Source organism: Mixophyes fleayi, chromosome 4 (assembly GCF_038048845.1).
Source record: "Mixophyes fleayi isolate aMixFle1 chromosome 4, aMixFle1.hap1, whole genome shotgun sequence".
NCBI classification, from domain to species: Eukaryota; Metazoa; Chordata; class Amphibia; order Anura; family Limnodynastidae; genus Mixophyes; species Mixophyes fleayi.
The window spans coordinates 60,266,724-60,410,902 of NC_134405.1; the positions used below are offsets into that span (position 1 = coordinate 60,266,724).

Sequence of the window (144,179 nt, forward strand, 5' to 3'; positions counted from 1 at the left end):
ATAGGTTCTTGCAGTTTATTTAGTATGTATGTGTGACAGGATGGACCGCCTATGCCACCCTGTCTGTTGTTGCTGAGAACCGGCTGGGCTTACTTTGCCACCGATCCCTTTCGTTATCCCAAATGCGCCCTCTTACTGCAGTAGGAGGGGCTTACAATGCTGCCACCACTGAGCTCCTTCTATGGCACTCAGAACCACGTTCCTTCTGGGTAACTGACGCTGCTAGCGTACCTCGTTGCTGGTGTACCCTGGCTGGTAACTCCGGACCTCTTACTATGGATCCGGGTTGCTGTGAATGGATCCCCCCTGGCCTATCACATTGACCAGGGCTGCCGGGTAGCAGACAGAGCGGTGGTACTGGAAACGCTTGGGTCCAAATCTCAGAGACAGCCGGAGAACGGATTAGATTTAGGGTCTAATCTGTAGATCACAGGAATACAGCAATATTGAAGATGATTCCAAGCAGGTCTTTGAAGCAAGATGGTTTATTTGCTCTCACTGGTTAAAGGTCCCAGTGATCAGTATACACTAAGCAAATTCACACAATTTACACTACAGAAACAGGCCTACATTCATCTCTGCACCAGGCCAAATATTCCCAAATGTTGGCATTAAATGTGACTTGAATTTTAGTCACTTTTGGTTTTAAGATTACTTTTGTTCATTTGTCGGATGTAAAGTTCATACATAGGACAGGTGAGAGGGTAACATCAACTTTAATAGAAATAAAGACAGTTTCACCATCGTCACAGGAAAGGTTCAAACTAAGTCAGACTATGGGTTCCTCCATGATGATAATGGCAATACATTAGCTGGATTTAAGTAGATTGATTGCTTCTTACAATAAATTGTATCAATAATAGCAATGATTATTAGAATGCATTTTTTGTGGAAGTAATCCTATTGCTATTTATTGACAACACTGATAACATATAAAATTAGGTTGACCTTGAGGGACTTTTTCCAACCTTGCTAATTCTATAACAGTATGTGAGTATGATTGCAATAGTCTTTAAAATGATTTTAGACATTTGTGCATATGGAGTGTTTCCAATGAAAGTGATACTTGCAAGACGCTTTTTACCTAACTACATTGTTGTGACCTCTGCTCATTGTATTGTACTTGTCCAACATTAGATCATAAACAAAAGTCATCTGAATTTCACAATTTTCTTATTATATAAACAAGTTGTAACCAGTATATTCACATTACATTGTATAACAATATTTAATCTAATGTCATTGATTAATTATGTATTTTCCCACTGTTGTCACATAATGGATGTACATGTGGGGTAATGCTGTGGTTTATCTATGTAATATAAAAAACACAAGTTCTCATTTTCAGTAGACCGTGTGCACATTAGAACAATAGAATGTGTTCAAGTTGGGAGGACAATGCAAGTTTTATAAGGAAGTTGGTAAAAAAGAAATACTAGTCAGACACTGAAATATCTCATGATATACGTGTCATGGTAGAGAAATTCTGTAAGCTTTAGTTTTAGGACAAATATGAATTTATACCATAAGCAAATTGCAATGTAATAAGAACAGCTCAGAACGTGTTTTCCACTTACATTAAATAAGTATTGATATGGATTAAACCATCTTGCAAATTGTGTCATGTGACATCAGATTTCCTAAGAAGTGATCTGAAAGGAATTATGTACCTGAGGTTAATAGAAGCATTTGTCAGTGCTCCAGGGTTCTACATGTCATTGCTTAACAACCATCAGCACCAATCAGATCTTCAAAGGTAAACTTATTCAACATTCACTTTACACCAACAGACAATGGGAAAATAACTTTTACAACAGAAGTACCACTATCATACTATTATCTGTGACCAAGTTTCAGCAGCTCAACGTACATATTTTCAGGGAGTTCTCAAACCCCACCTAGTTAAAAGGTAGTAGACCTGACCTAGAAAGAAACCTTACTCAAGCTTTTACACTACCCAATCTTCTCTGGGTACCTAAATCATGGCACCCATCATCCACTGATCTTCCCAGAATCACGAAAGATGCTCTCACGGTTTGGGATAAGACTCTTAGGGTGACGGGGTGACGGATGACTTGACCCTTCCTACAACCAATCTGTTGCTCTCTGCTCTGACCAAACTTATTCCTGACCTCCATATCTCTTTCTGGATTAGCAAAGGCATTACCTCACTCAAGGCCCTCTCCTCCAACCAGACTCTCTTATCTTTTACAAAACTGAGAGAGCGCTTTGACATCCCTAAGAATTACTTTTTTAAGTATCTACAAGTTCGGCATTGGCTCCTCTCTCTTCGTTCCTAACATCTTTCATTACAACATCTCAACTGGGAATTAATTTAAAAAAAGTCCTTTTCAGCTTCTGTGGGAGGGAGACATCGGACAAGAGCTTGATCCAAACCAATGGGAGTATGTTTTCTGCACCGTATGTCTCGCTGCTTAACCCATAAGGAGGTGATGTATAAACTACTACATAGGCTTTACTTCACGCTGATCAAACTCCATAAGATTCCAACTTCTGTTAGCGTCATTGTGGGGAGCCTGCTGACATTTTCCACATCTTTTGGAAGTGACCTGCGAGTGGTCCTCCGTGGACCTTAGTGTTTGCGTTGATAACACCTTTTACAACACTCACTATCTGTCCTAGCCCAGACATTGTCTTCCCACACCCCCCCCCCCCCCTCCGACCTCTCTGGGAGACCCTTACCTCATTGGCCACATACTCATTTTTACCCATGCCATGATTGCCCAGGCCTGGAAGATGCCATTAATCCTCTCATCTCCAAAATTATCTCTAAAGTCCAACTGAGTTGTGAAACCATAGGGGTCTCGTACTCCTTCTCTGCCTCATCCCCTCACATGAAGTGGTTTGCTTGGAGGGAATATATTTCGGCTCACCCTATCCATCATGGCTCCCAATCCACACAAGGAGCCCTCTCACACTATAATTTATGTACCTCTTCAATATTATGTTCATGCCTATTTGGCTGCTCTGGGCATATTTCTCATTTTGGATTGGATTATATACTCACGCTGCATTGTTATCTCCGGCTAACTCCCCCTACCTCACATCCATTTTCTTTTTACTTTATACACCCTTATCAATTAAACTCTCAATAAAAATCATTGTTGAAAGACAAAAAAGGTATTAAACCAACTATTAGACATAAATAAAGACTGTCACAATGGCTGTGAATCTAGTGGTGGAACAGAGGTGAGAGCTTTTTTTAAACCTATGCTGGTGAATCAAGTAATGGTTACACACCTGCCTACTGTACAATAAAACAGCTCTGCTTTGTTGCTCTCTTCATACAGGTGATACACTGATTTATACAACTGGAAGCCAAATCTTGCAATACTGAGGATAAATGGTAGTATAAATATTTCTGGCACCTATATCAGATAGATATAAACATAAATAATGGGTCCATGGTCAGTTATCGTGTTGGGAAGTTTTCGGATGTGAAGTGGTGGCAGTCTTAAATGTAGCCATTATCCATTTTTCCAAGGATTTCATTAACCTCTAATTTGTTCATATGTTCAATTTCCATTACTCTTATATTTGAAATTGTGTCTTCAAAACGTTTCAACCATGTTTTCCATTAGTCAAACTTCCACTTTTACACCAATTTCAGTCAGTCTCTACTGGGAATTACTATGGCAGACACCAGCTCCCAGCACAGTGCCTGAACTTTATTTTTTTACTATACCTAAGAAAATTATAGATTTTTACAGGACAAATGAATACAAGTGGAAATTCACTTTTTCATGAGCCTTCGCTTACCTACTTGCCGAAAATGAACTGAACCCACAACATATATCCCTAATTTTATTCCGCAACGTCTAACACTTCCATGGACACCAACTATGTTACCTTTATTGGAGGATTGTTCTATGAGATTGCTTCCCCCAAATGTACAGTAAGAAAGCCGGGGTCCAGTAGGAAACACAATTGCTTGCTACATATGAATTGGGTGTCTCCCAGTGGCGGATCCAGGAAGGGGCGATCGGGGCAATTGCCCCCCCTAGCAGGGGCTTGCTGCCGGCGGCTGCACACTATGTGCAGGTCCGCTCAGCAGTGACAATTTGCTGCCCGGCTGCTCTGATTGTGTTTTAAACACAATCAGAGCAGCCAGGCAGCACATTGTCACTGCTGAGCGGACCTGCACATACTGTGCAGCCGCCGGCAGCCTTAAAAGGCAGAAAGGGGGCGAGGCCTAAATCGCCCCATCCCCCCTAAATCGCCCGGGGTAGAAAATCTTTCTAGATCCGCCCCTGATGTCTCCTCATGAGAATCACACAAATCTTCAAACACACAACAGTGACGTTTAATAAAAACATCTTCAGTCTTGATTTAATCCATAAAGCAGACCTCCCAACGGTCCTGATTTTAGGCGGGACAGTCCCGATTTGAGGACTCTTTCCCACACTGCAGATTGGGACAGCTTTGTCCCAATTGGACCAGAATAGTGGGAGGAATGTAGAAATCCATTTACTTACATCCAGCAGTGAACGGGTGTTGTATGAGCTCAACAATTGTATGGTCAAGCAAGGGGCAGCCAAGTGACTGAGAAGCACAATAGACACCTGCAGGGGTGTGGCCCCCCGAAAATGATACCATGCCCCTGTTGTTACATGACCACGCCCCATCACCCTCTCCGAACAGCCACAATGTTGGGAGGTATGTTAGAGGGGTCTAAGCTGAGAAATATACTCTGAGAAAATGAAAATGAATGAAAGGAGTCATTGAGCCTTTACATGACACTTACACTTTTGCACAGTGCACCTCTTCAGATTTTTCTGCCTCCCCGCACTGGCATTGTGGGGAGACATCTCCAGAGAGAGGACAGTATGCACTCATCTCCATGTGCTATATGTGGACCATTCAGGTGCAAAACCAATGAGTCCTGTGCACAGTGTAAGGTCCACTGTGTGCAGACAAATACACATTAAGACTACAGCAGGCCCTTGTCATTCCTTATCCTGTTTAAACCACAAGAATGGAACATGATGTATGTTTATGTTTAGGGTGTGGGGGGGACATTTGTTTACAAAGTGAACAATAGCGCAGAGCCAATGTAAATATGTCGTACATAATATGTTATTGTAGTTGAAAAAGTAACACAGGTAATTGTGTTAATAATTCTCTCATTAAACAATTAAGCATGGTGTACACCTCAATTCGATGCAATTAAAAATTATTAATTTCATGGTCTACGGCAATACATCTGATCTTTTGGGTGTGGGGATCCCACATCTTATGCCAGGACACTTGATCTGTTGCGTGGGAGTGTTGTGAATTTCTCACCTCATCAGGCTATGTTTGGCATGACGCTGCTTGTTGTGAAGATTCAGATCTATGCCTACAAAAAAGAAGCTTATCCAGTTTGTAGTCACGTGTATAAGGACATGTTGTATTTTCTATGTTTATTGGACACATCAACTCTGTAATCTCCAGAACACCGTATTTCATTCCCATCATGCGCTGTTTAATTGATACGCTAATAATTTGCAGATTATTGACTTAATAACCTGTTAGATGACTGCAGAACATTGCTATTATTGAATATGCCCATCATCAGTTACAGAAACTTAGACTTTAGGAATAGACTCAAGACTGGGTTTATTTTGGACCCATTCTTCTCAAACATTTGTAACTCTTAAAATCCATAACTGCAAATCATTTTAATGCAGAAGCTAATGCTTAATGTTAAATTATGACACAGAGTCAACCCAAGTTCATATATTCATTGCAATTGTTATATTTAGCTGCTTGTTTAGACTAGGGATGAGCGCGCTCGGATTTCTGAAATCCGAGCCCACCCGAACGTTGCGGATCCGAGTCGGATCCGAGACAGATCCGGGTATTGGCGCCAAATTCAAAAGTGAAACTGAGGCTCTGACTCATAATCCCGTTGTCGGATCTCGCGATACTCGGATCCTATAAATTCCCCGCTAGTCGCCGCCATCTTCACTCGGGCATTGATCAGGGTAGAGGGAGGGTGTGTTAGGTGGTCCTCTGTGCTGTTTAGTTCTGTGCTGTTTAGTTCTGTGCTGTTTAGTTCTGTGCTGTTTAGTGCTGTGCTGTGCTGTGCTGTGCTGTGCTGTGCTGTGCTGTGTTCTGCAGTATCAGTCCAGTGGTGCTGTGTGCTGTGCTCTGTCCTTCTGAGGTCAGTGGTGCTGCTGGGTCCTGTGCTGTGTCCTGTTCAGTCCAGTGGTGCTGTGTCCTGTGCTCTGTGCTTCTAAGGGCATAGTTATTTCCCCAATATTCCCCTGTGTTTAAAAAAATAAAAAAAAGTTTTTTTTATAAAATACCAAAAACTACTTTAATATTTTTTAATTACCACAAAATTTTCACAACCAATCCTGCAGTATAAGCCCATTGGTACTGCAATATTACCAAGTTCACACATTCAGCAGTAAAAGTCCAGTGGTACTGCAATATTACAAAGTTTACACATTCTGCAGTATCAGTCCAGTGGTGCTGTGTCCTGTGCTCTGTCCTGCTGAGTTCCGTAGTGCTGCTGGGTCCTGTGCCGTGTCCTGTTCAGTCCAGTGGTGCTGTGTCCTGTGCTCTGTGCTTCTAAGGGCATAGTTATTTCCCCATTATTCCCAAGTTTGTAAAAAATAAAAAAAAAGTAAAAAAAAATAAAAAAATTAAAAAAAAAAAAAAATATATAATAATTATAACCAAATTTGCAAAACCAATCCAGCATTATAAGTCCATTGGTACTGCAATATTACCAAGTTCACACATTCAGCAGTAAAAGTCCAGTGGTACTGCAATATTACAAAGTTTACACATTCTGCAGTATCAGTCCAGTGGTGCTGTGTCCTGTGCTCTGTCCTGCTGAGTTCCGTAGTGCTGCTGGGTCCTGTGCCGTGTCCTGTTCAGTCCAGTGGTGCTGTGTCCTGTGCTCTGTGCTTCTAAGGGCATAGTTATTTCCCCATTATTCCCAAGTTTGTAAAAAATAAAAAAAAAGTAAAAAAAAATAAAAAATTAAAAAAAAAAAAAATATATATAATAATTATAACCAAATTTGCAAAACCAATCCAGCATTATAAGTCCATTGGTACTGCAATATTACCAAGTTCACACATTCAGCAGTAAAAGTCCAGTGGTACTGCAATATTACAAAGTTTACACATTCTGCAGTATCAGTCCAGTGGTGCTGTGTCCTGTGCTCTGTCCTGCTGAGTTCCGTAGTGCTGCTGGGTCCTGTGCCGTGTCCTGTTCAGTCCAGTGGTGCTGTGTCCTGTGCTCTGTGCTTCTAAGGGCATAGTTATTTCCCCATTATTCCCAAGTTTGTAAAAAATAAAAAAAAAGTAAAAAAAAATAAAAAATTTAAAAAAAAAAAAATATATATAATAATTATAACCAAATTTGCAAAACCAATCCAGCATTATAAGTCCATTGGTACTGCAATATTACCAAGTTCACACATTCTGCAGTATCTTGTGCTACATATAATGGAGACCAAAAATTTGGAGGATAAAGTAGGGAAAGATCAAGACCCACTTCCTCCTAATGCTGAAGCTGCTGCCACTAGTCATGACATAGACGATGAAATGCCATCAACGTCGTCTTCCAAGCCCGATGCCCAATCTCGTAGTACCGGGCATGTAAAATCCAAAAAGCCCAAGTTAAGAAAAAGTAGCAAAAAGAGAAACTTAAAATCATCTGAGGAGAAACGTAAAGTTGCCAATATGCCATTTACGACACGGAGTGGCAAGGAACGGCTTAGGCCCTGGCCCGTGTTCATGACTAGTGGTTCAGCTTCACCCACGGATCTTAGCCCTCCTCCTCCTCCCCCCCCCTACAAAAAATTGAAGAGAGTTATGCTGTCAGCAACAAAACAGCAAACAACTCTGCCTTCTAAAGAGAAATTATCACAAATCCCCAAGGCGAGTCCAAGCGTGTTGGTGGTTGTCAAGCCTGACCTTCCCATCACTGTACGGGAAGAGGTGGCTCGGGAGGAGGCTATTGATGATGTAGCTGGCGCTGTGGAGGAACTTGATGATGAGGATGGTGATGTGGTTATTGTAAATGAGGCACCAGGGGGGGAAACAGCTGATGTCCATGGGATGAAAAAGCCCATCGTCATGCCTGGTCAGAAGACCAAAAAATGCACCTCTTCGGTCTGGAGTTATTTTTATCCAAATCCAGACAACCAATGTATGGCAATATGTAGCTTATGTAAAGCTCAAATAAGCAGGGGTAAGGATCTTGCCCACCTAGGAACATCCTCCCTTATACGTCACCTGAATAACCTTCATAGTTCAGTGGTTAGTTCAGGAACTGGGGCTAGGACCCTCATCGGTACAGGGACACCTAAATCCCGTGGTCCAGTTGGATACACACCAGCAACACCCTCCTCGTCAACTTCCTCCACAATCTCCATCAGATTCAGTCCTGCAGCCCAAGTCACCAGCCAGACTGAGTCCTCCTCAATACGGGATTCATCCGAGGAATCCTGCAGCGGTACGCCTACTACTGCCACTGCTGCTGTTGCTGCTGTTAGTCGGTCATCTTCCCAGAGGGGAAGTCGTAAGACCGCTAAGTCTTTCACCAAACAATTGACCGTCCAACAGTCGTTTGCCATGACCACCAAATACGATAGTAGTCACCCTATTGCAAAGCGTATAACTGCGGCTGTAACTGCAATGTTGGTGTTAGACGTGCGCCCGGTGTCCGCCATCAGTGGAGTGGGATTTAGAGGGTTGATGGAGGTATTGTGTCCCCGGTACCAAATCCCCTCGAGATTCCACTTCACTAGGCAGGCGATACCAAAAATGTACAGAGAAGTACGATCAAGTGTCCTCAGTGCTCTTAAAAATGCGGTTGTACCCACTGTCCACTTAACCACGGACATGTGGACAAGTGGTTCTGGGCAAACGAAGGACTATATGACTGTGACAGCCCACTGGGTAGATGCATCCCCTTCCGCAGCAACAGCAACAGCTGCATCAGTAGCAGCATCTACAAAATGGCTGCTCATGCAAAGGCAGGCAACATTGTGCATTACAGGCTTTAATAAGAGGCACAACGCTGCCAACATATTAGAGAAAATGAGGGAAATTATCTCCCAGTGGCTTACCCCACTTAGACTCTCATGGGGATTTGTGGTGTCAGACAATGCCAGTAACATTGTGCGGGCATTAAATATGGGCAATTTCCAGCACGTCCCATGTTTTGCCCACACCATTAATTTGGTGGTGCAGCATTACCTCAAGAGTGACAGGGGTGTGCAGGAGATGCTTGCGGTGGCCCGCAAAATTGCTGGACACTTTCGGCATTCAGCCAGTGCCTACCGCAGACTAGAGGCACATCAGAAAAGCTTGAACCTGCCCTGCCATCACCTCAAACAAGAGGTTGTGACGCGCTGGAACTCCACCCTCTATATGCTGCAGAGGATGGAGGAGCAGCAAAAGGCCATTCAGGCCTACACAGCCACCTACGACATAGGCAAAGGAGTGGGGATGCGCCTGAGTCAAGCGCAGTGGAGACTGATTTCCGTGTTGTGCAAGGTTCTGCAGCCATTTGAACTTGCCACACGAGAAGTCAGTTCCGACACTGCCAGCTTGAGTCAGGTCATTCCCCTGATCAGGCTGTTGCAGAAGCAGCTGGAGAAAGTGAGGGAGGAGCTGGTAAGCCATTGCGATTACAGCAAGCATGTAGCTCTTGTGGATGTAGCCCTTCGTACGCTTTGCCAGGATCCGAGGGTGGTCACTCTTTTAAAGTCAGAGGAATACATTCTGGCCACCGTGCTCGATCCTCGGTTTAAAGCGTATGTTGTGTCTCTGTTTCCGGCGGACACAAATCTACAGCGGTGCAAAGACCTGCTGGTCAGGAGATTGTCCTCTGAAGAGGACCGTGACATGCCAACAGCTCCACCCTCATTTTCTTCCACATCTATGGCTGCGAGGAAAAAGCTCAGTTTTCCCAAAAGAGGCACTGGCGGGGATGCTGATAACATCTGGTCCGGACTGAAGGACCTGCCAACCATTGCAGACATGTCTACTCTCGCTGCATTGGATGCTGTCACAATAGAAAAAATTGTGGATGATTACTTTGCTGACACCATCCAAGTAGACATGTCAGACAGTCCATATTGTTACTGGCAGGAAAAAAAGGCAGTTTGGAAGCCCCTGTACAAACTGGCTCTATTTTACCTGAGTTGTCCCCCCTCCAGTGTGTACTCGGAAAGAGTTTTTAGTGCAGCGGGGAACCTGGTCAGTGAGCGGCGAAGGAGGTTGCTTCCTCACAACGTTGAAAAAATGATGTTTATAAAAATGAATAATCAATTCCTCAATGAAGTACAGCACTGCCCTCCAGATACTACAGAGGGACCTGTGGTTGTGGAGTCCAGCGGGGACGAATTGATAATGTGTGATGAGGAGGAAGTAGACACTGTAGGGGGAGAGGAATCAGAGGTTGAGGATGAGGACGACATCTTGCCTCAGTAGAGCCTGTTTAGTCTGTACAGGGAGAGATGAATAGCTTTTTTGGTGTGGGGGCCCAAACAAACCAATCATTTCAGTCAAAGTTGTTTGGTAGGCCCTGTCGCTGAAATGATTGGTTTGTTAAAGTGTGCATGTCCTATTTCAACAGCAGACCTCTCAACTGCAGCTCATCCCTCCTCTGCGGGGATAATGTCTCCTGTGCTCTGACACGTCACTCTGTGTACTCTCAGCCTCAGGATCTGACACTACAGCTACCATGCCTCTTGTAGCAGCCCTCACTCCAGGGCCTCTTCCATGTGCAGTGTCCCCCTCTCTCTTGGGTTCACTATAGTGGCATGGAGTTCTCCCCCTCATCCAGGGCACACATTCCTTGCCCTGGCTCAGTCACCACGCTCAGACTTCCAGGCAATGCTGGGGGAGCCTGGGAGCTTCCACCCCAGGTCCCCAGCTACAACTCTCCTCTCCTGTGTCTTCTCTCTCTTTCTGACACTTGAAAGATCGTGCCTTTAAATGAAAAAGTCAGTCTTGATTGCACGACTATGTGCAAGTGCAACAGGGACATTTTTTTGGGTTTACAAAGTCAAACAGTAACACTACGACCCTGTCTGTCTGGGGTCTGTCAATGACGAATTGTCTGGAGCATGTTTTGAGGAGGTATTGTGGCCCCGGTATCAAATTGGGTACCGGGGCCACCCCACTACGCAGTCCAGATACTTGTTTGGTGGAATTCTGACACGTGGAGGGTGTATTTATTTTATTGTGGCCCCGGTATCAAGTTGGGTACCGGGGCCACCCCACTACGCAGTCCAGATACTTGTTTGGTGGAATTCTGACACGTGGAGGGTGTATTTATTTTATTGTGGCCCCGGTACCAAATTGTGTACCGGGGCCACCACACTACGCAGTCAAGATAGATAGATGCGTATCATAGATAAAGTACATTCAGTGGTGTGGGGCAAATTGAAAAATATTCAAAATGCACTGACATTATCAAAAACAAGAGGTTGTCACATGCTAAAACTCCAACATGTATATGATGGAGAGGATGGAGGAGCAGCCGTATGTGTAGTGTAATGCAGACCTGTTGAAGGTTTTTTATATATTTTATTGTGGTGCCCAGTGCCCACTCCTCTACGCAGTCCAGGTACATTTATTGGTGCGAATCAAACAAGTTGATGGTTTTCTTATTATATATATTGTGGTGACCCACTCCTCTACGCAGTCCAGGTACATTTATTGGTGCGAATCAAACAAGTTGATGGTTTTCTTATTATATATATTGTGGTGACCCACTCCTCTACGCAGTCCAGGTACATTTATTGGTGCGATTCATAAAAGTTCAGGGTTTTTAAGATATTGTGGTGACCCACTCCTCTACGCAGTCCAGGTACATTTATTGGTGCGATTCATAAAAGTTCAGGGTTTTTAATATATTGTGGTGACCCACTCCTCTACGCAGTCCAGGTACATTTATTGGTGCGAATCAAACAAGTTGATGGTTTTCTTATTATATATATTGTGGTGACCCACTCCTCTACGCAGTCCAGGTACATTTATTGGTGCGATTCATAAAAGTTCAGGGTTTTTAATATATTGTGGTGACCCACTCCTCTACGCAGTCCAGGTACATTTATTGGTGCGAATCAAACCAGTTGATGGTTTTCTTATTATATATATTGTGGTGACCCACTCCTCTACGCAGTCCAGGTACATTTATTGGTGCGATTCATAAAAGTTCAGGGTTTTTAATATATTGTGGTGACCCACTCCTCTACGCAGTCCAGGTACAATTATTGGTGCGAATCATAAAAGTTCAGGGTTTTTAATATATATTGTGGTGACCCACTCCTCTACGCAGTCCAGAAAGATACCTTGTTGCAACGTTTTGGACTAATAACTATATTGTGAGGTGTTCAGAATACACTGTAAATTAGTGGAAATGCTTGTTATTGAATGTTATTGAGGTTAATAATAGCCTAGGAGTGAAAATAAGCCCAAAAACTTGATTTTTAAACTTTTTATGTTTTTTTCAAAAAAAATCCGAATCCAATACCTTAAATCCGAACCGAGACCTTTCGTCAAGTGTTTTGCGAGACAAATCCGAACCTCAAAAATAACGAAAATCCGGATCCAAAACACAAAACACGAGACCTCAAAAGTCGCCGGTGCACATCCCTAGTTTAGACTGAGGTTTCATCACTTATACAGACATCATTGCACAAACTCACATGATGTTGTTATATTGCCTGTAAAAAGTAATATTCTGGCCAAGAATTCAGAAGCAGGGAAATAGTGCAAGACGCTTTAGTGACATATTTACACACTGTAATCCCCAATGTGTGTCTGGCATCAGAATACAATAAAGTAGCTACAGAGGTTGTCACTGCTCAGCAATGTATAAATAAAGCATTTTATTTTTCCCTCCTGGCCATACTTATTAATATTGTGCAGAGATGTGCCCGATATTGTGGCGTTTCAGAGATTTGAGCCCTACCTGGGCACAACAGGTGATCTCTAAGTACATTTAATGTCCACTTAAAACTGTCCCTTGTTACATACCATGTGGCCCTTTGGTGGGGGTCAGGTTCAAACCGTCACATCTGACAGTGTTGTGTTCTCTGCTGTCTTACACAGGAGGTTCCTACTGTGAGTAAATGACCAAAGGCGCCATCTTTCCTTCATGTAGCCTGTGGCTATTTCACTAAAAGCAGGACTGTGGCATTGAGTTAACCATTTGAACAAAACATTTAGGAGACCAGAGCAGTCCACTGATACTCAGGCACACAAGCAAATGATTGCCAGTCAGAATCTCATATACCCATATACAACATTAGTGTTCAGTCCTCAGTAGCTGAATCCCAGTGATCTTGGCTCTGATGACATGTGACCTGATGTAGTGACATCATTATTTAGTCTCAAAGTGACACGCCAGCAAAGCTGCAGCCTTCATCATGTCTCCAATAACAAAGGTGACAGTTTGGTTATCTTTTGTAAAGATCATGAGGTTTGTCATGTGGGATATTTGCCAGGACTCGGATTTCAAGGTGTGGAGACTTGAGTGCCTGTAGACTTTAGTGTAACCATCATCTATGTACATGGAGGCAGCTTCATGCCTCATTGGTGACATTGAATCTGTGGCGAGAGCATGGTGTCTGGCTATTGAAAATAAAGGTTAAGCCTGCTTGGCATCAGCTCTCACAATATGTCTATGTATGACGTTTATGTGTGATCAAGTTACTGCTTGCACTGTTCTTAAATGTTGCCGTGTGGGTTTATCGGACACCATAGACACCTCTGTATGCTGTACCAAGCCCCTTAACAGAGCTACTGGCACATTGGGGTTCCCAATATATGCACTAGCGTTTGGCCATATTTCACCGGAAGCACCGGTTGGTTTCAAGAATGATTTTGCCCAACCAAATTGTAAGGGGTTAAACCAGGTGTCTCCATATGATCCTATATCAGAGTGACCATGCTCCCATGTATGCGCAACTGGAACCCTATTGTTTACCATTATGTCCAACCACAGGTTCTGGAGCCAAACACTGCAGGGGGGGGGTGCTGCCTATGCGGGGGAGAAAGAGAGTCAGTGCCAGCCTCTTCAATAAGCAGGTACCAATCCTACCATGGGTAGTTATCTATCGTCTCCCCATTACAGGCCCCACCACCGTGGAAATCTGACCAACCAATAAATAGCGCCTCTTCCCGGTCTCAAGAGGCTATTACTTGGACATTACTGACTAAGGATTATGGCTCCTGTTGGTCTGGTCAGAATCAAAAGTGAGGATACATGGAAGAAGACTAAATTCTCTGTGGACTTTTCTCTTTGAGTGCCTACCAAAGGCAGGGTGACTTTGGGCTTGGTTGGTGCCTTGCTAGCAGAGTGGAAACCCAGAGGATTGGCTCAGCTGGATTACAGTTCTTCCCAAAAGAGGGTTGTGGGTGTCTGTATGGTCACTAAGGTTACTAAGGAGTATTTGGAACTTGTTACCAGTAGGCACAGCAATAGCGATAAAAATAAACCCAGAATCCTTATAGTAACCTGTGCCCAGCTCTGTACATTGGGTCCTCTATTGTGGGTACCACTGTGTCCCCTGCAGAAGGAGGTAGTGAATGGGCAGAGCGCCCCACTGTACAGATGCATTGAGGTAGGTTATTCATGTTTCAAAGTACTTCAAAAAGTAAAAATATCTTTTAAGCTTGACCTGTTGATTAAAATGAAGGTCTGCTCATTGTGCAGTAATTACTTATCAGCGTGAGCGTACTTTTAGCTTTATTATCATTGGATAACCATTTTCTGGCCCATTTCATTCATTTTATTTGCTGCTAAGAGTAATATAGAGAGGCTGTGTTTGCAACTGTCTGTATATTTTTTGTATATATAGAGGGAATTTCTGTAACATCATCATGCTACAGGCTATTACAAAACTTTGTCTTTAGAGATTTATATCAGTGGTTTGTAATAAATAACCAATTATAATAAGCTTATTTTATATATTAACATTAAGGATTGATCCAATTGCATATATGTATTCTTCTGTGACTATTTTTTAATAAACACTTTGTTAATGAGTTTTATATGAGTTGTTAATTATCAACATCCTCAATGCCGTGTTAACATATTGAGAGTTTAGAGACTTAGGGGTATATTTACTAAATTGCGGGTTTAAAAAAGTGGAGAAGTTGCCTATAGCAACCAATTCGATTCTAGCTGTCATTTTGTAGAATGTACTAAATGAATGATAACTAGAATCTGATTGGTTGCTATAAGAACATCTTCACTTTTTCAAACCCGCAGTTTAGTAAATATAACTCTTCATTTTCTGGTTTGAGCGCTTGTCCTTTTAAATATAGATAAACATGTATGTAAATGGGATTCATCACCCTGACCCAGAAGTGAAATCCAGGAAACGGTTTATGTAGGTGTGTCTACCATGTAGGGAAGGTTTCCCGGTAAGAACACTTGCCTGGCAGTTGTATATAATTTTAGCACTCTTAGTGCAACGTGAGTCACCGATCCATATAGGTAATGTACACATCTGATGGGGGTAAGAGGTGCAGAAGTACTTTTCATTCCTCTATTTTCCCTTCAGCTAAAACAATAAAATGATATAGCCACTGCATTTACATGTATGATATTTAAAATGAAAACAATATTCACAAGAAATTGCCAGCTGGCAGTTTGCCCAATATGTGTAACTAAATATAAATTATAAGTACAACCTGTTTTCTGAGATTACTGACAGGATAACACTGTTACTTGATCCAGCGTTCTATAATGTCCTTCTGGAATGTCATAGGGTAAAAAGTTATCATGCTGAGAAAAAAATGGAATTACTCTGGACCACACTTGCATATTATTATTATTATTATTATTATTATTATTATTATTTATAAAGTAGCAGCATATTACACAGTGCTGCACATTGGGGTTGGGTACTGTTTTACGGTGCGGATAATTCTGACAACAAACAGTACTACAGCTAAATTCCGAATGTTTTAAAAAACGGAGTGTATAATAATTAGACTTACCTGCATGGCGACACTGTAGATGTCTGATTGTATTAGGATGTTGACTTGAAGTAAGTCCGACTATTGTCATGTCAGTCAGTAGATTTTAACGTCAGCGCGACCTGTCTGACTTGTAATTTAAAGCGGCAATGTCAGGTTAAGTGTATAAACACTTAACCTGTGGGCTCCTGACATTGCCGCTTTAAATTACAAGTCAGACAGGTTGCGCTGACGTTAAAATCTACTGACTGACATGACAATAGTCGGACTTACTTCAGGTCAACAACCTAATGCAATCAGACATCTACAGTGTCGCCATGCAGGTAAGTCTGATTATTATACACTCCGTTTTTTAAGACATTCAAAATTTAGTTGTAGTACTGTTTAGTGTCGGAATGGTGGTACATTGAGGGGCTTTACACATACAATGACAAGAAACAGAAGGTAAAGTCAGTCATCAAGTTGATGATGATGACTGACGTTTATATATTTTGTAAAAATAGTTAAAAAGCATCCCCTCCCTCCCCAAAAATGAACTATTTCTACATTTGTTACCCCAGACCCACCATGGTTGTGGGAAGAGCCCAGGTGCTTACAGCATGGGCTGTTTTTCCTTGGGGTTGGGCAATGCATTTTTTTGGTGGTCCTGATCCCCCTATGGCATTCAGCTTTGTGCTGAATGGACTGGGGTTGGTTGCCATTAAGGCTGAGGGACCCAATGGGTTTACCAGCTATTGTGGCACCAGCCCTCCCTGTTATGGTATTAGCTTTTTTCATGGGGACCTCACTCTGTTTGTCCCTCTGCTTTTGCTGATACCAACCTAGTCTATGAGCACTAGTGCCGTTTGATCTTTGGGGGGGGGGGGGGGGAGGGTGAACATGTTTTTTAAAATCTCTTTAACTATTTTTCTTACAAACTAGCAAGGTTTGTGCTGATGGTCGTCAGCACGGATCTGGCACCAGGGTAGTGCAGTTGCAGCAAGCTGCATGAAACGCCTTTACTGTACTTCCCTGACATCTACATGCCTCTTCCCTCCCCCGTTCCGCCTAAGCATAGGGAGTAGTGAGATATACGTCTCATTCTACATACGGACTTGTGCTTACACATTTTTCGGAATGTGTATTTCACGAAACTAAAATACACATATGTCTCTGCATCAGGCCCATGATACGCCAACTGCTCTGATATAGATCTTTATACTATGCATGTGTTATCCAGAGTGATTATTATATCATTATCACCATTTATTTATATAGCGCCACTAATTCCGCAGCACTGTACAGAGAACTCATTTACATCAGTCCCTGCCCCATTGGGGCTTACAGTCTACATTCTCTAACATACACACACACACACAGACAGAGACTAGGGTCAATTTGATAGCAGCCAATTAACCTACTAGTATGTTTTTGGACTGTGGGTGGAAACCGGAGCACCTGGAGGAAACCCACGCAAACATGGGGAGAATATACAAACTCCACACAGATAAGGCCATGGTAGGGAATTGAACTCATGACCCCAGCGCTGTGAGGCAGAAGTGCTAATCACTAAGTCACCGTGCTGCCCTATATCTGCATAACATTTTATTCTATAAATGTTTTTTCTGCTTTTTTCTCCTTCCTTAGATTTTACATACAAAAGTGATTTTTCCCTTTAAGATTTTCTACACTTTGCATAGCTGTTCTACACTGAACATTGGATTTCTCAAACAATTTGCTGGTCTTTGTATTTGGTAGCACGGAGTTGTGTTGTTTTTTGCAATACCAGTCTAATCCTTTGATGAGCAACATAAACTTCAGCCAAGAGCCTCACTAGCAACAAGTGTTTACTTGCATTTATACATTATGTACTATGGAGAAAACAGGAAAAAAAATCACACACAGAATTTTTCCCCAGATTTGGACAGTTCCTATCTATCTATCTATCTATCTATCTATCTATCTATCTATCTATCTATCTATCTATCTATCTATCGCTGCTTCTCACCCTTTTAAATACACACACAAAACACACAAATTTGGTAAAATGTTTATAAATGTCTCTTTTATTTACTTGACTATTACTACTGACTAGATTTTCCTCACTTCTTGGGCTTATTTTGTTTTGTTTTTTTAGGTTTTTTTGTGTGGCAGTTACCATTTATAACGACCTTGGCTATTCCAAAATTGTCTGCTGTGGGAGTAACTGCATAGCAAGTAGATGAAGGGGGCAGCGCAGGATAAAGTCCCGACGACAAACTATGACTGATGACCAAAGAGAACGCATACGTGATCGTTATTGCCATGTAAATATGACTCATCAGAGGTAATATCACGCCAATGCTTACAAAGTCAGCGAACAAGATGCCACGCCATTCTTGATGTCGGTAACCTTGAAACACATATAACGATTCATACCTGTGGTCCGATGAATATTATTTGAGAATTTTGCCACGCTAAGCATTTTGCGGCTGAGCAGCCATCTGACAAACTATTCAATCAATGCCATAAGGGTAAAGTCAGATTGGGTGCAATAAGGTCTGCCCGTTATTGACCACTGAATGGAAGGAATTTAACCGTTACCAAAAAAAGGTCCAACATGACCTTACTCTTTTTTTTTCCTGTCATTTTGACGGGCTTTTAACTAGTAAAACATAAATGAGAAGTAAATATGAGGTACATTTTCTAAATTATTCTGTAGAATACAATGACTCCGTTCCCAGTACTACCCTGACCATAGGCAAACCGAGGGTTTTTTTTTTAGTGCCTGGAAACCCCCCTCCAAGCCTGGGGCATTGTATAATTGAGGTGGCTGGACCATGCTCCAGCTTCACACAGCTCTGCTTGAAAAGGGAGAGCTGCGTGCACCTAACAGTAGTGCACACAGCATTGCCCATGTATATTATAGGGATAGGAAGAGTTGGAGAGCAGCCAAGCACTGTCTAATATTATAGCCACGCCCCCATTCATGATTGTCACTCCCACTGGCGGCATGGTGTGGAAACCCCCTCTCTACAAATCCTGCGTTTGCCCCTGCTTGACCGCACCACACAACAGAATGAACTGACCATCATCACAGTTCTAGCCGTGGTGGGTAACAGACAGGAACCAGGGGCCGCATGCGGCATTCTGAGCCTCCACCTGTGGCCACCAGCTCCTTCCTCCATCATTGTCATATTTGTTTGTTATAGCTTGTAAGACTTTGTAAAATGCCTGCTGATGTGTTATTACAGTTAGGTGTCTCTTTGCGTAAATGTAATGTTTTAACTTACTGAGATTAAGGGTAATGTGTGGCCACTTTGAAGGATAGGGCAGCCCATTCGGCTCCTGAAGTGTTTCAGGTTGCCTATCCCTAGTCTATGGGCATGATGCTGATTTGGCCACAAAATGAGAGTAAGTTATGCTACAAAAAAGCCACCTGAACAAATAGCATATTTATGTCCATAAGCAGAGTTCTAGGCATCTCAAGATGCCAGGCATATGTCAGCCAGGTCATAAGCATAAGAAAAGTTTGGTAACATTTGATTTGATAGTTGAAAACACATTCGGTATTAGGCTTGATATAATGCATCAGATCTAATACTCCAAGGGGTAAATGTATCATAGTCTGTTTTTTTCATCCCGCGCGAGATCGTCGAGTTGACAGCTAAAATTTAAAGCGGCGCTGGCTTATAAAGGCAAGTTTGCCTTTACAAGCCAGCGCCGCTTTAAATTTTAGCTGTCAACTCGCCGATCTCGCGCGGGATGAAAAAAACAGACTATGATACAGTTACCCCTAAGTCTATGAATGAAAGTATTACAAAAAAAATATTTTTAATATATACTGCAAAATCCTATAATATATGCACGACCAATGCAGAAAGCACCTATCATCTTCAGAGGTGAATTTGCAATCAGCCAATCAGAAGCAATTTACTAGTTCTGGCACAATCATCATCAGCAGCGTGTCTTTGCATTCGCTCTCTTGTAGGGACAAAAGATACAGCTCCAGACAGGCGTATATGTGTCTCTGTGCTGGTCTGCATCAGCCTCACTCCTCTACTCGGCCTACGTAAGACCCCTTTATGCTGCTAGAGTCGTAAGGAGGCGCAGTGTCTTCATTATTTATGCTATGCAAAGTGGTGAAGGCCCAACTTATCAGGAGGCCCTATAAGTTCAGCATTTGTACATAAAGTGCAGAGTGACATTCCGCTGAACAGAGAAGCAGAACTCAATGGGCCTGAAACATTAAGGAAAGTAAGGCAAAAAAAATGAGTAAGTGTTCTCCGGGACAAACCATGTTACAATGCAAAGGGTGCAAATTAGTTTATTATTCTGCACATCCGTTAAATACTGGCTGTTTTTCCATGTAACACACAAAAACTGGCTTTATTTTTACACTGAAAATTAAAGTTGATCTAGAACATGTTCCCAACTATAAATCTGTCCCCACATTTTAAATGTACCTCCCCCTCCAATGCAACATGGTTTTGCCCAGGTGCAAAGTTACTCCTTTTTTTTTGCATTGCTCTCCTTAGTGACTCAGGCCCAAAGACTGTGTTGTGGAAACCTTGCACTTAACTTGATTTGTGTGAAATTTTGGTTGCTTCTCTACTGAGTAGCAACACTAACCTTTACTTGAGTGCATTCACACCTACAACAGGCTATGCCAATGTTCCTGAAAGTCACTTCACCACTGGCTCACCCTATATTGGAACACTGGTAACCGGTTGTATAAATGCGGTTGCCTTATTTTCTGTAATTTATACAGAATTTGGCAATATGGAATCTTGCTTTTATTTGCGTCTTTCTATAACAGCCATAAAACTGAGCAGTGTCACCACTAGATGATGGGAGTGAATCGTCAGAAAGCCAAACTACACCGATACAGTAGAGTAGGTTACAGACATGTGTTTGGGTGTGTAATATGTTCCTGTATTGGTAACAATGATTGTAGAATTGAAGGGAATTTTATGGATGAGCACAGGAGAAGTGGGAGTTAGACAATAACTAGACAGAACCAGACAGCACTCCCACCGAACCCTCTCACTGTCACACACTGTCAGTGCACTGCTTACTCAAAGTTAAATACAGCCCTCTCTGGTCTTAGCATTAAGGCTGGGTACACACTACAGGCATTTCAGCCAAGTATTGGGTCAATCGATTGATAAACGATCGTTCGGGCCAATATTGCATTAGTGTGTATACTTAAACGATGAATGATAGTCGTTCCAAAGTACCGATCGTCATTTCATTTGATTCTTCAGCAGAACTATAAATCTCGTTCCAATGTCGTTCCAATCCTGCAGTGTGTATGCACTCACAATCGGGATCTACATAGAGTTTATATAGTCATGATCTTTTCAGCTGACGGTTGTGACACTTGAAGAGCACAGATCTGAGGGTAAATCTTCTGAAACATGTATAGTAAGTTTGCATGATTCAACATGCTGATCGGGACTTTTTTCTTCAGTCATTGGTACAATGGTTGTAGATAACACATTGGTTGGAACATCCTGTAGAGTGCACCCAGCCTAACTTGTGCCTTACTTTTGCTCGACATCACTCTTACATCGAAGAGGAACATTCTCACTCCACAAGACAGGCTATTTTTAGTTTCAATTTAAAAATAAACTGATTCATTACTTAAAAGGGGATAGTCATTACATTTCCTTGTTTGCAAAAGAACTTTACAGCAGAGGTTTCTTTAAGTTATAATTATTTTTATTTTTTATTTGTCTTGTGTCAGCTTTGTCTTGTGTTGAAGTGCTTTCTCCTACCCTGAGAGGCATAAGACACAGCCATGCTATTAAATGAAGCAATTGTGCATTGTGCTTTGGTGTTGGAAATAAAAGGCGTTCCTCACACATACCTGTTAAACCACTATTATTAAGTTAATTGACATGATAGGGTAATAATCAACAGAGAATGGAAAAATACTGTGATTTGTAAAAAAATAAATAATAATAATAATATTAATAATACAATGAAATGGTAGAGTTTCATATAGGTCCTTTGGAACACTAACCAGTGCCTCCAGGCTCCGCCATCCATGATAAATTGACTCATAATTCTACATGTATAAAGGCACTCCTTTAATCAAATCATTAACCCTAAATCTCAGTCTCTAAACCCAATCTCTTTTCTCAATACACAAACTCTATAATTTTGAAAAATGTGTTAAAATGCCCGGATCCGCCCAAACTACGTCCACATTCTTACAAGGTCATGCCCCTGTCAGAGTGAGTATATCAGGACAGACTCACCTAAACAGGAACCGTTAGGAGGTATGACCTAGGTGACACTTGAGGACTGGATGACGGTGTGATTGTGAAGGGTGATTACATGCAGCAATCGTCATAATGGGCCACACAGAAATTCCATCCAAAAGAACCCTATTAGTTATTGAAGGTGTGTCTATTAATTGTGGCAGCTACTTTAATCTCACACAAAAGTGTATTTAACCATAAGAAATATACTTTAACCCATAGAGACAAATTTGATATCTGCTCTCATTCCACTCCCCATTGAGTAAAAAAATAAAGAGAAACTCTTGTTTTTTTAGTAAGAAGCACCCAGAGAGGAATGCAGTCAGCACAATGTGCCATAATACTTGTTCCTAGATGGCTTTGAGCAGCTTGAGGACGGATATTGCAAAGTCACTTTGTTTATATTAGGAAGTTAAGTTAATACTACATTGTATATAGGGAAACAAAATGTGAAAATGTTTTACATATGTTGAAATACTGTATGCATGGTTTTTAATAGCACAGAGCAAGGAATTTGAATATAGTGTACCTTAAGCAACAGAGAAAATAACATGGTTTGCGTAACTTTGGAAGCCTTGGTTGGGCATTGGTTCTGTGTTGCCGGATCCATACACTGTCTGGCTTCTGACTGTCACGAGCCGCGGCGGTACTCACAGCCGCCGCGGCTCGCTTCTCATGCGCCCCAATGTCCCGGCCGTCACCTTGACGACCGGGACGTCATTTCCTCTTCCTGTCCGGCCGTTACCAGGGCAACGGCCAGACGCTAGTACACTAGCGCTGCGTCCCGGCGGTGCTGGTAGCCGGGCGCATGCGCATAGCAGGCAGCCTGTGGGCTGATTAGGCTTATTAACAGGCATTAGCCTGCAACTGTGTAGGTCAGGGGCAAGCCCTGATTGGCCCTGCTGGATACTAGTAAATTAGCCTGCAGGAGTGTGTTCAACTGCTGATTGGTCTGTGTCTGTACTTAAGGCAATGAGGTCTGCTGCCTCATTGCCGGTTATAGCTTCTGTGCTCCAGTCTGCTGACCTGCTTGTTCCAGTCCCTGTATCCTGTATCTACGTTTGACTTCCCGTGTATGACCCTTGGCTTCGTATTGGACTTCGCTTGTGTTTCCTGTGACCCTGATCCTTGGCTTGTTTACCCGTTCTGCTACTTTGCCTGTGACCTCTGACCTCAGCTTGTTCCTCATTACTGTTACCTGCTGCCGGCCTTTGACCTCTGCGTGGACCTGACTCTTCTTGCCTGGGTTCTCCCCAGCCGGTACACACTTCACGACCCTCTGTCAGTCTGCAGCCCAGTCTGTCCCCACCATCAGGGGCTCCAGTGAACACCTGACTGGCAGAGTAGACTCCGGGTTGTGTTGTGCCGGCTGGAGGGGTTCCTAACATTATAACCGGCCCACTCACGGAGACAAGATTAGGATGGATGCAAGTGGATCCACACCATCTCCGGCACAAACCCTAGCAGGCCATGTTGAGTCTTTGTATCAGATGATGCAGGGATTAGCTGAGCGTATGTCTGTTCAAGAAGAAGCCACAAAAGCTTCACAATCTCCTCCAGATCCCATCTGTGAGCCCAAAATGAATTTACCAGATCGGTTCTCCGGAAATAGAACCTTGTTTCGGAACTTCAGGGAGAGCTGCAAGCTCTATTTTCGGATGAGACCCCGCTCCTCCGGTTCAGAGCAGCAACGAGTTGGGATTATTATTTCCCTTCTACAGGGTGACCCCCAGTCCTGGGCGTTTTCTTTGCCACAGACCAGTCCGGCCATGCAGTACGTAGACTCCTTCTTTGAGGCATTGGGTTTACTGTATGATGACCCGGATCGAGTGGCCTCCGCTGAAGCTCACCTACGGTCCTTGAAACAAGGCAGACGGTCGGCAGAAGAATACTGCGCGGAATTCCGTAGATGGTCACCTGACAGTGGATGGAATGACCCTGCCTTACGTAGTCAGTTCCGTGTCGGCCTATCTGAACAGATTAAAGATTCGCTGGTGCAATACCCGTCTCCTAGCTCTCTGGAGGATCTGATGCACCTCTCCATTAAAATTGACAGGAGATATAAAGAGCGGAAAACTGAAAAGGAAACGTCATCACCTCCATCCGCCTTCGTTCCTATCTCCCAGGATGGTGAGGAACCAATGCAATTGGGAGCATACCGTCTTTCCTCTGAGGAGAGAGACAGGAGACGGTCACAAGGCTTATGTTTATATTGTGGCGCAAGAGGCCACTTCTCCCGTTCTTGCCCAAACAAGTCGGGAAACGAGCATGCCTAAGGAACGAGGGGAGAGTTCACTTAGGTCTACAAATTGTCTCCCAGAAAAATGCACTATTGGTCCCTGCACAGCTCACGTTCAGTGCTCGTTCTACGAAACTATCAGCCTTCATTGACAGTGGAGCTGCTGGCAACTTCCTTGACATCGAGTTTGCCCGCTCTGCTGGTATTCCGCGGATTAAACTCCAATCTGCCATTACGGTATGTGGCTTAGATGGTAGTCCGTTGCCAGGCGGCAAGATTACTTGGGAGACCCCACCATTACAGTAGAACATTGGCGCTCTCCATTCGGAATCCATAGTCTTACGTCTTATCGAATGTCCTTCGGTTCCTTTAATTCTGGGCCACCCTTGGCTATTCTGCCATAACCCCGTCATGGATTGGGCAAAAGGAGAAATTGTCCAGTGGAGCCCCCATTGTACACAGTCTTGCTTGACACTACCTCTACGTATTATTCAGTCTATTCCGGAGCAGCTCCCTTCTCAGTATCATGACTATTGGGATGTTTTCTCCAAAAAGGCTGCTGACACACTACCACCGCACCGCAATTTCGACTGTGCCATTGAGCTCATTCCGGGCTCTAAATTACCCAAGGGACGCTTGTATCCTCTCTCTGGTCCAGAGACCAAATCCATGCAGGAGTATATTGACGAAAACTTGGAGAAGGGCTTCATCAGGCCATCCAAGTCCCCAGTAGGAGCGGGGTGTTTCTTTGTACCCAAGAAGGACGGTGGACTCAGACCCTGTATCGATTATCGAGGGCTGAACCTTATTACGGTTAAGAACACCTACCCCCTTCCCCTCATCTCCGTTCTTTTTGATCAATTAAGAGGAGCCACTATCTTCACAAAAATTGATCTTCGTATTAGAGCAGGTGATGAGTGGAAGACGGCTTTCAACACGCTCTCGGGCCATTACGAATACCTGGTCATGCCGTTTGGCCTTAGTAATGCTCCTGCCGTATTTCAGGATTTGATTAATGAGGTGTTACGTGAGTTTCTGGGACACTTTGTTGTTGTTTACTTAGATGACATCCTCATATATTCAAAATCGTTGTCTGTGCACCAGGGTCATGTCAGACAAATCCTACAGAAATTACGGGAACATCACCTCTACGCTAAACTCGAGAAATGCGAGTTCGAGGTCCAGAAGGTATCCTTCCTCGGTTATCTAATCTCCTCAGAAGGTTTCTCCATGGACCCAACCAAGGTCCAAGCAATTCTGGATTGGATACAACCGAATAACCTCAAGGCGGTCCAGAGATTCCTGGGATTCGCCAATTACTACAGGAGGTTTATTGGCGGCTTTGCTGATATCGTGGCTCCTATCGTCACCTTGACCCGCAAAGGAGGTGATCCAACTGTTTGGTCACAACAGGCAATAAATGCATTCAAAACCCTGAAGAAAGCTTTTGTGTCTGCTCAGGTTCTCAGACATCCGGATCCTAGGGTACCGTTTGTTCTTGAGGTAGATGCGTCTGACGTCGGTGCTGCGGCCGTCTTGTCACAAAAAGACCCCCAGACCCACCGCTTACATCCATGTGCCTTTTTTTCCCGTCAGTTCTCATCAGCGGAAACCAACTATGACGTGGGAAACCGAGAATTGCTGGCAATTAAATGGGCCTTTGAGGAATGGCGGCACTGGTTGGAAGGCGCTGCACACCAGATCTCCGTTATAACGGATCATAAAAACTTACAGTATATACAGTCAGCCAAACGTCTGAACCCCCGACAGGCTCGGTGGTCGCTGTTCTTCACTCGGTTCAACTTTATTATCACCTATCGTCCTGGTTCCAAAAATATTCAAGCGGACGCCCTGTCTAGAAGTTTCCTGGCACATCATGCTCCGGTCACCTGCCCAGATCCTATTGTTCCTGTGTCTATGATTCATGCCTGATTAACTCAAGATTTGAGCTGTACCTTACAAAGGTTCCAGAGGTTGGCTCCTGATAACACTCCGGCAGGATGTTTATTTGTCCCAGTTCATCTAAGGAAGACAGTCCTTGCTGAGGCACACAACAGTCGGACTGCTGGGCATCCTGGAGTCTACAAAACACTGGAAATCCTTTCCCGTACTGTATGGTGGCCGTCTCTGTCTGCTGACGTCAAGAGTCACGTCCGGTCCTGTGAAGTTTGTGCCAGGAACAAAGTTCCCAGGACTCGCCCGGTAGGTCAGTTAGTTCCGTTGGCCGCCCCTGGTAAACCTTGGACACATCTGTCCATGGACTTTATAATCGATCTGCCACCCTCTGCGGGACACAATACCATTTGGGTCGTGGTAGACCGGTTCAGCAAGATGGCGCATTTCATTCCACTCACTAGGCTTCCTACTGCTCGAGATTTGGCAATCTTGTTCATTCAACACATTTTCCGCCTCCATGGACTCCCTACAGACATCGTCTCCGATCGGGGTTCCCAGTTCATAGCGCAGTTCTGGAGATCATTCTGTACCCTCCTGGGAATCAAGGTCAGTTTATCATCTGCATACCACCCTCAGTCAAATGGGCAGACTGAAAGGGTTAACCAGTCCTTGGAGAAGTTCTTGCGATGCTACATATCGGAGTTCCATGACAACTGGTCCTCCTTGTTGCCCTGGGCAGAATTTGCCTGTAACAACTCCTGTCACTCATCCACGAAAACCTCTCCGTTCTTTTGCAATTATGGTTTCCACCCCAGATCTAACTCCTTGTATTCACTCCAGTCCGTTGGTATTCAGGAGATCCGTTCCACTGCCAGGGATCTCAGAGTTGTCTGGAAGAAAGTACATTCATCTTTAAAACAAGCCTCACTTGTTGCAAAAAAAAATTCGGACCGACACCGTACCCCCTGCTCTCTTAAGGTTGGCCAGAAAGTCTGGCTGTCTACAAAAAATATCAGGCTGAAGCAACCTTGCAAGAAGTTGGGCCCTAAATTCATCGGGCCGTTTCCCATCATCAAGCAGGTGAACTCTGTTGCATTTAGGTTAAAAATTCCGGGCTCGTTAAGAATTCCAAACACATTTCATTGTTCTCTGTTAAAACCAGTTCTTTATCCAGCTCAAACCCAGTCTTCAGGCAAGCCACAGAGGTACAGTGTTCAGAAAATCTTGGATTCCAAAAAAGTGCAAGGACAGGTGCACTTTTTGGTACAGTGGAGGAACCGCGGGTTAGAAGAACGCTCTTGGGTTCCGCGGAGACAACTCCATGCTCCCAAACAATTGAAGGAATTCTTCAGGAAATTTCCAAGGAAACCTGGGTGTCGGGGTCCCTTGACCCCTCCTCAAGGGGGGGGTACTGTCACGAGCCGCGGCGGTACTCACAGCCGCCGCGGCTCGCTTCTCATGCGCCCCAACGTCCCGGCCGTCACCTTGACGACCGGGACGTCATTTCCTCTTCCTGTCCGGCCGTTACCAGGGCAACGGCCAGACGCTAGTACACTAGCGCTGCAGCCCGGCGGTGCTGGTAGCCGGGCGCATGCGCATAGCAGGCAGCCTGTGGGCTGATTAGGCTTATTAACAGGCATTAGCCTGCAACTGTGTAGGTCAGGGGCAAGCCCTGATTGGCCCTGCTGGATACTAGTAAATTAGCCTGCAGGAGTGTGTTCAACTGCTGATTGGTCTGTGTCTGTACTTAAGGCAATGAGGTCTGCTGCCTCATTGCCGGTTATAGCTTCTGTGCTCCAGTCTGCTGACCTGCTTGTTCCAGTCCCTGTATCCTGTATCTACGTTTGACTTCCCGTGTATGACCCTTGGCTTCGTATTGGACTTCGCTTGTGTTTCCTGTGACCCTGATCCTTGGCTTGTTTACCCATTCTGCTACTTTGCCTGTGACCTCTGACCTCAGCTTGTTCATCATTACTGTTACCTGCTGCCGGCCTTTGACCTCTGCGTGGACCTGACTCTTCTTGCCTGGGTTCTCCCCAGCCGGTACACACTTCACGACCCTCTGTCAGTCTGCAGCCCAGTCTGTCCCCACCATCAGGGGCTCCAGTGAACACCTGACTGGCAGAGTAGACTCCGGGTTGTGTTGTGCCGGCTGGAGGGGTTCCTAACACTGACATGAAAGTGTTAACCGAATGCATGCCCACTTGTCTCTAGGGTTCAGGTGATTGCTCATCCTCTGACGCGTCGCTGGACCGGTTCTAACGAAGAACGGACAGATAAATGTGCAATTTAAGAGGTAAAAATCTAAACCATATCAATGTCCATATCTTCCAAATTCTTGCCTTAGAATTCAGCCAGTCTTCCCCTCTCGAGAGCCATTAAGAGTTTGCTGATCTTAGAGTGTTGGAGGGTAATTTCTGGGAGGCGGTAATACTGCCGGTGCACCCTGATGTCATGCCTAAAGAAGTCCGCCAAATTGATCCAATTCAGTGTCATTTATGTTAAGCATCTTTGAAAGAGTAGCAACATGCTTTCGAAGCTTTGTGGAAGACAGTGTTTTGGGATATTTTGCACCCCATTCTTGAGAAAAAAGGCGTATGCAATAGGAGCCTCTGAAATGTGACAACGCAGCTTGTCTGGCAAACATGTAGACATGTTCTGCGATCATGCCACATTCTTCACGTTTTTCTCCAAGAAGTTCCATTGAACTCTGCTTTGCTGTTGTCATCAGGATTGGAACTTTTCCCTCTTGTTTTCCCCCTTATTTTAATCCTTGTTAAGTGTAGGCAGAGCTTCTACTCAAGCTCGGAAAGTGCTGGAGCAACATCTTTACAGATGTCAGGCGCCGTCCCCGTGCTGTGTCCGTCGCACAGGGATGGACGCCTGCTATTGCCGCAGAGCTAGGCAACCGAGCACACTTCCGGGTCGCGTTCTGTTGCTAGGCAACGGAACGCTCTACAGTAATTCCGGCGGTGGTGTTCAGCGTCACCACCGCCGCTAATTGTAGGCAGCACTATTTAAGGATCACTCTGGCACTAGGAGAGTGCCAGTGTATTAGGTCCCACCTAGCTCCAGCGTTCCTGTGCCTTCCTTGGTTTCCTCGCTTGACTACGATATTGGATTTTCCCTGTGGCATATTCTGATTCTCTTGGTTCTGACCCAGCCTGACTGACACCGTTTCCATCTTACCGCTTCACTGGTTGCTCCCTCTGAGGACCGCGATCTGCGTGTCTCCTGCAGCTAAGACCATACTCCCTAGCGGGTGTTCCTGGTGAACACCTGGGACACATTAGACTCCGCGCTTCTTTGGTGAGTAGTGCCAAAACCAGTAAGCAAAATACTCAAGTTGTGACAGTATATTCTGGCCATGACGTCAGATGGAACAGGTGAACCCTCAGCTCGGGATCTGCTTATCCACCTGGGCCGCCGAGTGGAACAGCAAGAAGCCGACCAGGCCCGTTTACTTCAGTGTGTCCAAGGGATATTGTCTCATCTAGACTCCTTACAGGCAGTCCAACCTCCCCCGGCGGAACCTCCCGCTGCTCCATCTTTGGCCGCAGTTGCTCCCGTGGCTCCGTCTCCTTCCTTGGCTCATTCTACCGGGCTTAGAATTCCTTCTCCAGAAAAGTATGACGGAGACCCTAAAAGATGCAGGGGGTTCCTCAATCAGTGCGCAATCCATTTCGAGTGCAACTCCACTGCCTTCTCATCTGAGCCCACCAAGGTAGCCTTCATGATTTCCCTGCTAAGCGGACAAGCATTGGCCTGGGCTTCACCGTTATGGGAGCGCAACGATCCTTTACTAGAGAACTCCGCAGCATTTATTAACATGTTTCGCAAGGTCTTCGACGAACCAGGTCAGATCTCCTCAGCTGCTTCTGGTCTATTAAATCTTCGACAAGGTTCGATGTCAGTCGGTCAGTATGCGGTACAGTTCCGTACCCTTGCTTCGGAGCTGCGATGGAACAACGAGGCTCTCATAGCCACCTTTTGGCAGGGCCTTGCTGCCCGAATTAAGGATGAGCTGGTCACCAGGGAACTTCCCTCTGACCTGGCTACCCTCATTTCCCTATGTATCCGGATTGACCTACGTTTTAGAGAAAGAACGTCGGAGAGATCTCTCACAAGACGTCCCACCCGCTTGGCACCTACCTTTCAAAATCCTATTTCGGCTACAGAGCAACTGATGCAGCTGGATCGCTCCAAACTGACGCCTGAGGAGCGTGAGAGACGATTCAAACAGAGACTTTGTCTATATTGCGGAGAGTCCGGACATGTATTAAGCCTCTGTCCTAAAAGACCGGGAAACGCTCCCTCCTAAACGGTAAGAGGGAGGCCGCCTTAGGAGTAGCTGTTTACACTCCCTACTCAACTTCTAACCCTGAGTTCCTTATGCCTGTACTACTGGTCAGTTCTAAGGGACCCCAGCATATCCTAGCCTTCGTGGATTCCGCTGCTGCCGGAAATTTTATCTCGGCCTCTCTTGCCTCACAGCTTCAGTTATCCATTCTGGCTCTTCCACAGACGCTAACACTAACAGCTGTAGACGGTAGTCGTGTCAGCAATGGCACCATTTCCAGCATCACTAGTGCTGTTCAATTGCGGATTGGAGCCTTGCATCAAGAGTGGATTCAATTCCTAGTGTTACCACAATCTGTCAGTCCTTTAATTTTGGGTCTCCCCTCTCTCCGGGCCCACTCCCCACAATTTGACTGGGCTCGTGCCGAAGTTATCTCCTGGGCTCTGCAGTGCCATAATCGGTGTATCTTTTCTCCTCGCTCCAACGTTTGTCTCACTCAAACCAATTCTGAGACATCCGCACTACCCTCGGTCTACCTAACCTTTAAGGACGTCTTTTCCAAGCAAAGATCAGAGATTCTACCACCTCATCGCCCTTGGGACTGTCCGATTGATTTAATTCCGGGAAAACAGATTCCCCGTGGTAGGACTTATCTCCTGTCTCTGCCAGAAACCCAGGCCATGTCCCAATATGTCTCTGAAAATCTAGCCCGAGGGTTTATCAGAAAATCTTCCTCTCCGGACGGAGCAGGGTTCTTTTTCGTCAAGAAAAAAGACGGATCTCTACGCCCCTGCATTGATTATAGGCAACTAAATAAAATTACCATTAAAAATTGTTGTCCTCTGCCCCTTATAATGGACCTTTTTGACAGAATCAGTGGAGCCCGAGTCTTCACTAAATTGGATCTCCGAGGGGCATATAACTTGGTACGAATTCGCCAAGGGGACGAGTGGAAGACAGCGTTCAACACGCGGGACAGACATTTCGAATATCTAGTTATGCCCTTCGGGCTTAGTAACGCCCCCGCTGTCTTTCAGTCCTTTGTAAATGAGATCTTTTAAGACCTGTTATATCACTCTGTAGTTGTCTACCTGGACGACATCTTGATTTTCTCCCCCGAGATATTTCCTCCCATCGTCTTCATGTCAAAGAAGTTTTATCTCGACTACGAGCTAAACAAATCTTCTGCAAATTAGAGAAGTGTATCTTCAAAGTTGAGCAACTTCCTTTTCTTGGGTACATTGTTTCGGGATCAGGACTACGCATGGATCCAAAGAAGGTATCCGCTATTAATAGTTGGCCTCTTCCTCAAGGCACCAAGGCCATTCAAAGATTTGTTGGGTTCGCCAACTATTACAGGCAGTTTGTTAAGGGGTTCTCCTCAATTATAGCCCCAATAACCGCTCTGACCCGGAAATCATCCAATCCCAGAGAATGGTTTTCCGATGCCTTGAAGGCATTTGATTCCCTAAAGCAAGCCTTCTCGTCTGCACCAGTCCTTTCTCAACCGAATCAATTAGAACCCTTTTTTCCGGAAGTTGATGCGTCTGCAATAGGTATTGGAGCAGTTCTCTTCCAAAGATCCGAACTTGGTACTCATCTTCCCTGCGGATGTTTCTCTAAAAAATTCTTGCCGCATGAGAAAAATTATGGTATTGGCGACAAAGAGTTGCTCGCAATCAAGACCGCCTTGGAGGAGTGGCGACATCTCTTAGAAGGTTCCCGTCATCCAGTAACAGTTTTAACTGACCATAAGAACCTGCTTTATATCAGTGAAGCTCGGTGACTCAACCCATGCCAAGCTCGATGGGCATCATTCTTTGCATGTTTTGATATTATTCTAACTTACTACCCTGGGTCCAAGAACTCCGAGCGGACGCCCTGTCTCGATCTTTTGATAACACTGATCTCTGCACATCCCTGAAGCCGCTGCCTATCCTAACACCTACCAGGGTGATGGCTCTTACCAATACCTCCCCCAAAACACCTCCCAGGGGTTGTTCTTTCTTGGAACCTAATCTACGAGCCAAAGCTCTACGGTGGGCACACTCCTCTAAACTAGCAGGGCACGCTGGGGTGAAGAAAACCTACGAATTCCTTCGTAAAAAATATTGGTGGCCGGCCCTGCATTCTGATGTACGAAAATTTGTGGCCTCATGCCCTTCGTGAGCTCATTGTAAAAACCCCAGATTGGCTCCACCAGGTCTTCTACAACCACTTCCTACTCCAGATTTTCCTTGGCAAAGCATATCCATGGATTTCATCACTGACCTTCCCCCCAGTAATGGGTTTACCATCATCTGGGTCGTCGTTGACAGATTTTCGAAAATGGCCCACTTCGTACCTTTACCTGCTCTACCGTCTGCCTCTCAGTTGGCGCTTATCTTTATTAAGGAAATATTCAGAATCCATGGTTGTCTCCGTGAAATTATTTCGGATCGTGGAGTGCAGTTTGTTTCCCAATTCTGGAGAGCCTTTTGTAAAATTCTTGGTTCTGACCTCAAGTACTCGTCCGGCTATCACCCACAAACCAATGGCCAAACAGAGCGGGTCAACCAGGACCTCTAAGTCTTTCTACGATGTTTCTCTGCAGACAACCAAACAGAATGGGCTAATCTCCTACCTTGGGCAGAATTTCTCACAATTTTCATCATCACGAGTCTTCTGGTGCCTCTCCATTTTTTGTTGTTTATGGAAACCAACCCACCCTCCCAGATTTCTCCGGTCAGGTTTCCTCGCCAGTTCCAGCTGTGGAGGATTTAATGCGGAACTTTTCTCAGATTTGGTCAACTACCAAAACCAAACTCCAGGAGACTTCTTTAAGCTATAAACAAGCGGCTGACCGTCATCGGAGACTTATTCCTCTATTACACGTTCACGACAAAGTATGGTTGTCTACACGCAATCTCAAGTTGAGGGTTCCTTCTCAGAAATTGGCTGCTCGTTATATTGGACCTTTCCCTATAACACATGTTATTAACCCGGTGACCTACAGACTTCGGTTACCTCCCTCCCTGAAAATCCATAATGTGTTTCACGTCTCTCTTCTGAAACCACTTATACTCAATAAGTTTCATCGCTCATCCAGCTCCTGTACGGACTACTAATGGTGAGGAATTTGAAGATGCATCCTGGACTCCCGTGTCCTCCAAGGACGACATCAATTCTTAGTCCATTGGAAGGGCTTTGGTCCAGAAGAGAGATCATGGGTGTCAAAAGAGGATCTTCATGCCCCACGACTATTGAAACAATTCCTGGACCAAGGATCTATCCAACTAAGTAGGGGAGGAGGTACTGTCAGGCGCCGTCCCCGCCGTCGCACAGGGACGGACACCTGCTACTGCCGCAGAGCGCTCGGTTGCTAGGCAACCGAGCACACTTCCGGGTCGGCAACAGGATGCTCTCCAGTAATTCCGGCGGTGGTGTTCAGCGTCACCACCGCCGCTAATTGTAGGCAGCACTATTTAAGGATCACTCTGGCACTAGGAGAGTGCCAGTGTATTAGGTCCCACCTAGCTCCAGCGTTCCTGTGCCTTCCTTGTTCTCCTGTGAATCACCCGGATTGTTGCTGACCATTTCTGAACTCCCTGTGTACTGAATCCGGCTTGCTGACCATTCTAATTCTGAACTCCCTGTGTATTGAACCCGGCTTGTTGACTATTCTCTCCTGCGCTTCTGACCCCGGACCCGGCTACGCTTGACTACGATATTGGATTTTCCCTGTGGCATATCCTGATTCTCTCGGTTCTGACCCAGCCTGCCTGACACCGTTTCCATCTTACCGCTTCACTGGTTGCTCCCTCTGAAGACCGCGACCTGCGTGTTTCCTGCAGCTAAGACCATACTCCCTTGCGGGGGTTCCTGGTGAACACCTGGGGCACGTTAGACTCCGTGCCTCTTTGGTGAGTAGTGCCAAAACCAGTAAGCAAAATACTCAAGTTGTGACAACAGATATCCGAAGTATCTCTTGAAGAAAAGATAGGTGGCAGCATCTTGGAAACTTCCCCTTCCCTTCTTTGATAGAATAAGTGCCAGGGTGACCTGTGCAAGCAATGTCCAGTGTTAAGTAAAGGCTCAGTGAATAAACTGCTGTTTCTCATCAAGATACAAGTGCATCTTTTTCACATCTTCAGTGAAAGATAAGAACTGAGGCACGTACCCCTTCAACTCCTTCAGAGGTTTTAAGGCAGGAGGAAAGAGAGGCCACAATGTTAGACCTTAGATGTAGAGATGCTCACTGACCCCGTGTTTTGGTTTTGGATCTGGATTACCTTCGTGTTTTGGTTTTGCCCAAATCGCCCTTGGGTGTTTTGGTTTGCAATTTTTTTAAAAATTTAATTTTTTGGGCTAAAATAACATAATTTAGGTATCATTTTGTACCTACATTATTATTAACCTCACTAACACTAATTTCCAGTCATTTCCATTAAATTTTGACCACCTCATAGGTCACAATATTATTTTCATACATTTTCAAACAAAGATTGCAGCAGTTCTTGCCAGTGATAAGAAGAAGGCCATTGTCATGCCTGGGCATAAGACCAAAAATCCACCTCTTAAGTGTGGAATTATTTTCACACAAATCCTGACAACAGTTGTCTAGCCATTTGTAGCGTTTTTAAAGCCACACTCAGTAGAGGTTGGGACCTTAACCATCTAGGATCCTCATCCATGTTGCGGCATTTGAAGCGAGTTCATGGAAAGCTGTTGGAAAAATTAGAATTTTTTTTTAAAAAAATAACAACAAGCAGTCCAGCATCATCTGCCTCCCTTTTCTCATCTAGATCCCAGCACCTGCAATCTACACCCCCAACACTTTTATCATCAATATCCCCAGAAGCAAGAATTAACTGTTAAACTACCGTTTGCAAGAGGAAGCAAGTATGAAAGCTGTCACCCAGTCGCAAAGCAGATCACAGACACCATAAGGACTATGTTAGTATTAGATCTGCGTCCAATATCCACCATTAATCCAGCTGGTTTTAGACAGTTACTTCAGGTCTTCTGTCCCCGTTACCAAATTCCATCTCGACGCCATTTTACTAGAAAAGCTATTCCTCACCTCTACCAGAAGGTTCATAAAAATGTACTTATTGTCACGAGCCGCGGCGTTACTCACAGCCGCCGCGGCTCGCTTCCTCTCTGTCCCAGCCGTCACCATGACGACCGGGACGTCACTTCCCTCTCAACGCCGACCGTTGTCAAGACAACGGCCGGGCGCCTCACAGTGTAGTGCTGCGTCCCGGCAACAGGGGACAGCTGGGCGCATGCGCAAGGTGATTTAATAGCCTGAGGCTATTTAGCGCTTGATTGGATTTATTAACAGGGCCCTGTGTGTGGATACAGAGCTAGGCTCTGATTGGTTTAACCATGTATTTAAGGCAGTGAGGTCTGCAGCCTCACTGCCGGTTATAGCTTCTGTGCTCCAGTCTGCTGACCTGCTTGTTCCAGTTCCTGTATCCTGTATCTACGATTTGACTTCCCGTGTATGACCCTTGGCTTTGTATTGGACTTCGCTTGTGTTTCCTGTGACCCTGATCCTTGGCTCGTTTACCCGTTCTGCTACTTTGCCTGTGACCTTTGACCTCAGCTTGTTCATTGTTACTGTTACCTGCTGCCGGCCTTTGACCTCTGCGTGGACCTGACTCTTCTTGCCTGGGTTCTCCCCAGCCGGTACACACTTCACGACCCTCTGTCAGTCTGCAGCCCAGTCTGTCCCCACCATCAGGGGCTCCAGTGAACACCTGACTGACAGAGTAGACTCCGTGTTGTGTTGTGCCGGCTGGAGGGGTTCCTAACATTATAACCGGCCTCACCACGGAGACAAGATTAGAATGGATGCAAGTGGATCCACACCGTCTCCGGCACAAACCCTAGCAGGCCATGTTGAGTCTTTCTATCAGATGATGCAGGGATTGGCTGAGCGTATGTCCACCCAGGAGGAACTTGCCAAGACTCCGCCGTCCACCCCGGATCCCGTCTGTGAACCCAAAATGAATTTACCGGACCGGTTCTCCGGAAATAGATTACTATTCCGGAATTTCAGGGAAAGCTGCAAACTCTATTTTCGGTGGAAACCCCGCTCCTCCGGTTCAGAGCAGCAAAGAGTCGGGATTATCATTTCCCTTCTACAGGGTGACCCCCAGTCCTGGGCGTTTTCCTTGCTGCAGACCAGTCCTGCCATGGAGTCCGTAGACGCTTTCTTCGAGGCATTAGGTCTACTTTATGACGACCCGGACCGTATGGCCTCCGCTGAAGCTCATCTACGGGCCTTGAAACAAGGCCGGCTTTCGGCAGAGGAATATTGCGCTGAATTCCGTAGATGGTCACCTGATAGTGAATGGAAAGATCCCGCTTTACGTAGTCAGTTCCGTCTTGGCCTGTCGGAACAGATTAAGGACTCTTTGGTACAGTACCCATCTCCTACCTCTCTGGAGGATTTGATGCACCTCTCCATTAAAATCGACAGGAGATTTAAAGAGCGGAAAACCGAAAAGAGACATCATCACCTCCATCCATCTTCGTTCCTGTTTCCACAGATGGTGAGGAACCGATGCAATTAGGAGCGTATCGTCTCTCCCCTGAGGAAAGAGACAGGAGACAATCACTAGGCCTATGTCTCTATTGTGGCACAAAAGGCCACTTCTCCCGTTCCTGCCCGAATAAGCCGGGAAAAGAGCATGCCTAGGGAACGAGGGAAAAGTTCACCTAGGTCTACAGATCGTTTCCCCGAAAAATGCACTATTGGTCCCTGCACAGCTCACGTTCAGTGCTCGTTCTGTGAAACTATCAGCCTTCATTGACAGTGGAGCTGCTGGCAACTTCCTTGACATCAATTTTGCCTGCTCTGCTGGGATTCCGCGGATTAAACTCCAATCTGCCATTACGGTATGTGGCTTAGATGGTAGTCCGTTGCCAGGCGGCAAGATTACTTGGGAGACCCCACCACTACAGTTGAACATTGGCGCTCTCCATTCGGAATCTATAGCTTTCCGTCTTATCGAATGTCCTTCGGTTCCTTTAATTCTGGGCCACCCTTGGCTATCCTGCCATAACCCCGTCATGGACTGGGCAAAAGGAGAAATTGTCCAGTGGAGCCCTCATTGTACAGTCTTGCTTGACACTACCTCTACGTATTATTCAGTCTATTCCGGAGAAGCTCCCTTCTCAGTATCATGACTACTGGGATGTTTTCTCCAAAAAGGCTGCTGACACACTACCACCGCACCGAGATTTCGACTGTGCCATTGAGCTCATTCCGGGCTCTAAATTACCCAAGGGACGCTTGTATTCTCTCTCTGGTCCAGAGACCAAATCCATGCAAGAGTATATTGACGAAAACTTGGAGAAGGGCTTCATCAGGCCATCCAAGTCCCCAGTAGGAGCAGGGTGTTTCTTTGTATCCAAGAAGGACGGTGGACTCAGACCCTGTATCGATTATCGAGGGCTGAACCTTATTACGGTTAAGAACACCTATTCCCTTCCCCTCATCTCCGTTCTTTTTGATCAATTAAGAGGAGCCACTATCTTCACAAAAATTGATCTTCGTGGGGCCTATAATCTCATACGTATTAGAGCAGGTGATGAGTGGAAGATGGCATTCAACACGCTCTCGGGCCATTACGAATACCTGGTCATGCCGTTTGGCCTTAGTAATGCTCCTGCCGTATTCCAGGATTTGATTAATGAGGTGTTACGTGAGTTCCTGGGACACTTTGTTGTTGTCTACTTAGATGACATCCTCATATATTCAAAATCGTTGTCTGTGCACCAGGGGCATGTCAGACAAGTCCTACAGAAATTACGGGAACATCACCTCTACGCTAAACTCGAGAAATGCGAGTTCGAGGTCCAGAAGGTATCCTTCCTCGGTTATCTAATCTCCTCAGAAGGTTTCTCCATGGACCCAACCAAGGTCCAAGCAATTCTGGATTGGATACAACCGAATAACCTCAAGGCGGTCCAGAGATTCCTGGGATTCGCCAATTACTACAGGAGGTTTATTGGCGGCTTTGCTGATATCGTGGCTCCTATCATCACCTTGACCCGCAAAGGAGGTGATCTAACTGTTTGGTCACAACAGGCAATAACTGCATTCAAAACCCTGAAGAAAGCTTTTGTGTCTGCTCAGGTTCTCAGACATCCGGTTCCTAAGGTACCGTTTGTTCTTGAGGTAGATGCTTCTGACGTCGGTGCTGGGGCCATCTTGTCACAAAAAGACCCCCAGACCCACCGCTTACATCCATGTGCCTTTTTTCCCCGTCACTTCTCATCAGCGGAAACCAACTATGACGTGGGAAACCGAGAATTGCTGGCAATTAAATGGGCCTTTGAGGAATGGCGACACTGGTTGGAAGGCGCTGCACACCAGATCTCCGTTATAACGGATCATAAGAACCTGCAGTATATACAGTCAGCCAAACGTCTGAACCCCCGACAGGCTCGGTGGTCACTCGGTTCAACTTTATTATCACCTATCGTCCTGGTTCTAAAAATATTCAAGCGGACGCCCTGTCCAGAAGTTTCCTGGCACATCATGCTCCAGTCACCTGCCCAGGGCCTATTGTTCCTGTGTCTATGATTCATGCCGGATTAACTCAAGATTTGAGCTGTACCTTACAAAGGTTCCAGAGGTTGGCTCCTGATAACACTCCGGTAGGATGTTTGTTTGTCCCAGTTCATCTAGGGAAGACAGTCCTTGCTGAGGCACACAACAGTCGGACTGCTGGGCATCCTGGAGTCTACAAAACACTGGAGATCCTTTCCCGTACGGTATGGTGGCCGTCTCTGTCTGCTGACGTCAAGAGTCACGTCCTGTCCTGTGAAGTTTGTGCCAGGAACAAAGTTTCCAGGACTCGCCCGGTAGGTCAGTTAGTTCCGTTGGCCGCCCCTGCTAAACCTTGGACACATCTGTCCATGGACTTTATAGTCGATCTGCCACCCTCTACGGGACACAATACCATTTGGGTCATGGTAGATCGGTTCAGCAAGATGGCGCATTTCATTCCACTAACCAGGCTTCCTACTGCTCGAGATTTGGCCGTCTTGTTCGTTCAACACATTTTCCGCCTCCATGGACTCCCTACGGACATCGTCTCCGATCGGGGTTCTCAGTTCATAGCACAGTTCTGGAGATCATTCTGTACCCTCCTGGGAATCAAGATCAGTTTGTCATCTGCATACCACCCTCAGTCAAATGGGCAGACTGAAAGGGTTAACCAGTCCTTGGAGAAATTCTTGCGATGCAACACATCGGAGTTCCATGACAACTGGTCCTCCTTGTTGCCCTGGGCGGAATTTGCCTGTAACAACTCCTGTCATTCATCCACCAAAACCTCTCCATTTTTTTGCAATTATGGTTTCCACCCCAGATCTAACTCTTTGTATTCACTCCAGTCCGTTGGTATCCAGGAGATCCGTTCCACTGGCAGGGATCTCAGAGTTATCTGGAAGAAAGTACATTCATCTTTAAAACAAGCCTCACTTGTTGCAAAAAAAAATTCGGACCGACACCGTACCACCTGCTCCCTTAAGGTTGGCCAGAAAGTCTGGCTGTCTACAAAAAATATCAGGCTCAGACAACCTTGCAAGAAATTGGGCCCTAAGTTCATCGGGCCGTTTCTCATCATCAAGCAGGTGAACTCCGTCGCATTTAGGTTAAAAATTCCAGGCTCATTAAGAATTCCAAACACTTTTCATTGTTTTCTATTGAAGCCAGTGCTTTATCCAGTTCAAGCCCAGTCTTCAAGCAAGCCACAGAGATACAGTGTTCAAAAAATCCTGGATTCCAAAAAAGTGCAAGGACAGGTGCATTTTTTGGTACAATGGAGGAACCACGGACTAGAAGAGCGGGCTTGGGTTCCGCGGAGACATCTCCATGCCCCCGGGAGACTTAAGGAATTCTTCAAAAAATTCCCAAGAAAACCGGGATGTCGGGGTCCCTCGACCCCTCCTCAAGGGGGGGGGGTACTGTCACGAGCCGCGGCGGTACTCACAGCCGCCGCGGCTCGCTTCCTCTCTGTCCCAGCGTCCCGGCCGTCACCATGACAACCGGGACGTCACTTCCCTCTCAACGCCGACCGTTGTCAAGACAACGGCCTGGGGCCTCACAGTGTAGTGCTGCGTCCCGGCAACAGGGGACAGCCGGGCGCATGCGCAAGGTGATTTAATAGCCTGAGGCTATTTAGCGCTTGATTGGATTTATTAACAGGGCCCTGTGTGTGGATACAGAGCTAGGCTCTGATTGGTTTAACCATGTATTTAAGGCAGTGAGGTCTGCAGCCTCACTGCCGGTTATAGCTTCTGTGCTCCAGCCTGCTGACCTGCTTGTTCCAGTTCCTGTATCCTGTATCTACGATTTGACTTCCCGTGTATGACCCTTGGCTTTGTATTGGACTTCGCTTGTGTTTCCTGTGACCCTGATCCTTGGCTCGTTTACCCGTTCTGCTACTTTGCCTGTGACCTTTGACCTCAGCTTGTTCATTGTTACTGTTACCTGCTGCCGGCCTTTGACCTCTGCGTGGACCTGACTCTTCTTGCCTGGGTTCTCCCCAGCCGGTACACACTTCACGACCCTCTGTCAGTCTGCAGCCCAGTCTTTCCCCACCATCAGGGGCTCCAGTGAACACCTGACTGGCAGAGTAGACTCCGGGTTGTGTTGTGCCGGCTGGAGGGGTTCCTAACACTTAATCGGATACAAAATGGCATTCTACCCACTATACACTTAACCACAGATATGTGGACAAGCAGAACTGGGCAAACTAAAGATTATATGACTGTGACAGCTCACTGGGTTGGTGATTCGCCTTCACCAGCAGGAACAGCAGCAGCATGTACACAAGTACGTAGTACTTGGTAGTAATTTTTCAGAAGTAGGCTGCTCTGTGTATCAGCAGGTTCAGTAGGAGGCATACAGCTGACAATCTGTTTAAAAAAGTAAGGGATGTCATTGCAACATAACTAATCCTGCTTGGACTCTTCAGAGGATATGTCATTTCTGATATTGACACCAACATTGTTCAAGCATTACAGCGTGGGGGAATTCCATCACATTTCCTGTTTTGCTCACACAATCAACTTGGTGTTACAGAACTTTTAAAAAATGAAAATGACATGCAGGAGATGCTGTTTGTGTCCGGAAAAATTTAGGGTCATTTTCGGGATTCTGCAACAGCATGAAGGAGAATGCGGCAGCTGCAATAAGACTAGCATTTGAGGGGAATGTACTTTAGTCCAGCAAAGTAGTCACCTGTGAAGAAAGTGCAGACACGGTTAGCTTGAGTTAAGTGATTGCCTTAATTATACATTTTGAGAAGGAGCTACAGAAATTTAACGGATGAAATAAAACAAAGTAAATTTGCTAACTATATTTTAATTGTAGATTAACTACTTAATTCACTTCACCAGAATCCAAGAGCTATCAACATCTTGTAATGACGTCTTCTCCTTCAGTTTCTCTGGCAACTGCTTGTCAAAAAAAAAGTAGCTTTCCCAAGGCACCCAGTGTTGATGCAGATGAGTCCGCACAACATTTTGATATTTGCTCTGCTGTAAAAGAATTGGCCAAAAATCGTGACAGCTCTGCCCTAAAATGAACTACTAATTCCATTCGGAAGGCCATTATCGACAATTACATCATAGTACACAGACTTCTATGATGGCGGGATGAATTAGTATTGTTTGAGGAAGATTAGCACTGAACCCTGTCACCTCTCCTGTTTCTGAGTGAGCTATGGTACAGTAAAATGTAAGTGCAGATTTAGACCAAGCGAGGCAGGACTATAATTTCTATTTCAGCAATTACAATTAGCAATGGAGCAATGGAGCTCTTCTCTTTGGGTGTTACCTATATAACGCTGTAGAATTTGCCTGCAAATTCTACAGACAAGCCTGCTTGTCTTCCTCTTCATCAATGACTCTTAGCAATTGAGCACTAGTCTTTGGGTATATATTACACCCAAACCTTATTAGTGCAAATTAGGAAAAATACAGTTTAATCCCTGCTAGGCCCTCCACCATCCTTTGCATGTTAATAGTAGGATTGGTTGGAGTTATGGGCAAGGTCACACATTTTTGGGTAAAATCTTTCAAACCAGCCCAGATGTCAAACTGTTGTGGTCTGCCACCTGCGTCATCCCTGCTTCTGTTTGGAAAGTGCAATTTGGTGCCAGAACCTCACATGCCAGAACTGCTGCTACTGGTGCCACACTGCTGCCTCTGGTGCAGGACTTACACAATCAACCGAATCCTTGTCAGCGCCCTCGTCGGCTACACAAATCTCCCCCACATCCTCTTCTAGTTCCAAAGTGTCATCCTCACTTGGTGTATCACTAGCTACACTCTGGCTCTTCAGGCACACATCAGCAGAACTGCTGAAGGGACCCTTCTTTATGGGTACACTATCAGAATGGTCACGATTACACATACCACTTGTGGATGGACTCTCCTCAGGGATTGGTGTCATTTCTGATTCATTTCTGAGCATACATTTTCCTCTAATGCCATACTGGTTTCTTGCAGCTCGGCTTTCAAACGTAACACTAGTTGTGCACCACTTTTGGATTCCAAATTACTTGGTCTTCCTTGGTCACGACTGACCTTACAAGAAGAAGGCTCTGTAACATTTTTAGATCTCGCACTAATAGAGAAAGGAGAAGGCCTCATTCTTTCTTTGCCAATGCGTGTGTAGAATGGCATGTTGGCAATTTTTTTTTACTTGGTAGTCAACTTTTCATCAGTTACACTTCTTTTTCTCTTTAACATGGTTAAAGGGTTTTTTTTGTGTGTTTTTTACCTTGATTTAAAAGGGCTATGTACTTTTACATAGGCTTTACCAGATGACATACAGGGAACACTACCATCAGGACTGGTGCCAGCAGCTGCTTGCTGAACCTGCTCATATGTGGACTGCTGTGAATCCATTTTAATGAGACCCAAAGCACTTGTAGTGCAAATTCAGAAAAATATAGTGCTGCTAGATAATTATTTCAGCATCAGAAAAATTGTTTTTTCAAAGAGGGGAATATCTGACACCCCAAACACTTGTAGTGCAAATTCAGAAAAATATAGTGCTGCTAGATAATTATTTCAGCATCAGAAAAATTGTTTTTTCAAAGAGGGGAATATCTGACAACCCCAAACACTTGTAGTGCAAACTCAGAAATATATACTGCTGGTATATATTATTTTCAACACCAGAAAATGTTTTTTGTAGAACTGGGCAATATGTCACACCCCAAGCACTTGTAGTGCAAATTCAGAATAATATAGTGCTGGTATCTAATAATTTCAGCACTAGAAAATAGACATTTTGGAACTGGGTAATATGTCACACCCCAAGCACTTGTAGTGCAAATTCAGAAATATATATTGCTGGTATATTATTATTTCTGTAGGCAGAAAATAGTTTCTTGAGGAGGGAATATGACACCCCAAACAGTTGGTAATGTTTGCAAAATGCCTCCTCTATCCTCCTCTCTTCCTGCTGTAAGAAGTGCTGTAACTAATAAGTGCTCTCTCCCTGCTCTAATACAGCCTGTGACCTAACCCTTTTCTCTCCCTCTGTCAAATGGCGCTGGATTGCTGTGGAGGCGGATATTTATGCATTTTAAACATCGCGAGAACCGAGATCCGACGACGTCACAATGACGTTTTGCCTCGATTTCGATTCCGAATAGGCTGCAGAGTACCGAGCCTGCTCGGCTCGATACTTGGATACCTCAAGTTTGGGCAGGTTCGGTACTCAGGGAACTGAGCCCGCCCATCTCTACTTAGATGTACTGCTAACACTGTGTGACCTCCCTACATTGTAAGGCATACTTACCAACTTTCTCATCTTGAAATCCGGGAGCCTGCAGTGGAAGTGGGCATAACGGGGGCGGGGCTTTAAAATGCACGTCATCGGGGCCAAATGCCGCGATTCACCGGGAATCGCGGCGTTTGGGACTTAATTCTGCCCACTTCACTAGGAAGTGGGCAGAATAATCCAGATGCGGGAGATTGCCACACTCGCCCGGGAGTCTCTCGCAAAATTCGGGAGTCTCCCGGACATTCCGGGAGAGTTAGCAAGTATGTTGTAAGGAGGAGATCACATGATGTTTAATATGGCTGCTCTAGACAAAGATTATCAAACCATGTTCAGTCTTATTATGTACATTATGGCCCATAGAGCTTCATCCACAAAAGATGGAAAATGTATTTTAAACTGACCTTAAATAGCGATGAGAGGGGATATATTGATTTATTAATATTTTGAATGAACTACCCACTCACAAGCTTACCCACTTTATCTTCCTTCACTCCAGTATCTACAGATGAAGGCTGCACCCCTCTATCCTCTTCACCCCCCTCTATCTGCCCACTTCACCCGATCCTGTCTCACTTCCTGCGCACAAATACTTGATAGCTTATTTGTACACTGAAAAGTTGATATTTGTGTGCTATATGAAAAAACAGTCAGTATTTAACTTTTGTGCAAAACAGAAAACTAATTTGCACCCCTTGCATTGTAACATGGTTTTGTCCAGGAGACTTCAATAAGAAACTTAATTTAAGATCCGTAATGAATCAGGCCCACTATATCTAAGAGACACTCTAAGAGACACTCCATTCTTATACTTCTCGACCTCTCTGCTGCCTTACTGTTGAACACTCCCTCATTTCACAAACTCTCCCATCTATAGTCTTCTGGAACACTGTTCTCTTCTGGTTTCCCTCTTACCTCCCCAACCGCTCGAGTTGGTGTCAGGCTCTACACCTGAATCCATCTTGACCACTCTTATCTTACCTCTCGCACGCCCCTAAGGATTTGTTCCTAACACCTGCTCGTTTTCCTCTATACCTCCTCCCTTGGTGACCTCATCAGCTCTTTTGGCCTCCAGTATTACCTGTAGACTGATGACATTCAAATCTATCTTTCCTCCCCTGACCTCTCCCCTACCCATATGTCTTGTGTCTTCTGCTGTGTCTCAGCCACCTCATCACTGGATATTCCAGCATTTTGTTAAACTCAATATTTGCAAGACTGAAATAATCTTCCCCCCCTGCAGGGCTCCCTCCCCCCTCTCTCTTTCTGTTCATAACACTACTCTCTTATTGTCCCTCAAGTCAACTGGGTCATCCTCGGCTCCTCCCTCTCTATCAAACATCACAATCAGTTCCTCTCCAAATCCTGCCACCTCCACAATATATTAAATATCAATATTATGTTAATAATAATGATAATTATTATTATTTATTTATATAGCACCAATTATAATATATAAACATTCCCATTGGTGCAATGGGGGCACTTGTCAGAAGCCAGTTAGCCTACAAGTATGTTTTTGGGGAGTCGGAGAAAAACCAACACAAACATGGGGAAACATATAAACTCCAGCAACGTGAGACAGCAATGCTAACTGTTGTGCCACACTGCTGCTCACAGTATTAATTACCTCTATATAACACTTTTCTCCCAATAAAACTCAAAGCCCTTTACTGTTGCAGAATAAAAATATATGACAAAAATAAACATATTATTGATTAACAGAATACAGAAAAGAGAGCTAATCATTGGATATTTTGAAAGTAGAGGTGCATTAATGAAATGCTTGTGTAAACAGGGAAAAGTGTTCAACATAAAAACCAAGTAAACTAGTTTTTGTTGGAGGTAACTAATAATTAACCTTTCCAAGGAAGAAAAATCACTTTAGCACACTAATTAAAAATCAACCAGAAAGGGGTGCATGTAAACTGTATACCAAATGCAAATCAGCAGAGTAGCGAAAGATGTGTTATCTAAGCAACAAAAGTGGATGACGGTTTAGAAGAACATTTTGGATTCCAAGTTACAGTACAAATAAGACACCCAATAAAAATGCCTTACATCACCATAAAACACAAAAAAAGCAACAGTGGAGTTTCAACCGGTGGACATTTGTCATTTAGTTGATAGAAGTAGAGTTACAGCCACATTAAGGTGTACAAAGAGATATGAGAGACCCTGAAACCAGAATCATCATCATCAATATTTATTTATATAGCGCCAGCAAATTCCGTAGCGCTTTACAATTGGGAACAACAATTAATAAGACAATACTGGGTAATACATACAGACAGAGAGGTAAAGAGAACCCTGCTCGCAAGCTTACAATATATGGGAATGTATCAGGACTGAGAACCTTGGTAGTGACAGCGATCTATGGCTTCATTGCTGCTGATGGAGCTGGCAACCTTTATTGAGGCAATAAGGACAATATAAGTCTAAAAAAGTATTTTGGAAAGAAATCCCATGCCATCAGTGAAAACACTGTGTTTGGGGAGAAAATGTGTTTTTCGCTAGGACAACGATCCCAAGCCCATGGCACATCCGATGAGGAAATATTTTGAAAATGATGGCTCCTTAAACCCATTGATCATCTGATATGAGATAGAAAGAAAAGAGATTAATTTTCTAATGTGAGTAAACAACTGTTTTGTGTGAAACTTTGGACCAAATACCCTCAATAACAACATGCCTCACCAGTTGGTGACCCAACCAAGTACTGATTCTTCATTATTTAACTTATCTCTGCAATGTTACTTGTTGCCTCAATATATATATATATATATATACACAAGTTAACCCGTACATGATACTCATGCATTCTAGTCAAATCAAGATACTTAAGGTCTTAAAAAGGTTCTTGTCATGCATTTGGGCCTAGCCCAGGCCTCCTCAGGGGAAGAGTGTTACTTCCCGACGCAAGCGCCCTTTTTAATGTGTGTTCATGAGGTAAAATTACCTCACGAAAATGAGTTTGACCCCTCAACTTGTAAATTTAGCCTTTACTACCCCTCCCACGGGGGGAAGGGGGGATGATGGAAGTTAACTGACTTGACTATTCTAATTTTTTGTCAAATAATGTCAGTATACTAAATTTCAGGTCAATTGGATGAGCCCTTTCTGAGAAAATAGTTTTTTCCACACACACACACACACACACTAACGCACACCTCTACACATGTGTGTTCATGAGGTAAAATTACCTCACGAAAATGAGTTTGAGCCCTACTAAATTTCAGCCCTTTTTGAATTTTTTTTCCCACACACACTAAGAATTTAGTAGGTCAGTGTATAACTCTGCCCAGCAGGTGGCGCTGCAACTTGTTTTTTTTTTTTCTACACACACAGACAGACAGACGCCACTAAGCATTTATATATTAGATTGCACGCTCTATGTGATACCTTCTGTGACATGTGCAAATAGTTTTATTATGTTCTATCCACAGATACATTTTTTTAGTTTACGTGAACAGCCTCATTAAGTAAAATATTTTACTTAGATGCCTTTCCCCTAACCAGAGCCCTGGGAGTTCCTCTGTGCATGGTTAGCAAAGTTGAAAGAAAAGTGTGTAAAGTTTAAGCCTTGCTATAAATTCCAGGTGTGTTGGTCCAGAGAAAGACAAATAAAATTCCCAGCAGCAACTAACCCCACCATGAGTATGGAGGGTTTTTTCTAACCCCATATATGGCAAATTTAGTCAATCAATTTGGTTATTCTGACCAATCCATTCTTAAATCTATTTAGTGATTCTGCTATTACTGCTTCCTTCTGCAGAGAATTCCACAGTATACCAACCCTGAGAGTGGAAATGTCCTTTTCTATGTGTTCCTGCAGGCGTAATAGATGCTCCAATTCCACCTGTAAGTCCTGCATATGAAAAGCTTGCCAGACACATTTTTGTATTGTTCTTGAATATATTTATAGAGATTAATTCTACCATCTCTAAGGTCCCATTTTTCCAAAACTACAACTTGTCAAGTCATTCATTCGAACTTAACCAGACTATTATTTTTTTATTAATAACTTAATAAGCCAGTCTCCAGTCTAACAGGTAATTTACACAATGACAAAATTGCATTTGCTTGTCGTCGTCCCCGTTTTATGCATCCGAAGATTTTATTAGCTGTTGCAGCAGCTGCCTGACACTAGCTGCTGCTTCTCAACTTACTGTTTACTAGTATAACCAAATCCGTTTCTAACTCAGATTTCCCTAGTTATGTCCCATTTAATGTTTTTACAGGACCAAAATTTCTCTGCCCATTTGATCCAATGCCCTGATCTGTGATAATAACCTTACAAAGCTTAGTGTCATCTATAAATATTGACATATTAGGTCCTAGACAAACTACAATACAATTAATAAAAATAATAAAACAGACAGGGTCCAGTACTGATGCCCAATAAACCCCACTATTAAATTTAGCCTAATCTTCCTTCCTTCAACCAGGCATCTGCCCACGTACATGGTTTTTCCCTTAGTCCTAAAGCAATTTATCTCACGTACCAATCTGTTAAGTGAAACAATAGCAAATGGTTCTGTAAAACACAAATAAATCACATAAACTTTATAGCATTGCCAAGATCCAATTTACAACTTACTTCCTCATAGAAACTGATCATATTAGTTTGGCATGACCAGCCTCTTAAAAGAAGTGTTTCCTCTCAGTTATTAGTTCATTGTTAGTTATACATTTGTGCATGTTACAGAATTTCTTTCAATTTCTTCATATACTTGATCCACTTGGGGTTTCATTTTGCTCCCCTTTTTAAATATTGATACCCACCTGCCTTCTGTCAGTCCGTAGTATAGATCCTGTTCTGTAGGATTCCATAAACATACTGAACATAACTCCTCACGCCCCTATGGCTGGGCTTTTCTCAAAATTATATTTGATTTAAAGGCAAAAAACACTATTATCAGCAAAAATGGTTGGTTTCGCTGTCAAAAGGGTTTTTTGCCCTATAAAATAAATGGCTACCACAGGCAATAACACTGCTATCGGGTCGCTGGCAGTAACATAATAGCTTGTCCATGCCTTTGCAGTATCACCGATATACCTGTTGTTATTGCCATATCAGGATGGCGATAAAAAGTGAAGATCATTTTAAAAAAGGTTTTATTGTTTGAACAAAGCATTTTTTTAATTTTTAAAGTTTTTTTATTATTTTTAAACATGTATCTATTGTTTTACTTTTTTTCAATTATTATTGTTGGAACTTTCATCTCCACTGTGCATGCACAAGCCGACTAGTCTTATTTAGTAGTTAGTGGACTTCCTTCTGAATTAGACCAATAATATAGAATGGTGTGCATATGTTATTGTGGAGGAACATGTTCCCTCCTGTATAGATTTATATAGAGTATGTCTCTTTATCTCCTTCAGTCACTTTCCCTAGTTCATCTTTTAGTGGCCCAAAACTATTATTCTTCTGGTCAACAAAGAATGTGATTTGCAAGGGTAGACCACAAATTTAAATAACTATAGACCCATTTTCATTTAGATGTAGCTACCACTGGGTGAACGCACTGATAATTTAAGTTTAATGTAGGCTAACCACGATCATCTATATAAGTTTTTTCACTTATAGGGAGGTATTGAAGTGTTAGCGCGATTTTTTTTTTCCCGCCGTGTTAAAAGAAAATCTCCCGCGGGTTTTTGCCGGCAATAGCGATTGTTTTGAGTTAGCGCAGCGGGAAAACTCGTGCAATTCAATTGAAAAAGAGGGAACGCCGCCCCCGTGCGTTAAAAATTGTGTTTGCGAGATTTTAAGGGAGTGAAGGGGAGTTTTAATGCTGTCATGTATAACGCAAAAAAAAGGTTTTGCATAAATTTCATACATTAGATTGCATCACACATTGATAATATCTACATTATAGTACTTTCTTTTTTAGCATACTTTTTATTCAACTATCTTTTAGCATACAATCATCTATACCATGTCAAAACACATTACTACATTCATTTTAACAGCGTTAAAATGACTTAACACACTCAAAAAAACCAACTTGCTGACAATTGAATACCCCCATAGCATCAGTTTTTTTGGTTTTCTCAGTGGGCACAATAATGTTATGTTAGCTACAAGCACAAAGTGATGAAATAATTAGAATAATGGTTATATTATAAATTAGGCTACTATTATGATAAACATTCTTTATGTAAAATGTATCATTGATAAGGGATAATAAATATAATAAGTAAATTTCCTAAGTAATGGATATAATTAAGGATGTGGATAAATAATACATATTGTCATATCAACAACCCAAGGCTGCTTAATGTGCCAAACGAAGGAATGAACGGTTATTGGTTAGAAGTACTATAAAGAGTTACCGTTACCTGTAATATGGTTTATCACTATGACAAAGAGATACGAGCATGGGTCTATATGGTTAATGAGATAACAACAATTATAAATACTTATGTTTCTCATCATTCTTACTCCTTGAGAACTTTTGAAAATAATAAATTTGATGTTAATTATACTTCTCACCTCTCGGGAATAAACTTTATTGTTCCAACAGATTTGGAGGATACATACATATATATATATATATATATATATATATATATATATATATATATATGTATGAGTACCCACAAGAATAGGGGGCGGCACACATGAAATTAAACCATCTACTAGTATATATCTATCGTCTTCCACCTAAAGTGATTTTCTTTTAAATCCCAATTTTGGATATAATAATTGTGTGTACTAACAAGTATGGATGAAAGGTAAAACCCTTTCTGAAGAAGAGAGGAAAAAGTACCAAAGATTGTATTAGTTATGTAACTTTATTTAAAAAGAAACATGTTACTATATTAAATAAAGTTATAAAGACAATATACAATTAACATAATATTGGTGAAAATTTACAAAATATGTGGTAATAATAAAATTTATATAGACCTTGGCTTACCAGACAGTACATTCTCCCACCATCTAAGGGTCTGATTTAATTTTAACAGAGCACTCAATTTCCCTCTGTTTTTCACTTTTCTTATCTTTATTTTAAATATTTTGCCATTATAGGCCTAATAAACGTGAATTTACAACATTTTATGTTGCCAATAAAAGTGTTTTGTTTTTTTTTTACTTGGTGGACTGGACTGTCTTCTTTCGCCCAACACTAGTCTTGTAGTAAAAAATAAGTTCCTATTAAGTTGGAAGACCTCTGATTAAATTTAACTAGCAAAGAGTTGCTCTTTAGAATGATTGAGGATAGTCCTTACCTAGTGCGGTCCTATTGTTTCCCCTGTTATAGGTGAACTTCAGAAATTGCCAGAAACTTCAATATATATTACAATATCTTAAAAAGAATAGAATACAGAGTTTATGTTGTTAAGGCCCCTTGCATCAAAATATATGCTTTTACTAACCTTTTCTTGGGTTAGTAAACAATGTAAATGGATATGGGAATGTAACCTGTTGGTTCCAATGATCCCATAAACACTAACATTTGCATTTGCGCCCACAAACAATTTTGTAGCATCAGTTACTTTAAAACAGTGGTGACCCCGCTGGCTGCAAGCTCTCTGCAGTGCTACTGGCATTTAACTCAACATCAGTTGGTAAGGGACCTAAAGATCCACTAAACCTAAATTGCAATTTGCTTTGCACAACAAAAGCTATTAATAATATTCTAATAGATAAATGAAAAAAACAAAACAGGAGTCTATCAGAACTGAAAATGGGTGAGACAATAACTATGATCATGGGGAGCTGATATTTCTGTACACACAGAATACTTCCTGGCAGAAAACATATAGAAGGATACTGCAACCAATCACTTTTAGCGTTTGGGAATTTTACACACACACATACACACACACACACATATATATATATATATATATATATATATATATATATATATATATATAGTGGTTGATGCGGGGAAGTATACGGTGATATGACATCCGGCCACTTCTCCAACTGCCTTAGGGGCACATTTAACAAATGACGGTATTGCACTATCGTGCACTTACCGTGTAATTAGGTAAAGGAAGTCTGCAATTGATATTTATGATAGCTCTGTTCGACTGTTCAATCTCCAAAACCATTAATTTTCGCTGCAGTTCGTTTTTTCTAACAGTCACCATTCAACAGAATGGTGACTGCTCCTGGCCGCAATCTAACAAGTCCCGAAAAAACATTTTTTTCGGGAACTTGTCATGTTAATGTACGCCAGCTGGAGCTGGCGTACATGAGGAAATCTAATGCTGTCAGCTCTGCTCCGGAGAGCAGAGCTGGACAGCGCATGTGTGGAGTGCAGGGTTGTACATAAATGTGAGAAATAGTTCAATCCTTATCATTGCGATAAGGATTGAAAACTACTTTTCACTTTATGTGAATAATGATAAATGTGCCCCTTAAATGTAAAAATATTGACTTCCACTTAATTCCATCCCATTACATTTTTCCTACCACTTATAAATATCCATTTTGACACAGAACACACACACACACACACACACACACACACACACATATATACACACACTTATATATATATATATATATATATATATATATATATATATATATATATATATATATATATATATACACACAATATGTTAAAAACACTAGCAAGTAATACATAATTGAGTACATGAGGAACCCTATATAAAGAAAAATATAAATAAATATACATATATGTTATTATTACTCTTTTGAGTTCCTATTATCAATGCCAGGTTAAACTGTAAAATGTGTTCCCAGTTTTCACTGCATTGAGTACTTATAATTGCTGATCACTGCCTCACCCTTTGATAAATCGGCCTGACAAATTCATATTGATTTCTCACACGAACCTCCAGAAAATTGATATCATGGGCACTCCAACTACAACAAAACACACCACACCTGGATGCCAATGTCAATACCCCAGGAATAGACAAGAACACCACACAAGACACTTAATAAAGGAATGGCTCAGGGACAAGTATGCTGTCACTTCCGCTTTGTCTGTACTGTTGAGTAACCTGTTTGCTCATGTGAGAGTATATAATGTAGAGAGCCCGTCTGCACCATGTACAGTAGTTCCCCAGTGACTCCTGGAGGAAGGTGTGATCGCCGGACTACACGAATCATGTTGGAAGTTGCACTGATCTTCCTGGGACTGCTGAGCAGCCAGGTCCTAGGTGAGTCCATATCACAGCCCCAAACTAAGGTCACCAGGCAGCAAAGTGACCATTTATTTAATGATATAAAATAAGGATTCTTTTATCAGAGCTAATCGCTGTGTAAAGTTCCGCAGGATAGTTTGCAGCGTCTTTGCTATGTAATGTCATGTGTGAAGTTAGAGCCAGGTATTAAGCATTGCTTTTGGTTTTTTTATTAATTGTTAGCAATTAATAGGAAGTATAGAAACCCCCGGATCATATGATCTGGTTAGTATCTCGGTATGCACAGAGATTTTCTGGTGCAATGGATCGGATTACCTTAGTCATGTAAATGGACTGTCTCCTAGGGGTTGGAACTGATAGTGTTTGTGATAACCTCCCGACTAGCTTGAAGACAAGTTCGTACACCTCCAGGTCTCACCTTTTCTCTGCCTGATTTCATGGAAGACTCTCCAACATTCCACACAGAGTTTTACCAGCCTAGATTTCCGTGTTATAGGAGGTGTGGTTGTTATTTTGTTGAGTCTCTTAAGATTTTCCCAAGGGTTATCTTGGGTGACTGTGACCGTGTAAAATGTAACATTTGTATATTGTATTGATTGTAAGCCCTTGGTAGAATTGGGAAACTTGAGTTACCTCAAACGATATTGCCCAATTGCTGAGTACAGGGAAAGTTTCTGAAAGAATGTTCTCTGTTGTGGCACATCTCCCCTTATATTCAGGAGTTTCAGCTGGGTGACTGCCTGTACCTGTTGCTAACTATGATTCATATGTTGCAATGAATAGTCTGGGTACAAAAAAAGTGATCAACCAGATCATATCAAGATATAAATTGGGTCAGTATTGGATCAAAATGATACTGTGTGAGTTATATATTGATTACATGGAAAAGTTGGCATTATTAAACATGCAAATTACTGTGATTATGAAGCCTGGGGCAGTTGCTGCTCTGTTTCGGAGCCACATTGTCTGGAGTGGAATAGGGACAGCAGGGACATTTACCCTAAGGCTATCTTGTTTTTACAGATGGAGAGAAACAAAGAGATGTATGGGGCTTCCTATAGGGGTGTAATCAGAGCACTCATCAATGTGTTACCTGCAGCAATAGTGGGCTATTGGACCGATACCACATCACATGTGGTTACATGATAATAAATTGATTGTATTATTCGACATGTTGACAAATACACAGATGAGCTCAATTGGCCTCTGTGTGTGGCTATCTTCTGACCGCAGCCTTATCAGGCCCCATTGACGCTGGGAGAGATCAAGCTGTTCCTCCTGAGTGCTTACGTTTGTGGCCAAACTGGACTCTTATTCTGATGCTTAGGATGAAAGTCATAATTGTGCTGTGTTTGACTAGCATAATTGTGGGGTAATCTGTGTCCTGTCATATTACCAGACTTATGGTGAGCGGGATCTGTGTCCTGTCATATTACCGGACTTATGGTGAGCGGGATCTGTGTCCTGTCATATTACCGGACTTATGGTGAGCGGGATCTGTGTCCTGTCATATTACCGGACTTATGGTGAGCGGGATCTGTGTCCTGTCATATTACCAGACTTATGGTGAGCGGGATCTGTATACTGTCATATTACCAGACTTATAGTGAGAGGGATCTGTAACCTGTCATATTACCAGACTTATGGTGAGAGGGATCTGTGTCCTGTCATATTACCAGACTTATGGTGAGAGGGATCTGTGTCCTGTCATATTACCAGACTTACAGTGAGTGGGATCTGTGTCCTGTCATATTACCAAACTTATAGTGAGAGGGATCTGTGTCCTGTCATATTACCAGACTTATAGTGATCGGGATCTGTGTCCTGTCATATTACCAGACTTATAGTGAGTGGGATCTGTAACCTCTCATATTACCAGACTTACAGTGAGTGGGATCTGTATCCTGTCATATTACCAGACTTACAGTGAGTGGGATCTGTGTCCTGTCATATTACCAGACTTACAGTGAGTGGGATCTGTATCCTGTCATATTACCAGACTTATAGTGAGAGGAATCTGTAACCTGTCGTATTACCAGACCATATAGTGAGTGGGATCTGTGTCCTGTCATATTGCCAGACTTATCGTTAGTGGGATCTGTATCCTGTCATATTACCAGACTTATCGTTAGTGGGATCTGTGTCCTGTCATATTACCAGACTTATAGTGAGAGGGATCATATACTGTCATATTACTAGACTTATAGTGAGATGGATCTGTAACCTGTCGTATTACCAGACCACATAGTGAGTGGGATCTGTGTCCTGTCATTTTACCAGACTTAGGGGCACATTTATCAATATTCACATAAAGTGAAAAGTAGTTTTCAATCCTTATCGCAATGATAAGGATTGAACTATTTCTCACATTTATGTACAACCCTGCACAGAAACAGCAGTTCCGAAAAACTGCTGTTTCAGTGATAAAAAAAATCATACTTAGCCCCCTCTTCGGAAGCGCTGTCTCCGGGTCTTCTCTTCACTCTTCAATTGCGCATGTCCAGTTCCAAGAACTGGACATGCGCACACAGATCCCCTCTCTGTCTCTGCAACGATAGTTGCAGAGAGAGCGCGCTGAGTGACAGGGAGGGATCATGTGATCCCTCCACACATGCGCTGTACAGCTCTGCTCTTCGGAGCAGAGCTGACAGCATTAGATTTCTTCAATTCTGATGATGTACGCCAGCTTCAGCTGGCGTACATTAACATGACAAGTTCCCGAAAAGAATGTTTTTTCCGGACTTGTTAGATTGCGGCCAGGAGCAGTCACCATTCTGTTGAGTGGTAACTGCTCCCAAAAACGAAGAGGAATGCAAAGCAGCAGATATCCATGATATCTGCTGCGATGCACCCTTAATAAATTTGCGGAGGACAGGAGGACACCTTAATGACCCGTTAAAAGCACTATCGTGCTTTATTAAATATGCCCCTTAGTGTGAGCGGGATCTGTGTCCTGTCATAATACCAGACCATATAGTGAAAGAGATCTGTGTCCTGTCATATTATCAGACTTACAGTGAGTGGGATCTGTATCCTGTCATATTACCAGACTTAGAGTGAGTGGGATCTGTAACCTGTCACATTACCAGACTTACAGTGAGTGGGATCTGTATCCTGTCACATTACCAGACTTACAGTGAGTGGGATCTGTGTCCTGTCATATTACCAGACTTACAGTGAGTGGGATCTGTGTCCTGTCATATTACCAGACTTATAGTAAAAGAGATCTGTGTCCTGTCATATTACCAGACTTACAGTGAGTGGGATCTGTAACCTGTCATATTACCAGACTTACAGTGAGTGGGATCTGTATCCTGTCACATTACCAGACTTACAGTGAGTGGGATCTGTGTCCTGTCATATTACCAGACTTACAGTGAGTGGGATCTGTGTCCTGTCATATTACCAGACTTATAGTGAGTGGGATCTGTATCCTGTCATATTACCAGACTTACAGTGAGTGGGATCTGTGTCCTGTCATATTACCAGACTTACAGTGAGTGGGATCTGTGTCCTGTCATATTACCAGACTTACAGTGAGTGGGATCTGTGTCCTGTCATATTACCAGACTTATAGTGAAAGAGATCTGTATCCTGTCATATTACCAGACTTACAGTGAGTGGGATCTGTAACCTGTCATATTACCAGACTTACAGTGAGTGGGATCTGTATCCTGTCACATTACCAGACTTACAGTGAGTGGGATCTGTGTCCTGTCACATTACCAGACTTACAGTGAGTGGGATCTGTGTCCTGTCATATTACCAGACTTATAGTGAGTGGGATCTGTGTCCTGTCATATTACCAGACTTACAGTGAGTGGGATCTGTGTACTGTCATATTACCAGACTTACAGTGAGTGGGATCTGTGTCCTGTCATATTACCAGACTTATAGTGAGAGGGATCTGTAACCTGTCGTATTACCAGACCATATAGTGAGTGGGATCTGTATACTGTCATATTACCAGGCTGTTAGACTAGGTACACACTGGGAGGTTTTCAGGCAATCATCCATCCAATCAACCAATAGACGAGCGTTTGGTCAGATATCGTGTTAGTGTGTATACTTACATGTTGAACGACAGTTGTCCCAAAGTACCAATTGTCATTTCATTTGGTTGGTCGGCATGTTTGATCTCGTTCCAATCACCTGCCGATCATGTACTGTGTATGCACTCATGATCACCATCTCTATAGAGTTTACCGAGTCAATGTCTTTTTAGCCGATGACGGCAATGAACATGTCCCGGTGACTATTCCATCTACAGCACTCTCTACATTTAATTTGTTCGTTCTGAGACTGAATATTTAGTTTCAGAGTCGCAGAAGCTAGCAAAATCCATTATGACATGTGGATAGCTATAACAAAGCATTTAATCAGTGTGACAGGAACGAATGAATTAGTGCATATTGTGCTGTCATTCTCTAAACGACTATAGAGCCAGATGAAGGCCGCAGATCTGAAGGTAAATCGTGTGTAGTGTGTATTCATGAATCGCCCGACCGGTCGAACCTTCAGTCATAGGTACAATCGTTGTAGATAACAAGTCAGTAGGATAATTCTCCAGTGTGTACCTAGCCTTAGTGAGAGACATCTGAGTCCTGTCATATAATAAAACTGATAGTCATGGGGATCTGTGTCCTGTTATGTTATCAGACTGACAAAGAGGGAGATTTCTCCTGTCAGATCCCCCTGACTATAAGTCTAATAATATGTGTCCTGTTACCAGACTGATTGTACTCCATGAGGTTGGTGCAACTAATGGTACAACTTTTTTCTTCTAGCATCTAACAGATTACCTGTGGGACAGAAATATGAGGTTGTATTTCCTGAAAAAGTCCACTCTCAGCACAAAAGAGACACACAGGTACTTTACATGTATCCCAGTCCTACTGTCACCAGATTTATAATATAGCGTCATTTGCCAGATCGTTCTTGTTGCATCACACAGTACATTGGTCTCTTTTGTTAAACTCTTTCAATTGCAAAGCATGTTTACAGCTGCTGCTAGAGGCCAACAAGGGACAGAACAATGCTCAACAGTATCATATAAGTAAATATACATAATACTATCTTTCTATTTTAATGTATTTGTGGCATCCCTTTTCAGATACTTACACATGCAAACATTTGAAACAGGAGGAAACTAACAGAACATCAAATTATTTTATTTATTGACAGAAGGGAAAAATATTGCGCAGGTGATTACTTAATATTGTTGCACTAGAGTGTGTACATATATTTATGGAGGATAAACCCATCATTTCTTGTAAGTCATTTTTGGTTTACATTACAGATTGGGTGAGGTAGATATATATTATCAATATAATTTATCATAAGGAAGCTGGAAATAAGATTAAATACCATATGTATTTAGGAAGACACTTACTAGCCAATGAATTAGTCATTGGAAGGTAGACAACCCATTGAACAGCCCTCTGCCTATCTTACATTAGAACATTACAGTCTGTCTTACAGCAGTTCCGTCATCTGACACTTTTTCCAATTGCTTAGGACATACCCTATAGCTGTAGATCTGTTGTTTTCTCTTTTTTTTTACATTTTGATAAGATTTGCACAACATTCTAAACATTGTTTTATTGTAATTACATTCTCAGAATTGTGCTACCAGCTCCATGGCCCAACATACACCTCCTGGACAGCTATCTTGATATATACCTTCCACAATTTCCTTGAGGCACACTGACCGGCAGTACAGTGGCTCCAAGGGGACAGGTGACATAAGCACTACACCCGGCCAGTACTGTTAAATCTCAAGCACATCCATTATAAGGTGTACTGAATCCTCTGTGTCCAATTAGCATTGGATACAGTTGTAGCATGAGCTGTGTCCTATATGTCTTATGAGATACCTGCCGAGACACTTGGCATATGGGCAGGGCTTCTTCCCTTATCCTTACACCACATTCTATCACATGTGCTGGTGCAGGGTGACTCTTCCATAATGTAAGACATAGAGGAACTCCAAACAATTATGTGTTTATTCACGATCTTACTATTTTGTAATTCTCTATCGCTGCCAGCTGTGTGGTTTGGATACTGATAGTAAACCTGCATTTTATTAAGCCACAGAACTGGACACAGGGATAAGGATGAAAATTAGTTGGCTGAAAGTGCAATGTCTGCGAAACCAGTCTGACAACAATAAGTAATGTGTCTACAAACACGTGAAAACCCTATGTGGTTTGTCTACAGCTATTTATAGGGAGCAGAAGGAGAGAATTCACAGGTTTCACTTCTCAAATCTATGTACAGTAACGTGTCTACTAACCGAGTGAGAAACCTGCTGCATCCTGGCTTATCCTGTCTACCGACACAGTGCACCTGATTTACAATGTGCGCTAGGTTTTGTAACCGTGCTCCTAGATCAGTTTTGGCTAACCTGTGACACTCCAGGTGTTGTGAGACTACAAATCCCAGCATACCCTTCCAGCAATAAGCTGCTATATATTGGCAAAGCATGCTGGGACTTGTAGTTTCACAACACCTGGAGTGTCACAGGTTAGCCAACACTGTCCTAGATAGTCCACCCCGCGAGAATCAAGCTGGGCGTCTACTCTCCTAGGAGTGTGCACCTCTCTGCTGAAGTACAACTTGTGCAAAATGTGTCCAACTAAATGTATATGGCCTGATCTGTGCCAACTTAAGCCGGTGTAAATATCAAGTCCTTTTGCAGACTGTAAATGCCTATGCCAGTCATGCCTCTATAATTGTCCCTTCTCCAATAATTGAAATCTTATGTTCGCACAACTATATAAAACAAGGGGCACTGATGCACGTTTAGCATATTATGAAAATTTCTGATCCTCTACAAATGCCGCTATTTTGCTCTGTAGAGAACTAGTTGGCATAAACAGAAAAAGGAAAAGAAAAAGAACCACTCTATATAAAGGAAAGCACGCAAGGCAGACAATAACATAGAAAAGATGACATAAGAAACTTGAAGGTCAGGATTGATTTTTAGGAGGAAAGCACGCATAGAAAGTAGGTATACAATCTTAAAACATCAACTAACCACTTTAGAACAAAATAATATTTGTGAGATACAGTTTCCAAGCAGTGAAATGATGGGAGGTATGTAATTTGGACAAGAGCATGACAAAACGCCCCCAATCCTTCCTTCCTCCTCTTAAAAATACCATTCAATTTCCGACTGTCCCGCCTAGCTAAGGACAGTTGGGAGATATAGTATACAATAAATCTACTCTTTGTCTGTACACTTTTCAAAACATTGCATGGAAACTATAAAATTCTTATAGTACTGTTGTAAAAGAGACAAATCCATAGGTATTAAAGCTTACGTTGTGGTCAGTTAAAGTGCACCCATCACAACGGAGACAGTCATTTTCTCTGATGAACCAATAGTAGCCAATAAATTCACTAGGAATTAGTGATTTCACTGAGACATGAGGCCTAGCGAATCAATAGCAATGTCATTAGTTCCTAGTGAATTAATTGGCTGTATTCTAATTAATTTCGGTTTATCCAAACCTCTGTTGTGTGTACATAACAGTTACACTTTAAGTGTCATAGTTAGAGCTCATATGTTTTACAATCTTCCAGGGACAGTCCCGTTTTCACCATGGTAAGTTTTTAAAATTTGTACTGCTGGTACACTTGAGCAAATGGACTTGTTAGAATTTATTCCTGCACAGGGTAATGAAAAAGAAGCATGTGGGGACATGGCTAGTGTCATATGAAATCTGTATTCAGATAAAATGTAAGGCAGTGTAATGCTGTTTCTTGCTGTTCACTAATCTATTTTCTATCTCTCCAGAGCACATATCCAGACCTGCTCCAGTACAGTATACCGGTGGATGGAGAACTTCTGCTTTTACAACTCGAGAAGACCGAGTGAGTGTCCTCACTGTTGCAGGAGAATAGATTTATCTTGTATGAAATACTAAAGAGAGACTGCTAGAAAATTCATTAATCAAGCAATGGTCTCTCTGACCAGCCCAAAGGTGCCCATGAACGTCTCTTTTATACCAAACTGCCAACAAATTGCAGTGTGTATGGGCCCAAAAAGATTGCCAATCCCAATCAACGTCTGAACAGGATAGTTCAGATGTCGACTGACACGGCTGGCAGATCTGGTCGGATAATGAGCCCATACGATCCTGTATGTTGTCATCTTCTGACCTTGATGTGTCCTCTATGACTTGGCCATGTGGCCGGAGCGCTGAGCTGATGGTTCTGTAAGAGTTGACCATACATGTGTATGTTTGTGTATGGTCAAACTGAAAGAGATCCGACCACTTGGCGATCGGGTCGAGTGGCTTGTTTACTGTAAGAATAATGCTTATTTTGACAACTGCTACACTGTGTTTTGTTACTTTAATATCACTCACTGTCTACAGGTGGCATTGTCATGTTTTTAATAAAGTTTAAAAAAAAAAAGACAGACAACTTTAAGCTACCAGGATGTGTATTGTTGCAGTAAAAACATTTTTTTTAACTTTCACAATGTCCTGAAATATCTGCAACTAACAGATAATTACATAGATGATAACATTGAAAGCCACTAATAATAGCAGGACAAGTGAGTGGTTGTTGGTGAATATATATATTGTGATAGTGGAAGGCCATATTACACAGAATCTCCCATTGCACTTACACTCTTAGCTCATGTTCTATTAATATGTGGATATATTCACTGATCAGTGTTGGGGATCCCAGTAGCAGAACCATGGAGAATTGTGTTAGAGAAACAAATTGTCTTTATTATAGCTGAGACAGACAGGACATCAATAGAAGTGGTCAATTTATAAACAGCAACTCCGTTCATAGAAGCAGCAAGTTCCAACAGCAACAGATGCAGTGAATGGATATTGGCAAAGTTCAGAGAGGCAGCAGGTTCACAATTGCAAAAATAGGAATCGGATGTATAATGGCGAATGCAGATTCCTAGACACAAGGGGGGAACTGCAGCACAGGGTAGCAGAGGGTAGCATCTTCAGCTCTGAAGATGCAAGGTCTCGGGCACAACGGATTAACTGCTTTAGCCACTGAAGCAAGTAACACTGGTGTCTGCTGGAGAACTGGGCAAAAAGAGGGTCAGACAAGCTAGGGGTCAGAAGCTGAAAAATCCACAAAGTACCAGGGAATAGGCAGCAGCAAGGTCAAAACAAAGCTGGCATCTGGGTCACAAGAGGAGGTGGAGAACGTAGAAACAAGCAGGTGTCAATTACCAGGGAGTCAGTCAGGATCAGAACACAGGGGTACACTGAGGAAAGAATAGCAACAAAGACAAACAACTGGCACAAGGGAAATGCAGTCTCTTAAAGGCCAGACACAGGTGAGCATGATCCAGCTCCGATGATGAGGGCTTAATCTCTATCCAGCAAAGATAACTCTCCAGGTACATCAGCAGCACCTCTGCTAGCACAAAGATACTGCAGGCCTAATACAGAAGGAAGGACAGAGTCCTAACAATCAGCCACAACATTAAAGCCACTGACATGTGAAGTGAATAACATTGATTATCTTGTTATAATGGTACCTGTCATGTGCTGGCAAGTAAACAGTCAGTCAGTTCATGAAGTTAATGTGTTGGAAGCAGGAAAAATGATCAAGTGTAAGGATCATTTGACAATGGCCGAATTGTGATGGCTAGACGACTGGGTCAGAGCATCTCCAAAACGGCAGGTCTTGTGGCGTGTTTCTGGTGTGCAAGTATCTACCAAAGTGGTCCACAGAAGGACAACTGTTGAACTGACGACAGGGTCAGGGGTGCCCAAGGGTCATTGATGCACATTGGGAGTGAAGGCTAGCCCGCTTGGTTTCAATTCCACAGAAGAGCTATTGTAGCACAAATTGCTCATAAAGTTAATTTTGGCTATGATAGAAAAAGGTGTCAGAACACACAGTGCATCACAGCTTGCTGCACATGGGACTGCGTAGCCGCAGACTGATCAGAGTGCCCATGCTGACCCCTGTCCACCACCGAAAACTCCTGCAATAGGCATATGAGCAACAGAACTGAACCATGGAGCAATGGAAGAAAGTGGCTGATAACTCGCATCTTCTTTTATATCATGTGGATGGCCGGGTGCATGTGCGTCGTTTACCTGGGGAAGAGATGGCACCAGGATGCACTATAGAAAGAAGGCAAGCCGGCAGAGGCAGTGTGATGCTCTGGGCAATATTCTGCTTGGGAACCTTGGGATTCAGGTGGTTGCTACTTTTTACACGTACTGTCTACCTAAACCTTGTTGCATACCAAATACACCCCTTCATGGCAATGGTATTCCCTGATGGCAGTGGCACACACTGCAGTGGCCTTGCCACACTGAAATTGTTCAGGAATGGTTTGAGGAACTTGACAAAGAGTTCAAAATGCTGACTTGGTCTCCAAATTCCCCAGATCTTAATCCGATTGAGCATCTGTGTGATATACTGAAAAATAAGTCTGAGTCACGGAAGCGCAACTTACAGGACTTAAAGGATCTCCTGCTAATGTCCTGGTTCCAGATACCATAGGACATCTTCAGAGTACTTGTGGAGTCTATGACTCGACAGGTCAGAGCTGTTTTGGAGGCACGAGGAGGACCTACCTACCCAAAATTAAGTAGGTGGTTTTAATGTTGTGGCTGATCGGTGTATATACGCACACATACTGTGGTTGAAGTGGAAATTTTAAAAGTGGTAGTGAGGAAAAGTCGAATGGAATTTGGTGGTTTTTACATTGCCGGCAGTAGGAGAAGTAGCGGTATGGCATTCCACCATATACACCCCTACTTCAACCATTGTGTGTGTAAAATATATAATATATATATATATATATATATATATATATATTATATTATATTATATTATATTTTACACAAATGGAGTGGACAAAAACATCCAAGCAACTTGAAAGCAAGGGCTTCCACACAGGTGAGGATTAAGCATTAAACTAGCCAATAACATCCCAGCATGATCAGAGTTTTATGTCCCTTTTATTAGTGTCTCCAGTGACCATACAACTTAACTTGCTAATATTTCGCATGTGTCTTAGGTGATGTCAGCATAGAACCGCAAAGGAAAAACCGCAAAAAGTGGCCAGAAGCGCCTACTCCATGATTGTGATGTCTGTGCATTAGCTCAGTGTACAAGGCAACACCGGCGAGAAACTGCACATCAATTGCAAACTTCAACCTGTATAGCGCACAGCTAGTTTCATAAAAACTGTCCGCAAGTTGAGAATAGAGGCTACATTCTTTATTGACTAACAGAGGCTATGTACACAGAAAAAAAGTACCCATTCACCCACAACTAGAGGGGAAAATGCACCCCATCTGCTGGTGGCTAGCGGATGATGCACACACCCATTCTTCAGGAGCTAACAATGAGGAAATTAGGAAACGGCAGTAAGATGGTGCCAAGGACGGGAGGACTGGAGAGCACTCAGGGGGAGGAGCTAGAACCAGTATGGAGATGGGGTGTGTTATAGGGAGGGGCCAACCATACGTCCGTGAACAGAACTCTAATCTTTCTGACACTTTGCTTTAATATGTAGTTATACTAGAGATCATGTTATTATGTAATATTAAATAAAAATATTCTGACATTTCAATAACCGTAATTACAGAACTCTAACACCTCACACTGCATTTATTTTTTACTAACTTTCTTGTTATTAAAATAATTAGTTACATAATTAAACAACAAAGTACAGCACTTTTTTATTGTTACTATGCTTTATCATATGGGAAGAGTGATACATAGTGAATCTGAACTGTATAATGCGGTGAAGAGTTTATGCTTTATGGTCAAACAACATCTCATTACGATACTGTCTTCCCTTGTGTCTCCTGCAGAAATCTGTTGTCTGATGATTTCACAATGACACACTACAAAGAGGATGGGACACCGGTAACCACCAGACCAAAGAATCAGGTACAGGGAGGATTATGTGGTGTGTAGATTGAGTCACTCCCCTATGTGGTGGACATAGTTGTGTCATCATGTGATTGTCAGGAACTGAACTTGCCAGAGCCTTGGTATTGTATTGCTGATCCATTGCCTTGCTTGTGTCATGAGAGCCTATTTCCAGCGGCTTCTAATTATTCAACGAGCTTAGTCTACAGCAGGGGTAGGCAACCTGCGGCTCTCCAGGTGTTGTGAAACTACAAATCCCAGCATGCCTTGCCACCTATCTGCTGGTTATCTACTGGCAAAGCATGCTGGGACTTGTAGTTTCACAACACCTGGAGAGCCGCAGGTTGCCTACCCCTGGTCTACAGTCATGGCCAAAAGTTTTGAGAATGACACAAGTATTGGTTTTCACAAAATTTGCTGCTTCAGTGTTTTTAAACCTTTTTGTCAGATATTGCTATGTTATACTGAAATAAAATTAGAAGCATTTCATAAGTGTCAAAGGCTTTTATTGACAATTACATTAGGTTTATGCAGAGTGTCAATATTTCCAGTGTTGACCCTTCTTTTTGAAGACCTCTGCAATTCGCCCTGGCGTGCTGTCAATCAACTTCTGGGCCACATACTGACTGATGGCCGCCCATTCTTGCCTAATCAGTGCTTGGAGTTTGTCAAATTTTTGGGGTTTTTGTTTGTCCATCCGCCTCTTGAGGATTGACCACAAGTTCTCAATGGGATTAAGGTCTGTGGAGTTTCCTGGCCATGGATCCAAAATTTCGATGTTTTGATCCCCGAGCCACTTAGTTATCACCTTTGCCTTATGGCAAGGTGCTCCATTATGCTGGAAAAGGCATTGCTCACCACCAAACTGTTCTTGGATGGTTGGGAGAAGTTGCTTTTGGAGGATGTTTTGGTACCATTCTTTATTCATGGCAGTGTTCTTAGGCAAAATTATAAGTGAGTTCACTCCCTTGGCTGAGAAGCAACCCCACACATGAATGGTCTCAGGATGCTTTGCTGTTGGCATGACACAGGAATGATGGTAGCGCTGACCTTTCCTTCTCCGGACAAGCGTTTTTCCAGATGTCCCAAACAATCTGAAAGGGGATTCATCAGAGAAAATTACTTTTCCCCAGTCCTCAGCAGTTCAATCCCTGTACCTATTGCAGATTATCAGTCTGTGTCTTCTTGACACCAGGCCATCCTCCAAAAGTCTTTGCCTCACTGTTTGTACACATGCACTCACACTTGCCTGCTGTCAATCAACTTTAGGAGACGGTCCTTGCACTTGCTGGACGTTCTTGGGCACCCTGAAGCCTTCTTTACAACTATTGATCCTCTCTCCATGAAGTTCTTGATGATCCGTTAAATGGTTGATTTTGGTGGAATCTTACTAGCCGCAATATCCTTGCCTGTGAAGCCCTTTCTTGTACAAAGCAATGATGACTGCACGTGTTTCCTTGCAGATAACCATGGTTAACAGAGGAGAAACAATGATTTCAAGCACCACCCTCCTTTTAAAGCTTCCAGGCGGGTTGGCACATAGTACCAGTGATATAAAACTTTGTAAACATTTTCCTTGATCTTAACATATATGGAACTAGAAGCAGCATTCTTGCGAATCTCAGACCAATCGTCTGTGTCAAGAGCCTCCCCGATATATCTCCCAAGCCGGTTCCTGGGCATCACTCTGGCTTTGTGTGGTGGAGGAGAGTTCAGAGTATAGTGTTGATGTTAAGCCTGTCATGGAGGATTGGTGCAGACAGAGGGATTTAAAGGAGGTGAACGGACGGGCAGAGAGCCGATGCTTAAGTGTTGTGAAAGTTCCGAATTTGTAGATATTGGTAGAAAAATTTGTTAGACATTAATTTTCCCCTGAATATTAGAAAACTGAGGGTAGGAGTCGGTACAGGTGATGTCGCTTAAGAATCTGACTTCATGTGAGTGCCATGGAGCAAAAACGGTAGGGTGTGAGACCTTGGGGAAATTCCGAGGAGTTAAAAAGCAGACTGAGGAGGGATTGGGAGATGGGTTATGTTTCTAAGAGACGAATCCCAGATTGTTAGGGAATGAGAGACAATGTTGTGATGTAAAACCCATTGTGGGTGACGTGCCTGTGGGAGCCAGTAAGATGCGGGAGAGAGCAAACACACACCTTTAACCTCAATATGTACCCACATCTTGGGGGTGTTAGTGCTACACCACAGGATGCACTGAGCAAGGTGAGTGGAGAGGTAGTATCCTTGAAAATACATGATTCCTAGCTCACCATCCCATGAAGACCTCTTCAGTACCTTAAAGCAGATCCGGGGTCGCCTAGCCATCCAGACAAATCGTAAGATTGAGAATTGGAGGAATTTAAAATTATAGGAAGGGATGTGGACAGAGAGGGTCTAAAATAGGTATAAGAGTCTGGTAAGAATGTTCATTTTGATTGCATTAATATTACCTATCCAGGAGATGAGACATTGGGACCATGTGGCTAAATCAGATTTAATTTAGGAGAGTATGTGGGGAAAGTTGGCGTGAAAGATTTGGTGATAGCGTTTAGTAACATAAATTCCTAGGTATTTTATCTTTTTTCGCTGCCAATTAAAAGGGAAAATGTGTTCCAAGAAAGACTTGTCTGGTCCGGTAACATAAAAGTCCAGAACCTCCGTTATGTGTGGATTGATCCTATAATCAGAAAAGTAGCCATAGTTCGAAGGGGTGGATGTGACCAGGTTAGCAATAGACAGTAAGACATCATTGGCGTGTAGCGCCACCTTAGGTTACGTGGTCCCCACTTTGATACCGGAGGTCTGGTGGCTAGCACGTATCCTGGCAGCCAAAGGCTCAATCATTACAGCAAAAATGAATGGCAAGAGGGGGCATCCTTGACCCGTGCAGTTTGAAATTTCAAATGGTGCCGAAGTAAAGCCATTAGTGGAAACCGTAGCCATTAGGGATGTATATAAAGCCAATATGCCTCTCAAAAATCTACCAGAGAATCCCATCGTTTCGAGGACCCCACCCATGAATGACCAAGTGATGCAGTCAAACGCCTTCTTGGCATCTAGTGCCATGATCAGGGAGGATATTTTGCCACTGAATGGAATGTATCAAATTGATGGTCCTCCTGGTATTATCCAGGGTTTGTCTACCTGGAATTAAACCCACCTGGTCGGGATGGATGAGAGATGGTAGTAGCGGATTTAATCTGGTGGTCAGTATTTTAGCATAGTGCTTTAAATCGACATTGAGCAGCAATATCGCTCTTTACCTAGAGCATAGGGTGTGTTTTTTTTCCAGGTTTTGGGAATACCAAAACTTTAGCTTAGGTGGTGGAAGGATCAAAGGAGGCCCCCTCCAGAATTTGGTTGTAAAAAAAGAGTCAAATGAGGCTCAAGAAGCCCATGCTAACTTCTTATAGTATTGTACGGTACAACAGTTGGGCCCCGGGCTGAGGAGGTCTTAAGGGACTTAATGACTGCCAGGACTTCATCTTGTGTAATAGTGGCAATTAAAGAGGAGACCTGGGATGAATTAAGCTTGGGGAGGGCAGATATACGTCCAGATTCCGCTCAGAGAGGTGGTGGGAGAGTAGCAAGATTATGTAGGGAAAAGTAGAATTCACGAAAAAATACGAGCAAAGGGCCTGATTCATTAAGGAAAGCAAAAAAAGCAGTAACTTTGCACCTTGTTAAAACCATGTTGCATTGGAGGGGAATGTAAATTTAAAATGCAATGGCAGATTTATATTCCAAGAGAGGAAGGTATTTAGTTGGCTTTTCAGAGAGTCGATTTGCATAAGCAGATTTCGGTCAGGGCGGTCTTTGTGTTGAGTGAGCAAGGCGGAAATTTGTAGTTTGAGAAAGGAGATTTCTGTGTCAGCTTTTTCCCTGGCCGCATAGGTCGTACTAATTTGCTGTCCACAAAAAGTGACTTTGTGAGCTTTCTATGTGACTTTTGGCGCCACATCAGGAAACAAGTTTTCTCAGAAGTAATTAGTGATTGCTGTGATGATGGCCAGGGCGGTAGGTTCATTCAACCATTTTTAATCATCTAAGCACCATCTTCATGAGTGATGAGGCTGGTGGATAAGGTCCAACAAAATAAACACTCCTGCATGATCTGTTCACTAAAATGGGGTAATACCAGCTTGGGTTGTATGAGAAGTGAGCTAATGAGAGACATGGATTATATCAAAGCAGGAGTATAGCTGATGAGAAGCCGGAAAGTGGGTATAGTCCCTAGCAGTGGAGTTTCAGAGGCATCAGGAGTTGTATAGGTTGTGCTGTTTGAGCGAGGTTGCCAGGGTTAGTGAATCCTTGAAGGAGGAGGAACCTGAAATCGGGGATGGAGGGAAAGTCCCGTCTAGGGAAGGGTCCAGGATTACATTAAAGTCTCCACCAACAATTACATGCCCCTGCGCTAACTTCTCAATGTGACTAAATAATTTATTATAGGAAGGACCTTATCCTTGGTTCGGAGCCTAAGTAGATATCAGAGTAATTGGGGCAGAGGAGAGTGCCAGCTACAATTTGAATTTGATCTCTCTGGATCTGCATGTGGCAGGGTAGGAGAGTGGATCGCCACCCCTCTCCCCCACTCTTTTTACAGTCCACTGAGGCATAGAAGGTCTAGGGAGAATTGCTTACCCTAAAGTTGGATGTGTGTACCTGTAAGGTGGGTTTCTTGCAAGTAAACGATACACTTTTGCTTTTTAGAAGGTTTTATAAATCTACTCCAAAATCTTGCTTAGCCGATTTTGTAAACAAGCATTTTAAAAGATACAAAGGTAATAATTAATGTCTGTACCACAGAGCTTACAGTCTAATCTTTTTTCATTTGTGTTTACTTGTTACAGGATCACTGCTGTTATCAGGGACATGTGAAACACGATAGTGACTCCTCGGTCAGCATCTGTACATGTAATGGGCTTAGGTAAGAAAAACATTTCTAAATCCGACAACAGGGGTATCAAGGGGACTCCATTTTGTTTATTACCCTGACCCCACAGCCCATGGGTGTTGGATAGAGCCTCAGCATTTTTCAGTGCTGGGCTAGTAGCCTCTGAAAGGGAAGGAGTGCAGTACTGGATGCAACCTCTTCCTTAGAGCTGGGGGGGATCTCAGTCCTTTTATGGGGAGAATAATCTGAGTGCTTTCCTATAAATCAAGGGATCGCTCCCTTTAATTTACCTCCTCTACCCCTTTTTCTCCTTTGAATCTCGTTTTTGCATATGGGTGCAAACCTAGGCTTATCCCTGATTCCTCCCATGGGATGGTGACTGCAGGAGGGGAGCACACAGCGTTAAGGATGAGGATGGTAGACAATGATGCAGGCATCAGAAACACACCTTATTATACAGAATGTAAGGGCCACTTTGCAGACTCTGGAGCCTCTAGGGCTATGGTTATATTAATGCCAATGTCTTTATTCTTATTGCAGTGGTCTCATCCATACGCGAAAGAGAAGATTCTTGATTGAGCCACTGAATGAGACGGACACTGGGAAGCATGCAGTGTTTGATGCCAAGGAAGAGACCCCTCTAACCTGCGGTGTGACTAATACCACCTGGATGGAGGGGAAGGTTTCCAAATCCTCTCGATCCAGCAACAATGCTGAGGTGAGTCAGTGTAAAGCACATCTTTTATGTGGCCTGTAGATATAGGTATAAGCAGTTATGTCTCATTGTTTTGGAGTAACATTGTAGTATCATTGTCCTTTCCTAGGATTGTCTTTTATATTTCAGTATGTAACAATTGATCTCAGTGATGTTTAGCGTTAAATGAGTGGAGAGTAGAACATGTGAGACTAGCTTGGCGAAAATGCTCATGTATTGCAGGCAGGTGTCATTCCCTATCTATTAGTTGATAATAGCATGAATGAGACCGCCAGGCTTACTTACCTCTCCGACCACACAACCAATGATTGCTCTAAAACTGAAATTATTATCCCTAACCAATAAAGTCCTCCACAGTTGTGCATACATATACAACCTCTTCTCATTAACATTCATCCCAAGACCTATTGCTAACCGACACTAATGTTACGTCTTCATATGCACAACTAAAGGACTTTCTGGAGTGGCTCCTCTTTTCTGGAACACTTACTTACTTAGGCCTCATGCCCATTCTCATTAAATGAAATGCATTTATTAGTGTTTCTTTTTTGTTTTGTTTTTACTCCAAACTTTTTATTATATAAACACAAGTGACAATAAACTTGAATGAAACATTAAAAATACAAATATCTGACAGTGTCACTCTCCATAGTAAAAGTACAAATTGCAGCAAAACAAGATAATCATGAAAAAAAGGGGGGTAGATAAAACTATGGAAATAAAAGGGATGTAGCGTGGGGGGGTGGGGGGGGGGTGGGGGGGGGTCCCTAGCGTGGGGACCCCACTCCCACTCCCTCTCATGTGCATTCCCAGGGGTCAGCATATCCTCTAAAAGGAAGAGATCATACCTCTCCACAGTGGGGAAGAGCAACAGAGAGTTTCAAATGGGGAGGTGAGGTGAGGTGGACTGCCCGACCGGAGAGACTGGAGGAATTGCCGAACCTGCAGATACTGATAGAGAGGAGGGTGAAGGTCAGGGACTTTAGAGCACAGAGTGTAATAGGGTATAGCTTTCCCCGTTCAAGGAGGTTTCCAGCAAATCGAAAACCCACTGTGGTTCATGTCCAAAAAAAAGACAGAGACATACCCGGAGGAAAGGCAGGGTTGTGCCACAGGGGTGTGATGGGCAGAGGGTTGGGGGGACAGAAAGATGATGCTTACAGGTCTCCTAGGTCCGAGCAGCAAAATCCAAGGTAGGAAAACGCTAAATCTGAGCCATCCTAGGTATGGGAGGCATTCCCCAGAAACCAGATAGGTCAGGAGGGAGAGATAGGCGACTTCTAAGTCTGCTCAAGAGTAAGAAGCGGGAGGAGCAAATGAAGACACCACTGAACTAAGGTGGGCTGCCCAGTAAGAAGACTTGAGGTCGGGGAAGCCTCTGCCGCCACGGCTCGTAGGTTTTTTAATTTGTGCCAGTGGGATCCTGGGAGGCCTGCTCTGACAAACAAATTTAGTTAAGTGTCGTTGCATAGAGTATAATTTGGACAGAGGTATATTAACAGGAAGTGTCTGGAAAAGATAAAGGAGTTGGGGGAGAATAGTCATTTTCACCACGATGATCCTGCCCAACCACGATATGATTAGGGGCCGTCTGGAGAAAATGTCTGATTTAAGTTTGAGGAAAGGAGCCAGGTAAGGTAGTTCTCCTGTTTATAGGGACTCATGGGAGGTGGTGGTAATGTAGACCCCAAGATACTTTAATTTTTTCTTTTGCCATCGGAAGTGGAAGTGGGTGGTGAGATCACAGCAGTCGTGGGGGAGGGGACTTGTTACCTCAAGCTACCATTGCACTCGAGAAGTGTCACATAGACAGTAGAGAGGAGGTATAAAGATTGTATTTTGAAAATGTGCGTACAGGACGTGTGTTGTTGAGTTTAGAGGAGTGATTCTTTATTTTGTTTTGCAGATTCTTTCTGCTTCTTTTCTTTATCCTTCATTTTTATGTATTCCAGAAAAATGCATTCCTGAAATCTCTGAAATATGTACAGCTTTACTTGGTGGCGGATAAAAGCATTGTAAGTATAATGTGCAACTGCATGTGAGTGTAGCAGGACATGTGTGTGAACTGTCTGCCCTGTCTTGCCTTTGTCTCAGAAAAGTTTTGGTAATAAAAAAAATAATAAAAACTATATACCAGACAAAAAGTATAATAGTTATGAACATATATAAGACCAGTGGTACATTTACTGTCACAGAAACACATACCTGTAAGGATTGTAACAAAGTTTTATAATTAATGTACTTGAAAATGCATTAGAGTTTTTTGTAGATGTTTTTGCATTGATTTGTAACTTGCAGTGTTTCCAGATTAACCAAAAGCTTGAGTGTAAAAAGCATTGATACAGTAGTATAAACTAGTTTATCTAGTGAAATGTTTGCAAAATATGTAAATGTTTATAGCATTAGGTGAATAATGTAACGGTGCATACTTCGGATATTATCAACAAGGGCTTCTAAAATGTGCTAAAATAATCAGCAAAAAGTAATAGAAGATAAAAGCACCAAGACAGAGGAAACAGTGCAAATGCTGTTAGTGGATTGATGTGAAAAGGGCAGCCTTTCATAGACATAAAAATGGATTGTCAATAGTAATCTTTAACTTGTTTGTGTGTTTTTGGACTGACTTCTTATTACCCTACAGTTCAAACTTCAGATTCACCTAGATTAACAGAAATCTTGCTAATCGGTTTCTAGAATTGTTTTACTTCTGTTTAAAAGCTGAAGGGGTGTGTGGGGGGGGGGTTCTCTATACCATACTTGCCAACTCTCCCGGAATGTCCAGGAGACTCCTGGATTCCAGGTGGGTCTCCCGGACTCTAGGGAGAGTATGGCAGCCTCCCACTGCCCACTTCCTAGTGAAGTTTGCGTCATTACATCACAGGGGCAGGGCCAAAATGATGCACATTTTCTGAGCTCCGCCCCCTGCTCCCCCACCTCCCCCCAGCACCTCCTAGGCGCCAACTATAAGAATTGTTGGCAGGTATGCTCTATACTGGGAAAACTAAAACTTCACTTTACAAAGAGTCATTTATGAACTGCAAGAACTGCAGGCCTGCAAGGTTCACCCCCATAAACTCATTCCAAGCCTTTTTTTTTTTTTTTTTTTGCAGGTTGATAGATGCTTTGTTAAATGCAGAAGGTGGAAATAGTAAAAATGTCCAACACTTTACAGCCACACCCTTCATTCATTGACATATTTACATTGTTTCCTAAAATACTGTCCAGCTTAGCCCCATTTATATACAAAGACTAGAATAGAAAAACCGCACTAGGTAGAGTAATATAAGCACTGAATATAATAATCACTTGTTAACCCGAAGAGAAACTCTAATCGGGGGGTGCACCCAACACTGTAACAATTGAGTATAAGGAGGAGAGAAAGAAAGGAAAGACAGTGTAATTTGAGGCACTCCGTAGGTGGTTATTAAAATTTAACTTTTATTGAATATGATTAAAATGGAAAGTAGATGAGCGAAATAATTAAAATTAGTGAACAGTGGTTTAAAATTGCAAAAAATAGGGGGGAAGATTTTTTGCAAAGTCTCACCTATATCCTAATAAATATAAATTAGTAAGCTGAAATAGCACTGATAATGTTTCTATTGCATAACAATTCCCGCGATTCCTGGATACAGCATTTGCAACCTCTGACGCCTCCGCAAGAGCATACTAGAGTCTGATGCGGTCTTCAAGCACCTAGTGGGGTTTTATATAGCTCCCATCGGGAGCCTTTCCGTTATACAATTCTGGCTCATTAGCCTTGGGGAGGCTTTATCTTATCAATCCCGCTGTGCTACTCTGTATATAAATATAAGGGGCACTGCAGACTCGGGTTATTTGGCGATCTTTCATACATCAGATCGCTATGTAAACCCGGTAATATAACATTCTAAACATTACTATCAGCTTACAGTGCCTCTTTATCACAGGCAACAGAGTTTTCATACATAATGTTATGCAATAGAAACATTATCAGTGCTATTTCAGCTTACTAATTTATATTTATTAGGATATAGGTGAGACTTTGCAAAAAATCTTCCCCCCTATTTTTTGCAATTTTAAACCACTGTTCACTAATTTTAATTATTTCGCTCATCTACTTTCCATTTTAATCATATTCAATAAAAGTTAAATTTTAATAAGCACCTACGAAGTGCCTCAAATTACACTGTCTTTCCTTTCTTTCCTTAGCCCCATTTATGACTGGCATAAATCACGAGTGTAAGGGAACATCAGGGGATAAATGTATCAAGCTGCAATTTTTTTCGACTATTTAAAAGCGCCACAAGTCTCGAGAGATAACCGGCGATTTGAAGTGAATAATTGCCATATGTATTAACCAGCAATTTTGACATCCTTAAATCCATGTTATAGTTAAACTCGCGGGAGATTAAACACAAAACTCGCCCGCGTTTGAAATCAGAATTGCCAGATACAACACGCTGCTTTCTATAGCAAGATTGGCAAGCACACCACTTTTACACTGCAGGGCAATGGTAATTGAGAATGGTGATTTTGAAAGAAATACATCTCTGGCAATTATACATCAAATCACCGTTTAATAAATCAGCGATTTTAATCTCACCCGAGAAAATCGCTGGAAAGGCAAAATTGCAGCTTGATACATTTACCTCCTCGTCTCTGTACTACAGTGCACAATTAGGAATGCTTGTGCGCCTAATCTACTATTAGCAAAGAACAGCCTCGAGCTGTCAATCTTAGTCCATGAGTGTAGGCATGTGGCTTGTGGCATCGCAAAAGAGCATTGGCACTGCTGTTTCAAACTTTTGTGGTCCGTATATGACCTTTAACCTGGCTATGAAGGATGGATGGCGCCAAGTGATAAAAATGCCAGTTTGAAAATTAATGTGATTTCTTGTCTTTTACTTCCTTTAGTTTGAAAAGTATAATTATAGTACAGAAATCGCTAAACAGAGAATGATTGAGATGGTTAATTACGTCAACGAGGTAAGTTTACTTTGTATAGGATTCCATAATATTCATACATTTTAAATCACATAATCGGCTGTTCATTGTTACAGAGGCCATATGACTTCATTGCCAGCTCACAACAGAACAATAAAACATGCATATGGTGTATAGTAAATAAAATGCACATTAATTTAGAGCAAGTCTAAATTGTTATTTTATAACAAACCATTGGCCTTATTATTAAAATAACCGCTTCGCAGGAAGATGTCAGCCCTATTGCTGGACGTAACAGTATTTTAACAGTTGGGTTACGCAGCTAAGTCTGACTCTGCTATGTAATACTGGTCACAGACTAATATTTCATCAGTGATATTACAAAGTGTGAGTATCCCAGAAAAGAAGGACAATGCCCAATACCAGCTAATGAAATTGGATCGAATTATTACTGGGCATTTTGTAAAATTACCATGTTCAGCTTGTGTATGGAAAACAGATCCCCATTAATTCAGAAGTGATCCAGCTGCTCGGCCCTGGTGCCGAATGGCCAGATCTCATCCAATTTAATCAACCAAAAGTGGTCACTGATCCTGTTGCAGGATTAGTCCGTGTGTGGCCAGCTTTATCCATTATATTGGCCCAAGTTTTCCAATTGATAAGTGCAGAGGATAGAATGACTTTCATTTGGCCACAGAATCAACCACTGAGGTCCAGTATCTCCATGTGAGTGCGGTTTTTGTGATGTTCCTGGATTGAATTGCTTACAGATGGGGAAGATTTTAATGCACAAGGTGCGCTGTGGAATTGGTGTTGCTGCACCCTTTCATTTCAACCATTTCTATAATTGTTAGAGATTGACAAGCGAATAAAGCCGGCTCATTCTGTAGTTATGCAGGAGATCAGGTGTCCTGTAAACACTACAAGCGGAGCCCCTCTTCTGCCTTCCCATTTCTGTTGGATTTGTTTGTCTTGTTTTGGTTTCATGTATTACCTTTTGCGGTATATATTTGTACAAGGTTCAGGTGCAATTGAGTCTGATAACTGGCACAGTCTACAGCATATGTAATGCATAGTTGTCCAGTTTACTTCATATTAAAAGATCAATAAACTAAAATACAGATTGCTTTAATATGGAGCATCTAATAGCAGCACTCACAAGTGTAAGTATAAGCTCTTACGGAGATTGTCTAATAAAGAGATCTGTGGTAAATTGGGATCATTAACGAAACAGCCAAAAGGCTATTAACAAAATATTCAGGCAATCGCTTGAAACCTCATATGTAACCGGACCGTAAATCTGGCAAATCTGGGCTTTGCTGTCTGCTCGATTGCTTTGGTCTGACTTATCAATTTTTTTTGTTATAATGTGACTCAGAGTGTCAGTCAGCCTCTCCGCTCCAATAATAATAATATACAGTTGCTGGGGTTACAGTAACTGTGCACCTTGCAGCTTTGGTGGCAATAGAGGCTTTAGAGACTATTACAAGCCAATCATTGAGTGACGGAATGGGCCCAGTACACTTGTGTGGGCTGTTGCGGTTTTTATTCTTGGCTGGCAGTAATTGAAGATCATTTATGACAGACGGACACAGGGCTATATAATGTCATGCTTTTGGATCTAGTTTGGAATAACCTTATGTGCTGCCTACAAGCCGAAATATTCAGGGTTTTCTGCAACCCCTTGGTTGGCAACAAAACAGGTTCCATAATGTCATTGAATAGACAATGGGTACATTGTAGCTCAATTGTTATAGTTGGCAGTTATTTCACACTTGCAAATAAAGTTGATATATAGTGATTAGTGAGGAACTCACATGTGTGGCAGTGCTTGGGACCTAGATTATAATTAGATTAACTAGAAGAATTCATATGTAGTGATAGGATTTCACTTCTGCTAGTGGCAGATCTGTGTAGGTTAAATACATCAGATAGTATTAGGACAACTGGACCAGCTTTAATGAAGAAGCTCGTGTAAGTGACAATCCTAAAAATGATTTGCAGGATATTCTGCTACACATAGATTTAAGCAGTATTTCTGTGGCTGAGCAGAGAATAAACTGCTATAAAGTGGGACCGATAGAATCCTAAACTAAAACTCCTGAGCTCAGAACCTCCACCTCTTCTCTAAAACCTAATGTACGTTTCCCTGAACACTTCATCTTAGAGGTAACCATTATTGTTAAGGAACCTGTTACTTCTCTCAAGATCTATCCTAGTATCTATAAAATAATTGATCCCGGGCTTGGGTCCCATAAGTAGATTAAGTAGCAAAGGTGATTTTAGCACAAGTATGTTGGAAATAACTGTTTGGCATCTTATTCACCTAGGTGTACAAAGCGATAAATACATTTGTGGCGTTGATTGGCATTGAAATCTGGGATAAGAAAGACCAGTTTGACGTGGCCACTTCTGCTTCAGTGAATCTCGAACGCTTCTCTAAATGGAGGACGAACGTTCTTTTACCGAGACAAGCACATGACAATGCCCAGTTTGTAACGTAAGGCTCTTCTGTTTTTTTCTGCCCCCTTGGCTACTAATTTCAATACTCAAACTGTGGGGTCAATTTTTTACTGAGCCCTTCACTATACAGTAATGTCAGCTTCCCTAAGATAGACAATGGCTGAGCATAAGGTGAATTTTGAATGAATGAATATCTATATTGGGATACATTTATTTCTTTTAATAGAGGAGAAATGCGCTGGTCATAAAGTCTTTCAGGCATTTAAAGTAGGTTTTTAAAGATAAATAGCACCTCTTCCAACATGGGGTTATGTATATTCATGCTATTTTCAAAATAAACTCTCGTCAGAATATTTTATTATGTAGGAAGGGTTTACTGCATTTTCTATATAATTTTATGCTTCTTAATGAAGATCCATTTATCTGCATTGTTTATGGGGACTGTTTTATTAGAAGTAGTGATTTCGTGTGGTGTAGTATTACATTACTCAGAGTGTGGCAAAAGTGTAGCAGTGTCTTTAGGAGAACCACTCCTCTCCTTATTGGAGAGGAGTGGTTCTAAAGAGGAAAAAGTTGCACTTTGATGGGGCAGTTACAATTTTGCACAGTGCACCTCCTAACGATTCCATAGATCTGAAGCCTGATGTATGCTCGGCAGACAAATGAGGCACAACGGTGCATAACTAAGGTATTTTGTGGTGTGATTTGTAAATGACTTTCGCTGTAGTTTAAGAGGGGAAAAACAAGGGGAAATTGTACAGAATTTTAGCTGTGGTTGTTTTGGATCTACAGGCTAAATGTCCTATCGTAAGTTCTTCTTCTTCTTCTTCTTCTTCTTCTTCTTCTTCTTCTTCTTCTTCTTCTTATTATTATTATTATTATTATTATTATTATTATTATTATTATTATTCATCTGCCCTACAGCATTTTTTCAAATACATTTAAAAAACAAAGACACCTATCATGGGTAGATGCAAATAGTGGATGATGGTGATGACAGTCTCCGGCACTAGTGAACCGATTGGCTGTTTACAGTTGCACCACTGATGCTGATTGGTGCATCATCCAGTGGCGGAACTACCATTGGTGCAGCAGGTGCGGTGCACAGGGGCCCATGGAGATAATGGGGGCCGCTGCACGGGGAATTAGCGAACTGTGGGCCCTGGTTCCCTCCTCCCTGCTTCCCTGCACCGGGGCCCACAGCTCACTAGTTCTACCTCTGGTGTCACCGCTTGGCATATATTATGCTTTTGTGTGTGCGGGTTTAAGCAAAACATATATTTTTTCATATTCAAGACAGGGAGCTGTTTCTGCTGTATTATACTTTTTTAAAAAGTTTTATTGATGCCTAATAGCTATTGTACATTAAACAAATGGATAAAAATATAGACACAAGTGGGTCGTAAGTGTGCTACTGGTGCAGACCTATACGGATGTAAGATGCGTACGGCTCAGCATATGGGTACAAATATACAATTTTTACGTGTGACTTTTCTTTAGCGTAAATTAGGCCTGATTTACAAGTAACTCTGCATCAGACCCAAAGTGTACCGGTCTCCAACAGTTCATGGAGTCTATTAATTATATAGGATCTACTGTAGTCACCTCACTGTGAATACACTGTAAGAGCACATATGGTAAGGTGATTTTGAGAATCATGTGAGAATTTATAAGATTATGAAAATCAAATGTGCCATCCTGTGGTCACACAAATCTGTTTGTCTCCCAGGAACACAGACTTTGACGGACCTACGGTTGGGCTGGCCTACGTGGGCACCATGTGTAGTAATTCCCACTCTACAGGTGTAATTCAGGTGAGTGTGCGGTTACGCCCACTGCTCCAGGCTTGAATGAACAATAAAACAAATGTTTTTTTTCTCCTTTTCAAGTTGCCTGAGACAAAATAAAATAATAATTTGACATACACTAGAACAATAAGAGATCACGGTGCTTTTGAAAAGAGTCCGTATGCACACTGCATCTTCAATAGGGATCAGTGTAAACTTTTACAGATGTACAAGCTGCCTTCACTGAAAAATGTCATTCCTGTTTTTTTTTTAATTATAATATTTTTCCTTATGTTTAAATATAATTTAGAGAAAGGGGAAATTGTTCACTTCTGTGCAGGTAGAAATTTGAATAATTTATACTGTTTAATTGTTGCAGTAAATGTCTGTACTTGGTGGCTCTTCTCCATGTTTCTCATTTGCTTGTTACTTACATTGTGCTGCAAGTCATGTAAGTGTGTTATTGTTAATGAATGAACTGGACACTGCAGGGATAGTCTGAGTGTGTGAAGGGTGTTCATAGGGAATTTGTATTATCTAGTGTTGTCTACAGCACGGTGGCTTAGTGGTTAGCACTTCTACCTTCCTGATCATGGCCTTATCTGTGTGGAGTTTGTATGTCCTCTCCATGTTTGTGGGGGTTCTCTTCAGGTGCTCCAGACTCCTTCCACATACTGGTAGGTTAATTGGCTGCTCTTAAATTGACCATAGTGTGTGTGTGTGTGTGTGTGTGTGTGTGTGTGTTAGGGAATTTAGACTGTAATCTCCAATGGGGCAGGGACTGATGTGAGTGAGTTCTCTGTACAGCGCTGCGGAATTAGTGGCACTATATATAAATAAATGATACATAACTACTGTGGCAGGCTATTGTAGAGTCATAGTGGATCTGCACACACACTGATTACAAGGAGGTAATATGGATGGACAACATCAACTCTGCACTTTATTTTGTCACTGTTTGTTTCTGACCTTGTTATGAGGTCTCCCTGCTTCCTCCTACAAAGGGGGCACTGTGGGGACAAGTTATTTAGTGAAAAATTTGTTTTTACATTTGTATTGCAATTCGTACATTCATGGAAGTAAATGTTTCATGTTACAAATGCCTGCATGGCATGTAATAGTGTTACAAAATGTGTATTTATATGCTTATTGCGACAAAAACTACTGTACTGTTTTGTTAAGCTGTTAATAACGTTTTTAAAAAAAAACAACAACATAAAAGACAGGACTTTGCTCTATAATAAAAACATCTTCTTTAACTTTGCTACGACTGGACAATGTCATGAGTTATCTGCTAGAAAGATTTTGTAGGACCAGTCAGATGCTTAAAAAAATTGCCTTAAAAGTAATTGCATAAAGTTCACAATGGTCAGTGCCACAAACCAGCCATGGCAGTTTAGTGAAGGCACCTAGGAAGGTATGTGGAGATATCCACAAGAGGCCAGTCCTCCTTCACTCCCAGATGATTGGATCAAAAACACATGGTACTATCTCCCCATTTCAAATGTGAAACTACAAAGGAAATGTGGGAGTTGCTACAAGATTGGAATGAAATGCAAATTGTGTGGATGTTTTGTATACAAAAAACCTGGTCACCTAAAGGTCTGCTTTCGAGCTACAAAAAATAAAAGGAACCAGCTAATGATGCAAAATATTCAACAGACAGAAAAGTGTCATAAAAGTGGATGGTAACACTTCAGATATTGAGGCTGCCTTTCCACCAGGAAAGTAGCAGAAGAGCAGCTCATGATCGGTCAAGATACATCGTTTGTCCACCTGCTTCACAGCAAGGATGAAGTACCAGAGAAACTCAGAGAATATATTGCCCAATATTGCCCAAGTAAGCAGCAAATTTTGTGGGTGTCAGATGCTTTTTTTTTTTTCAGTGCAGACTTTGCAGACAGCAGCAAAACAATTCAATTTGTAGAAGCTGACATTTGACAAACCATTTTGCTCATCCCTAGTCTAGTCCCTATCAAGTTTCAGCATCATGGAGGATTTATGGTGAAAAAGGGAAATTGTAGCATGGAGGAAAAAGGGAACCGGTTCATTGACTAGACAAGAGTTTTTAGCATTAGTAAGATTGCTGTGTTTTATAACTCCATATATAAATAATCAGGCAAATCGCTTGGTGCAGATTCAGCAGTAATTCTGGCTGAGATGAGCACACATGTATGGAGTTGGTGGTAACCAAATCTTTTTATGTAAATGTTTTGTGGGGTGTTGTAAGTCAATTATAAGGTCGTCTCTCTGTATGCAGTATTATCTGCTCTTCCAGCTAAAGTGAAGCCACATCCTGTGAGCAAGAGTTTGAAAGTTTTTTCGTCTTACCACTGAAATTAAAGCCACAGTCCCACATAGTTTATTAGTTTCCTTCTTTAAATAGCATTCATGTGATAATCATTTTTCTCAGCAGTCCTCATACAATTAATTATCTCCTTTTCAAAAGCTCTCTGGTTGGCAAACAAAAAGGACTGTCAGACACAGTCTGTCAAAATATCATGTGATGACGGAGGGGGGGGGGGATTTCAAAGTGCAGACAAAGCTCAGAGAGGCATTTCAATGCCTCTCTGCTCACTACATCATGTGCCATGTGACTGTTGTTGCCATAGTTGTCCGGAATCATAAATCATTAATAGCAGCCTGAAGAAAAAAAACAAGGGGAAGTGGGTAAGCACCAACATTTTTCTTATTGTTTGCACAGTAATTTGTATGTAAAACACACCTAATTTTTCATGGTGCTTTAATCTGAAACACAGGAAAAGGAGCCACGTGGCGTTGAATTCAAAGTAGGCAATCCCTCTATCAGAAAGAAGGAGAGAGAGCAGTATCACCTCTACCTTCAGTTAAAAAATATACGAGATGATTCCAGTTAAACTGCCCTGTAGAGTTTAAACAGCCACACACCTATAATCATGGAAGGAGACTCTTTATCCACAAGAAGCAGAAGTGGAATAAAGCTGCTGGGGAAGAACAGTCACCACCAGACAAGCATGCACTTTGATGACAATGGGGATTTAAGACAAAGTACAACTCTGAAAGCAACAGATTGAAGGCACAATTAGTTGTAGGGATGTTTGGAAAAAAAATATGGTGAATATTATGATGCCACTAATGGCAGTGGCAGCTGCATGGAAGATGAAAGTGAGACATCATGACATTAAACTGGGCTTCCTCAATGGTGACATGGAAGTGGAAAGCTAGAAGGAACAACCTGAAGGATATTCCAAAAAAGAAGACCACTTTGAAAGTTACAAAGCTCACATGATGGACTCCAGTAATCCACCATGGAACTCTAAGAGGAACCAGCTTATTTTTTACAGGAAGGATTTGTACGAACTCAAGCTTATCAATGGTTGTACTGCTAGTATAAAGATGAGAAATGTAGATGACCTTTTATACAAAAAAGACAGATGACAAAATGAAGTAAAGTACTCAACAAACACTTTGAAGTCAGAGACCTGAGAGATGTTGGAATCCAGATCCACAGAGAGGAAGAGCTGGTCATCGCAAGTTAACGATTAATTGTGTGTTTGAATTAGTGGACAATAATAGTAGTAATAATAATACCATTTATTTTTATAGCATCTTGCTCCCTATAGGACTCAAAACAATTTACATTTTTGCATAGAGTGAAGCAGCCCTCTTGGGTACTCTCAGCTGCTATTCTATGGAATCATCCCTACCCCACAAACAATAGGGTCCATTTTTGTCTGTACTTGAAGGAAACACAGGCAAACATGATAGTGCCATGGTGGGAATTGAACCCATAACCCCCACACTGTGAAACAACAATGCTAACCACTGTTCCAATCATGCTGGTTCAGTATCAAGCAAGTGTCTGTTGAATTATGTACAGTAACCAAATATGTTTCAGCAACGTAAGCTAGCCAAGAGATGGTTGGGTTGTGCCAGCTGGCAACAATTCTCCGTGTTCTACAATAACAACCAAGGGTGTATCAAGCTTGCAAATAGGGAAAAGATCAATGCTAGCACCAATCCTGTTGATGTCAGGCATCACCACCCACGAGACCTATTGGATTTATTTATTGTGAGACTGACAAGTTGCTTTGACTCAAGCTAGAAGTAGATAGGACTCACAAGATAAGTAGCTGTCAATTGAGGGTGTTAGTATAATGTTTATACATATGTGTGTATATATATATATATATATATATATATATATATATATATATATATATATATATATAAATAATCTTATTGCAACAAGTGTACTTAAAAGAACAAAGCAAAACAACTTTATTTTTTTTAATGCATAGAGGACCGTAATCAGTAAATAGTGACCATTGTTTGATCCTGTCCAACACTCTCCTCCCATCCTAGGACCACAGTAAGCAGTCCATCAGTGTTGGGGCCACAATTGCCCATGAGATGGGACACAACTTAGGCATGAATCATGACTCAAACAACTGCATCTGCACTGCGGACTCCTGCATCATGGCGCCCAGTCTGAGGTGGGATCATTAGCTCGAGGTTTCCTATATACACCACATAATGTAGCTTAGCATCATGTCTATGGTCCTACAGGATCCGGATCCGGCTCTGATTGAAAGTCCCTGAAAAATCAAATTGAAATTGATAAATGTTAATAGATGGATATATTTTATCCAATAAAATAGTAGAAATGATAGAATGTGGCGCATAATTCCATCTGTTTTAATTCTTTGGAATTGGCAGACAGTGACCTGAGGATCTGTTATTTGCTGGACCAGTGTAGTTACAGTGGGCAACACAGATAGCCATTGGCACTGCTGATGAGCGTAAATGCTATTTTTCAACCTGAAGGCAAAAGATAAGATTATACAAATCCGTGTTATTAATTATCAATAAGGGCATTATTTAAAAATGGTGAACTTTTAATGGTTCATGCATATCATGTAAGTACTGAAATGCATTTTGTACATGCACACCAATTATTTAGTCTTATCCATTCAACGCACACATACCCTGGCAATGTATCATGTATGTAGCCTTGTAGATTGTCTGTCTGTAAAATCCCTGCACTTTTTCACATTTTTCTCCCCACAGCTATAACACTCCGCGGCTATTCAGCTCCTGCAGTCAAAGCAACTTCCAGGACTTTATCTTCAGTCGCATGCCAGCATGCATGAGAGACGAGCCGTCCAAAAAGCAAATTCAATCTCCGGCTTTGTGTGGAAATAAATTCACTGAGCTGGGGGAAGATTGTGACTGCGGCACAGTGCAGGTAATGACTGAGGATGTTGTCACATGTTGCCAGATAGATTCATTAGATAGTAGACTTTACTTAAGCCTAAGGGAAGAGAAGTTTGTCCAGTTTTTTCCAGACATTTTCTCCCGATGTGTTATCTATAACAACTTTACCAACGACTGATAAAAAAAAATATCCCGATCAGCATGCCGATTCATGTGTACACACTATATACACGTTTTACAAGATTTACATTTAGATCTGTGCTCTTTGACTGTCACATCCGTCGGCTGAAAAGACCATGACTCTATAAGCCCTATGGAGATCCTGATCCTGAGTGCATACACACTGCAGAATTGGAACAACATTGTTCCATTATTAAATGAGATTTACAGGTCAGTTTGAAAATCTCAATCAATGATTTCATGTGCTTTGGGATGACAATTGTTCATCATTTCAGTGCACACACTAATGCGTAATCAGGCTGAACGGTTGTTTTTCGTCCGATTGACCCAATAATCAGTTGAAAACCATGTAGTGTGTACCTAGCCTTAGAATACATCTATTCAGAACATGTCAACTTTTGACCCTTTTCAGCTGAATACTGAAGAGAACTGAATTGGACACACTGATAATCCTTACGAAAATATAAATATAGTGTATTGCTTAATTGATACAATATTGACAATGAACAGTCAATGTTGTGTCTATCAGGTTGGCTTTCACATCAGTTAGGATGCTGTGCAGGGGTGACACTCTATGGTATGATTGGTTAGTATTAATATGGCAGAGGGCCAATCTTTGGCAGATACCAAGCAACCAATCGGTGCTCATGAGAAACCCCTCTGAGTATTAAGTACTGTCATATGGGGTATAAGAGTTAGCTGTGTTGGGTCCCTGGGGGCTGCTACATGCAGTTGCTGTCCCAAGGGTTCTGCCAGTTCTATATAACAGAGAGCCAGCATATTAATTTTGTCAACCACCTTTAAATGGAGGTGGAGTGCTGGTGTGTGGGCAATAGTACTATTCACTGCTGCAATCTCTCGCCCGGGTAATAAGAGGAACGGAAGAGCCCCAGGAAAAAGCCAACCTTGGGGGAGGGGAGAGGGAAGCCCGTACATTACCACATCTTACTAGGTAATAGTGCGGCTGAAAAACAATAAAAGCACTTCATGTACAGGGCCCAAAGTCATTTTGATTTGCTGCTGTTTATATGCACTCTAAAAACATAGGCATCCTGTAGAGATGACAATATAGATTTCATAATCATGCATCCTAGTCTAGTGGTCCGTCACTAGTTAATTGCATTTTTATATTACCAAAATGAGTTACCACTACAGCAAGTGAGACATAACAGGACAGTGTGATCCTGGGAGTGTATGATCTGCCCAGCACAGCATGTAGCCCTGTGTTATAAATTTGTTTACAAGCAGATGTTCATTTGTACGTTAAGTAATTTTTTTGGGGGGTGTGGGTAGAGAAGGCTCCAAGTGATCAAGTGCATTTGTATAAATCACAACAATATTGAATTGAGACACACGTTACAGTCAGATGGCTTTTAATCTGAATGTTTTTGATCAGATTGTTTGCGTTTAAATCTCACAATTACAATACTTATCAATTGATTTGGGCATTTATATGTGATTGGTTCTCGCCCACAGCTGAGAGGTTTGTGAGCGGTGCCCATGTTACCTTGTTACTTTCAGTTTGCCTTCCTTACAGTAGTAGACTTGGCTAAGTGTGTATTTATTGTGTTGCAGGAATGTACCAACCCTTGCTGTAATGCTGCCACATGTAAGTTCAAGGCCAGCGTGCAGTGTGCAACAGGGGAATGTTGTGACAACTGTAAGGTAAGTGGTACCTTGTATAATATATTGCACCTTTACCAATAGACACCGGACCCTACACTGCCATTCTCCTCAGTAACAGAGCAGGACAATGTCATATGTGCGCAAATCCCATATATGCTACAGAGTATAGAAATATACACTCAATTGTATAACATACTGGCCTCAGTTCACAAAAACCAGTGTTAGATTTGTCATTAAATATTTTCTAAAAAAATGACTTGAGAAATTAGAGATAATAGCACAGGATTTAATAAAACTTTTTAAAAAAGTTTGAGGTTACCATTCTAAAGAGTAATATACACCATCCCTTTTCCCATTGTGGCTGTAACAATCTTAAAATGACACTGAATTAAGTAAACCGTGAGGGTTTATTTCATTCTTGCGAATTTTAAACCAATTTACCAGTAGACCAATTCAGTTATACATAGAGGTCAGTCACTGTCAGATTTAATAAAAACAAGCTGAAATTCAAAAGCTAATTTCTAGTGTCCAGTTACTGCCACTTTACAAATCAGGATTATCTCTCTATGTGCACAGAAGAATTGCAGAACATTTAAACCCCTGTATGTTAATATTATCAAATTATACATACTGAAAGCTGATTTTTGTTTAGAAACTTTTTTTAGAGGCTAGACTTCCCTATCTTGCATCACTTGAAGCGTATAACTGCAAATATCTGAATGTTTTTTTAGCATAACATAAATGTTCTGTTCACATTGGTGAATATATATGAAATTACTAGAAGTTTGAAGAAGGATGCTTTGCTTTGGGGTTTGAGCTTTTTTTGTTTTGCCTAAACACAAAATACATGTGAATGAATACGAATGAAAAAATAACTTCCTTATATACCGGTAGTCCAAAATGGGTCAGCTGATCTCAGCAACATGTGATCATAGTAATGCATTTAAAATTGCAATTAAAACAAAGTATACATAAAACTACAAATTACTTTTAGAACATTTAAAACCTATCCATAGATATTAACAGACATTCAAATCGATTTGTAAATCATAACAGTTTCTTATAACTTCATTTGTCATATCTGGTTCGTCATGTTAAACGGATATTTGGCCTCCATCAGCCATATATAGCAATACATAACTATTTAATCTAATATGTTCATGATCCAAATCCATATAAACAGACTCCATATATAACGGTGTCTGTGCAATTATTTAATGAATCCAAATGTATATATATATATATATATATATAGTGCAAGATTCCTATCTAGTACCATTAGAAAAAATACAGTCACCGCAAATCGTGTCATGGAGGCTCTCATCCAGCCCATTTCACTAGGAAGTGGGCAGAATGCAGGAGAATGGCTTGCTCTCCCGGGAGTCCGGGAGACCTACCCAGAATTCGGGAGTCTTCTGGACATTTTGGGAGAGTTGGCAAGTATGTACCTACTGGTGGAAACAACCGGTAAAGTTCACCTGCACCTACATTTCCAGGCTTGCAGATAACCTGGAAAATGTGTATGGTAAAAATAGTAAAAATGTCACTTTAAAGTATAATTCCACCCAAAACATGATATTCCACCAAAAACTTAATTTTTATAGTAAACCTCAACTACAAAAAATTACTTACCTGGAGCCCAGTGTTCAGTGTCTCTGGCAGATCCCCTTTATGTGTGTTGTTGGGGAGCATACTTCATTCATTTATACATTTACTTCTTTCTCCTAAAATACGTCTCTTTTTATCTTTAATGTCTTTAATCATGAGAGGGGATATTTGGGCTGCCACTTTTATATATATATATATATATATATATATATATATATATATATATATATATATATGAAGCTTATTATTACATTGCTTGAAGTGCACCTCCAAATGTGCCTTTCCCACAGAAGTGTGACTGGAATTTGCAAAATGCTTTCCATTTAGAGTATACAATCAATTTTAAATTTTGCAGGAACAAAAAATGTATGCATCCTCCAAATGTAACATACATAATAACATAGTAACATAGTTGATGAGGTTGAAAAAAAGACAACAGTCCATCAATTTCAACCTTGATCCTGCGATCCCTCACTTATATTTGCAATTGGTCCAGATTAAACAACCACCAATCTGTTTCAATTGGGAAAAATCCCCCCAGACCCAATATTGCAGTCCTATTTTTACCCTATATCCACTGCTATCCTTCATTTTAATTAACAGTCATATCCCTGGATACTCTTTTCCGCTAAAAATATGTCTAACCCTTTCTTAAACATATCTATTGAATCTGCCATCACAACCTTCCCTGGCAATGAATTCCATATCTTGACTGCCCTTACTGTAAAGAACCCCTTCCTTTGCTGGTTGTGAAACTTCCTCTCCTCTAACCTTAGGGGGTGACCACGTGTCCTGTGTATAGTTCTTGGGATAAAAAGTTTCCATGAAGTTCTTTGTATTGACCCTTAATGTATTTGTACATTGAATCATATCTCCTCTTAGACACCTGCTTTTCTAAAGTAAACATGCCTAAACTGGCTAACCTTAACTTAATGACTCCATAACCTTTATCAATTTTGTCGCCATTCTCTGAACCCTTTCTAGTTCCAAAATATCTTTTTTATAGAGTGGTGCCCAGAACTATACTGCATATTCAAGATAAGGTCTTACCAACGATTTATACAGTGGCAATAATTGCACTGTCTTCCCTTGCATCTATGCCCCTTTTTACGCCTGCCAATACTTTATTTGCCCTTGCAGCTGCTGCTTGACATTGAGCACTATTACTAAGTCTACTGTCCACGAACACTCCCAAATCCTTTTCCATTATGGATTCTCCTAAATTACTTCCATTTAATTTATAGATTGCGTTCTTGTTTTTGATCCCTAAATGCATAACCTTACATTTATCTGTGTTAAACCTCATATTCCATTTGGCCGCCCAATCCTCCAGTTTAGTCCCTCTGTAGATAAGCTACATATTGCTCTGATTTTATTACCTTACAGAGTTCAGTGTCATCTGCAAAAATGGAAACTCTCTAAACCAGGGGTCAGGGAACTTTTTTACCTTTTACCCCCAAATATATTTAGATACGACGACGTTACCCCCTTGATTTGAAAGGAAGGAAATCATATATTATTAATTATTTGGAATTCAAAATTTTATTGAATCTATTCAAAATTTCTTTGAAAGCTTCAACTTCAAAACTTCAGGTTTTGGAGAAATGATGTTGCTTCATTTTTGATACGAGAGCATCAATATTGGGGCATTTTGACGTCAGAGCAATTTGGATACAGTCTTCAGCATCCAATCGGTTTCTCAGCTTTGTTTTAATGTTCGTTAGAGTGGAAAATCCTTGTTTGCAAAGGTAGGTTGTCAGGGCCACCTTAACAACATTATGGGCCCCCGGGCAAAGCAGTGCAGCGGGGCCCCTACCTCTATATATGTGTATCATATATAGATATATATATATATATATATATATATATATATATATATAGATATATATATCTATATATATATATTTATATATATATATAGATATATATATCTATATATGATACACATATATAGAGGTATAGATATAGGTATAGATATATATATATATATATATATATATATATATTTATAGATATAGATAGATAGATAGATAGATAGATAGATAGATAGATAGATAGATATAGATATATTTGCAGGATTTTTTTTTTTTTTTTTTTTTTTTTTTGCAGGATTATTTTACTTAAGAGCCCTGTCTATGGGGCCCCCTTGCCTGTGGGGCCCCCGGGCACCTGCCCATCATGCCCAATGGAAAAGATGGCCCTGTAGGTTGTTGCAAAAGGCAGCAACTTTTTGACTGCCTCCTCATGTGCAATTTTGATGCCTTTGCAGCTGTTGACATCCAAAAATATGACAGATCTGCTTTGTTTTCAAATGCAATACGTGCTTCATTATTGCATCGAAGCTCAAGAAGTGCCTCTGCCAACCCATGAGGCTCTTCTGGTACAACAGCAATGTCACATTTAAAGGGGTCTACAATCCAACTGACAGCATGTGAATAGGCAGCATTACCCCCAGGAATTTCATTTTTACCCCATTTGGGGTAATTTACCCCTGTTCCCTGACCACTGCTCTAAACCATCACCAAGGTCATTAATAAATAGATTAAAAAGGCCTGGCCCCAGCACGGAACCTTGAGGTACTCCACTTGAAACTTTTGACCAATTAGGAAATGTTCCATTTATTACAACTCTCTGTTCCCTATTCTCTAACCAGTTTCCTAGACCCAGTTACCTTATTTTGTAAGCCAACCTCTTGTGTGGCACTGTATCAAAGGCCTTTGCAAAATCTAAGTAGACCACATCTACTGTGCTGCCCTGGTCTAAGTTCCCACTAACTTCCTCGTAGAAACTAATTAGATTAGTTTGACATGACCTATCCTTCACAAATCCATGTTGATTCCCACTAATAATCTTATTGCGCACCAAGTAATCCTGAATACTGTCCCTTAATATACCTTGCAGTAGTTTCCCCACTATTGATGTCAGGCTTACAGGTCTATAATTCCCTGGTTGTGACCTCGTCCCCTTTTTAAACAATGGCACCACATCTACTATTCTCCAATCCCTTGGTACTGAGCCTTATGAGATTGAATCTATGAAAATTAAGAAAAGCGGTCTAGCTATTTCTGATTTTAGCTCCATAGGAACCCTTGGGTGTATGCCATCTGGACCTAGAGCTTTATTTATCTTAACATTCTTCAGTCGCCTTTGGACTTCTTCCTTTGTCAAGTATTTATTAATTGTATGTTTCATTTCCGTTTTAATGTATTATTTCTACCATTTGTTCCTCTCTAGTAAATACTGAAGAAAAGAAAGTGTTTAATACCTCTGCTTTTTCCTTATTATCATTTCTCATTTCACCCATCTCACTTCTTAAGGGTTCTATATTATCTTTTTTTAATACTTTTGCCATTTATATACTTAAAACAACTTTTGGGGGTTTGTCTTACTTTCTTTTGCAACGTGCCTTTCATTTTCTTATTTAGCCAATCTAATTTCCTTTTTGCATATTTTATTACATTCCTTGTACCTACGGAAAGACTCCTCAAACACTTCAGACTTAAACAATTTAAACGCACGCTTCTTCCTTTGCATTTCTTCCCTTACCTTTTTATTTAGCCACATTGGTTTAGACTTAATTCTTTACATTTATTTCCCTATAGGAATGAACCTATACGTGTATGTTTCCAACAACATTTTAAAGACAGCCTACTTTTGTTCCATATTCTTACCTTCAAAAACTTTGTCCCAGTCTATGCACTTTATAGACTCATTTAGAATATAAAAATTTGCCAATCTAAAGTTTAAAGTCCTAGTTGATCCCTTATAATGTTGCTTATGGAAACTAATTTCAAATGAGACCATATTATGATCACTGTTTCCCAAGTGTTCTCTTACTTGAATATTTGATATTACATCCACATTATTTGTTAATACTAGGTTCAGTATAGTTCATAGTTGGTTCCTCTACTAATTGGGAAATATAATGGTCTTTTAGCGTGCTCAGAAACCTATTTCCCCTAGCTGTACCGCATGTCTCAGTACTCCAATCAATGTTCGGATAATTAAATTCCCCCATAATTAAATCTAGAGCTAGTGGTGTAGCCTTTTCAATTTGGTTTATAGCAACTTCTCTAACTTTTTACTCCACTGGATATTTCCACCCACAATGCCTCTATATTATCACCAATATTCTCGTAAATAACTTCCTGAATACTTGGTTTTAACTCTGGCTTAATATAAAGACATACTCCTCCTCCCCTTTTATTTACCCTATCCTTCCTGAAGAGAGAATAGCCTTCTAAGTTAACTGCCCAGTCACCAGGTCTCTGTAATACCTATAATATCACACTGCTCATTCATTGCTACTAGTTCTAACTCCCCCATTTTACCTGTCAGACTTCTTGCATTTGCAAGCATACAATTAAGTCTATTGCCTCCCTTAGGTATTTCTTTTTGCTTTGACAAGGGCCTCTCCTTGACGACTATGCTTCCCTTTCCCCCGTCTCCACCCCATTGACTCTTGTTAAATTCCTCCTTACCACTCTTAATGTCTATCCCATAAATACTTGCTTGCTCCTCCCCCCCGCAGCCTAGTTTAAAATCTCCTCCAACCTTCTAACCATCCTCTCCTCTAGCACTGCAGCCCCCTCCTCATTCAGGTGCAATCCATCACGACAATAAAGATGGCAACTGACCAAGAAATCAGCCCAGTGCTCTAAGAATCCAAAACCCTCCTTCCTACACTAATCTTTTAGCCACGCATTAACCTCCCTAATCTCCCGCTGCCTCCCTGGACTAGCGCGTGGCTATTCAGATAGTATTTCTGAAAATACTATCTTAGATGTCCTTGCCTTAAGTTTGCGACCTATGTCCCTGAAATCATTCTTTAGGACACCCCTTCTTCCTCTAACTCGGTCATTGGTGCCAACATGCACCAAAACCGCCGGGTCATTCCCAGCCCCTCCCAACAATCTGTCCACCCGATCAGCAAGATGCCGAGCCCAAGCACCCGGGAGACAACACACTGTTCGGCATGCATGGTCCCGGTAACAGATTGTCCTATCTACCTTCCTAATAATTGAACCCCCTACCACCACAATCTGCCTGGGTCCCTGAGTAACTTTGGTCCCCTCTATGCTGGAGAGACGTTTCCCCTGGTTGCTAGAGGAAGCAGTGTCATCCAACTCTACCAATTCTGAACTGCCTTCCACAGTATCTTCATCCAATCTGGCAAATCTGTAGGAAATATGTCCTTTCCACTCCTTTATGTCATTTAAATAATCTCATCCTGTAAAGCAAAATTAAAATGTTGTATGTTGGTGTGCAAATCACCCCCCCCCCCCACACACACACACAGACATGAACAACATTTTCTAAAATATAAAGTTCCAGGATCTTATCAAAATTGAAGATCTTTGAAATATAGTTGTAATTGTGGAGGTGTGGAGAGCGAGACATTTCCTGTACACCGCAAGCTTCCTGTCAGTAATCCAACTGAAGGACACTGCAGAAATGGCTGACCACTTGCACTCCACAGCAAATATAAATAAAATAGCACATCTCAATTTCTGTGAAAGTGTGGAAAATGTGGATAGTAATTTTTAGTGGTCTCCTTCTAGGATTCACAACACCCTGCCGAAAGTACAATTTAAGTTACTGGATCAGAGTCTGACTGTAAAATCTGATGTTTTTCTAATTAATATCTGTAATATTATTGTTCCATGTAATATAATCACCTGATGCCATAGGTGCAGGTCTGACGATATGCATGCAATCAGTGGTATCTCGGCTTACCGCTTCCATCTCTTGTCTCTTTGCAGATCAAGAAAGCAGGAACAGTGTGCAGACCGGCGAAAGATGACTGTGACCTGGCAGATATGTGTGACGGAAAATCTCCAGTCTGCACTACTGATCGCTTCATATACAATGGCCGCCCGTGCAACGATGGCCGAGGGGTCTGCTACAACGGGAAGTGCCCAATGATGCAAGGCCAGTGTTCTGAAATGTGGGGATCAAGTAAGTGAACCCCAATATGTGTGCTGTGTGACCCTAGGGCAGGGGTAGACAACCTGTGGCTTTCCAGTTGTTAAACTACATATCTGTTTGGGAAAACAAGCTATTGTGGGACTACAACTCCCAGCATGAGACCCCCAAGTTAGTTATCTGTGCCCTTGAGTGTCAGTCCATACCCATGAAGGGAATAGTACAGTGTATTAGAAATAATGCCTTAAGCGTGGCACAAAGGATAATTTGGTAACAACTAAATATGCTGACGCTTAGTGCATTTAATTGTGAGCAAAATCCTGTTTATCCACCTAGGACAATGAATAGATACGTGTTGTGTTGGGGAAGCGCCCACGTGCAAATGTGCGGCCATTTGTGGGATTTCGTGGGTAGATTGAAATGCACTTGATGTATTAAGTAAAAACATCACTTTAAAGTCCTTTCTGTACACATTTTAGCACCTCCCATTCATTCTTTTTCCGTTTTCCGTTTTTCTTCTAAAATATTGCTTCTCTGAGGCGTCTTCCTACCCTAAATAAATGATGAGTAAGGGGGGGTGTTGGGTCTGTCTTTATTACATGATTTAAATTTGTGCATTTGAATGTTATTCTACATTGGTATCTATTTGCATAAAATGTGCTCTATACAGCGCACCTGGTTGATGCAACGGGTGTCCCGTTAATAATATAGCCCACGCCCTGTTTCCGCCACCTCCGAGCATGTGTTTACAATCGGGCCATTTTATGAAGGAGGAACAGGCTCTGTAGCAAAACACCAAACCTGTAGAACCGCCCCTTTAAGGCTAATTTAAATATCTAGTTCTGCAACCCAAAATCTTGTTTGTCATGTAGACTGAGGCGCATTCCTGTGCATAGCGCACATTCAGCAAGCAATTCCCGATCCGCTGAGCGCCTCTTATCAGTAGGAGCAGCATTCTACATCCCCTCCATTTTCACATGATAAGTGGGTCGCAATTGCACAAAAATATGCAAAATAAGTGCGTGATGTGTTAAATGGCATTTGCGCTGTGAATCCACGTTTCTATGCTGTCATTTCTACTCTGTCATAAATTACTTTAACTGACTAAAGCTTTGTAGAAGCTGATGTGATGATGCTTGCATATGAAATCTGTACTAATCCTTAATTATTATCGTTTATATAGCACCACCATTTTACTCAGCACTGTACAGCGAATATGTACACTCACTCACATAAGGTCTTTGTCTCATTGAAGCTTACATTCCCAATAACCAGAGCCCCGGGGGCTGCTCTATTCAGCTGTTTTCCTGGGGCTCCTCCATTTCTCATACAGGCCCGGTCGGTCTCTGGATTTAGATTTGTGATTGGTCCTCCTGCTGTAACCTCACTCAGCCGCCATTTAAAGCTGGTGAGCTACATTGAGTTGCGGTTCAATAATACATGCAACAGTTTTTCCCCATGTTCCAGAGAGGGGAATGGGCAAGTGGGTAAAATAATTTCTGCATATGGTATTGCAGCATTAAATTATAAAAATAATAATAAACTGACACCCGACCACTTCTGACTCTCAGGGCTAGATTTACTAAGCTGCGGGTTTGAAAAAGTGAGGATGTTGCCTATAGCAACCAATCAGATTCTAGCTGTCATTTTTTAGAAGGTACTAAATAAATGAAAGCTAGAATCTGATTGGTTGCTATAAGCAACATCCCCACTTTTCAAACCCGCAGCTTAGTAAATCTAGCCCTCAGACCTAATATTATTCCACATAAACAAGCACACAGGTCCTGAGTCGGACAGATTATACTACAACCTAAATCCTTCATTCCCATAGGTGAAAGGAAGCTCATGAAATCGCCCCAATACAAAACCTTTCTACTTTTGCCTACTAGATCTTACATGCCATGTCCAACCTTTCCCATAATGCTGTGCTTCATACACTGCCCTTCCTCAGGATCTACACAAACGTTATTTTGCATATTTGTATTTGGTATCCATATTTTTGTGTGTCCATTGTATATGTAGACTAGATATTTGGAAACCGTATAATTTCTGTATCTATATACAATGAGGCAGTGAAGTTCCATAGACATCCAGTTTGTACCTCTGGTTACTGCATTATCAATTACATTTCATAGCTCTGTTTAGAAACTGAGAAGCTCTTGGTATTAAAAATCACTAAAATCACCTTTTCTGACATAGGTGCTGCGGTGGCAGAGGACTCTTGTTTCAGTGTAAATTCAAAAGGCCTGAACTACGGGCACTGCCAGGTCTTGGAGGGCAAATTTATAGCATGTGCAGCCAGGTAAGTACTAAATTGCCCCTGTCTTTCAAATGAATATTCACTGATCTGCAGATTATCAGGATCACATAGGGTTTAGATCTAATGACCTATGATATCCTGTCTGTTGCCCATCTGGGGGTAAATGTATCAAGCTGAGAGTTTTCCGGCGGGTTTGAAAAGTGGAGATGTTGCCTATAGCAACCAATCAGATTCTAGCTGTCATTTTGTAGAATGTACTAAATAAATGATAGCAAGAATCTGATTGGTTTTTCAAACCCGCCGGAAAACTCTCAGCTTGATACATTTACCCCCAGATCTGGATTACAAATAGTAACAGGGTGAGTGTTTGTTATCTGTCTTTCCACAGGGATACAAAGTGTGGAATACTGTTCTGCTTTGGAGGTAGTGACACTCCCAGTGTTTATGCTTCTGTTGCATCATTTTCAAAATGCCGTGGGGTTATGGCTCCCGCCGGATTGGTGCAGAATGGAACGATGTGTGAGGAAGGAAATGTGAGTGCACAGTAAGATTTAAAAGGGTTGTCCACCTTTTAGCTTATGACTTGTACATACCACCCCACACTGTAATTGAAGTCCTTTATTTTAACCCAACACTCCCCCAATCCCTCATCCTCCACTTTTATGTACTCCTAAATCCTTAGGGCTGTTCTTTCATGTCCTTCTTCTTTCTTCTTTTCCATTTTCCTTCTTTCATCTGTGGCAATTCGATGGTTAAAAAATGTAGAAGAGAACCTCATGGTCGATGGAAAACTTGCTCCTTGCAGAGCTGCAACAGGAATGACAGACCAGAGGCCTGTCTGTAACTTACCAATCAAGAGCGGTTTTGCTCTGATTGGCTAGAGCAATGAGGAAGCCACTCGGATTGGTTGTTTGCGCATAGACCCCACTTGTGGGGTATTAAAGAATTTTAATATATCAATGTTGGTCAATTATGCATTTTATGAGTGAGCCTCATTGATGCTATACAAAACAGTGACACATTCCCTAGAATTAAAAAGTCTTTCCAAACTCCAAATGGCATTCACATTCCAGCTGGCATCACTCTCTAAGCTGACATCAGCAGACTTATATATTACATTGAGCTCAAAAACATCCAGACCATTTTAAAGGTGTCCACTGCAATTACCTAATACCACCTCTTCTGGTATGTTGTTCCACATCCTCACTACTCTTTCTGTGCTTTAAGACAAAAACTTTTTATTGTGGTTTTTTTTTTTTTTACAATCTCAACAATAGCCCCAATGTCCTGTTTGAAGCCAATAAGATTCATTTACGAACCATGAGATGTTTTAAATGAATGGACTGATGTCTCTGCCCCTTCTCTTGCAGGTCTGTTACAATGGGAAATGTATCGGTATTGACAGTGCCTTCCGATCAGCAGACTGCTCTGCCAATTGCCCGGGGCATGGGGTGAGAGCACAATGTACACTTGGGGATGTGGTGGTTGCAAATAATAATTAAAGCTACAGAGATAAATCTTTATTCCAGCGCTGCAGATAGTTGTAGTGAGTTATAATCTGTTATAGATCAAGATAAATACACAGATATGCATGCGCTTATTGTATGTATGGTTTATTGATATAGTGCTGACGTACTACGTAGCACAGTACAGTATTGAAACATTCACAGATTTGAGGTATTACACATGGTCTTTTAAACAGGAACACTTCTAAAATAGCCATAGCAGTTGCTGTTTTCAGGATTGGTTCCTGTATTATGTTTTTTAGAAGTCCGAACAGTAGGACTTATTCTGTCCAGCACTATATTCAGCTCAGATGAATAGTACTGGGCAGATTGACTCTTCCTGCACATATACAGCATGGTCCAGCTCCCATTAGCAGATATTGTGGGATGGGGGAAGTTCCACATGAGACATCCTCTCTGTTTGCTATGTGGGGCGGCCACCAGTACCTTGTTTTGTCCAGAAGTGGTTATATCATTTACATAACTCCCAAAATTGGCATTCTTGGAATTGTGGCAAAAGGGGTGTGGCCATGCCCTTTGAGGGCATGTTTTATGCCACAGGAGCAGATTGCAGTGCATATGGGGGCTAGGCATGCCCCCACTGTGCAGTGACCATGTCTCTTTCAGGCACGGCATGCTCGCTATGTCCCGATTACTGGATTATAAAAGTTGGGAGATATAGTAACAGTCTTAAGATTTGGTGTGTATAACACTTAAGATTACAGACTGCCTGACTGCCTTGTTCTTCTCCAGGTTTGTGACCATGAGCTGCAGTGCCGTTGCCAGGAGGGATGGGCACCCCCCAACTGTGACTCTGCCTCAGCATCCAGTACGTATATAATGTTGTATGTGCTATTATTACCAAGTCAATAGATGTACACCTGGGGAGCGCAGGAAATCACCCCAGTCATTTAACGGCACAGTTCAGGGACAGTGACAGTGTACTTATTGCACTGTACAAAGATACTGAGCCAGTCACTTTGCTATATTAGGTGGGATTGTATTGTATTTACATTTTTATATGCTGGTAAATATAAAATTTATTAAATGTTATAATATTTCTGCAGTCAGGAACGTGATGCGGAATAACATTGTCATACAATGGATACCCAAAATGTGTTACAACCCAACATGCTCCTGCTGACTTGATATATTCTTGTTGCTGTTATTGCAGATATTGGAATCATCGTGGGGGTGATACTTATTGCCCTGGCTCTTGTGTCTGGACTTATCCTGATGCTCGTGTTCCGCAAGAAGACAATGCGCTGCAAGGGGTACGAGGGGCAATAATGTAGAAGATGGGAGATCCAAAAAAGTGTATAACCGATGAAGGGGTGGAACCACACATAACAAAGCTTTAAATAATAGATGCAAAAGTGGGTGGTAATGTGATGGGTGCACTTTGGGGGGAATTCAATTGCCGGCGATGTTCCGGCGGACATCACAGCGACTGTGCACCTTACCGGCCGTTACGGTAGGGAATCTCCGCTCTTTTTCCTCCTCAATGGACTCATCACTGAACTGAATCTTGCCCTGTACATTTTAGTAACTGGCTAGGTGAACTGGGCATACCAATGCCCATCTTTAGACATGACTTTAAAATACTAGTCGCCAGCTTAAAAGTGGTGAATGGGGAGAGAATAGGAGGTTATAAGTTAGAGACATGATATTGATTAGACAAAGGTGAAAGAGGGGTTATATTACTTTTACCTTTCTGTCTAGATTGACCATAATCTGTTGTATTACAGCGGTTCTCCAGCCACAGTAACTGGTGCAACAAACCCATCATTCATTGAGCAGGGGCGGAAGAAGTCTGGCTCTCACATTTCAACACCAGAGGTAAGAGGTGCAACTCTGTGGCAGCAATTAAAAAGTCAACTATTTTATTCAGCCAAGAATGTGATCCCCAGATAGGGAGTCCGTTGATACCCTCAGGGTTTAAATAAGGTTCATGGTGGTTCCATTGATGTTACAGCATACTACACATGCAGGTTTGATAAAGGCCGCTTTATTCCAGGGTGTACTGTACATTGATGGTAACATCCACTCCGCTCATTACTGAAATTAGTGCACTGCTCACCCATAAAGTAAGGGGGGAAAGGAGCTGTTATAGAGAACATGCTCGTTTTCCAGCTAGCGATTTCCATGAAATTGACTAGACCCAAATATACATATCTGCTAATACAGCAATAACACGTGTGAGCTTTAGTTTGGAAGATACAACAGTGCCTGTTCCCTTGTGCAGTAGTATAGTTTACATGGGTTGGCCTGGGTAACACACACTGCTTTGCCGTCTTAGGCCATTCTGGCCCGCCCACGAATCTCATTCTGTGTTACCTTCTCTGCAAGCGTTTGCTTGTTGCAGGCAGGATTCAAACACTGGCTGGTCCAACACGATAACAGAACAAAACCCAGACACATTTCTTGGGCAAATATGAGTTTTACTACAAATATTATATAAATATGTAATTACCCTTTAATTTTATGTATAGCATTTGTAGTTTTGTTGGTTTAGTGTATTGGTAGAACTGTGCCTCAAAATGCGCTTTCTCACATAGGGGGAAGGAGGTGCAATCCTGCAGTTAGCATGTATTTAACAAGGGAAACCTCGATAGGAACCTTCCACCTCCTAGATGTATTGCCTGTACATGCCTTCTTGCAGATTCTTCTAAATGCATTGCCTTTTCTTTTTAACTCCTTTCTGTGTTTTTTAGTCACGTATTTATATCATCAGGCGTAGTGATTTCATTTTGCTGCCTTCATGTACAACACAAACCTGCTACCTGGATAACATTATAACCACTGCAGAGAGCTGTTCAACATTGCAACAGAAATAGACAACTCTGCCTAATGATATGAATACACAAGGACAAAAGGGACCTAGAACGTGAAGCAATGTATTCAGTACCAGTTGCAGCAAGTCGTGCGGAGGTCTATAAAGGGGTCATCTGAATGTAGAAACCCTATTTAAGCAGCATTAAAGAGCAGTTTATAAAAATAGTATGTGTGTGCCAAGCACGTGCATTTTAAGTGAAACTCCCCTGCACAAGACAGGGGAGATCCTATGGTCTGAAGAATAGAGTGAGGGCGGGACACAGCTCCTTTCCCTAGCACACAGTGTGACAGACCGTAGTGGGCCCGCCGGAGGAAGTGCATGTTGTTGCAAACTAATTTTACTTGGTGCCACCAAAGACATTCACTGCAGTAACTACTATGCTTAAATAATGTCATCTATGTTTCTTTCGTGTACAGCAAACTTCCAAGAACCTGTTGCACTCAGTGCCAACACCTCCGACACCACATCAGAAGCCACAGATTTCAAATGTAAGTTTCTTCTACTCTCTTCATTTGGTGACTGGTATTATAACACATTCCTATGGGCAATTGTATATCCACTATGGTCCTCTGCCCAGCAGTATGGTACCAGAAGGTGGACATGAATAGTGAATGTTTTCTTTGTATTCACTGAACTTTTTCCAAACACTGGACCAACCAAAACTAGAACAAGTTGTGTTCAGTGTCCATTCAGTGTTTTGTTAAAGTGCAGTGAGTATAGACAACAGACAGTAGATCACGATGTTGACCTTTCAGTAAAGCCACAATGGGTAACTTACTATGTTTCTCTACATACCTACACAACTTCATGGTACTCTAAGTGTAAAATGCTAATTAACTGATATAAGATAATAGTTCATTATTTACTAAATTAATAAATAGATATATTCCTGAATACTTTCATATTGATACTGCAAATTGACAAACTCTGAATATAACTACTCTCAAGGGGAGTTCTCTTCCTATAAGAGATCTACAGATCCACTGATGGTTTTTAAGTGTTGAGCTGCTTCTCCTGACTAAGTTCTTCTCTTCTCACACAGCCTACCAGCCGAGATGGATACCGAGGCCCACAATACTCTGTGGTAAGGACAACCCTGACATTAAATTCTATACCTGTTGTGCCATCCATCTCCGTCTTAGGAATGGAAATAGAAATATCGCCAGGTTTACTCACAAGGACGTATGAAGGCAGAAAATAGAGAAAAGAGTTCAAATAAATGCATTAGCATTGAGACTTTTATAAAAATTGGGATATTATAAGGTATTGGGAATTGTATCTTTAGATATTAAAGTATTGGGTATTATCAACTTTCCAACTGTATGAAGGATTGTTCCTTAATAGCCAGCTGGTGAACAAATACACTAAGGCTAATTTATGTTGGGCCCATAGTCTTGTTCCATACACAAGGATTGGTGACTGTTCTCTGCACTTGTGCACGATTGATGCTCAAGATGTGCATATATTTGCACAATACTTGCTGCCAAATTAAATTTGCATAACATGCAGTAGGTATTTGAGCACAAACTATCTGGGTCCTTTTCCCCAACCCCACCATTAAATAACAGTGCCTTTTAGTTTAATAGATTTAAAGTACTTTTCAGTTTTATATTATCCAATATGGTAAAGTAAAGGGAGAAAGGTCACAAATTTGAGTTAGAGAACCATCTAAATCCGTTCCCAACCTTTATGGTCTTGTCACAGAAGACACAGGGTGTTTGTTTGGAGTACGTGAAAATATTGTTGTAAATGATACTAGAATTATTGTTAAGCATATTTGCAATTCAGTGACTCAGTCATGCGTCCTGACACGCTCGGTACTCTAAATTAATTGGTTTTTATTCCAGGCGCCCTGACCTAAATGACCAGCCACTGCCGCTTCCCCAACCATTGTGCAGGGCTTGAATGAGAAGCTCTGCTGGGAAATCCTAGTTAGGAGACCAGGTTCATCTGGTGTTATGCTACACAAAGGATTGAAAGGGGGGGGTGGTGTTAGGTCATTTATGTTGGGTGATGAGGGGGCATTGAATGAAACTGAATTAATTTGCAGTTTAGTTGTCCTATTAAATAGTAAATGTAGTATCTGAGTAGACTGTGCTGGGTTGCGGAGGCTGACTGAAGAGAAACCGTTAAGATTTACTCTTACTGTGTTCTCTATACATATTTATTTCTTTTTGTTTTCTTTTGTTAACAGACCACAACATCAATTGAACTCGATAAAAAATCCCCGGTAAGAAAAAAAAAATACTGAGCTTCAGATGTGTGAGTGACTATGTAATACAGTATAGAAAATGGTTTGGTAATGTCATTGCTTTGTTTTAGGCATTACAGAGGCCATCTACTGCTCCGCCCCCAGTACCCTCCACTAAACCCATGCCTCCCAATCCTCCACCCCAAGTACCTGCCAACAAACCAGCGCCTCCCAATCCCCCAACAAAGGTATGTAAGATTGTGTTACCTGGCTCACTCTTGTTTGCTTCAATGCGCTCTGGGCATTATTTGGAGTTGGGAGCAAATCCATCTAAGGGGTACAAATTTGCACCTGGACAAACCCGGTTGCAATACAAGAGGTGCAAACCACATTTCAACCTTAACTAGTCTTCCATCCCCTTTAAATCCTCTGGTGACCTTACTATTTATTCATAGTTAGCAGTCCTTGCTCTTTTAGATAACACCTCTTCTTATGAGGAGATGGATACCGGGCAGTTACAGTAGTTCTCAAACTGACTAAAGCAAAACATTTTGGAAATGTATTAAAAGTAACATCCGTATCATTGGAAGGATTCTCAACCTGCACCCTCTAATAGCTGCTGGACTGAGGACAGTATCATTGGATGCCTCTTCTTATACTGAATCTTCATGTTGCTTGCCTTACCGACTCCTTACATCACTCACGTAACATAAAAATTAGAGATGCTCAGTACTTTCGCGCTTTTTCGGAATTGAGAACGAGGCAAAGTGTCATCGTTACGTCGTCGGATCTCACGAGTTTTGAAATCTATAAATAACGCCCTCCACGGCGATCTATCGCCATTTGAAAGAGAGACACAGAAGGGGTAGCACACTGTGTAGAGCAGTTGGTCAGCCAAATAGATAGAATAGAAAGAGGAGGGGGTAGCAGTGTTCAACAAAGTCTACAGTGACATTCAGGAGAGCTCGATTGCTAATTCTCATTGCAGAAAAATACAAATACTAGTGCTGGCAGGCTTTTCTTCTGACTTTGTGTGTAACCTATATAACAGCGTACAATTTGACTGCAATGAGAAGAGCTCCATTGCTAAATGTCATTGCTGAAATACAAATACTAGGCCTTGCATGCTTTTCTTCTGACTTTTCTTTTCTGTCACTGCTGTGTGCCAATGTGTCCTAGATGTGGTAGGAACTGCCGTGTGTTTGTGTCATTGCTCTGTCGCTTACCATCCAGCCAGATCGCTGCAGTATTTGTCCGAAAGTGTATGAAAATATTATTGTGACCTGTAAGGTGGTCAAAGTTGACTGCAAATGACTTGAAATTAGTGTTATTGAGGTTAATAATAATGTAGGATCAAAAAAAAAAAAGAGCAAAATTATGTGATTTTAGCAATTTTTCTAAAAAAAAATACAGATCCATAACCAAAACACAAAGCTAATACAGGTCCAAAACCACTTCACGGGGGTCAGTGAGCATCTCTCATAAAAGTATAGTTTGTTTAGGACATCATTTTTTTATGTCCTAAATAGTACTCTATCCTCAATCAGTGGTTCATTCCACCCTGCACTTCAACACAGCACACATACATTACATTATACATATATATTTCATGCTCATTTAGCAGTTTGTTCCAGCCTGTTTGAAATGTAGTATTCCTCATGCTATCAGATACGGTGTCTATCTTTAATTATTAATACTGTTAATATTTCAGGCATTGAAACCACCTGTGAAAAATTAATATGGACCACACATGAAACGCCTGTGGATGACAAAAGTCGTTTTGTACATTCTGTTTCTGTCTTAAGTAGCTCTGTATGAACTGAAAACCAAACCAGAACCTGAGAGACAGAGCTGATGTAGTGCACTTTACTTGGCGTTCAAGTTATCGGACTCTCATTACAGGCACCTTTACCTGTGGATTCCCCATCTTCGTGGGTTGTAAATATCTCGGTCTCCTTTTATCACCTATAAAACCTTTACTATCATTTTGTCTCATTTTATAGCTTTCTGTATAAACCAGATTTTGGAAACCTGTGGCTCTATACCTGCTTTATGCAATACGCTGTATTGTCATTTTTTAATACCGTGTGAATTTTTTTACTGTATAGGGACAGATTTTTGTACTGTTTAAAAAAAAAAATCAAAACCAAAAAAGTTGCTTGTGTAATATTATCCTTTGTGTGTTTCATCTCAGAACACTTTCAAAATCAATCGTATGACACATGTAGGTGGAGCTTCTGTCTTATGTGAAAATTGATGAAATTAATTGGGAAGATACTGTGCTTTCTGATATTGGCATTATAGTTAGAATCTCAATGAGGATGTAAAATAAGTACCATAGTTTCACAAATTCAGCATTTCCTATCCATAATGAAGGCTTCTGATGGGCCCTAGCTAACAGGAGAACTAATGATACACTCCTATAACTGGTTTGTTTCATTTGGAACCCAAAATGAAGTCTGCATGGAGGAAGGGAGGGGAGGGGGTTATGACACCTGCAAAGTGCAGGTCACAGGGAAATCCCGATTTTATTTTATTTTATTTTTTTTCATTTCAAAATCACAGGAGCCCTAATAATGCCCCCAGTCCCATTCCTAAGGCAGGCAACATTTTTAATCATATCAATTTGAAACCAATAATTCTGATGTGACATCTACCAAAGTTGGGAGTCACCATTGGAGTAAGCCAAATACACAGTGCTGCTTTCTTTTTTGCCAGTAATTTAGGGATTGTGTTCTATTAACTAATAATATGTTATTTCTTTGACCTTCTACACAGACCCTTGCTATTAATATTAATATTTTGGATTGGTAACCAAGAAACAGGCAAAATGGCATTCCTACTTTGTTATTCCCATAACTAATATATTTAAATATATTTGCTAGGATGCTGGTTCAGTATACAGTATGCAGTATACATACGGGATATACACTACACTTGAATGTTACATTGACTGCTATGTAAAAATGGATTATGGGATACTGTCTGCCTTGTGTCCAGAGCCTAATCCAGCTCACTGCTGAAACTTTTGTTCTGTATGTACATTTTGTAAATAGGGTAATTGAATTGCTTATTGTGACATTGGGGCCGATTCAATTAAGCGTGAAAGGGTAATGTGTGCTATCAAGGTACATGGATTAACATCTCTATAAGGTGCCAGGGAAAAATAAGTGGATTTTAACCCTAATCTTTGGAAGGCTCCTACGGGACTTAATTGAATCTGCCCCGTTGTGTCTTAATGGGGGGATGTTTACAGGTCTGTTATCATATTTTACAAGCACAAAACTGTTGGTTGCATTTGATCATATTTAACAATTAAGTTCAATATTCCTTTTTGAGAAAATCATCATTATAAATGCAGAATAGATCTTTTTGTTTTAGCCAGTTATTTTATTTTTTATATGATGACAATATGCAATAAACGGCATATACCATAACCATTTTAATGTCTATTGTTTTTTATTTTGTATTGTTTACTGCATGCACATAAAATTAGATCAGACAATAACTGTATATGGGTGTGTACAGTCATCAACCAAGCGCACTGAGTGCGGCTCCCCTGTGATTCAGGATCAAAGATCAGGCTGTTCTGCTATTCGACTGTTTAACCAGATCTGCCTGTGTGTTTCCTGCTTTTATCTGTCAAAGCAGCCAGAGTTTATCTTGTGAATCCATACGGACCAACACTTTCAAAAGCGGTCATATCCACCGTCAGTAGACTGGTCATTTAATTTTGTAATATACATTAAACTGGTGTTTCTCTAACTGGGATCCTTGGAGTCCCAAGGTTCCTCCAAGAAGCGTCAGGGAGGCAAAAAAGCATTATGGAGGAAATTAAAATTATTTGTGGTCCTAAATTTGTATGTATGAATTAAACTTTGTGTGGTGACATTTGACACTAAATATTCTGCCGCTGATAGCATGTGAACAATGCACCGCTGCTTCATTCTAGAAGATTCTTAGTACCACCCCTGATGACTCCTCACCACACACTGCACAGACAGTTCTATGTCTCACTTCGCTAAGCTTTCAATTCCTCCAGCTTTCCACAGAAGCAGATGACAGCACCTCTCAACTGACCTAAATGGCAAATTCCTGCTGGTATTTTATTTAATTTTTTGCTTGCTTTTGTAGCCCAGCTTTGGAGGAGGATGGGATATGGACAGGTCGGGCTACCTCAGTAAGTTCTGTAGCTTTTTTAGGGTTCCGTATGCTAAAACAGATTATTAATAGTCTAGATGCAGAGGTTTTCAATCTTCACCTCAGTGTGAGGAAGATGCTGCAAGTGGATACAATAGTAAAACTAGCTTATTGACAATTAGGGGTTATATATGTAATCCCCTGTCACTGTGTGTAGTGTTGAGGTGCACAATTTAGGCAGTACACCTTCTTCTCAGTCCTGGCTAGCTCCTGGCATGGATGTAGATGACCAGAGGGTCCCCGTACATGCAGGTTATTTTCCTCAGTCTCTGTGAAGATGTTGGGACACAGGTGATATAACTTGTGGTGCGGTGCAATCAAATGTCTCAATAATTTGGGTGCCAGATCATCTCTATATTGCAAAATAAAGTCTTTATTTACACTCCTTCATTCCAGCACAATCTTAAACTGTTGCAGTGATAAAATAAATATGTACAGTTCTTATATATATCTCCTGTCTCCTACTGCACTGTGCTTAATGGCTACATGGACAGAATATGAATGGGCAGTCACATCCAAAATGACGGCTCTCTAGCTCACCATCATCTCTCTCTGACAGCAGTGTCCTTTGTAGGGGTATTATATCTCACCCCTCCTCTGCAGGGGTAATAGCTCTCTCTGCTGTCCTCTGTGGGGGGTATTATATGTCACCCTTCCTCTGTGGGGGGTATTATATGTCACCCTTCCTCTGCAGTGTAATATCTCTCAACCCCTTCAATGTTTGCTCCCTCTCCATTCTATCATCCTGTCAGTTTCTGAGGTTATATATCTCTGAAATCTGTCCCATTACTAGTATTATGTCAGTGATGTTGTACTCTCACCCCTTCTCTGACGGGGTAATATCTCTCTCACGTCCTCTGTGTGGGTAATAGCATTCACCCCTCCTTTGTTGGGGGTATTATCTCTCTCACCTCTCCACTGCGAAAGTATTATATCTCACCCCACCTCTGCGGGGTTAATAGCGCTCACCCTTCCTCTGCGGAGGTAATAGCGCTCACCCTTCCTCTGCGGGGGTAATAGCGCTCACCCTTCCTCTGCGGGGGTAGTAGCGCTCACCCTTCCTCTGCGGGGGTAATAGCGCTCACCCTTCCTCTGCGGGGGTAATAGCGCTCACCCTTCCTCTGCGGAGGTAATAGCGCTCACCCTTCCTCTGCTGGGGTAATAGCGCTCACCCTTCCTCTGCGGGGGTAATAGCGCTCACCCTTCCTCTGCGGGGGTAATAGCGCTCACCCTTCCTCTGTGGAGGTAATAGCGCTCACCCTTCCTCTGCGGAGGTAATAGGGCCCACCCTTCCTCTGCGGAGGTAATAGCGCTCACCCTTCCTCTGCGGAGGTAATAGCGCTCACCCTTCCTCTGCGGAGGTAATAGCGCTCACCCTTCCTCTGCGGGGGTAATAGCGCTCACCCTTCCTCTGCGGAGGTAATAGCGCTCACCCTTCCTTTGTGGAGGTAATAGCGCCCACCCTTCCTCTGCGGAGGTAATAGCGCTCACCCTTCCTCTGCGGAGGCAATAGCGCTCACCCTTCCTCTGCAGGGGTAATAGCGCTCACCCTTCCTCTGCGGAGGTAATAGCGCTCACCCTTCCTCTGCGGAGGTAATAGCGCTCACCCTTCCTCTGCGGGGGTAATAGCGCTCACCCTTCCTCTGCGGAGGTAATAGCGCTCACCCTTCCTCTGCGGGGGTAATAGCGCTCACCCTTCCTCTGCGGAGGTAATAGCGCTCACCCTTCCTCTGTGGAGGTAATAGCGCTCACCCTTCCTCTGTGGAGGCAATAGTGCTCACCCTTCCTCTGCGGGGGTAATAGCGCTCACCCTTCCTCTGTGGAGGTAATAGCGCTCACCCTTCCTCTGCGGAGGTAATAGCGCTCACCCTTCCTCTGTGGAGGCAATAGTGCTCACCCTTCCTCTGCGGGGGTAATAGCGCTCACCCTTCCTCTGTGGAGGTAATAGCGCTCACCCTTCCTCTGCGGAGGTAATAGGGCCCACCCTTCCTCTGCGGAGGTAATAGCGCTCACCCTTCCTCTGCGGAGGTAATAGTGCTCACCCTTCCTCTGTGGAGGTAATAGCGCTCACCCTTCCTCTGCGGAGGTAATAGTGCTCACCCTTCCTCTGCGGGGGTAATAGCGCTCACCCTTCCTCTGTGGAGGTAATAGTGCTCACCCTTCCTCTGTGGAGGTAATAGCGCTTACCCTTCCTCTGCTGGGGTAATAGCGCTCACCCTTCCTCTGCGGAGGTAATAGTGCTCACCCTTCCTCTGTGGAGGCAATAGCGCTCACCCTTCCTCTGCAGGGGTAATAGCGCTCACCCTTCCTCTGCGGAGGTAATAGCGCCCACCCTTCCTCTGCGGAGGTAATAGCGCCCACCCTTCCTCTGCGGAGGTAATAGCGCTCACCCTTCCTCTGTGGAGGTAATAGCGCTCACCCTTCCTCTGCGGAGGTAATAGCGCTCACCCTTCCTCTGCGGAGGTAATAGCGCTCACCCTTCCTCTGCGGAGGTAATAGCGCTCACCCTTCCTCTGCAGGGGTAATAGTGCTCACCCTTCCTCTGCGGGGGTAATAGCGCTCACCCTTCCTCTGCGGAGGTAATAGCGCTCACCCTTCCTCTGCGGAGGTAATAGCGCTCACCCTTCCTCTGCGGAGGTAATAGCGCTCACCCTTCCTCTGCTGGGGTAATAGCGCTCACCCTTCCTCTGCGGGGGTAATAGCGCTCACCCTTCCTCTGCGGGGGTAATAGCGCTCACCCTTCCTCTGCGGGGGTAATAGCGCTCACCCTTCCTCTGCGGAGGTAATAGCGCTCACCCTTTCTCTGTGGAGGCAATAGCGCTCACCCTTCCTCTGCGGGGGTAATAGCGCTCACCCTTCCTCTGCGGAGGTAATAGTGCTCACCCTTCCTCTGTGGAGGTAATAGCGCTTACCCTTCCTCTGCTGGGGTAATAGCGCTCACCCTTCCTCTGCGGGGGTAATAGCGCTCACCCTTCCTCTGCGGGGGTAATAGCGCTCACCCTTCCTCTGCGGGGGTAATAGTGCTCACCCTTCCTCTGCGGGGGTAATAGCGCTCACCCTTCCTCTGCGGGGGTAATAGCGCTCATCCTTCCTCTGCGGGGGTATTATCTATCGACCCCTTCAATGTTTGCTGTCTCTCCTTTCTATCATCCTGTCACTTTCTGAGGTAAATCATCCCTGAAATCTGCCCCATGTCACTGGTATTCTGTCTGTGATGTTGTACTATGGCCCCTGGTGGCAGCAGGCGATGGACCAGCTCCCCAGATTACATGGGGGGGGTCCCAGGACCTCCTCCTCTCTGTCCTGGTCCCTGGCTCACACTCTCTCTGCACAGGTTCTGATCCCCTTATACCAGTCTGATGTTGCTAAGCAACATTCCCAGGCTGTCCTAGGGGCGGCCACTCACTGGGAGGTGTGAACAACTACACCAGAGAGGGCATTACATATATATTGAGGGACATTTAGGAAATCTGTTCTACATGCAAGGGTCTGGTTGGTTTTTTTATGGAATACAGTACACTTTCTACACCATTCCCCTAAATGTCCCCCATTATATACAAGGCCAACAGCTACCTAGGGATGTAAGACATCCAGTCAGGTGAGGGCTGGAAAAATTCAGCCTGGGGTCAAGACTCGACTCAGCAGCCTATTTTAAAGGGAAAAAAATACAGGTGGCCTAGTGACTCAGCCCAAGGTGGCCACTATGGGTCTGGCCCGGAGGGGCAGATGCCCTCCTGCTCCCCAGCCTGCAACTGCATCCAGTACTATTAAAGGTACATTATCAAACAGTAGAAAAATAGCCATACAAACTTACATTTTACCTCTTTACCTGTTTATTTTCAGAGAGTGTAATATGCAGCCACCAATATATACAACTATGTGGGTCAGTCAACAATATTATATTTTATGTAGCGAATACATTATGCACCACAAATACACAATAATCTGCAGTAAAATGATCTTCACAGCTAATGATTTTGGAACACACCCATTGGCTTAGAGTAAAATCCACAAATTAGTACAGTTCATGCCAACAACAAAAGGCGTACGCCTACATCCGTGTGCAGTCTTTGTACTTGCTCTTCCTTACACTTGGAGAGGTTATATCTGCTGTGTTATAGAGGTGTTTTATTAGTTAAATCAAGCCTAATAGCAAATGTGTTTTTCAATATCAAAACAAAAGTAATACATTTTTCTTGTGCTTATGACTTAGTTGGGTGTAGGTGTATGCTGGTGTATACCTGACATAAACCTGGCACATATGCGACTGGTACAGAGCTGGGGGTATATTTACTAAACTGTGTGTTTGAAAAAGTGAAGTTGTTGCCTATAGCAACCAATCAGATTCTAGCTGTCATTTTGTAGAATGTACTAAATAAATGACAGCTAGAATCTGATTGGTTGCTATAGGCAACATCTCCACTTTATCAAACCCACAGATTAGTAAATATACCCCCTGGACTTCTCTTGAGATGGTACACTCGGCATATGGGTGTAAATACACTATTTTTATAAGCTGCTTTTTTTTTTTTTGGCATAAACATCCACCTCGGCATGAGCCCCTTTGTGAAATCGCAGGGCAATAACTTTTCCATGTTTTCCTGTTCCCTGCAAATCTATTTATTTGATACATAATTGGCAGAATTGGACCTATAGTTTTGGGCCTATATGTTTTCACTGAACAGATTCACAATACAACCTTTTAAACCTTAAATATGTTGTAATAGTATCTCAAAAAGCTGTAATAAGTACATTTCTTCAAATTTGAACCTAAAAAAACACATAGAATAAATTGGCGTTTAAAGCGTCATGTTTTAGAGTTCTGTTTTTATTTCAGTACAGCCTTCACTGACAACCAGGGCCTGATTAAGGGTTAAGGCTGCCCTAGGCTAATACACTCATAGCGACCCCACACCCTCCATACCAGGCTAATATGCGGTAGGTAAAAATGAACTTGTCCTTAATTTAAAATCTGGTTTTCTTCACACCCACCTCACCAATATTTGTTTCCTGTGCTTTCCAAACTCGGCTCTACTTGGCTTTTTAAAAGGATTGCCAGCAATCTTTGTTACTCATTTAATTTTCATTAACTGTAAAGCAAAAGGGATGCATGAACAAGAGCTACCAATGGTGAAAATATGATGGGGAGGGCGCACCCCCAAAAAAAGTTTTGCGCCCTAGGCTGCAGCCTAGTCAGCCTATCAGATAATTAGGCCCTGCTGACAACAGCAAAACAATTCAAGATGTAGAAACTGACATCTATCAAAGTGTTGTGCTCATCCTTAGTGAAGAGTTATAGCAAGCTTCAGCATCATAGAGGAGTTATGGTAAGATTGTGGATTTTAAACTGCACCTTGGAGGAAAAGTCAACTGGTTCAATGACAAGAGAATTATAGCATTAGTAAGACCGCTAATGAGAAAAACACATTCAAATGCATAAAAAGACATACAATAAAGACAATCCTGAAACGAACAATATTTTAGGGGGCAAAAAAAGAAAAAGTTAAAATAAATGTATTGCGTGATCCTAAACCCAAATATAGTCACATGCCCATTTTACAGAGGCAATTCCCTAGAGTGGTACAAGGAGGGGGTTCTTGGTCCTAATAGAGCTGCTATAATTTGGAGAGTATTTGTATTTAAAAGCTGTATGCAGGTAAGTCTCTAACCAGTAGCAAAAACATAGCAATGGTCATGTTGAAATACAGATTGTTTAGGATAAGTGTAGGACCGGCCAGAAAGGGAAGGCTTTGGCATGAGGCGGACAGCTTAACCTATATTGCTATATTTGTAATTAGCATTCCTTTTTAATACAGAGTACAGCTGGTAATTGAAAGCATAATTTGACACTGCTATATTAACAGTAATAATGTTGTTGGAGAAGGCAGGGGATCTGTCTATATCTATATATATATATATATATATATATATATATATATATATATATACATATGGAAATATAATTGGCGCTAAATTAACACCATGTTAAATAAGGTTCATAATGTTCAGCACAAATAGGAGAAAAGAGTTCCTGTTGTTTGTCAGCTTTCAATCTGTGTGTAGAGACATCATAAAGTGGCCATATGGTGAAGTCTGTATAGATAATCTCAATGCACACTGTGAATGCAAACATACCAAATAGTTGGATAAAGTTTATCTGAGCAATGTTGAATTGCTATTGGAATGTAAAATGTCATACTCAGTCTGACCAAATCCTCTCTCTGTGGGTCATCCTCCTCAGGATGTTTTACTGTTGGCATGACACAGGACTGATGGTAGCGCTCACCTTTCCTTCCCCAGACAAGCATTTTTTTCCAGATGCCCCAAACAATCTGAAAGGGGAATATGAGTCTGTCCCTGATGTTTTTCCTGGAGAGAAGTGGCTTCTTTGCTGGCCGTCTCGACACCAGGCCATTCTCTAAAAGTCTTCTCCTCACTGTGCGTTCAGATGCATTCACACTTTCCTGCGGCCATTCCTGAGCAAGCTCTGCACTGGTGGTGCCCCGATCCCGCAGCTGAATCAACTTTAGGACACGTTCCTGGCGCTTGTTGGACGTTCTTGGGCGCCCTGAAGCCTTATTCACAACTATTGAACCTCTCTCCATGAAGTTCTTAATGATCCGATAAATGGTTGATTTAGGTGCAATCTTACTAACAGCAACATCCTTGCCTGTGAAGCCCTTTTGGTGCAAAGGAATGATGACTGCACGTGTTTCCTTGCAGATAACCATGGTTAATAGAGGAAGAACAATGATTTCAAGAACCACCCTCTTTTTAAAGCTTCCAGTCTGTTATTCTAACTCAATTAGCATGACAGCTTGATCTTCAGCCTTGTCCTCGTCAACACTCTTATCTGTATTGACGAGAGAATCACTGACTTGTCAGCTGGTCCTTTTGTGGCAGGGCTGAAATGCAGTGGAAATGTTGTTTTGGGGATAAAGTTCATTGTGATGGCAAAGAGGGACTTTGAAATTAATTGCAATTCCTCTGATTACTCTTCATGACATTCTGGAGTATATGCAAATTGCCATCATAGAAACTGAGGCAGCAGTATTGCATGTATCATGTATCATTTTATAATAATGTCATTATATATTTAAATTATACACATATGAGGTATCTTATGCCGTCACAGTTGCCAAAGAATAACAAACTGGGTGGTTACTGAAATTGGACCTGTGTTTTATATATGTGATTAATATAGTGTTCTAAGGCACTAAACCTAAAGCAATTTATTTTATTATTATTAATTATTTTTATATAAATGTTCCCATCCTTAAATGTTTGCATGGAGAAGATAGCAAAAAAGCAGACCTGGGGCCTGATGCTGAGTTAGGAACAAAGCAAAAAAAGGAGCAAATTTGCACTTTAGCAAAACCATGTTGCATTGGAGGGGGAAGTAAATTTAAAATGTGGGGACAGATTTATAGTTCGGATAGAGTAAGTTCTAGATCAACTTTAAATTTCAGTGTAAAAATAAAGCTATCAAGTATTTGTGTGCTACAAGAAAAACAGACAGTATTTTTTTCCTTGTTTGCAAAAAAATAAAGTTAGTCTGCTTCCCTTGCATTGTAGCATGGTTTGTCCTGGAGTCAATAAATTCCTATTTTTTGCTTTGCTCCTAACTCAGCATAAGGCCCCTAGTATGTAAATGACTTATCAAGGTTGGGCACTGACCATTACGGGATATGTTGCTGCAGTTTGTTTTGCATGATACCCAGGAGTTAGGTGTGATTGCAAGAGCGCATTTACCATGCTGAAATCTGCTTTGATCCTACTGAGATTGCTGAATTGCCAATGTCTAGGGGGCCTTATTCATTAAGGAAAGTTAAGTAAAAAAAAATGAGTAAATACTAGTCTTCTGGACAAAACCATATTACAATGTACAAGTTAAATACTGACTGTTTTTTAATGTAGCACAAAAAATACTTGACAGCTTATTTGTACACTGAAATTTAAAGTTGATATTTATGTGCTACATGAAAAAAACAGGCAGTATTTAACTTATGTGCAAAATAGAAAACTAATTTGCACCTCTTGCATTGTAACATGATTTTGTCCAGGAAACTATTTACTCAATTTTTTTTACTTAACTTTCCTTAATGAATCAGGCCCTAGGTGAGTGAATGTTTTACATTGAAGGCAGTGATAGATAACTAAAGGAAAGACTGCCGTTTGCATGAACAAGTATTGATTAGAAGTGAAACAATAGATTTTGATGTATTTACAGACAAATGATCACACTATATTCAATCAATCACATACAGGTAAGGGACACTGTTCCCAGTGGAATATATGTTCAAATATTATCAGTGATTTATTAACTGGCTATAAATAACTTTTAGCAATAAAAACAACAACAATTAAGTGATTAAATAGTATATACTTAGCTACAAACAGTGATCACAGTCAGGGAGTCCCTCTGTCTCATTTCGGACACCTGCTTTCTCTAGAAAGAAGATTTCTGAACACCAATAAATTCCATTTAATCTGGTCCCAGTGTGAGGCTGGCATTTCTTTGTTTAAGCCAGTGGTTCCCAATCTGTGCGCCTAGGCTCCCTGGGGTGCCTCAGCGATCTCACAGGGGTGCCTCAGCCAGGGCCAGTCTTAAGCAAGGCGGGGGGCTACTTGGTAATTATTTTGGCTTAGGGGTGCCTTAAAAAAATTATGGAGACCCTAAGGGTGCCTTGAACTGAAAAAGTTTGGGATCCACTGGTTTAAGTCATTCTCTTATAGATGTTATCTTGAACGATGGCTCCCTTGACCGTGACCAGATAAGCTAATAATAGAAATGTAGCGATATGATTCCCTTAGCACAGCATGGTTACATCATTCAAGAAGAAACAATAGCTTATAGTATAATTAATATAGATATATAGCCAGGTAAAAAGCGCATTTCTGTTTAACCCTTACAGGCACATACATGTAACTACTTTTATTTGATCAATCCTGCATATGAAAATGTTAGCACCACTGTGTATGTGGATAGATGAATGATAATTAGCGTAAGCGCAAAATCTGAAGTATGTCACATTTAGATTGTCCCTTGTGTGTGCGCATAATTGTTTAATGAAGATATGTTTTACGAGAACATAAAAGATGAAATGTAGCAAGGTTTTCATCTTGATGTGTTCCCATGGCGGGTGTTTGAAAATAAAATAAAATGAGTGACAAAGATTGCTGTGACCCTTTTAAAAAGCCAAGTGGAGCGGAGTTTCGAAAATATGCAAATGTGAACATGGGTGGAGGGATGAAGCAAAGCTGAATGTTAAATTAAGGACCAGTTCCTTTTAACCCACTGAGTATTAGCCTGGCTTAGAAGGCAAAGGGGCGCTATGAGTGTATTAGCCTAGGGCAGCCTGGACCCTTAATCAAGCCCTGCTCTAGAATGTTGTTTTAATGTTCTAGGACAGTGAGTTGATGAAATGTTGCAAGCCAGGGGAGATCTCCTGATCATGCTGAGGTTCTGGACAGGGTCATCTATAAAGCAGCCAGGCAGGTTTGATAGCTTCTTCAGCCATCCAAACAAGCCTGCTGGGTCCGCTGCATTGGATCGATTTCCCTTATAGGATATTTTATGTAAGTCTTAGGTAAGTTAATTTCTCTTCCCCTCTTATTCCATATCATGCTATAAAAGGTTGGCACCCACTTAGGAAAAGATTACTCCATGGAGCAAGCCTATAGAGCACGCATGGAGAAGTCAGAACTTTTTCAGAGATGCATCCATATCGCATTTCTGAATAAGTCAGAGATGCGATATGGATGTGTGAAGCGGGCAGCAGATAATAGTTCAGGTGCAATACAGTGTTAAATAGTGCTTAGAATTGTATGTGAATATAGCACTATTCCCTTTGGCCTTTAGGGGGCAGCAGAACTTCACAGCATGTATGTTTCTTACTGTATTAATTTATTCTCAAGTGTCAAGTCATTTATTCATACTTTCAGCTGTGACCCCTTTATTTTACTACCACTTTCGACTGGGATCAGAATATAGTCTGTCCCCCTGTGAAGCTCCGGTTAGGCAAGGTATGCTTAAAACTGGGTTTGAAGAGTGGTGTTATTGAGAGTATTGTGGTGGAGACGCCTTAGCCTAGGATGACTTGCTGCCCTGAAACTTGGTACCCTAGAGCATTCTGTTCTTTTAGTGGGCATATGTGCAAACAGTTTCAGAGCAGGTGCAGGATAGCCTGCCCTATGGGCAAAGTGTGGCAACTGATCACTACAGTGGTGGTTGATTAGGTTGATTTAATAGTTAAGGTAAGTGTGGCATGTAGTTATCTGGTGCTTTGTTTGATGAACCTCCATGGTGATCCGGGTAGCTGGCATTCAGGTTCCTGTAAAGGCTGAAAAGTAGGCCATAAGCTTGTACTGCGTTGGTCCAAACCGTGCTGTGGTCCGGTATGGCTGAGCCAGTGATTGGGTCTGATGATGGAGCTTTAACGGAATAGAATTAACCATCTGCACTGTATGGGAAGATCTCGCCTGTGCAGGCTCAGTAGTTGTGAGGAAGTTTGGTGCCTGTGGAGAAGGACAGACGAACACAAAACTTCTTACCTTCATCACGACTGGTCCACCTACAGTTCGTATGGACTTCTCAGCACGGCTCCTCACACCACTACAGACTAGTGGAGAAACCACAACAAATTACTGAAGGGCATGGATAAAGAGTGGAAAGAAGGGGGTGCATGAGTTGACAGCCATAAGTAGAGAGCCAACACTCTACTCCTACTACTGACGCCTCGATTTGGTCTGGGCCTGGTTGCGGGGCTATGGATATTTGAGACAGGGAAGTTTTCCGCCCAAATATGCTGTCTCCTTCTTGATGGTCGTCTGATCTCCCAGGATTGGCATCTAGGGAAAGGGGCGACACAAGACAGCCCACCCAGAAAGTTGTCTACCAGGCTAATATGTACCTCCCATACTATTGTTACTTACAATAACACAAGAAAACAGCTCCCTGATCCTAACAACAGTACTATGTGACCACATGCTAGGCAACTTTAAACTCTAGCCCTAGGTGCAGTGCACTGCCCTAACTCAGACTCCACAAGTCAAAAACACCATTCACAAAAGGCAGACAACAGGAAATCTGCATCCTGGAAGGGAAAATACTACACAAGAATATAGTAGAATACAATAAAGACCATCACACAATGGCCTCCTGAATACATAACAAAGAGGACAGACTGGACCCAGTCTCACAATGGCATGTTACCTCCTAATTGTGACCACAGTGTAGTCCTGTACTGTACATGCTACCACAGGCTAAGCCTTAAATTAAAGAAATGCAACAAAGAAAGAAATACAATTAACCTAAATACCCAGGGCCTTGTGCCACACCTGCCTAGTAGGGGTACAGGGAGCAAAGTGTGGGAGTCATACCTGCTCTGCGCAGGAAACCGACCTTCTTCCTGGCATCTCTGTCTCTTACAGTCCCTCCAGCCAACCACTTTTCAGTGCTTCTCTTTTTCCTGTCCTCTTCGCAATCCTGCGCCTTTTCTTCAGTCTTCTTTTCTTCTTCTGCTTTTTCCGGTGCCTTCTGTCTTGATCATGTCGTTTCTCCCGGAGCTCCTTCTTGGTGATTTTCCAACATGTGACTGAAAGTGCATGGAAGGGTTATAACATAGCTGTCGTGTGGGTGTGGACTGGCGACTTGGCGAGTGGGAAAAATGTAAATAACCGGAGGTGACCCATGATTGGCTCACAATTCCAGGCCACTGGCTGGCAGCAAATCGCTTCATATTCGCTGTCACCAGCACCAGGACAGAAGAGAGAAGAAGGACGTACCGTCGCCGGATGCCTGGATAGGTGAGTCTTTTCTTCACAAAGCACAGTAGATTGCAAACTGACAGGTCGTATGCTATTTGGCCACTTATGTCAATTGCCAAGTAGGACTGTTACTGCTCCTTACCTCCTGGGCTGAGAGGCAGAATCATACCTGTGTGATCAGAGGTAGGTGGGCAATCATTCCAGTTACCTCATTCACTCTTTCATTACTTATCACTACTTAGCTTTCTGACCGCCCACTCTACATAAAGATCTGGCCTCCTACATCTTTTTTAGTACTGGAACAAGACTTCCAATGACAACCACTGTGTCTAGGAGCCATTTGATTCTGCTCCTTTGCTCCTGATCGCTTACTATAGATTTTTCACATTGAATTCTTTGTGACCCAAAGCAAACAATCATTTTACACTCAGAATTCTCAGCAATAATAGCTAGCTGGTCAGATGGCAAATTATTAATAATAATAATAATAATAATAATAATAATAATAATAATAATAATGGCATTAGAGCACTATTATATTATTATTATTATTATTATTGGCCTTTACTTATAAAGCGTCAACAAATGAATCCCTGAATTTTTAGGGATCATGATACAACCATAATACTAATAACTAACATGAAACAGAAGGTGAAGATGGCCCTGCCTTAATGAGCTTACAATTTAAGGTGTGGGGAACAATTGATACACAAAGTATTGGAATAACACAGAAAAGAGAAACCCAGAGGGAATGTAACCCTATCTGCAGCCTGTTCCTGCAGACTCCTTGAGTTTTCACCTATTACTCTGTAGGAGAGGTGTGACTAATAAGCCTCTTTCTCACAATATATAAACACCCAAACATGAGTTTAATTGTCCCAATGTTTTGCCAGTGAACTCTTACATATGCAAACAAATATAATTTTATTATTTGCTTTCAAATAAGCAAACATTTAACTAGAATTGCCGGGGCTGCCCGCTCAACACATGGGGCTCTGTTCTTAGGAGGTTCCATGGTTACCCGAGGAAGAGTAGGACAATCCCTTGATTACACCATACTTGCCAACTCTCCCAGAATGTCCGGGAGACTCCCGCATTTCGCGAGAGTCTCCCGGACTCCCGGGAGAGTGTGGCAATCTCCCTGATCTGCCCACTTCCTAGTGAAGTGGGCAGAATTCGGTTCAAACGCCGCGATTCACCGGGATCGGGGCATTTGGCCCCGCCCCCGCTGTAAAATGACGCTATTTGCTTCATTACATCACGGGGCGCGGCTAAAATGACGCCATTTTTGGTTCCCCGCCCCCTACACGCCCACCTCCCCCTGGCAGCTCCCGTAAGAAAAATATTAAATGTTGGCAAGTATGGATTACACTAAAGAGACACTGACAGGATGGGCAAATAAAATGGTGCATGGCCTGCAGCACAAAACTTACCTGGAAAGGCTAAAAGGTCTTAATATGCAGAGAAGGGAACGGGGGACATGATAGAAACTTTCAAATATATCAGGAGTTTTAACAAGGTACAGGAGAGAAACAGAAGAGATATATTACAGAAGAGATATATTACAGAAGAGCTATATTACAGAAGAGATATATTACAGAAGAGATATATTACAGAAGAGATATATTAGAACACGAGGACATGCACTGACACTGGAGGGAAGTAGGTTCAGAGGAAGTGTGAGGAAAACCTACTTCACAGAAAGGGTAGTGAATAAGTGGAATAGCCTCCCATCAGAGGTGGTCAAGGCTAATACAGTAAAGCAATTTAAACATGTTTGGGCTAGACATAAGGATATCCTTACATAGATTAAAAGAGCAAATAGGATTTAGCAAATAGGTTAATAAAAAAATGGGCAGACTAGATGGGCCAGGCGGTTCTTATCTGCCGTCAAATTCTATGTTTCTATGGGCTTATTGTGCCACCCTGTCGGTTTACCAGCTTTCAGCTCTCACTGACACCACTGGGGCACCAGACAGTCAATGTGAAGGTCAACTGCATGTCAACCTGGTGCTCCCAGTTGTAGGAGGGTATAGCGGCCATCACCAGTCTCTCTCACTGACAACTGGACCCCCACACTGTTCTGGGTACTGTGTATACCTGATGCATCACTTTAATGCTGCTTACTCTGGTTAATTCCTTCTGATCACTTACTTTGAACCCTGCTGGGTAGTGGGCAGACTGCTGAAGAAGGTTGCTGTGCTCCATGCTGACAGCCGGGGGATGGAATAGGGCTCTAATCTACTGATCAGAGAACGAGATTTTAGCTGTGAAGATGCAATATCGTCACTCTATTATCCTTTATAACCATGCCTCCCTCATACAACTAGACTTACCACCCCTCTCTTTCTATGCTCAAACAACCCTCTGATTCCCAGACCAACATTGAAAGGCTTAGTAATGGATAAGAGTATACCGAAAGTGTGGTATTTTATCAGCAGCAGCTCTCTCTATATATATATATTTCTTTGGGTCGGAACCCCTTCCCCCTTAAAACTCCTCCATTTGCCCCTGATGTCGGTGATAATATTTCTTATCTACCGTAACCATTTACTATATTTACTGTTTTTATTTTACTGTTTTTATTTTATAAACAAAGTGGTGGACTATGTCCTACTGTATGGCTAATTCTCTCTATGTATCTCTACTATATGGTATTGATACGAATATATTTCCCATTTTGGGATGACAGTGACAGCATATAGAGCTTTGGATACACAGGTGGAATTTTTAGCTTCTATTATATATAATTAGACACATAGGGGCGTATTCAATTGTTCCTCCGGCCGCCGGAAAAATGAGCGCTCTAAAACTATTACCGTTAATACGGTAGTTTACTCGCTGAATTTCATCTCGAAGCTCAGGGAGCTGCGAGATGAAATTCAGCGAGTAAACTACCGTATTAACGGTTTTTACGCACAATATTACCGTATAAACGGTAATAGTTTTAACGCGCTCTTTTTCCCGGCGGCCGGAGGAACAATTGAATACGCCCCATAGGGCCTGAGTCATTAAGGCGAGCAAAGCATAAAAAGTGAGTAACTTTGTACCTGGGCAAAACCATGTTGCATAGAAGGGGGAGGGGGGTAATTTAAATTTCAGTGTAAAAATAAAGCTATCAAGTATGTGTGTTCTAGATGAAAAACAGCCAGTAATTAACTTATGTGCACAATAATAAACTAATTAAACTAGTTTGCACCCCTTGTATTGTAACATGGTTTGTCTCAGAGAACATTTACTCCCTTTTTTGTCTTACTTTCCTTAAATGAATCAGGCCCATAGAGTATTACAAGTTATTGATATTTTAGTAATTGTGGAGATTCCATTTTAGTAATCCCCATAATATTTTTGTTGTTTATGGTATTTCATTTTAGATTAGATTTGTGATATCAATTAGGTTATATATTTTATTTATATATGAATTGTTCATGAATGGTCTTTTCTCACATATTGATTATTGCTATATTAAATGTTATATGGAGTTTTATGTTGAAGCATTTTTTATTTGTTTAAGCACAATTGATTATTTCATGTGCTAGATTGCTTTTTTATATTATTAATATATTTGTAAACAACTTTGTATTGACAGCATCAGATACATGCAATCATGAAACAAATAAACATCTTGTGCAGATAGTAATTGCATACCACATTAAATGTATTACAGCCTTATGTTTATAATTAAAGGTGGAAGTACAATAAACAAGAAATAGCACAACAATACAGGAAAGAAAGGAGAGAGGGGAGGGAGGATAAACCCACTGCACATTGCTGTGAGAAAATTGGAAGCTCTGGGTTTCCACACGGAGAGATTAGATGGAGTTAAGGTGGTATAGTATAAAGTTAAAAAGGACCAGATTTTCTAGAAAGAAGAAGATGAGTTCCTCAGTATACTAGTCATAAACTCATCATATATAGTATATATTCCTCAACCACCATCTTAATCTCCCTATCTTACCTATTACCATCCTCTACACAGCTAACACAAGACAACAACCCTCTGACCAACATTGCCACACACACAGCCCACTCAATACTTTTACCTTTGCCTTCTAGCTGGACCAATGTGCAATATGATGTAGCACATGCCTTTGTGTTTCAAACTCCCATTGTCCCATAGATTGTAAGCTTGCGAGCAGGGTTTTATTACCTGTCTATCTGTATGTATTACCCAGTATTGTTCTATTAATGTTTGTTCCCAATTGTAAAGCGCTACAGAATTTTCTGGCGCTATATAAATAAATGATGATGATGATGATGACGATGATGATCAACCCACTAGTGGTCGAAGTGGGCTGGTATACAGTGGTATACTACCACTTATCCAACTCCTTTAATTATAAATCTATCAAAAATTCCAATTACATTTTTGAAACCATAACTTGGAGGGCGACAAAGGACTTAGACAGATCTCGCAGGTTTTGGTCCGATATCTTTGATAGATACCCCTCCCTCCTTCTCAGCTATCACATTAGAATTGATAGCTCGTGGAGAGGTCACTTGCTGCAACTCAATGCTCATAAAGTGGGTTGTAGAGAGTGAAAAAAGACAATCAATGCGCACTGGAGTAGCTGAGATTTTACTGCAGTGATCTTTACAGAGCTCAGTCTGCTGGAATTGTGTGTTAAAGTGGATGTAAGGGAGTGAAGATTAGACAGTCAGAGACTACTGTTGTAACACTAGTATAATAGTAAACTAATTAGGAGTGGACAAAAAAAACAAAGTATTTCTTGATTTTAAACTTCAGCTGGCTGCAGCCTTTGGCCAATATTGGTGAAAAAGACAAGATACCTTAAAACATCTGTACAAGCCTAGGATCATTTACAAAGTGGAAAAATGTACATATGTGGATGATTTATGTGCCGTTTGTCTGCTATACACATACATAGATACAAAGCTACAACATGAGTTTTGGAAGTGCCTCTGTACAGACACTTTGCACAATTATTTGTAGGATTATGGTCTGGGGTAGGAGGGGCATTCCAGAAAAATGTCATGCACAGTTATACATTTACATGATTTTAATTGCAACCCATTGGTATTCAATTCAATAGAAAGTCAGCAGGGAGAGGGTGTGATCAATCCAAAGTAACCAATGATCTTCTCTCTGCTAAATCCAGGGGTCACTTCTCCCTGCTCATCCTCCTGGACCTCTCCACTGCCTCTTCTTTTTTCACTGTACACTACCTCCCTGGGCAATCTCATCTCTTCCTTTGGTCTCCAGTACCACCTCTACACCAATGACATTCAACTCTACATCTCTTCACCTGGCTTCCCACCCCCCTTCTCTCTCGTGTCTCTGACTGCCTTTCCACCATCTCCTCCAGGATGTCTTCACGTTTTCTCAAAACTAACATCGCTAAAACTGAACTCATTGTTTTCCCTCCTTCTAAATCTTCTAACAACGTTGATCTCTCACCGTTAATAACACCACCATCTCTCCTGTTCCCCATCTCGGCTGCCTGGGTGTTACCCTTGACTCCTCCCTCTCTTTTGCCCCCCAGATTCAATCTCTTGCCCAATCCTGTCGTTTGCAACTTCGGAATATAGCCCGCATCCGGCCCTTTCTTTCTCACGACGCGGCCAAAACTATTATCCACGCTCTCATAATTTCCCGTCTCGATTAATGTAACCTTCTCCTCACCGGCCTCACTCCCATCTTGCTCCCTTTGCTTGATTCTCAATGTGGCTGCAAGACTCATCTTTCTATCACGCCGCTCTTCCTCTGCCTTGCCCTGCACTGGCTCCCTTTCCCCTACAGAATCTCTTCAAATTCCATCACCTACAAGGCCCTCTCTCATTCCATGGCTCCTTATATCTTTAATCTCCTCTCCATTTACACTCCCGCCAGTTCGGCCAATGACCGTTACCTCATTTCATGCCAAAATCCAAGACTTATCCCGTGCTGCCCCCCTCCACTGGAATGACCTCTCTCACTCCATCTGCCTGTCCCCTAACCTGAGCACTTTTAAACCACTCTCAAAATCCATCTCTCCCTCAAAGCCTACCAGCTATCCACCGAACCATCTCCAGCCTTGTTCTCCTCATCTCCCTCTTCCCTTTCTCCTCTTGTATCTGATCTCCTCAACTGTCTCCTCTTGTGGCTGCTGGATGTTTCCCCTCCCCTTAGTATCTAAGCTCCTACAAGCAAGGCCCCTTTCCATTCTGTCTCAATTCCATTTCTTCTTCTCCGACGTCACTGTACTTGCTGTGCCTGGAGCTTTTGGAGTCTTAGTTCTACTTGTTTTGCTCTGTCTTACCCTGTACTGTTTTGGTCTACTGTTTATTTTTGTATTTGCACGGAGCTGCGAAAACCTTGTGGAACCATATAAATAAAGATTAATAATAATAATACACTAATCCCTTAGATTATGTCCATTGCTGGAACTTTGAGCAATTTGGGGACCCACCGCAGGAGTGCAAGAAAGTACCGCTATACATATTAATGTAGCACACTTGTATCGTTGAATTTGTGTACTTCTGTGATTTTCCAGATCTGTTTTAATTGTAAATATACCGACATGGAGAAGTCCTACATGACAGCAGGCTGTAATGCCAAATACTCATAAAATATGGTAAGAACGTACCCAATATAGTAACTATATGGTGGGACATTTTGGTAAGGTACTCCGTTTTTCACAAAATATCTGTCTTTATTCCTTATTAAAGTGAAAATATAACTTGCTGGACCCAGAATACACAGGCAGTTTAAAAAATGTACCAATTGTCTGCTGTTTTTTATTTTCATTGTTTTGTCAGTATACTGTACGATAATTGTGCATTCTTTTAAATGTGTACCTATAACTAGGATAACAAAACACTAAAAAGGATTATTTGCAGATTTCTACCTTCTCATAGATGTTCTTAAGTAAGGAGCACAAATATTGATTTGCTCAAATTGCATTAAAAAACAGGACCAGAAGAGCAGTAGAATGTGCCACCATTAAATAAAGGGAAACAGGAAATGTGATTTTCAGGTATGGTACAATGTATTGAAAAAGAGTTTCAAAATGTACCTGTCATCAACACACAGGGGGGGAGGCAGCCGCCTCATGGTTCAAAATAATCTTTAACCAATTAATTCACTAAGAACTAGTGACGATACTGAAGCATAAAGCACAAGGTGAGACTTGAGTATGGCAAAGAAAAGGTCGGATCGGTTTAAACAGAATAATATATAAATACGTGTGTCCTCACTCACACCCTCCTTGGCTTCGTCAGGACTCCCTCGCAGTGGTGTTCTCACGTGGCTCTGCTGCCGTGCTAGATGGAGCATCCCTTTGCCCAGAGCAACCTTTTGTGGCTGGCTGCAGTGTTTTTACACCACCACCTATGGACACAATTTGTTAATTCAATATACAAAAGCAGCTCAAGGTCAGGAATGGGTGGACAAGTGATTATATCTCCAAAGCAAAAGAACCTGTCTGCCTGGTGCTAACATTTAAATAGCTCTCCTGAGCGGGGAGTGTCCGGGCCATCTAGTTCCACCATTTTCCCCCACATCTGAAGGTAGGGCTGCGTTGTTAAAACCCACCTGTGGGGACCAACTACTTCAGGTCTAGAAGACCTTCAATCTAATTAATTTGCTTAGAAACTGATGTCCCCGTCCCCATGTGCTTTACACAATCAATATTACCCATATAAATATAGAGAGAGATAATGATAAACGGATCACAGCCTTATTAATTTAAATTATATATATATATATATATATATATATATATATATATATATATATATATATATATATGGTGGCAGTGGAAATGTAGAAGTGGCAGTATGGAAAAAGTAATGGGAATGCAAGTGAATGGAATTTGATAGTTTTACAATTAAAGCACTAGGAGAAGGTGCTATATAGCATACCACCACACCCACACTTCGTACTTTGTCATTTGTGTGGTGGCAAAAATACACTGCAGACGCCAGCTCCACAGCCACAAAACTTTGGGTGGTCGCACTCTGCCTGCTCCAACAGCTATAAAGTTGCCCCCCCCCCCTGAACTTAGTCTCTGCATGCCCTCTTTCACTCCCTCTTTGCATCTCCAGGATGGGGTGGATCTTCTGCTGAGCCAGATGGTACTTTACCTTACCTGCCATAACACAACTTTTTGTAGCTGGCTGCTGTGTTTTCCCTCCCAAATAATTAGTTGCAGCTACTTCATACTTACCCACTTTTGAAGGCAGCTGTCTGGGAGAGGGTCCGTTGAAGGGGCGTGGCCACGTGTGGTGCACCGTTAGGCTCCATCCCTATCAATCTTATGCAAGTATGGCCAATCGCAGCTGGGGGCGGGGCCACGGTGCCGCTTTTAGCCCCGCCCTCACCCATCGTCAACAACGGACACAGCTGGATCCGGGATTTTTGCCTGCTCTCTCGGGAGTCCGGGAGAACTCACAAAAATTCGGGAGTCTCCTGGACATTCCGGGAGAGTAGGCAACTATGAGCTACTTTTCCCTCCTGAAAAGTAGCTGCAGACCTCCACCTAAACCATAACCTACCTGAATCACTCCAGTGCATCATGGCTTGTTAAACTTCTCTCTTTGTTAGGTGCAGCATGTTGCCAAAGAAGCAACCCCAGTTTACGTTAATGCCCCCATGTGAACACGCCTATACTGTTGATTCCCTCCACATAAATGAATTACAGTCAACACCACCATTTGGTTTGTGTAATTTTTTTCCCCAGGAACGGTGCAGTGAGCGACAAAGCTGGTCTAATATGGATTGGTTCCTGTCTTCCGCTATGCAGATAAATAGCAATGATAGCAATGAATGCAATCAAACATATCAGTGATACTAGGCTAAATCCTAATGGAGGCAGGGGGGAGGTTTGATCCAGAGGAAGATAAACAGAAAAATATCCTGTCTTGGCAAAATAAAAAAAAACATTATCAACACGGCACAACTAGCTCCTTTATAAGCTCAGCGGCAGATGATCTCTTAGTGGCTGTGCCTCAGATCATGGGAAATTCCCTGGTTATAAGTATTACTGCGTAGCTGCTAAGAGCTGATTTGCAGCAGAGCTCTTAAAGGAGCTAGTTGTGTGGCGTATTGTGTTTTTTTACAGATGAAGATACCAATGGTTCCGTTCCTGACCGTATTATTATGTGAGGAAATAAAAGGATCAGCCAGGGCTAAATGGGGGCGTTTTTATTTCCATTATTAGACAAGTTGTGCACCATGGAGAAAATGGAATATTAAATCTTTTCTTTACTTAATTATCCCACAAAGTTATCTGCAAGGGACTGGTTTGTCCTGGAATTTCCCTAGAGAATTCAGCCCATGCTGCGATATAGTGCTGGTTTTGGCAACCCCCGCACTTTCCATCGCCCCCGATTTTGTCATACCTACCTAGGCTGACAGCACTAGAGCTGATTTATTTTTTGGGAGAGGGGGCTTGCCATTTTAAAAATGTACTTATTGGGCTTAAAGCGTATGGTATGCTTTTAAGGTATGATATGCTTTAAGTGTATCTTACTGAATAGCCCCATTTTGTTTACTTCATCGCAGATACACTATATGAACAAAAGTGTTCCGACGCTTGACCATTACACCAACTAGGACTGTAATGACATTGTAATCAAATATATATTATTATTATTATCCTTTATTTGTTGGGCACCACAAGGTTTCCGCAGCGCCGTACACAGTACAAACAGTAGTACAAAACAGGGTGACAAAGTACAGAACAATAAACACAAAGTACCAATGCTTTAGGAACTCCAGGGAGATATATGGAGTAAAGACAGAGCAGAAGAACCGGTATGGAGACAGAAGGGGAGGGGGGCCCTGCTCCTAAGAGCTTACATCCTAAGGGAGGGTGAAACAAAAACGGGCATGAAAGGGAGCCAGTGAAGCAGCGGGAGAACGAAAAGAGTGGATGAGAGGTTAGGTGGCTGGTTGGTAGGCTTTAAGGAACAGGTGGGTTTTAAGTGCCCGTTTGAAGGAGCACAGGTTGGGAGAGAGACGGATGGAACGAGGGAGGTCATTCCAGTGTAGGGGGGCAGCTCGGGAGAAGTCCTGGATTCTAGAGTGGGAAGAGGTGATCAGAGTGGAGGAGAGGCAACGGTCATTGGTCGAGCGCAGGGAGCGGACCGGAGTGTAGGTGGTGAGGAGGTTAGAGATATAGGGGGCAGTAGACTGGGAGAGAGCCTTATAAGTGGTGGTGAGGAGTTTGAAAAGGATCTTGTAGGGGAAGGGGAGCCAGTGTAGGGCATGGTAGTATATACTGGTATATATATACTAGTATATATACCGGGCGTGGTATATATACTTTAATATGGAGTTGGTCCCCCTTTTGCAGCAATAACAACTTCCACTCTTCTTGGAAGGATTTTTCCATAAGATGTGGGAGTGTTTCTGTGGGAATTTGTGCCATTCTGTAGAGCATTTATGAGGTCAGGCACTGATGTTGGACGAGAAGGCCTGGCAACCACCGTTCCAGTTCATTCCAAACGTGTTCGATGGGGTTGAGGTCAGCGCTCTGTGCGGGCCAGTCAAGTTCTTCCACACCGAACTCATCAAACCATGTCTTTGTAGTCCTTGCTTTGTGCACTTGGGCACAGTTATGTTGGAATAGAAAAGGGCCTTCCCCAAACTGTTGCCACAAAGTTGGAAGCATAGCATTGTCCATAATGACTTGGTATGCCGAAGCATTAAGATTGACCTTCACTGGAGAGAAGGGACCTAGCCCAAACCCTGAAAAATAGCTTCATACCATTATCCCTCCTCCACCAAACTTCACAGTTGGCATAATGCAGTCAGGCAGATAACCAAACCCAGGCTCGCCCATTTGACTACAAAACAGAGAAGCGTTATTCGTCATTCCACAGAACACTTTTCCATTGCTCCACAGTCCAGTGTCGGTGTGCTTTACACCACTGCATCCAACGTTTAGCACTTTGCTTTTTTTTCTTGTTCCTAAATTATTATTAACCTCATTAACACTAATTTCCAGTCATTTCCACTCAATTTTGACCACCCCAAAGGTCACAATATTGTTTTCATCCACTTTCGGACAAAAACTGCAGCGAGCTGGCTGAATGCTAAGTGACAGAGCAATGACACAAACACACGGCAGTTCATAGCACATCTAGGAAACATTTCCACACAGCAGTGGCAGAAAAGAAAAGTGGTGCAAGATGGAATTGTCCTTGGGACATGTACAGTTTAACAAAGCAAGCACTCCAGCAACAAGGAGTGCTTGCTTTGACTGTCCCTTGTCTCCTATCTTCCCAAGAGGGTCTCGCTCAGTACTCTAGCAGGGGCCGCGACCTGCGAGCAGACGCAGCTAAGACCATAATGCTTTGCGGCGGTTCCTGGTGAACACCGTCTACTCGTTAGACTCCGCGCCCTGTTGGAATAGCGCTAAACTGTACTAACCCTAGGATTCGCATCGTAAAGACCTGCCAATCGCTTGAGACCGTGACAGTACCCTTAGCAACCACTGCTACACCAATTCACACTTATGGTGCTTTCCCACAGATTAGGAATATGATCATAGAGGTTGGTCCACTTATCTTCAGTTTAGACTCAGTCTCTATCCCCTAACTATCTTTCCCTACACTTCACCCTTGTCACTAAATCACAGTTCTTCAAAAGGGTCTTACAAACATTCTTCAGTTCTACCCACCTGTTACCTACCTTACTAGCAACAAAAATAATCAGTCCAAGTAAATAAGTAACAATTTAAACAGTGGTCTCCAGCTTGAGTGTCCAAAACAGCTACGCTCTGCACAGAGCTCCAGTAAGTGCTTCCACTTTTCATTGAGAAGCCTTGTTCACTCTCTCTTCATTTCTCACTCTATGTGGTCTCAATCTCACTCAGACCTCTCAGACTTCTGTTACTCACTCTCTCTGGCAGACTGCAGTGGACTCTCCCAGGATGTCAGTCTCTTGAGTGCCTCTCAGAATCTCCAAATGCCATTTGTAAAGGCTCCTTCACATGCTCCCTCACCATGTTACAATGGAAGGGGTGCAAATGAGTGTTCTGTTTTGCACACAAGTTAAATACTGACTGTTTTTTCATGTAACACACACTTAGCTTATTGTTACACTGAAATTTAAGGTAGATAAGTGTGTGTTACATGAAAAAACAGTCAGTATTTAACTTATGTGCAAAACAGAACACTCATTTGCACCCCTTCCATTGTAACATGGTTTTGTCCAGGAGACTGAAATAAGGATCCTCTTCATTTAAGCAAATACTGAAGGCTGCGCATGGTTGTTACATTGTCGTCCGGTCCTGGTAAATTGGATAAAAAAAGCCAGGTTAACTGTGGGAGTATTTAATAAGCCAATTATATGTGGAGAGGGGCGCTGGAGGTGCTGTGCCCAACAAGAGGGCTAAGAATGAAGAAGATGCCAGCTACTCACTGGTCCTGCGGTCCAGCAGTGAGTAACTCCATTCTTCCTCGACAGGTCCTGGCAGCAGAGGGCAAATGAGCCAATCCTGTACTGCTTTGCCCCTAGAACAGCCAGAATTCTGTAATGATGGCAGACAGGGTAACCTGTAACTAGCAGAGGTCGAAGCAGGCAGCAGACAAAATAAAGTGATCCAACATGAGCAGGGTCAGTAACAATTAGACAGGAACATGAGATGGAGCAAATATATTCACCTAGTTTAGTACATGCTACAACAGGCACTGAACAACGAAGCTGACAGCCTAGTAACCCCACAGTGATCAATCCCAGCTTCGGATCAGTCCAGCCCCCACAGACTGATGAGTAAGGTGCAATAACTGATTGACAGACTGCCAAGGTGGAACTCCTAAGATTGCCACTGCTTCTATTTCAGTTTCTACCCATAATCCTGAGTGTCAAATCACTTGTAGCCAGTCACCATAATGATCGCCTGAGATGTAAATAAATGAATGATAGTTAGGTCATAAGACAGTAAAATATAAGAAAAGAAATAAAACAATCACCCATGTAACTGTGCCACAGAAACAGATCTTTTACTTTGCTTTAACACTTTTTTGTTATTTATTTATTATATTTTGTTAACAATTGATGTTTTCATTTTCTCACCTTTTGGGGCACACTAGAGTGCTTTTTTATATCAATGATGTATACAATTATCTATTAAATTCTATTAAATCCATATTGCTGATCGATATTTTTCTGTGATTAGCTAATAGTATTAATGCTGGACTTGAAACAAGACCAGCTAAATTATTTTATTTTGTGTGCCACACTGTTTATTGCATGCCTATAACATGTCCTGCTGTGGTGTTTTCACTGGTGTTTGCAGACAGTTTTGGCTTTTTTTATTTTTATGTGATTTGTGCATTAATTACATCATTACCACATCAATCAGAGTTGACCTCTAAAGAGAGTTTTGATGCACACAGATTTATTTCCATTTTTTAAAACAATGATTTTCTTTTTTTTGGCAATTTACCTGTGCTTTGAATAAGACAGCCAATCTTTGCTCCCATTATAGCCCCACAGATGCAGTAACAAACATAATTGTTTCCTCTTATCCATCAGTTCTCAATGAACTGTTATTTCAATCCCAGTATTTTGTTAGTGTCATGTTTGTACATTTGATGCAACTGAATTAACAACAACATATTTCATTGTATTATAATACTAAATTTACCAATAATTATACTATATTACTGTTGGTGGAAAGATGGATTGTGATGGGGATTTACATTGTTACACTAGTGTTTTATTGGCAATTATTATTATTGGTTCAAACAAAATAAAGTTCACTTATTATTTAGCATATCATTATTTACCTTACACCTTAATGTTGTCCAAACGCTGGACAATTAATATACTAATATATTTTTAAAAAATATTTTTCATTTTATTTTCTATTATTTATTTTTCAATTCTTCATTCATTTACTTAGAGTTATTCTGTTATGCTAATATTGAGTTTTGCTTTACCTGATTATTAATTAAATAGAAGGTTATTAGGTATAATTATTTTGTTTTTATATATATATATATATATATATATATATATATATATATATATATATATATTACGCCTTTTCATTTACAGCTCCCTATTACCTATTAAAACATGTATGTAATAACTTGCCTACATTCTGAATTACTAACAATGCCCATTTAGTCACATTTCTTTAATTGTTTTGAGCACACACACTATACCATATGTGGTGCGCTCTCATCTCCTACAAAATAACAATTATGTTCATAATCCAAAATGAATTGTACTGGGATAAGGATTAGGGAGGAACATTTTAACATTTAACAATACTGAAAACATGTTTAAATCAATGACAATCCGACTACAAATAATTAGAGCTTATTTTCTCATTTAAATGAAAAAAAAATAAATGTAAAAAATGTGAGTAACAAACTACAAGGAATATTTTTATTATTATGTGGCTAATATTTAATATATAGGTGATTGTGGGGATTCCTAGCTTTGTGATCAGATCTAAGTCACTTAAACTCACTCTAGTATGCCATTGTTCTCCTTACTCATTTATTAGTGAAAGAAAAAGTGAAAAATAAGAAGAAAATCTTTAGTGTAATGAGGTACAATGATAATATGATAAATCGAATCACCATTAAAGTGTCTACAAATTATGTTCACCAGTAGGGAACAAAGAAAGAATTTTTTATATGTAATTTTTTTTAATTGGAAAGTAGAGCACTTAGTGAATTCAGATGGGCACTTAGTGACTGGTGCAAACAAGTGTTATTTTTGTTTGTTGGTTTGTTTTTTTTAAACATGTGTAAGTTGTCCTTATCGGGCTAAATGAAATGTTGTATAGGTCATAGACGAAGATATGACCAAAATACTGCCTGTCACATCATAGTGCTGTAAGGGCTGTGATCATAACACTACATCCTGCTTGCTGTGTCACCTGTCCTGTCGCAAGCAAATTTGGTATCCGTCAACGAGACGCTGATGAAAAACAGGATGTTCCAGTTAAATGTTTTCATCAAGTTCCTTTTTTCCAGAAAACCACAGGATGAAGACATTACAAGTATTGTCACGGCAAATGAGAGAAGAAAAATTACACTGTTTATTTACAACTTTGATGTCAATCGGCATAAAAATAGAATATAAAGCCAATTTTACCATGCAATATAGCAAGAAACTTGATTTGCTGGAAATATCAATGATGTAGCTGGTACAGGATGATGATTTGCTGCAAATCTGAGGCTCTCACTAGCAACTGGCTTCCATATCATCATCAGCCATTTATATAGCGCTACTAATTCCGCAGCGCTGTACAGAGAACTCACTCACATCAATCACTGCCCCATTGGATCTTGCAGTCTACATTTCCTAACATACACACACAGACAGACAGAGAGAGACTAGAGTTGATAGCAGCCAATTAACCTACCAGCATGTTTTTGGAATGTGGGAGGAAACCCACGCAGATACGGGCAGAATATACAGACTCCACACAGATAAGGCCATGGTTGGGAATCAAACTCATGACCCCAGTGTTGTGAGGCAGAAGTGCTAGCCAATAAGTCACCGTGCTGCCCATATCACAGAAAGGCCTTATATAAGATTAACAATTAATCAAAGAGTGATTGTTTTATTGTTAGAGGTATTGAGAATGTGACTAGGAAGGAGGGAACCTCTATTTGAATGAGGCCTTTAACAAAAATGGTGTCACACGGCACTCATTCGGCTTCCATAACCGAAGACTAAGACACTCACCTGTCCCTCATTAAACAGAATTTAGCTCCCAGTGTTGGATCTGCACATGCGCAGACCTAGTACCTGTCTGTCTGTAGCAAGATTCTTATTGGTTCCTGGTTCTGGCTCTAAACTTGAAAAGGCACTTCCTCCCTTTCCTCTGGGCCTGTTGATCAAGTTACCTGTCTGATTAGGAACCTGCCTATTCCCTGTGTCTCCACCTGGATCGTCAGTGCCTCTGCTGTGTGTTGCTGTTCCACGGGCTGGACCGCTCAAGCTGCACCTGTCTTCGCAGTATTGCCGATCCACGGGCTGGACCGCTCAAGCTACACTTGTTTCCGCTGTGTCGCTCCTACAAGGGCTGTGCCGCTCAAGCTACACCTGTCTCCGCTGGGTCACGGCTCTCCAGGCTTCTCTGCTGACAAGTGAAGCTCACACAAATAACATAATTAGAAAATAAAACATTAAATCCACAAAGCCACTGAAACAATAAAAAAATAAAAATGTAGGGCCCGATTCATCAAGGTACGGAAACGCAACCGTAAATGCGGTGCATACTTTGAGTGACGCAGACACTTACACTAGTGAAATTAGTATCTTAAACTGCAAATACACTCCCTCCTGTGGTCCTCTACACTTCAGGGACGGAAATAAGCAACGCAAATGCTATAAAACACACCCACCTGCGGATCTTTAAACATGGTACAAGCACAAGCGACGGATCTCAAACGATTGACGGGAAGCTAAGCAATGTATACGCCACGGCCAATGTGGGAGGGCCGAATAGTTTGTTTACACGTAACAAAACAATGCATGTGGCTTATTTTCACGGGATAGCTCTGTATTGATTAATCAGTGGCAATTAACAATGATGTGGTACACTGAACGAGGTTTCTCGTTTACTATTAATTAGTGTAATACACACTTTTAACTAATACACACATGGCCTTTCTGTGTTTTGGATTTCAAATCGCTGTATAGTACGCAAAATGCATGGATATGGCTACATTAAAAGCACATACATAATGAGTCGCTACAAATGTATGTTGTACTATTAATACATCTGGGTTTTCAGGAAAATGCATAGCATACTCTTCCATAAACGATACACACACGAGTGTATACAACCTCAACACAGATAAAGGGTTTCTGTCTGGATTAGAACTCATGAATGACTTTATGGAAAGTGTGACAGCTACCCAGTAGCCCAACCTGAGATTTGAAAAAACATGAAGTACACCAACAATACAGCATGCGTGCTACACAGGCAACTGACACTAAATAGTACTCTTCATTATCCACACAAATTGCTGACAAAATAGCAATCTCACAGGTAGCTCAGTGGTTAGCACTTTGGATTCAACACAGCAAGCATGAATTCAAATACCAAGCATACACATAACTATTGTGTGGACTGGAATCATTATGCTAACAAGAAACGCAGGAACTTGACACAATGGTTTTATTTTGTAAATTTGATTTGTTCTTCATGCTCAACCACATTGTAAAATATGCCCTCATATTTATCCTGTATTGTAATAAACTCATTTTTGGGGGGGGGAACTTTTGAAAAGCCTCAGGAACACAGTTCACATGCACATTATTATGTGCATGTTGATATTTATTACCACAAATGGACTAAGAGGGTGGGGGGGGGGGGGGTTTTGTAGGGGACAGCCTCCTTGGAGTTAAATGCAACATTGCCTGCAGACCGACTTTCATCTTTATCCACGGCGTACAGGTTATGTGATGTACTCAGCTTTATCCAAACATAACGCTCACCACACTCCAGTACCATGGAGCTTGGCTTCGCTTGCACTTCCGCCTTACACCACTTACGCCACTTCTGGGTACAGTTTCGATGTTCTCTTCAATGTATGGCTGGCTTTGCTCTGACACTTGAACGTAACCTTGGACTATCACTACAATGACACATGATTTGGGGAAATTGGTAACTAGCTAGGGCATTTGACCTTTCGGAATTTATTTTGCACACAGGGCCTACAGATGCCATACCTCTTACAGGGGTGGCTTGTTGCTGGAGGGCACATGTTCCTTTTGGATGACATGCAAAGAGCAAATCAAAACCTTTTCAGCTATCGAAATGATAGAGTTCTAAACCAACACCCTCCCTAAATGTTACTCTTTTTGGATTATATACTTTCTCTTGTATCCTTACACCCACATGTTTAATTAGATGAATAAAGACACACACACCAATGTTTTTTTTTTATAAGCTTATATATTTTCAAAGTGAATCAATGATTTTCAACTATTTATATAAAACAGAAGATATAAAATAAAATTTAATAAAAAAAAATTTGATTACAACAATTGTTGTAGGCCAATTTAAATCTAAAGTTGGCAAATATATGCCCTAGCTGGTTGTGCAGGGCTTCCAGGTCCTCCACAAATTGGCCCATGTGGGCCATAAGCTCAGCTGCAGTCGGTGGTGGGGGAGACCAATTGGCAGCTTCCTCCATGGGTGCTGAAAGAAACCAATAAAAAACAACAAAAAAAACCATGTAAACCTATTTTGTCAAACAAACAGGAATTACTAGAGATGTGTACTGTTACATTACTTTAAAATGTTAGGCCTCAAGCTACAAAAGCATCTGGACGCACATTAGACATTGATAAGGCTTTGGTGTAGCATTTTTATAGATGTACTACATTCTGTTGTACCCCGGGTAGAGGGGCGTGGACAGGGCGGTCTTAACACCATTATAGGCCTCAGGGCAAAGCACTACAGTGGGGCACTACCTACACAACCACTCACAGGAATTTAAATTAAATTGGTTTAGATTTAAACAAACAATAGAATTATATACTGACAAATTGAAAAGCCTATCGGGCCCATTTGTTCGTGTGGCCCCTGCCCTGCGTACCCATGTGTTAAGATGGCTCTGGCTGTGGTTTTCTTGTTTTCTCAAAATCACATTTGTGGGGCCTTTATGATTGAAACCAATGACATTGATGTCACCTTGTAATCTACATGTTTGAAAGTAGGGATTATTTACATTGCAATGGTAGTCCAATCTGAAAAACCTTTCCTGTAAATACGTACTCTCTCCAAATGCCGCATCCACTTGATCCCCCAGCTGACCACTGTCCTCCAGGGTCGGATGGGCCACGGGTTCAGGCGCCGCCTCCAACTCCGACTCAGCATCAACAGAGGCAGAAATCTCGGCCTCCTCCTCATGTCCCTGTCCCTCTACCTCCGTCTGTGGGTCTGCCTCGCCTTCGCCATTGGCGTCACCATCCCCCGTGGCCTGGACTGGCTGCTGCTGTGTTGGTGGCAGTGGCTGATCCAGTGGCTCCTCCTCCTCCTCCTCCACCACCGCCCGGCGGCGTTGCCGCCATTCCCAACGTGCCCGGTCTGTTGGAAACAAGAAAGAAAAAAAAAAGGGGGTATTGTTAACACATTCACCAGTTTAATAAACCTATAGTGTAACGATAATCAGGAGATCATACATTTTTAATAAACTTCTCATTGCCAGCAGACACAAATATAAGCTACTACAAAAGCAAGGAGCTAAACATGATAAACACAAAGCATTTCAACATGACCTTTCACAAATGTTTGTTTTTGGTATAGGGATGTTGAATATCTCAGTGGCCTAGTGGTTAGCACCTTGCTCTCACAGCACTGGGGCAGGGCCAGATTAACCAGAGGTCTAACTGGGCTATAGCCCAGGGGCCTCAGGCATCCAGGGGGCCCTTCAAAGTCTGCAGCAGCATTATTGATCGGTCCGGGGGTGGGGGCGCCCCAGCCCGATCAATGCTGCTGAGCACTGTCAGTCCAGTCCTCCGTTCCCGGCGCTCAGTACTCTGCTTACTGAGGAGATCTCGCGAGTGAACTCTCGCGAGATCTCCTCAGTAAGGAGCTTACAGCGCGCCGGGGACGGAGGACTGAACTGACAGGTAAGCGCTATGGGGGGGCCCTCACGGGGGACGGGGGCGGCGGGCGGCTCACAATGGGGGCCTCACGGGGGAATGGAGGCGCCCTTAGCCCAGGGGCCTCCAGTCCCTTAATCCGGCCCTGCACTGGGATCAGGAGTTCGAGTCCTGACCATAGCTTCAGCTGTGTGGAGTTTGCATGTTTTCTCCATACTTATATGTGTTGACTCCAACACTTCCAAAAAATACTACTGTGCGGGTAATTTTGATTTTTTAAAATTTGCCAGTAGTCTGTGTGGAAATGTTAGGGAATTGTAAGTCTTCAAGCTCCCATGGGGCTGGTAATGATGTGAATTACTTATCTCTGTACAGCGCCACGGAATTAGTGGAGGGATCTCAAATACTTTGGATGATGAGTTTACTTTTTAAATCATCCTTTGTTGAGACTCCCTCACATTGTAAATAGCCAGTTATTGAATGAGGGATTAGGTATATATAGTCCAGTAGGTAATATGTTTGCACCTTATGGGATCTTCCAAAACATGGAAAATTAGCTAAGGTATTTTGTTATTCAAAGCTGTCTTTCAAATGTTTTGCAAATAATAAAAACACATCTGCCACTCAAAATATCAAATGTTTTTTAAGCTTAGGTCAGCAAGTTACAGCACTGGGGTCAAGAGTTGGAGAGTTTGAAAAAACACCCTGCATTAATGTTCTGAAGTTTCACAATAAATGATGTTTGTAGATAAATGTCCAGCAGGCACATTTTGGAGACAGGAGCCCAAGCAGGTTGAGTGCATTGGAAGGGGAATGACCTTTCCAGTGTGGAGAAAGATTGATATGTAGTGTAGTGGTAGGCCATGTCGGTGATTTGGGTGAACATATTTGGATACATATGCCAAAGATATATGTTTACACACCTGTGATTAATAGAGAACTCACTTCTTATAATTTCCTCCCTGAGCTCTCGGAGCAGCTGGGGCTGACGCCGGCAGAGGTCGCTCCAGCGGCGCTGGAGCTGGATGATGCTCCGATTTTTGTTCAGCCGCAGTTGGAGGTATCTGTGGACCCTTTGGTAGCCCCGCAGTTTTATCTCGTTGGAAACGTACCTTCCAGAGGGCACATTATCCATGCCCTCTGCGAGTACTCTTAACTTACGTCTGCTGAAAATTGAAGCCCTCATTTTCTACTCCCCTCTCTCTCACAAAATGGAGGGCTCTGCGCTTCGATTGGTTCTCTGAGCCACATATGGGCTCCATCACGTTGCCTCTCCAATCAAAAAATATGGTGTCCGTCGCGGATGAGACGAGTACTCTATGCTCTGCAATGATGAAACATTAATGTACACCTGGCTTCTCAATTAAATCAGTTATTTAATACCACTCATCCTTTCTTCTCTCCTGCAACTTTGAAATTTCACTGAGCAGGCTCTGGTATACTGTGATCATGAGTTTTTTTGAGGCAGAGATTTGACAAACATGTGTAAATATTGTTAATGCAAAATGGGCCTACCTGGAAATGCATATTATTGATGTGTTTTATTGAGAATACACATACAACTACCCATTAGCCATACGTTAACAATAAGAAGTCTCATACCAACATGAAGAAATTACATACAGTGTATCTTACCAATTGTAAGCCACAAATCCAACCCCAGTGGGGAACTGAGCTCAGAGATGCTATGGGAATGAGTACCAACAGAATTAATGACTAGTGTTAGTGTGTGCTAGGCTAGGGCAGACACTCTAGGGGGACATGGGGATAGTAAGTAACTATTACACCATATAGTATCAGTTTGGCTCTTGTGGTATCTTGGTTTTGATGCTGTCATCAGAAGGTGTTTTATATGGAGTATACATTTGTAGTAGGGTAATGGCTTTTCAAAGTAGAACTGTACAAATGTTTGGGGAATGCTTTGCCTACCTGTCTTTTGGATTGGAATATCTGTTTGATTTGGTGCATGCAATTTTTGGACTCTACATCATGTTGTGTCATTGTTGTGCACAGTTAACATCAGTCCTCTTGGTAGCGCTTCCCTTTAAAAACCACATTGACTGTTGGTCACAGGATGGCCATGCAGACATGGCATATCTCACACCTATTAGCTATTTAGGCACACAAAAGGCAGCTTATTAATTGGATATAATTCTAAACATACCTTTACGTAAACCACTATGTTTGTGGTGGTGTTTAAAATCTCACTACAGATTATGTGCCAGTGTTCAGTACTTACTGCTTGCCATTCTAGATGATGGTCAGTCTGCTGCATGAGGAGAATGAAATTGTGGCCTCAGAGTGCTATTATGTGTCACACTTTGCAAGTATTTGAGCTACCTTACATGTAGACACATGTCAAAGCAGTCATTGGTCTTACTCTACACAAAATAGGTCAATATATGCGTTACTCACACACAGTACTTGAAGATATTCCAAACAAGATTATGTTTTAAGCCTAAGGTTAGCTTTTTTAAAAGCCCCATTAGCAATATGAATGCTAGTGCAAATTAACTAATTCTTACACCCCAATCCAGATATGAACATTTGAGTTCACATCCAGAATACTTGTACCCCCGAATTTGAAGTCCACTAAATAACAGGTGTGTGCAAGCTTACAACCTGTGTTTTCACACACATTTGACTTGGCTTCAAAGTGTGCATATGATGCCACACAACAGTGCTGTCCAAAAGGGAATGACAAAAATATGTGGAGACCAACTCCAACAGATGCTGAAGTAGCATCTGACGCAAAGACCTTGGCCTTTAATATGTGTACTTTGTGTGTAGCATTTATCTGTGGCCACGATTGAAAACAAAGGTGCGTTTGAGTTGCAAGTGTTTTAGGGTCAGTTGGCTTCAACCGGTCCTAGCCTAGAAAGCGTAGCAACCAATGCGATCAACATTTAAGAAACTTTAACAGAGGTGTTTTCCTAATCTCTACAAGTGCACAGACCATGTTGAACGTGCACAATACCACATTCTAAAATGTGCCACAACCAAAGAGACTATACTAAATACACAAATATCTCTAATGTTAAAGTTAAAAACCACGACATATAGTGTAATTTCAGGGGAAGGGCAGTATGTGGCTAAGGGTCAAATAACCAAACATGCCATCAATATATTGGACAAGTGGACATGTGCCTAAACGTGCCCCAAAAGGACTATGTATGGATTCTTGTGTATAACACAAAGAAACAGCAGTGGAGTAGTCAGCAGATACTTGTTTGGGACTGTTTTTTGACACTATTGCATGGTCAGATTTATTGTAACAAACATTAATCTATAGTTGCAGCAGAATACACAGCAAATGAGACAGTGGTCTGTGTGCCAAAGTTACTTGCATAAGCAGCCTAGGAGCATTGGAGAAATACTTCAACGTGTAGTGACACACAAACTGGAGTGAAGGATGTGTAGTGTTTTAATTAGAGATGGGCGGGTCCGGTTCTCCGAGAACCGAACCCACCCGAACTTTGGGTATCCGAGTACCTAGCTGAGCAGCTCGGTACTCTCCCGCCCGTTCCGAATCCAAATCGAGGCCGAACGTCATTGTGACGTCGTCGGAACTCGGGGCTCGGTTCTCGCGATACTTCAACTTTATAAATACACGCCTCCACAGCAATCAATCGCCATTTGACAGAGGGAGAGAGCAGGGTGTTGTCACAGGCTGATTAGAGCAGGGACAGAGAATACAATATTGTTCTTGCAATTGCTCTAACCAAAATCGCTAGCTCAGAGAGGAGGATAGAGGTTTATTATTTTTTTCTTAATATTTGGCACTCCCCAGCGCTTTTGGGTTGTCCCCCATAATTGTGCATAAATATTTCTGGCTGTCAAAAGTCATATCTGTCAGCAGTATCTACTAAATAATTTTTAGCACTCCTCAGTGCTTTTAGGGTGTCCTCCCTAATTGTGCATTAATATTTCTGGCTGTCAAAAGTCATATCTGTCAGCAGTATCTACTAAATAATTTTTAGCACTCCTCAGTGCTTTTGGGGTGTCCTCCCTAATTGTGCATTAATATTTCTGGCTGTCAAAAGTCATATCTGTCAGCAGTATCTACCAAATAATTTTTAGCACTCCCCAGTGGTTTGCGCTCAGAATGGATTCAAAGCAGTCCACATATGATCTGAATGAGCAACCAGGTACTGTCACCAGTCCTGATGTTAGTGTTCCCAGTACGTCATCTGGCCAAGGCAATGTCAAACAGAGTGTTTTCAAATTAGTGCAAAAAACAAAAACCCCCAAAAAATTTACTGGATTGAAGCGAAAAAGAAGTGTAACTGAGCAAAAGTTAAGTGACGATAAAAAAAAAAATTGCAAGCATGCCATTCTACACACGCAGTGGCAAAGAGAGAATGAGGCCTTCACCTTTGGCTATTAGTGGCAGATCCCAAAAAGTTACCCAGCCTACAATTGGTGCACAACTACTGTTACGTGTCAAAGCCGAGCTGCAAGATAACAGTGAGGCATTACAGGAGAATATTTGCTCTGATTCACAAATGACAACAATCCCTGTGGAGAGTCTATCCAACAGTGGGATGTCTAATCGTGAGCATTCTGCTGATGTGTGCCTTAATAGCCCGAGTGTAGTCGGTGATACCCAAATTGAGGATGCCACTTTGGAATTAGAAGAGGATGAGGGGGAGATTTGTGTAGGCGACGAGGGCGCTAATGATGATGATAATGATTATGATGCAGACAGATACCAAATTGCCTCTCAATTTCTATTTATATTCTAGATTATATAACGGCTGAATAGGTTTCTATTTTACTCCTAGTGGAGAGAGAATCTGATGCAGACAGATACCAAACTGTATTTGTCCATTTCAATTTATATTGTACAGTCTATAATGGCTGAATTTTTTGGTATTTTATACAAGTGGAGGGGGGCCTTGAGAGACAGAAACCAAACTGGCTTTTTCCATTTCTTTACATATTTAACTATAAGTGTAGGGTGTAATATACATTCAAAGACGATGGCTGCATTGCCAATATGCATAGATGGAGAGGAAGACAATCTGTTTTGTGTGTAGAATAGGCCTACCAACGAAGAATTAAACTGTTTTTTTGGATGATTTATTACCTCAACAATTAGATT

General features: G+C 42.0%; 1 protein-coding gene across 1 annotated transcript; it reads left to right on the forward strand.

Moving 5' to 3' along the window:
• The first annotated feature begins 53,441 nt into the window (after positions 1-53,441).
• On the forward strand, positions 53,442-107,006 carry LOC142151488 (zinc metalloproteinase-disintegrin-like VLAIP-A). Its single transcript, XM_075207192.1, has 25 exons — positions 53,442-53,587; positions 58,360-58,442; positions 61,374-61,450; positions 65,401-65,479; positions 70,308-70,384; positions 70,892-71,069; positions 73,019-73,081; positions 75,963-76,034; positions 78,323-78,492; positions 80,185-80,269; positions 84,587-84,717; positions 85,292-85,469; positions 87,194-87,283; positions 94,615-94,810; positions 96,977-97,079; positions 97,426-97,570; positions 98,408-98,488; positions 99,296-99,371; positions 99,717-99,816; positions 100,291-100,381; positions 101,795-101,866; positions 102,421-102,462; positions 103,573-103,608; positions 103,701-103,817; positions 105,281-107,006. The coding sequence occupies exons 1-25, from the start codon at positions 53,476-53,478 to the stop codon at positions 105,305-105,307; spliced, it is 2,481 nt and encodes an 826-aa protein (XP_075063293.1). The 5' UTR covers positions 53,442-53,475; the 3' UTR covers positions 105,308-107,006.
• The last annotated feature ends 37,173 nt before the right edge of the window (positions 107,007-144,179 follow it).

Bases quoted from the DNA above. Each gene is read 5' to 3' on its own strand.
- LOC142151488 (XM_075207192.1), top strand. From the start codon at position 53,476: ATGTACAGTAGTTCCCCAGTGACTCCTGGAGGAAGGTGTGATCGCCGG. The intron at 78,493-80,184 runs GTAAGGCTCTTC...TTTGTCTCCCAG, and splicing joins GACAATGCCCAGTTTGTAAC to GAACACAGACTTTGACGGAC. The intron at 94,811-96,976 runs GTAAGTGAACCC...TTTCTGACATAG, and splicing joins TTCTGAAATGTGGGGATCAA to GTGCTGCGGTGGCAGAGGAC.